Below are 144,179 nucleotides of genomic sequence, written 5' to 3'. Positions count from 1 at the left end.
ACTGAAAGAAGTGTTACCTGTAGTGGAAGAGCCTCTTCTCAATATTATTAACTCGTCTCTATCTTTAGGACATGTTCCAAAAACGTTCAAGCTGGCAGTTATAAAACCACTCATTAAGAAACCACAATTAGATCCAAATAACCTAGCAAATTACAGACCCATTTTAAATCTTCCATTTATGTCTAAAATACTAGAAAAAGTTGTGTCCGCTCAACTCTGCTCTTTCTTGCAAGAAAACGATATCTATGAAAAATTTCAGTCAGGATTCAGGCCACATCATAGCACAGAAATTGTGCTGGTTAAAATTACAAATGATTTACTTTTAGCTTCTGACCAAGGCTGTACCTCAATACTAGTTTTACTCGATCTTAGTGCTGCGTTTGACACTATAGATCATAAAATACTCTTAGATCGACTTCAAAATTACACTGGTGTTCAGGGACAGGCATTAAGCTGGTTTAGATCGTACCTATCAGACCGTTACCATTTTGTCCATTTAAATGGGGAAAAATCAAAGATAACGTCAGTAAATTATGGAGTGCCGCAGGGATCTGTATTAGGCCCCCTGCTATTCTCAATTTATATGCTGCCACTTGGTAATATTATAAGAAAACATGGAATAAGTTTCCACTGTTATGCTGATGACACTCAATTATATATTTCATCAAGACCAGATGATAACACTAAATTATCTAAAATGACAGAGTGTGTTAAAGATATAAAATATTGGATGACGTGTAATTTTCTTCTATTAAATTCAGATAAAACGGAGGTATTACTGATTGGTCCAAAAAACTGCCCACAAAACCTCTTACAATACAACCTTAATCTAGATGGACGTCCTGTTACTTTATCCTCTTCAGTAAAAGACCTGGGTGTTATACTAGACCGCAACTTGTCTTTTGAAAATCATATTTCAAATGTCACAAGAACAGCCTTTTTCCACCTTAGAAACATTGCTAAGCTACGTAATATGCTATCAGTTTCTGATGCAGAAAAGTTAGTTCATGCATTCATGACCTCGAGACTAGATTACTGTAATGCTCTATTAGCTGGTTGTCCTGCATCCTCCGTAAACAAGCAACAGTTAGTCCAAAATGCAGCCGCTAGAGTTCTTACTAGGTCAAGAAAATATGATCATATAACACCAATTTTATCATCTCTACACTGGTTAACTATTAAGTTCCGTATCAATTACAAAGTATTGTTACTGACCTATAAAGCCCTAAATGGTTTAGCTCCTGTGTAAGAGATCTTCTATCGCCATATAATCCATCGCGCTCTTTAAGATCGCTAAATTCGAGGCTTCTGGTCGTACCTAGGATAACTAAGTCCACTAAAGGAGGGAGGGCGTTTTCACATCTAGCTCCTAAACTCTGGAATAGCCTTCCAGATATTGTCCGAGGTTCAGACTCGCTCTCCCAGTTTAAAACTAGATTAAAGACGCATCTCTTTAGCCAAGCATTCACATGAAGCATCTCATACCTTTTATACTACAGTTAAATCAGATCAAATGCATTCATATTAAGAACAGCAGCTACGCTAATTATTTCCCATCTGCCTTTTTTGTTGTTATCTCGGGACGCCTGTCCCTATAACTCAAATAGAGTTCGTCAGCTCCAGTTATGTATCCAGCCTCTCATGGAGACTTCAGATGCCCCAACGCCTGTGATGAGACGACTCGACGCCTGTGAAGAGACGACCCAACGCCGGCGATATGTTATGCCCTAAATTTTATGATTAACTAACTGTGTTTTTGTATGTATATTTTTTAAATGCATTTTCTGTAAAGCTGCTTTGAAACAATATGTATTGTGAAAAGCGCTAAACAAATAAACTTGAATTGAATTGAATATTCCCTCACCCAATGAGAATCGATAAGAGAATTGATAAGGAATCGGATCGATAATGGAATCGGAATCGTTAAATCCTTATCAATTCCCATCTCTAAACATGGCTATCATAATATGTGAGCAAAATGTAAGTACATGTTTGCATTTTTGAGAGAATATTATTTATGCGTGGTTATTCAAAAAACTCAAACTTAAATTCTGATATAAGACCACAAACGACCAACTTCACATATTCCCACAATACTTTTGACTAATGGATGTTGTCGCCTAGAGTTTTTACTTCAAAATGATCTGAAAATCATCCGGGCTAATCGTTCACATTAAACAATAGATTGATTTAAATTTTGTAAGACACTTTTTGTTTGGAAAGGCAATATGCAGGTGGGCGTGAATGATCCAACAAGGTCATGAATAATGTCCTCATTCACACCTGAAGACAAAGACCTGCTAATGCTGCATACTAATGAGCTTTCATTCAGGTGTCACTGAGCCACAAGAAGAATGCAAAGACAACACACACACATATATACTGTTTTATGGTGTCTCAAATAACCTTTACACCTTTTACCTATTTATTCATTATTCTCAGGTAGGTAAGGAAAGTCGAATCTGGACAATACTATAAGCATTCAAAATACTTACAATTAGTTCAGCAGACTTCCCTGTGGTCAGTTCTTGCTTAAGGTTCTTAAATTATTACTCAGGTAGACAATATCTTGCCAATAATATAATATAAGTTTTATTAAAGTTAACAAACGTTATATCAAAGTTAAAGTTAGGTTACAATAATAATACGTTTCAACAATCAGCTGGTTATACAGGCGTCGAGGGACACTGCGCTATTCAGAATCCAAAGTCTTCAGTTTCTCTCTCAGCCTTTTATATGCAGACTCCGGAATGCAGGTTCCAGACTCTCTCCTGATGTCATCAAGTGGAGTTCTGCCAACTTCTTAGACACGGCTCTTAGTTGTTTGCGGCGTATCCCTTCACGGCGCCTCCGACTTCTCTTCCTCTGCTTTCTTCTCTTAATCGTCTGCAATATATACTTTATCTAGTACATTTTCATTTATCATAAAACTATTTCTAATACATAAGTACTTTCTCTAAATCAGTCAACACATACATTTCATGCAAGTAAGTAATTTTTTCTTAATAATAGTGAAATCACACAATACATATCTTGTTCAACGTCAATGACAGGGTTACATACATCTATCTTAGCAAAAGCATTATTACTATTTAGGTTACATAACTTCAAAGCAAATCAAGCATTAATCAAGGCAGTTTAATTGCAAAATCATCCTCTATATTAACAATACATACACACACACATATACAGATGGTACTCAACCAGAATGCCTATTACCGCCGCGCCAAAAGGCTTATGTCGGTGGGCGACATAAGCCTATTGCCCGTTGGGAGCAGTGTGATAAAATAATAAATAATAATAATAACAAAAATAACAAACAAAAATAAATTAGGTGCAATGAAGCTGATTATTTTTTACGATTCTATTGAGGAATGAGACGAATGAAGAGCGTTTTTCTGGAGAACAAACACTGGAGAAACCGGGCATTTCTCAGTGAGTAAATTCATGGCTGAGTGGTAGAATTTACGTATCGGTCATTGGATGACACGGGACCTGGGTGTCATACTAGACCGCAACTTGTCTTTTGAAAATCATATTTCAAATGTCACAAGAACAGCCTTTTTCCACCTTAGAAACATTGCTAAGCTACGTAATATGCTATCAGTTTCTGATGCAGAAAAGTTAGTTCATGCATTCATGACCTCGAGACTAGATTACTGTAATGCTCTATTAGCTGGTTGTCCTGCATCCTCAATAAACAAGCTACAGTTAGTCCAAAATGCAGCCGCTAGAGTTCTTACTAGGTCAAGAAAATATGATCATATAACACCAATTTTATCATTGTCACAGTGTCTGGTTTGTGTATTCATGGTGTCCACTAGATGTCCTCTTCCCCACGGTGTCATCCACATTATAACTACATTTCCCATAATCCTTTGTCTGTTACCCATCAATGTTTATTTCACACAGCTGTTCCCTGTCTTCATTGTTCCCAGCTGTTCCTTGTTAGTGTCTGTGTATAAGTACCCTGTCTGTCTCAGTTCATGTCATGAGCAATAATGGACGAAGAAAAGGCAGACATGATAGTAAAAGCACTTGTTGAAATTCATAGCTCAAATAATCTGACTGAGGAGGGAAAGAGAGGAAGAGAAGTAACAAAATTAGAGTATACCGGAAAGATTGAGAGGCGGAAGGAAACTAATAGTACAAGAGATGCGTTGTTCACTATGGAAGAAATGAAGAGAGCGATAATAAGAGCTGGAATAACATCACCTGGAAAGGATGAAATCTGCTACATAATGTTAAAACATTTGGGGGTTTTGGCATCTATAAAACTGTTAGGCTTTTATAATGAAGTTTGGGTAAAAGGAAAGTTACCTATTGGATGGAAAGAGTCAGTGATTATTCCTATTAGGAAACCTGGGAAGGATCCGACAAATCCAAAGAATTACCGGCCAATAGCATTAACTTCACATATAGGAAAGATTATGGAAAGAATGATTACAGAGAGAATATCATTCTATTTGGAAAGTAGAGGAATTCTATCACCTCACCAAAGTGGATTCAGAAGAGGGAGAGGAACTATGGACCCTATTATATGTTTGGAAACCGAGGTTAGAAAAGCTCAGGTTAATAAGGAATCAGTTATGGCAGTCTTCTTCGATGTTGAAAAAGCTTACGATATGGTTTGGAAAGAAGGGATAATGATCAAACTGGATAAGATAGGAATAACAGGTAGAATTTATAATTGGATTAAGGATTTTTTATATGAGAGATTCATTCAAGTTAGAATTGGGAAAGTGTTATCAGGAAGACATAAGGTAGAAAATGGTACACCCCAGGGCAGCATTATAAGCCCGATTATCTTTTTAATAATGATAAATGATGTATTTTCTCAAGTTCATGGAGACATCGGGCGTTCATTGTTTGCTGATGACGGGGCATTATGGAAACGGGGAAGGAATATTAATCATATTACAGGAAAAATACAAGAGGCAATAGAAGTAGTGGAAAAATGGGCAAACACATGGGGTTTCAGATTCTCAGTAGATAAAACAAAAGCAATAATGTTCACTCGGAAAAGAGGCATTGATATTGAAATAAAGATGTATGGGCAAAATATTGAACAAGTTAAAGTTTTTAAGTTTCTGGGGGTGTGGTTTGATGCAAGATTAACATGGAAGGAACATATAGGAAGGATAGACACTAAGTGTAAAAAGATTGTAAATGTGATGAGATGTCTAAGAGGATCTGAATGGGGAGCAAGTAGAGATTCAATGAAAAATATTTATATAGCATTGGTCAGATCAGTTTTAGATTATGGTAGTATAGTATATGACTCAGCAGCAAAAACATTGTTGAAGAAGTTGGATGTAATACAGGCTCAAGCATTGAGACTTTGTTGTGGGGCTTGTAAAACGACACCTGTGTCGGCCCTTCAAGTAGAAGTGGGGGAAATGCCATTATCAATCAGGCGAAAGCAGTTAAGGATAAACTACTGGGTAAATCTGCAAGGGCAAACAGAAGAGCGTCATCCAACAGTAAAGGTACTCTTACCGTGCTGGGAAAAGGAAAAGTCTAAACGGAAGATATTTGCATGGAACTGTGACAGAGACACTAGAGAAATGAGTTTAAGCCAGGAAAAATATATTTCTACAGTACCATTATCAATAACCCCACCTTGGTTGTTTCCTACAGTACTCATAGATTTTGAAATGCTAGAAGCAATAAAAAACACAGGAAACATTGTAGTTGTTGTAGAAGATAAACTACAGACAGTATATCAAGCATATGTCCCAGTATATACAGATGGATCAAAAGATCCTAATACAGGAAGAACAGGTTTTGCGTACAGTATTCCGACCTTAAACTATTCAGCTAACAGGAGAACATCAGATCATTTATCAGTATACACAGTAGAGATGATGGCAATAGTAACAGCACTACAGTGGATAGAAGAGACTCAAATAAAAAAGGTTATACTGTGTACAGATTCTTGTGCGGCTTTGGAATCACTAAAGTCATTCATGTCTCACAGTCGACAAGATATGGTGAATGAGATATATGAAATTCTGTACAGATTTAAGATTAAAAACATCATGATAATATTTATGTGGATACCGGCACATAGAGGGATAAAGGGTAACGAAGAGGTGGATAGATTAGCTAAAAATGCATTGGAGAAGGAGGAGAGCATGAATATATCATTTAGTAAATATGAGGCAAAAGCAGTTATCAAAACATACATCACAAAAGAGTGGCAGCATATATGGGATACAGTAAATACAGGACGTCATCTATACAAAATACAGCGAGAAGTAGGAGTACTGAGGATTACTAAAAGAAGCACTAAAGAGGAAAATATTTTAACAAGAATAAGGGTGGGACATACGATGCTGAATAAAACATTAAAAATAATAAATAAACATCCAACAGGATTATGTGAGTATTGTGGGGAGGAGGAATCAGTAGAACATGTTATTTGTGATTGTCAAAAGTATATAAATGAGAGAGAATTAATGAAAAATGAACTTAAAATGAAGCGAAGGGAAGAAGTAAAGCTTAAACATTTAATTACGTATGGATTAGAGAGCTTATTTTTATATCTTAAGAGAACAGAGCTGATTAAGAGAATATAGAGAAGTATTATGGTTTTATATTTTAGTTGTTTTATTTATTTTAAACTCTGGTCCACACTCCAATACAGTAGGTGGCGATAATGCACCTTAATGTTGGTGCTACCTGCCATAAAACCGACAAAGAAGAAGAAGAAGTTCATGTCATGGAGTCCTTGTTTAATGTCCCCACACTTCCATTCCTGTTGCTGCCTGTTACCTGTTCTTGTCTTGTGTCTTTGGATTGAATTACTGGATTTTGACCATTTGCCTGGCTGGATTGTGAGTACAGATTTCCCTAATAAACTGCTTTTGGATCTTACCTTTTCCCGTGGGTGTGTCGTGACAATCATCTCTACACTGGTTACCTATTAAGTTCCGTATCAATTACAAAGTATTGTTACTGACCTATAAAGCCCTAAATGGTTTAGCTCCTGTGTATTTAAGAGATCTTCTATCGCCATATAATCCATCGCGCTCTTTAAGATCGCTAAATTCAAGGCTTCTGGTCGTACCTAGGATATCTAAGTCCTCTAAAGGAGGGAGGGCGTTTTTGTTGCACCCCTGGAAAAGGGGGAAAATATATATGAATAAATCAGAAGACACGGACTCGATGTTGTCTCTGCGTCAAGCTGTATTTGCTGTGTGAACTAATTTTGTTCTTTTGCAACACAATATATAATAGAGAATTGAATGTATACATCAATACATTAGTTCACATTAATATGCAGACGAGATCAGCAATGAATAACAATGTATCACACCAGTCACCATAACTGTAATTTAAATACATTTTTGTACACATTTTTTATAACTTCACTTTTATAACTGTGAACTTGTATATGCACTAAACCTGCATTTTTAATATTCAGTCCTTTATCAACTTTTCTATGACTTTGACACTAAAATAAAAATGGAACACTATTTCAGCAGTCAATTACCAATAAACAGATTAACCATGAAATACAAAAAAACAACATGGACTATGTTCCACACAACATTTGCTCATTTGCTCCTAACCATTTTAGTTAATAGATGGTATGCTTTGCATTACCGTTAAACACAGACATTGGATACATTCAGTTTTACCCACCATTTCCTCGTGGTTAGCATGTCAAACACGATAATTAAATCTCTTCAAACCTCACATTTGTCACATATGTTCAGAAAAAGACCAGCTTTACAACGACTGTGTAGTCTTAACTCATGACAGAAATGCATTAAATAATAGTCCATACCTGGAAAAGGGGGAAAATATATATGAATAAATCAGAAGACACGGACTTGATGTTGTCTCTGCGTCAAGCTGTATTTGCTGTGACGCACAACAGTTTGTGCCAGCTACTACCTGCAGCCTTTGGTTTCCCCCTAATGGACATTTCTTGAATTACACCTCATTTTTTCAGTTAACCCACGGAACAACAATAAACTCACATACAATATTGTTTTGTATTGCATAAATCATATTTATCTTTTTAACCTCACTACTACATTTTCACATCTAGCTCCTAAACTCTGGAATAGCCTTCCAGATATTGTCCGAGGTTCAGACTCGCTCTCCCAGTTTAAAACTAGATTAAAGACGCATCTCTTTAGCCAAGCATTCACATGAAGCATCTCATACCTTTTATACTACAGTTAAATCAGATCAAATGCATTCATATTATGAACAGCAGCTACGCTAATTATTTCCCATCTGCCTTTTTTGTTGTTATCTCGGGACGCCTGTCCCTATAACTCAAATAGAGTTCGTCAGCTCCAGTTATGTATCCAGCCTCTCATGGAGACTTCAGATGCCCCAACGCCTGTGATGAGACGACTCGACGCCTGTGAAGAGACGACCCAACGCCGGCGATATGTTATGGCCTAAATTTTATGATTAACTAACTGTATTTTTGTATGCATATTTTTGAAATGCATTTTCTGTAAAGCTGCTTTGAAACAATATGTATTGTGAAAAGCGCTATACAAATAAACTTGAATTGAATTGAATTGAACATTGCCATTGAACTGTTTCTCGATGCTTCAGTGAATGTTCCCTGCACGCGCTGTGAGAGTTTGTGTCAGTCGCGCGACGTGCGTTTGAAAAGCAAAAAGCACCATGATTTTACTCCAATCTCATTTCATAACGTCATATCGATTGTAAACATTTGAAGTAACATATGATAATCAATATATTTTTCCTCTAGTGTAGTGTTACTGAAGTGTTCCTTTTTAACGATGCCTGCTATACTATTGTTATTGTTATTATTATTTTATTCAGCCCTGCAGGTATATGCCTACAATGCACAACAAATATATATATATATGTATATATATGTGTGTGTGTGTGTATTTTGTAAATTTTAAAAAGGAATTTTAACCAGAACAAATCTAAAATGTATTCCCACAATCATGCAGCCCTAGTTTCTCTTGATATCAGCATGTTCACAGGTTTTTTATATTTGATTTTTTTTAGGTAGCTACCCGTCCTGCTGACTTCAACATGAGCATGAGGAGGTAAAGTGAAAAATCAAACACCTTGGAAATGACAGGTATGCACTATGTTTCAGGAAAGGAAAGGTGTGTGACTGGTTAAGTCTCTGTCTTTAGTTCAGTGTGTTAAATAATGTGCTTTTTTGCCATTTGTTGTGTATCTTTGGATTATGTTGTGTTGTAAATAAATTTAAACAATCAAAAAGCCATTCTTTTTTAAATCTCCTCATTCTTTGTGCAAGGTAATGTAATGATAGTGCCTGAGAGCTCCTAATAGGGCCATTATGAGGCTCTTTGTCTCTCTCAGCTGTGAAACACTCAATATTCATGGTGGTTAACGCCTCCTCGCATAAAGCTTTCTTACACAAGACATGTCTTACAAATTTTAAATCAATATATTGTCTGATCTGAATGAGTATTCAGGATGATTTTCACATAGTTTTGGAGCAAATATTCTAGGCTACGTGATTCAATTTTCAAAAGCCTTGCGAAGAACTAATCAGTTTGGGTTTCATGACATAATTTTAGTGACTTTTTTTTTGGTCATTTTCACAAACCACGCATAAATGTTATTATCTCAAAACTACAAACTTTTACATACATGCTGCTGACATACTATTGTAGCAGAGTTTGTGCTGAATGCAGTGTAATAATACTTTAGCCATGAAAATGTCACAAGTAACAGAAATAAGCACAAATGTTAGAGCATGTCAGAACACCTCCAGGACCCCAGAGGGTTAAAGTATAACACTCCAACCCCATCAAGTGCTCTTGTGGAGCGGCTTTTCAGTCTGGGAGGTTTGGTGCTCACGCCTAGATGAAATAGACTTTCTGACAAGAGGTTTGAGAAGCTTCTGTTAATGAGGTACAACCACTGGTTCACTCGTCCCACTCCACTGGTTCACTCATAACATCGATTACTACATAAGATTAGGCCAAAGTAACAAAAGTAGACATAATATCATAATATACTCTGCTATTATTACGCTGCTCTAATGCTGTGAACAACAGGTTCAATGTTCAGAAAACATGTTAAAAAGTTAAAAAGAGTTGAATAATTACATTTATAAACAATGTAGATTATAAATAGTAAGTTTTGCCATTACAGTGTTAACAGATAAATGTCAGGTCAAGAAAGACATTTTAGTTTTTTAAAAACACAACAGTACAACTTAAAATGTCAGGAGGAGATACATTGTTGATGTTACTGTTAAAAATGCACTTCCAATAAAGTGAGTGTTGTCAAAACCGGTTGTCATTTTTATGCTGAGGCGGCGGGGGTGTTGTTGGCAGCTGCTGGAATGTAACTGTCACCAGGGGACCACAGGTTGTGGGGCAGAACTAAAATTCCCGAGGTTTGTTTCCCATAAGGAGGAGGCATTAAAAGACGGACCCAAAACAAAGCCGGCATTCACACGTGATGTCCTTATCGCTGACGTTGGACAGGTGTGTAGCGGCAAAGTGTGTGGTTTAATGATTGGCTAACAAGGCTCGACAATGTGTTTTTAAGCTTGTGACTTACAGTCTTTGGGGGTGAAAAGAAAACTGAGTGTGGGGTGAGACGGATTCGTGACGAGCTCTGGATTCCCGATCAAGAGGTAGACACGCTGGAGACGCAGCGGTAGAGTCTGTAATAAGCAGAGGACAACGAGCACGAGTGAATAGGAAGCCGGACTGTCTGGGGCTGTGGAATACCGCATCTGACGAGACAAGAGAGCGATCGGCTGGGCTACGATAAGCTAAGTAATCATTTTTACATAAAGTGGCTGGATTGAGTTGTGGAACGCTGGAAAGATACTGCCAGTATATGCTCGCCCGTCCTCCGTCTCCCCCTTGTTATTGTGAGCAAAGTCTTGTCTGAGTATACGTCCAGTTTGGACTGACCGTGGGTGTTGCACCCAACAATCCACCAGTCTCATTGTGTTATTCTAGTGACTTCCACACTGGATGTGCATACTGCTGTCTTGCTAGTGCTGTAGCCAACGATCCCCCAGCCTCATTGTGTTATTCTAGTGACTTCCACTAGGGCTGAACGATTAATTGCATTTGCGATAATATCGCGATATGATGAAACGCGATTTTGTAATCGCAAAAGCTGCGATTACTCTCTGGTCACGTGACACGCGATAGTAAAGCAGAAAATAGTCTTTCATACAGATCGGAAAAGTTAAAGCGAAGGACATTCGGGGGCTTCATTGCACTAGAATGGCACTCGCTGTGAAATACGCGCGCTTTGCTTGATGTTACTCTAGTAGTGCGCGGTCTCGCCCGCCGGTATTTTCCTTACAAATGCTCTATAAAGGCATCATATGTCTTTTGGAATGCAGTTGGCTTATATATTAAAAATAAAAACATGAAAACCATCGACAGAAGCTGCTTTCAATTTCAAATACTCACACCCGCTTTGTGAAGAGCGCTCTCACATGCGGCTGTGAGCGACTCTGTCTACGTGTTTAGCCTACTTGCATCTCAAAATGCGTTTATGACGCGAAATTAATGTAAACAGTCAGTTATGTCTTAAGGTATTAAAAGGACAGGACAAACCACATCTTATATTTCAAAAGAGATCTGTGCAATAGTGTGAAGCAGCTTATCGTATCTAAACTGAGAAAGAAACATCTCTTAATCACAGCTCTTGAATGGAAAACATTCAGACTATTAAATACTGAAGCACTCTTTGTTTATTGCTTGTAATGTTTTTTCCCCTCTTTGTTATTGATAACTTTTATGTTTTGAAGCTATTCGTTTATATAGCCTATTTAAAATTATTAACATGTAACTGTATTAATTTCGTTTTTTAATGTGTAATTATTTTTAAAAGTAGCCTACTTATAATTACATATGTAATTAAATAAATATTTAAAGTTTTATTAATAAGATTCATTAAATAAAAAAGTTGATCGGCTCATTCCCACCCATATTTAACAATGATTTATTGCTTGTGTTTGTTGAATAATATAATAGATAAAGAGCTTAAAAAATAATCGCATATTAAATCGCAATATTGGTAAAAATAATCGCAATTAGATTATTTTCCAAAATCGTTCAGCCCTAACTTCCACACTGGATGTGCATACTGCTGTCTTGCTAGTGCTGTAGCCAACGATCCCCCAGCCTCATTGTGTTATTCTAGTGACTTCCACATGGGATGTGCATACTGCTGTCTTGCTAGTGCTGTAGCCAACGATCCCCCAGCCTCATTGTACTGTCCTATCGACTTCCACATGGGATGTGCATTGCTGTTGTGACTCGCCAGTCTCGCAGTAGTATTCCATACTGTCTCGTTATCACTAAATCTGCATTGCAGCTTAAGGATCCCATCTCTCCGCCCCAGGCATACAACTGTAAACCTACCATCCAGTACGTCTTCTCCCTGGCATGTAAATAACGGAATACCCCATCCCAGTGCTGCCTGCCTGCCACTGTTCTGCGTCAACCGCCTGCTGATTATTGGTGTGAAGATTGTGGTGAGACCTCACTTGAACCTGGGTGTGTTGCGGTGTTTTCCTGTTTCAAAGAGTATTCCACGTGTGCTGTGGATTTCCCCCCAGGCATCGTTGACGGGGCTGTGACGGACTGAGCGGCCAACGGAGTGCCGGGAGTAAGCCTGTGACACCGTACTGCCAGTTATCTGCTGAGGGAGCATCTACTCCCGCTTGGTGGCAACACCCTTTAAGTGGGGGAGCGTGGAAGAATTCTGGACTAAAGCCAGGCTCAGAGCCATCTCGTGGAGGAAGGCAGTTGCTCAGACATTTTAACTATTGAGACTTTAATAAATTCATTGTTTTAAACTGAATTGACAAGTCTCTGAACTTTATTGGTGGGTGTGGTTTGCTCCTCGGGGTGGTAAGTGGGGAGAGTCGTCCCTTTACCTTGGTCACATAACTAATAAAGTAACTTGTAATCTAACTTAGTTACTTTTAAAATCAAGTAATCTGTAAAGTAACTAAGTTACTTTTTAAAGGAGTAATCAGATATCGGTAATCAGATTACTTTTTCAAAGTAACTGTGGCAACACTGGCTATTTTTTTGAGTGTATACTCCTGTATACACTGCTGAAATTCGGAAGAATACTGGCCGGATAGGTCAAATTTCATGGGTCTGTATACATCCGTATACATCCGAAATGATACCAAATCGGATGTATGTTGTGGACGTATACTTCCGTGCTACAGCCATTTGTTACCATGGCAAGTAATCCCATTAAAGTTTTTTTCAGGAGACATTTTCACACCTGTGAGCACCTTTGCCTTCCACCCCCTATTGGTCCCTCATCTCAAACTGGATTGGTTGTTCTTTTAAAACCACTCCAATAACCCAGACCACTATTGGAGGACAGGACACATTGAAAACCCAGTAAAGGGATTTCATTGGTTACTTTTAAAACTTAGCCCACCCTAGGCATTATAGTATAGTGATTTGATTGGTTATAGGCCAGCTATGCAGATTGCTCAAATATACCCCCACCCCATTTTAATACATTTAATAAAAAATTAAAACACACTAAAGAACAATTTGAGAAAGTTGGAAATATTTATTAAGGTATATAAAACTTTCCAAAGAGCATTATAAACAGGCATACAAAAAAGGTATGGAGGAACAAAACAAAATGCATTTAAAGGGATAAAGTGTATATGAAGTAACAAGGGCATCTAAAAAAATGTACAAATATAAATATAACATGAACATTTCAAAGAATATTATAAACATACATAAAGTAACACTATGGAACTTTTCCTCTGCAGTCGTCCTACAGGTTTTGAAGTGGAATTGTCTCATTAGAACTACAGAAAATCGAGCCGATCTGGCAATCTTACATAGTGTGGTTCTAGCAGATAAAGGGCATAAGTGCCTTTCACCGTTAAAACTTGATAAACCACTGAAACGATTTTGGAAACATTATTTTAAGGTAGAAAAGTCTTCCTTTGTGTTTAGGGTTGCCACCTTCAGTGTGGCAAAATAAGGGACACCCATTCCCCCCATGCCACTGTTTATGTGTGTTTTGCGTTGTTTCTGATTTTGAGGATGAATTTTGTCAATCTTCTAAACAGGGTCCGACCTTGATGTAATTTGATTCTAATCATAATGTAATATTATTGAAAAACAGATTTTTGTCTGTACAAAAAATGCTCAACTTTGACAAAGTCATTTTTATTGTTATAATTGTGATTTCATAATATGTAGATATGAATCCAACTAAAAACTAGTGAAAATATGTATGTTAGTCAAATAGCAAATTGTGTAGCTCTGCAGACACCTAAAGTGATATTTTTTAACTTTTAAAACGGCATTTTACAAAAGATGGGCAAAAATCTTACACTAAACCATGTCAAATTATCCATATCCATGAACGTTAGAAATGTGGGTATTTGAAGTGAATTTTACTTTTTTTTTTAAACCTGTTTTTGTATAAAAACTATTTATTTATGTATATAGCCTAAATTAAAAAAATATATAATAAATCCTCCTAAAACTATAAATCCTAAAAAAAAACTATTATGTTGTTTCAAAATTACATTTTGTTGAAACAACACAAGTGTCACTTTCCCCCCCACACTAACATAAAAAAAACAGATATTATTCAAATTTAATTATTTTTTTTTGTAGATCCAGAAAGTGTTGTCAACCGTGCAAAGTCTCACGCCATTTGGACAAAGATAAATTTGTATTTATTTCAGCAAACGTCATTTGGGGTCAAAGACCCGAACAGCGCACAAGGGGTTAAAAACGTGCAGGTTCACAGCGCATGTTCACGAGACTCAGTCGCTATAGAAACAAAGACGCTAAAATGCAATCACGCAATGAGCTTCTCTACTACGAAATTGATTTCTTTAAATTTGCTATTAGTATTATCCATACTGCAAAATCCTTATGTTTTTATTCAACTATATGTGGGCCTAATGTAAAATACGGGACAAATCGCGTCCCTTATTGATTTGATACGGGATGCATCATCTTACTTGTAAATACGGGATGATTCCATATTTTAAGGGACGGGTGGCAACCCTAGAAGTGTTGCTTTAAAATTATTGGGTAAAAAGAATATAATGAAAAAAAGTGCACAAAATGTATTTAAAGGATGGAGATGTAAAGGAATACACAGTGTATATAAAAAGGAACATCTAAAAAAGGAATAAATATACAAAGTAAACTATATAAAATAAGAACAATAAATGTATAAGAAATATAACAAATTAAATATTTACGTATATTTTATATACACTTTAAGTAAACAATATAAATAAACAAAAAGAACATTCCAAAGAGCATAATAAACATGCATTAAAATGAAAGGGGAAAAATAAATAAGTGAACAAAATATAAAATGAAAGGGGAAAAATAAATAAGTGAACAAAATATAAGCCTATCTAAAGGTGTAAAAGAATAAAATGCAAAACGTGGAGAAAAAAACACAACATGGACATCTAAAAAGGAACAAATAAAGTGTACAATATAAACCGAGAACAATAAGTAAGAAATATCGAAATTAAGGTGTATATAAAATATATGTAAATATTCAATATATATAAAAATGGGAATCAATTCAATAAAAATATAGGAATCAAGAAAAAGGAACAGAATACTAAAATTAGAAATATAAAGGAACTGCAACAAATTCTAACAAATGTTGTTTGAGTTTTTTTCAAATGTTCAATCTGCCATGATGCGCTGGTGGCGTTGCTCAGCCTCGAGTCTGGTTTGTAGTACCTGACAAAGGGCAGAGAACGCTGTGGTTCTGTTTGGTGGAGACCTCACCATCCACACTGGCCTTCCATCAACAATAGCATCATCTTCATCAGACATCAGTTCGATTGTTGCGGTCTTCCACAGGTCCCTTTCTGTGTTGGTTTGTACAACCCTGGACCTGGTCTCCAGCAACAGCAAAACATGACAGTAATTTAACCACTAAAACGCAGAGAGGATAGTAACATTCTGAAAAAAAAAAAAAAAAAAACTGCTTAACCAGTTTCTTAACTTACCCGTCTCTTTCTTTGACGATTCTTTGCCATGTTCTTTAGAGCGTTTCTTTTCTGGGTCTTTTCAGGTTGAGCCAAAGAATACTTCCTCCGCAACGTCTCAAAATACGTCTTGCAACCTGCTAAATAAATAATTAAATAAATAATTGCCAATATAAGAAAGTAAAACAGGACATTAAACTGATTACAACATCTTTAAGATTACCTTTTACACATTCAGGGTCAATGTCTGTAAAAGTTGTCCTTAATTCTTCAAAAAACAAACGGCCACCAAACTGTCTTTTACCTGAGTCGAGGTACTGAGCAGGAGTGACAATCTTCCTGCCTGTTTCTTCTTCCTGGTCACTATCCAAATTTGAGGTCATTGTTGCTTGGCTGACCTTGTCTCTGGCCTTGTTGTAGTTGTCTACAAAATATTGGTAGAGATCAGAGCAGAGATGTTCAATGTGTGTGTGTATATACAGAATATATAAAGCTCTGAAAAAAATGAAGAGACCACTTCAAGTTCAGAAATCAATGTTAAGTGGTCTCTTCATTTTTTTTCCATAGCTGTAAATTATCCCTTTCACTCATGTGTCAATAATGTAATCATTTGAAATGTCTTTTTTTAGTAGATGTCTGTGGGATTAGTTCTCAAGATTAAACTGTGTGAAACAATATAAAACCTGTGTATGTTAAAACTGAGACTTTACATTTGGCCCAACATGTTTTGTCTGGTATCTCTCTCCTTTTGACTTTGGCGGTAACATTCTTCTGCGGCCAGTAGCAAAACACGGTCTACAAAAAATATAAAATAAAAATGCATATCTTTGTATACAATAGATCAGAGGTGTGACCAAGTCCACTTTACCAGAGTCCAAAGGGAGTTTCGCACAAGTGTCAAGTCAAATACAAATTCAAAATGTCAAATGCCAACTTAAATCACAGTTTTGGGCAATCAGCAGGTGCTGCAGGATTTATTCTTCAGTATAATGTTGCTGCAAACGAGGCTAACTGACCTACCAGCATTATTTGCAGAATGTTTAGTACTTGCCATTTCCCGGAATGACTTACAACAGCATTTGATAGTTCATCTGTGCCAGTTGAAATATTTCCCTGTTGGAAAAGGTCACCCGTGACGTTAAGTTCGTCTGTGTACTCCGGTTCAAAAGGGTAGGGTAGGGTGAAACTCCATCTCATGTTTTGTCCTTTACAAAAAAAAGGTAAAAACGTGTTTGTTTTGTAAACACTGGGTCGGTACTTCTTCGTCATGCGTGACCTTTCCAACGTAATGACGTAATGCGTGGTGCATCGCAGAGCTAGAGCAAGACGAGCATTTTTGGTTAAAAGGTATATAGGTTCAGATTTTTTAAAGAAAATGACGATTGTTTCGCTGGATGAGACTCTTATTCCTCGGCTGGAATCGTGTAGAGCCCTTTGAAGCTGCATTGAAACTGCGATTTGGACCTTCAAGCAGTTCGACCCCGGTGAAATCCACTATATGGAGAACAATTCTGGAATGTTTTCCTCAAAAACATGAATTATTTTTTAACTGAAGAAAGCCAGACATAAACATCTTGGGTGACATGCGGGTGAGTAAATTATCAGTAAATGTTTATTCTAAAGTGATTTAATCCTTTAAGTCTGTGAACTCCTCAGAATGAATGGAGCAAGGTAAGTACAATCCTCAAACCACTGTCTGCCTCAGTCATAAATGCCTGCCTGCCCAAATGCCTCTCAGATAATGTTTTCATCCGAGTGTGACTGTCTCTGGCTGTGTAGACTCGTATCAACCTTGAGTCACAGCGCTGCATGAAGAATGGCTCAAGTCGATCATAGATACGACAGAGCAACATATTTTCCCCATGCTCTGTCTCACCAGACACAGCAACAACTTCACAGCTCTCTAGGTCACTAAGAGTGAAGACATTGTTTTTTGGTTCACGAAGTATCTTCCTCAGTTTGTCTGCTTCCCTAAGCCGCCTCACAATCTGTGAGAGAGGATTTCGCCCAGAACGAACCAATCTTTTCAGCTGATGCAAGTAATTCTCAAAAGAGAAAGCACTGCACTCATCTAGACTGCCATAAAGGTTTGCATCCGATTCCAGGTGTACCAAACTGTGGACATTGTAGACATGAAACATGTCCCCATACAAATGTCTTACCTGTGCAATGAAGTACACCAACAACTCTGCATTGTGATTGTACAGTTTTGACCGTCTTGGGCAAACAAGGATGGATAATGCCACACTAAAAACCAGACTTCCGGTTTTGGATGCGAATGGAGTAGACGCGTCTACCTCGTGCTCCCTATACTTGTCTTCTATTTTATCAGTTTATAATCCTCTACCGGTTTATGTTCTCCGAATGTAAACTATGAGGCTCGTAAAAGAAGAGGATCCTTGTAGTACCGTGGCAACTCGATCGCCATTTACGATGACTACAGTCCGGAAGTTCTGGACCAGCGCACTCAATATCGAGGGGTAATGGCAGAGCTGTACAATCTTGGATTTAAGCCATCCCTCCTTTTCCCCGCAAGGCTGAGGATCCTGACTAAGGAAGGTGAGCAAAAGATGCTTGCATCGTTGGATGAGGCCAAGGAATTTTTGACGGCTCACCGTAGTGCTACTTAGTGCTATGACGGCCGTTCGGTTAGGCTTATGAGTCATGACTTTATTTACTTTTTATGCCACGAGGGAGCCCGCGGTACAACATTGACTTAACTAACGTTACGCTAGATTTCCCTGAGCTCTCTGACATTATATAAACGGTTTGCTGTTCATTGAAAGTGTTTTACATCATGCGGTCATTTCTATGTTTCTAATGACTGACTGGTGCTGTGGTATTTTGATACCACAGCACCAGTCAGTCATGCGGTCATTTCTATGTTTCTAATGACTGACTGGTGCTGTGGTATTTTGATACCACCGTTTAATTAGATTTGTTGTAGGATGGATCTCGTCTATTTTATTTTTTGGTGCAACTACAAATACTGCTTGCAAAAGTTTGATTGCAACTTTAGTTTACCTTAGGTGACTAAACTTTTTAGGAAGAAGGAAAGGAGAGGGGGAAGAAAAAAAAAGAAAGAAAAAAAAGTTTATTTATTTTTTATTATATGTATCCTTTTTTTCTTTTTTTTTGCATTCTCATTTATTTAGATTTTTCCCCAGTGATCACTAAATTGGTCAAATATTTAAGTATGATCCAAGGGTCGTTATGCCATGGGTCTGCTCTTATGTGAAGCGTACTATTTGATACTGTAGTGTTATCTATGTGTTGTATACTGAGGATACTTTGATTTAAGGGATTGAGGATTATATAAGGTAATGAGAAATAAGGAAGTGTTCAGAACACTTAGTTTTTGTTCTAGTGGGTAGTTTTATTGTTATCTTAATGTTCTTTGAGGGTTGGGTTGATTTTGTTGGTGGGTTGGGTTTCTGTATGGGATGGCGTCGTGCTGACCTCACAACTTTTATGTTTGCTGTTCTTTTGTTGATGTTATGTTATTTTACTTTTTGTATTTCTTTTATTTTCTTTCTTCGATCACAGATTTCTGATAGATACTCTAATGGGTAGAGATTTGAGATTTTTGAGTTGGAACGTCAAGGGCTTAAACCATCCAGTTAAGAGAAACAGAGTTCTTGCTCATCTTCGAAAGCTCAAAGCAGAGGTTGTTTTCTTGCAAGAAACCCATTTACGCATCGGCGATCACAATCACCTCAATCGTGGTTGGAAGGGGCAGTTTTTCCATTCATCTTTCCAGGCAAGGGCAAGAGGTGTGGCTATTTTGATTAATGCGAATATACCCTTTGTACCAAATGATATTATATCAGATAAGAATGGCCGTTATATAGTTGTTGTAGGCACGCTATGCAATAAGAATGTTACTTTAGCTAACTTTTATGCTCCAAATTTTGATGATGTCAGTTTTTTTAAACATACTCTCTCTCTTATTCCTGATCTAAACTCACATTCTCTTATACTTGGGGGAGACTTTAACTGTTGCCTTGACCCATTGCTGGACCGTTCATCATCTAGACCATGCGCTGCAAACAAATCATTTTTCTAAATAATTATTTTTCTGAATATGGTATGTCGGATGTATGGCGGCGTTTGTACCCGAAAAAAAGAGAGTATTCTTTTTTTTCAAATGTTCATCACTCTTACTCTCGGATTGATTACTTTGTTCTGGATAATGGTTTAATTTCTAGAGTTCAGTCTTGTGCATATCAAAGTATTATTATATCGGACCATGCTCCTCTTACTCTTGATCTGACCTTTTCAAATTTGCCTTCACCTAGGAGGAACTGGCGTTTCAATACTTCACTCTTGGCGGATGATAATTTTGTTTCCTTTGTTGCTGACCAAATTCCTTTTTTTTAAGCGTTAATAAATCAGCGGAGGTTTCAGATTCAACAGTATGGGAGGCCCTTAAGGCATATATTAGAGGCCAAATTATTTCATACGGTGCTAATAAAAGAAAGCTCTCTAAAGAAAAGCAAATTTCACTTGCTAATGATATTTCAAAATTAGATGAACAATATGCTAGGTCTCCCACGCCAGATTTATATAAGAAACGTCTTAAACTTAAGTCAGAGCTCGACTTGCTTTCAACTAATGAGATGGAGGATCTTTTGAGGAAAACCAGGAGTGTTTTTTATGAAAGTGGGGAAAAATCCGGGAAAGTTTTAGCTAATCAGCTGCGAGGGCTACGCGCTAAACAAATTATAAGTGGTCTGCGTCTAGATAACGGGGAGGTCACAACTGATCAAAATACTATCAATGACAAGTTCAGGGATTTTTATTCTACTTTGTATACATCTGAACCCTCTTCGCAGGGGGATTTCGAGGATTTTCTCGGGCGACTAAATGTCACCACTCTATCATCGGATGTTTGCAACCTTTTAGAGGCGGCGATTTCGCAGGAGGAAGTGGTGGCTGCTATCTCTTCCCTAAAATCTGGCAAAACCCCAGGACCTGATGGCTTTCCATCAGAATTCTATAAAAAATTCTCAGCACAACTTGCTCCTTTTTTGACATCTGTTTTTTCTGAGTCTCTTAAGACCGGGACTCTTCCCCCAACATTAAATCAAGCCTGTATCTCTTTATTACTTAAAAAAGACAAAGACCCCTTAGACTGTGCGTCATACAGGCCGATTTCTTTGCTCAACTGCGACGTTAAAATTTTAGCAAAGGTGCTTGCCTCAAGACTGGAAGATGTCCTTCCCACTATCATCTCTCCTGATCAAACAGGGTTTATAAAGAATCGTCAATCATTTTTTAATATCCGCCGCTTACTTAATGTGGTATACTCTCAGCATCAGGCAACTCCAGAATGTTTTGTTTCTTTAGACGCAGAAAAAGCGTTTGACAGGGTTGAGTGGGAGTACCTTTTTTTAGTTCTAGAAAAATTTGGATTTGGCCCAGTTAGGGCTGGGCGATATGGCCCAAAAAAAATATCACGATATTTTTTTTTATATCAGTCGATATCGATAATTATCGATAAATGTCAAATCTTTATTTATTTCAAGTTTAAAGACAGATTTGTACTCCTAAGTGAAAGCTGTAGAAACCAGAGCGTTGTGTTTTTAAACTACTCTTTATTGTCAGAACATATCATGACAAACACTTGCCAAACAGGTGAACATTTCACAAATCTGAGGTAGAACATTCAAACATTTGTCATTTTTCCTTAACAAAATAAATATCTTTATTTCAGTAGTATTAGCTTGAGTTAGGATGCAGATTTACTTTATACAATTTATGTTCATGTTGTGGCAAAAATTCATCAAACAAACATCACTGCGTAAGGGAGACTCAGAGTCAAATTATAAAATAGCAGTATTTATTCTTGCAAAAATAGGAGCAGTCTAATACACAGTTGTTACCCTGTGCAGAAGAGTGACACACCCCCAGACAGACTGAACCACCTTTTATCTATAAGTTTCAAGGCCTTCTCCGCAGAGCCTTCCTCCCACAGTAGTTTTCCATCCAGTGGTTTTCCATAGACAAGGAAGCCATAACACTAGTTTAGATTCGTCACTAGTTGGCCCATAAGCCCTCCTTCACCAAACGGCCTTCTGACATTCTAGGTCAGAGGTCCTTGTTCGTCTGTTCTCTGGAGTGTCTCTCCCTTCTGCCTTCCCAGGTACATAAAAAGAATCTTCTCTCACTACAAGTGAGAGTCACACATGTGACATTCTTTGAATCATCTATATTTTACTAAAGATCAATGAATATCATAAAACTTCCACCACAACTCCTCACTTTTTATCATTATTAATCAAACATAATAATAATAACAATAATAATAATTCAAGTTCAAGTCATTACATATCACATAAAAGATCACTCTCCTTGAACCTGTGAATAAAAAGAGTTTAGAATGAAGAAGCATAAGGCTGTTTTTGTAGGGAAGCCCCATAATTATTTAGCAAGCAAGTAAACATGTTTACCTATGCCGGGCTCAACCGCAGTCACACTAGTAAGGAAATTTGTTTTGTTATAAACAGTAGGAAAAACAAACATATAAAATTCAAATCATAAAGTGTAATAAAAATCCCTCAGTTTCAAAACCTTGTCCTTGTACACCATCTCGTAACACGGATGACTGCTGCTTTTGACCCTCTTTACATATCAATCGTTCTCAGAAAGAAAAAGAAAACATCAACACATTTAACTGTAATCTCTACTTGAATCATCTGCATAATTTTGTTCACCCCCATCATCCTTCAGATGGACTGTCATTTTCACCAATTGAACAGACATTCCAGTTTTCTCATATTCACCCCTGAATAACAAAATTATCAGAATAACACATACACTACACATTCAACATTTTCCCCATATCCATTTCCCTAACCATATTTTGTTCTTTTACTTTTAATTCAATCAGGCAGTGGTTTCTACGTAATAAGCTTCAACAATAATCCCTATAATTTAAATTAATTAATGGATCTTCTCTTCCTGACAAACATTTGCCTTAAATATTTTCAAATTAATCAGTAACCAATCAAATCATTTGTCATATACCAATATCAATACTAAGCCCTATTTTGATTTACTCAAATAAAATCCTCAAAATCATCACAAAACATTCTTAATTCATTAGAATTAATTCGTTAGTGACCGCTTGTCTTTCCCTCGTCCCTTTTGGTGTGACCTGTGGAATTTTCACCATCTGTTTACAAACTGAAACATATTATCATTAGACATTTCTTGCTTAATAGAGTCAGAGTCCTTTTCCCCTGAAAAAAACACATATCCACTTTGCTTACATTAACAAGTCAATATTCATACATTTGGAAGCAGAATCAGTTCAGCTTGATGCAATCCATCCTGACATTCTGCAAAAGGAAAATTTTAAAGTTATGCAATAATAACCCAGGCCAGGACAGTTAGCAAAATTCATCCGTAGCCATTATTTCATTTGGGCACATTTTGCCCCGTCTCCCAAACCTGCATGTTCTCTGTAAAGAAAAACAAATTTCGAGGTTATTGTCAGATAGTAAAGTATGTATTTTCTTTTGTCTACTGTGCTCCCGTTGAAACAATCCAGACAGCAATTTTGTTAGGCAGAAAAATGGCTTCTTTCAGGGCTTTTACCCAATTACCCCTAGTGTTCTCCCAACATTTATTCAGCAAATGTGAACCCCTTAATAAACCATATTTGTCAATTGTTATACCATCTCCCTCTTGATGCGCGACACAACTCAAGCATCAATTTAACATAACATTTAACATGGTGTTCTCGATAAAGCCTGCCATCAACACCAACCCAAACGTTGTCCCTCAGACAAACTTCCTCCAGACATCTTTCTCTGAAAACATCACCCTCTGAAACAAAAATATTACATTCTTCACTTAAAGCCACAATTTCATTTTCTTATCGAAGTATTTGAAGGGCAACGGCCCTCAGTCTAACCGCGTATCCTGCTTTTCAGGCTTGTTGTTTTGTCTCGCAACCATTTTTAAAAGTCATCAGTAGTTTCATCTCGTCAGGTCGTGCTGTACAGACTTGGTCAATGTCAGTCAAAAAAAACATTCTCCTCCTGTTTACAATAATCATAAATGGCTCTCTGCATAATTTGATATTGACTTAGTCAATATGTTACTTTGTTGTTGCTATTATTCAGGCGGAAAAGCTGCCCTAAACTAAACCCCTACAAGACATAAAGTGCTGTCACCATCTCACACACTCATGCTAGATACACATATGTTAACTGCTCATTTCCAATGTTCGCTTTTTTATATTAACTCTAAAAGTATAATATTTAAGTTCAAATAAGATTTAAACTTCACATTTTCCTGTAGCTTTTATATAATTTTACATCTTTGAAATTTGGCCTCTAAAACCGTTTCAAATGTTCTATCTGTTCATTATTCATTTTTCTTTAGAAAAGTCAACTGGGTTGTTTTGGTTTATTATCATTATTTTGTTTAAGCTTGCCTTACCAGGCCTGATAACAGAAAGACAGACAGAGTACATCCCTTCCTCCACTCAGCAGTCTCTCTTACACAAATAAGCTTTTCAACAGCCTCCTAAGACTGAAACTTAATTAATCATAGTCTAGAACCCTTAATAGTTCACAAATGTTAATATACAAATGTTTAACTCAAATTAGAACCATTACAATAATCTAAAATACATTATGCTATGAGCATTCCTAAGATTGTCTTTAGTTTGAATACTTGTATAAATTCTCAATTCACCTAACCTTCGTTATCCAAACTCTACAAAAACTGCCTTAATCTTTAGCTATCACCATGTCTAACCTTCAGGAGTTAAAACCATCCTATAGACATATTAGTTCAAAATCAACACTTCTTTAATTTTCCTTGCCCATAAGGTAACATGTTCCTGATATAAATTAATAAGTTATGTTACTGTCTCCCCAACAAATAAGGACAATCACCTCATGGTCTCAGCTGACTCTTGAAAGCACATTCACATTAGCTCTTTATCTATAATTTCCATCAGACTTGTCACAATTGAAAACAAGCCATACAGTGATTTGCGTTTTTTTTCTGGTGAGTGGTATAGAGGAACTCACATTTTCTCTTGGGTCAGACCGTCGCGATTCCTCACAAAGCATCTGACCTCCCAATGCTATGCTGACCCCGGTTGGCCTCCGGTAATCAGCGCTCAACTCTCATACCTTTCTCACATATTAACACCTCCATCCGGAGGTGTCCAGTGTTATTGCGTGACCTCCCTGCCTTAGGTATAGTCCCCTGGCCAGGAAGATCTGCCCCGTCGTTGGGCAGATCACTCGTACCCACTGATGACCCGCTCTTTCCCATTACACAATCAGTTTTCTTCAACAGAACTCAGCTGTTTTCTGGAGCTTAGGAAAGGCACATTCAAGAGTCACCTCCATCTGGACTGACAATCACCTAATAGTGTTTAAGGGAGACAGGTTAATAACAACAGTATTTAATCACTCAAATCTGTTAGACCTGTCCGAATCAACAAAATCTCAGTGAACTTTATTCACATCCGTCTATTCAGTGTACATCTATAGCCATGGTCATAGGTCCTGTGTCATGGTGAAGGCTAAGATCAGACAAATACGTTACTGGTCCTAAAATAACAAGTACAACAATGTCACTTCTGTCATTCAGGTCTACATTATTATTTTAAAGACTTCTTTAAAGTCATTCAGTTTTACAAATCTAAAATATTTAAGTACAAATTGCCCTCTGAATGGCAATGATTTCCTTTAACATGATTTCTTTTAACATCTCATTATGCTATAATTTTCAACTGAAACACTGTGCTTTACTATAGATAGCTTATTGTCATGACAGGCTAAGATAACAGCCTTCTTACATTGAATGAGAGAGAGACTCTGAGGCCTTCAGTAATTGGTACACTGTTTCTCATACTAAACATTCTCTACTTTATCTTTTAATTCTAGCCCAGTTTAAGGCACCTTTGCCAGCAATTACATACGTTTTCAATATAAAAATAATTTTATAGTTGTCTTTTACTCTTATATCAGGGAATTTTAGACATTAAAAATTTCACTCATATTGAGACTGTCCCACTGGCAGTTTCAGTCAAGTAAGTCCCAAAGCTTATCTTTTGAAACCAAAACATCAGCTTCTAGCTCCTTCATGGTCACCACTACCAAGCTGTTTGTTTAAACAGATCCCTTTCTACACATTTTTACATTTATTAACTCTAAAACCCAGTGCTACTGCTTCTGCTTATTTGATCTTAAATATAAATAGTTATTCTATTTCTCAATAACGTTTCATTATAACATCTCAATTTTAGTTGTCAGATTCTCAATTACAATCTGCAAAAAAATAATTTTTTAAGCGTTTCATTAAAAGACAATCATCTTTTTAGTTACCAGTATTTTACAAATATTTTTCTTATCTGTAATTTTACATTTTACTGGTACTTTAGTTATTTTCCTTTTAAAAGGATTTCCTTACGACTTAAATCTTTCAACTTTCTTTTCTCTTTCAATCTACTTAGCACTTTTCACTTTCCTTCATTGTCTATCCACTCCGCACTCCATTCACATTCTTAGTTCTTTCTCAGACGAAAACTTTAATATCGTCATTCAAATCCTGTTCTACTTTCAAACCCACATTAATCGCCACTTTCACATTCCATCAACTTTCTTTTACACCTTTCTGAGAGGGCATTTACAGTTGCTGCTAAATGACCCCACTGACCACAATTAAAACATTCTCTGTCCCCTTCTCCTATAGTTCGATCCCTCTGTCCCCTTCTAGCAGCTCCAACTTACTGCACACACTTGAAGTGTCCCAATCAGGAATGTAAACAGAGCTGATAAGCAGTTCTCTCTATTCTTTGACAGTCCAACCAGTGGCGGATTCTATCACACTAGCCAAATCATTATTTTCATCATTATTATTGGCAGAACATTAATTTTCCGCACGGAAATGCATAAATTGTTTCTAAGTTGTTTTCACAAAGTTTCTGTTTAACTTTAACACTTGTCCAGGGAAAATTATCCCCGACCCATAATTTCCTTTATAAAACAGACAATGTCTTTTTTCCCTCAATGACTTAATATCAACAAAATATCCGACATTTTACATTATTTAATTCCAAAATCTGTCTTCACATCTCTCTAATTCGGTATTATTATCACCAACACTGATTACAATAGCAAGTACACATTTAACATCCGGAAGCCGGGCTGAATAAGCACGCGCTGTTGCTGTACTCCCAACATAGCTGGAGTCTTTAGGTTCAAAAGATATAGTGGTTGTCAAACCAAAAAATAAACATAATTTCACTCTTTATTTTACCACTAAAATATAGAATTGTTCCCCACTTTGCTTAATGAAACATTCATTATCTTTATCTCATGTTAATCCCTGTTAATCATACTCAATACCTTATTATTATTCTTTTTAATCTGAACCTCACTTTTCATACCATTTCTTAATCTGACTTAACAGCCGTTCATATATAGTTCCATAAATTTGATCAGAAATGTTATTTTCATAACATACCTTTTCTACAGTTGTTTTCTTCTCAAAATGGTTAGTCTGCAGATTCAACAAGTATTATCATTACTGTCTCAGTCCCACTTATCTCTACTGTTTTTACAGAAACCAAAATATCATCAGAGGTGGGTAGAGTATCCAAAAACTGTACTCAAGTAAAAGTACAAGTACTTCTAGAAATATTTACTCAAAGTAAAAGTAAAAGTAACAATCTTAATAGTTACTTGAGTAAGAGTAAAAAAGTATCCAATGAGAAAACTACTCAAGTAGTTAGTTACTAGTTACTTCGGATCATAGGCCGATATATATGATACATATATAAAACGATATTATTTAGATATTTTTTATTTAAATTACTATTATTATCATAATTAGTATCCAATGAGAAAAGTATCCAATGAGAAAACTACTCAAGTAGCTATAGTTAGTTACTTCGGATCATAGGCCTATATATACTATGATATATATATAAAACATGATATTATTTAGATATTTTTTATTTAAATGACTATTATTATCATAATTAGATAGGCTATCTTTGCCACAAAAACAGAAGAGACAAGCATTATTTCTGCCATCTGTAGCCCGAAAATCATTGCCTATCCTTTGGTTTGTATAATAGTAACTTATACAACTACAGTTGGATTATTAGACAATGTCGAAATATAGTGTATCTGCAGAGTTTTGCATTTAAAGGCATGTAAAGGGAAACATTGACACAGAGAAGAAAGAGTTAAAACTCTTCACATGTGCTCGCGCTGACCGCTACTGAACATCTGAACACAAACGACGATCAAACGCACATCGACGGATCTTCTTCTGTCTGTTCTCCAAAATGTAATCAAATGTATATTTCTGCAAGCATGTTTAAACTGGTCAACAGTGTCTAAGGCAGGCAAAGGCATTCGTTTTCAAGTTGAGTTGGCACGCCACTGCGCAATACACACACATTACCGCGGGATGGCGGGTGTTCATTTCATATGTGGACAATGGTAGCTTATTATATTGTATGTATAAAGTAATGTATATGTCCAAAAAAAACGGGTAATGTCATACTTTGAAGTAGTGCTATCATATCGTAATAATCTGTTTGGTTGTAAAATGTATTACCTGAATGAAATTAAATCGAATATTCGTTCCACAGGATATGTCGTCCTCAGCATACGAAGATAATAGAGATCTTCATCGTTGGCAAAAATTATGCATTTGCAGATTTGCTTTCACTCGACTGTACTGTAGGTCCACAGCCACTTCATCCAACGCTCTTGATGTTCTTAAATCTTCCTGTTACGACTCCGAGTCGAGTGTGAATTGAAAGCGCTTCAGACGATTCAGTGCGTGCAGGAAACTGAACAGATCATACAAACTGATTCGCGAACCGATTTAGACAGATCTGCCCACTTGTTTGATGAAGTCTTTGAACAGAATTGACTCAAAAGAGTGATTCATTTGTGAATTGAGCATCGCTCATGCCCAGAAAAAAGATACAGCGCGCTTGGAATAAACTACGCATTTAACAACACGTATTGCATTAAAATAAAGTAACGAGAGGAACGTCGCTCAACGTAACGAAGTAAAAGTACCGTTTTTTTATTAGAAATGTACTCGAGTAAAAGTAAAAAGTACCCACATTTAAATCTACTCTTAAAAGTACAATTTTTCCCCAAAAATACTCAAGTAAATGTAACGAAGTAAATGTACTTCGTTACTACCCACCTCTGAATATCATATTACTCATATCTCAATCCTTCACAAAGACAGCCTTATTGCTGCTTGCTACTTCAACTCTTGTTACAACAAAATCTTCTGACATCTAATGTCATGCATTCATCTAATGGATGAAAAATAAAAACCCTTTTATCAGTTATATTCAATCTTACTATATGGCAATACATTCTAGCCAACAACATTCTATCCGCAACTGTCTTTTCACACTTTTACACACGTTGAACGCAGACACAACAACCTTTGTTTCTCACTGCCCTGTTCAACTGATTCCTGCACCATCTTTAATCTTGTGGTGCTCAATATCATACATTTCTGCCCTTAATTTTATCTCATTTGACAAAACACCGGTATACCAAATTTCGCAAGCTTGCTTTTGATACATCCCCATATTGGCTGCTTATCTGTTCTCTGTGGATTTCTCTTTTACGCGCGTTCTCTTTATTTGTCAGACGTCTCTGAAACAAACCCGATTTTTCTTTTAACCCAAATCGGACGGGTTGCACTATTAATGCCCTCCTAATTACGGTTTACCAAAAAATCTGTTACGATTTTCTTGGCTCCCCCTAATTAGCCTCAGCACCCAAAAATAATTTGCTCCGTGGTGGAACAATTAATTTCCAGGTACCTATCTGTGTGAAATGTCTTGGTCTGTTTACAGTTCTCAATTAATTCCAGATTATTTATCTGCTTGAAATATCTTGTTCTGTCACAGACCTCAATTAATTTCAGATTATTTTCCTCGTATCTGTTTGAAATATCTTGATCTGTATGTAGATCTCAATTAATTTCAGATTACGTACCACAGAAACAGTTCTCAGCCAATATGGTTCAATTTCACTCTTTCCCCCAATTAAACCGAATTTAAATGACCCTTACCAGAGACGTTGTTTCATGCCACACGCGGGTTCTTTAGATCCCAGTGGTCGACTCTCCCGGGCTCTGACATCGGCCGGCCTCTCTCTCTTAAGTTTACGAGGTAGAGCTGGAACTTACTCAGTCCAGGTGGCCAAACACCGTCCGATCTCAGGTCCAGGAGGCATCATCCAAGGAATCCCACTTCTGACACCAAATTGTTGTGGCAAAAATTCATCAAACAAACATCACTGCGTAAGGGAGACTCAGAGTCAAATTATAAAATAGCAGTATTTATTCTTGCAAGAATAGGAGCAGTCTAATACACAGTTGTTACCCTGTGCAGAAGAGTGACACACCCCCAGACAGACTGAACCACCTTTTATCTATAAGTTTCAAGGCCTTCTCCGCAGAGCCTTCCTCCCACAGTAGTTTTCCATCCAGTGGTTTTCCATAGACAAGGAAGCCATAACACTAGTTTAGATTCGTCACTAGTTGGCCCATAAGCCCTCCTTCACCAAACGGCCTTCTGACATTCTAGGTCAGAGGTCCTTGTTCGTCTGTTCTCTGGAGTGTCTCTCCCTTCTGCCTTCCCAGGTACATAAAAAGAATCTTCTCTCACTACAAGTGAGAGTCACACATGTGACATTCTTTGAATCATCTATATTTTACTAAAGATCAGTGAATATCATAAAACTTCCACCACATTCATTAACAAAAACAGTAACATCTGTTAAAAAAAAAGTAACAACATTATTTTTATTTGGTAAAATGTAATATTCTTTAGTTTTATTAAAATTAACCATTGGTCATCCAGCATCATGCATTTAGATCATGATAACCACAGATAAAATGTAACTTTATGGTTTCTATGGTATTTATGAAAACCAGTAGCCTAAATACATTATTAAAAACTGTAATCATATTCCATTAGTCCTTTAATACATTGTCTACATTAATAATATTATACAATTCAATATATATATATCCCACGCACATTTATCCCTACAACAGCATACAATATTACTAGGCTAACGTTAACTTACAGTAACGTTAAATCCGTGGTGAATGATGGGAATGTGTAGACGGAGAAGCTTCTGACTGTATCGCTGCGCACAGTGTTTCTCCTGTTCGTCAGCGCTGTTTCATCTGCCTTTAAACTGGTTTGAATCACTGAGACATTTGTGTTCCTCGCTGAATACAAGCGCTTCTCACTGGATCTTGTGACCGAGACCGATCAGAGTAAACGCGTCTGCTCTAGTGAACTCGCGCTGCGCTGCCGTTTGGACTTTGAGCCGAGCGGATAAACGGTCCGTGTGGCGCGCGCGGTTCAAATGAGATTTGTTCCGCTTTTGGCGCAAAAACATTATCGAACATTTATCGAGCTCTTGATATCGTTTTATCGAGAAAAAATATATCGCGATAATTATCGTTATCGTTTTATCGCCCAGCCCTAGGCCCAGTCTTTCTCTCTTGGATTAAATTACTTTATAGTGCTCCCTCTGCAGTAGTCCTAAGCAATGGTCTGTACTCTAGACCATTTAACTTGCATCGCGGAACTCGACAGGGCTGTCCGCTAAGCCCACTACTATTTGCTTTAGCTATTGAGCCTTTAGCAATCGCCATACGCCAGAGTCAGCAAATCACTGGAATTACCCGTGGTGAGGCGGTGCATAAGGTAACTCTATATGCAGACGATCTGCTGCTTTTTATATCAAATCCGCAAACTTCTTTACCCGCAGCTCTATCTTTGCTTGAGAATTTTGGTCGGTTTTCTGGCTACAGGCTTAATCTGCACAAGAGTGAACTTTTTCCAATTAACAAGGTAGATACGCAACTACACTACTCCAACATACCACTGAAAGTAGTCAAATATAAGCTCACTTATCTTGGGGTCTGTATTACTCGCCATCATAAACATATTCTTAAACATAATTTTGGCATGCTTTTTGAACGGATTAAGAAAGATCTTTCTAAATGGTCACCTTTAAAGATCTCCCTCATTGGGCGTATTAATTCCATTAAAATGGTGGTGCTTCCTAAATTTCTTTATCTCTTTCAATGTTTACCCTTATTTCTTCCCCTATCTTTCTTTAAATCTTTGGACTCTGTTATCTCTTCTTTCATTTGGAATGGTAAGCACCCCCGTTTACGCAAAGCATACCTTCAGAGGCCTAGATGCAATGGTGGTATGTCCTTACCTAATTTTAAGTTTTACTACTGGGCAGCTAATATACGAAATACACTTTATTGGTGGCATTATCACCTCTTGCCCAATAGACCGTCCTGGGTGGACATGGAAATAAATGCTTACAAGCAAATTTCCCTTCCAGCACTTCTTGCATCTGATTTACAGTTGACTTCTTATACTTCTATCGATTGCCCAGTGGTAAAACACTCGTTGAGGATCTGGACCCAATTCAGGAAATCATTTTGTTTTAGGGATCCCTCTCTTCTTTGCCCTTATTTCCGTAATCATTTTTTTACACCTTCAATGCAGGATGGTTCATTCAAAAGTTTGTCTCACAAGGGGATAAAATGTTTCAAAGATTTATTTGTGAATAATGTATTCGCTTCTTTTGATCAATTGGTATTACGTTTTGGTCTTACCAAGTCAGATTTTTTCAGATTCTTGCAACTAAGGCATTACGTTAAGTCACTGGTACCAGACTTCCCAACGATGCCTTCTGAAAATCCTTTGGATAGGTTCCTTTCATGTAACGTAATAGCTAAAGGCTCAATTGCTATTATTTATAATTTAATGATAAATCTGGCATCTTCATCCCTGCATAACATTAAAAGAGCTTGGGAGGAAGACCTGGATAGACCACTCTCTAAAGACACATGGAACTGTGTTCTTAAACAGGTCCACTCATCATCAATATGTGCTCGGTATTCGCTTATACAGTTTAAAGTAGTACACAGAGCTCATATATCCAAAGTTAGACTAGCTCAAATGTTTCCTGGTACCAACTCTATGTGCAATAGATGTCAATGTGCTGAGAGAACGTTGATTCACATGTTCTGGACATGCCCCAAATTAGAGCATTACTGGCGATCCATATTTTTCACCCTCTCTGCGGTCCTTCAGCATAGATTAGAGCCAGAACCGCTGGTGGCATTATTTGGAGTTGACCCAGAGGAGATATGGTTGTCAGCATCTATGTGCAAGGTCGTTGCTTTCTCCTCCCTGATCGCACGTAGAGCAATATTATTAAAGTGGAAAGACCCCTTGCCACCAACTCAAAGATCAAAGATATGATGTCTTGTCTCTGCCTCGAAAAAATTAGATATTCACTAAGAGGATCGGAAAATAATTTTTTTAAGATGTGGCGCTCTTTTATTGAATATGTTGACAAGTCTGTTTAAATAATGCCATTACTATGGACACTTCACTATTATTTCTTTTTATTTTATTTTTGTATTTTGTATTTTATTTTCTTAATGTATGTAATTGGTTGGAGGTTAATGTTTGTTAGTATGTTTATATGTATACTTGGCTCTTACAATTCTATGTTGATTTAATGGACAGTATGGATGCTATTCTAAGAGGTGGGGAATGGTGAATGTGATTTATATTGTTAAAAACAATAAACAAACCAGGAAGTGCTCATAGAGCTGTTCTGCAATTATGCCTTTAAGCACAATTGTTCCTGTATAGAGGGCAAACTGTCTCAACTCTGTGGCCTTCCATCTATCAATCTCTTCCAAGCCTCTTGGTTTGCTAGCAAACACATTTGGAATATATGCTTTAAGCTTCAGAAGCTGTAAACTGACCTGCTTAACATGCCCAGATGACAATCTGATTCCCAGTGGTCCCCTCAGCCACATGAGGATCATTTTGCGCATAACCCCAAGGCAACACTGGTGCATATAATCTGCAGGGAACTGTTCAATCATGTTTATTGGGAGCTGGCAAAATGGCGACAGAACTGAAGAGAGGTGGTGCTCCTCCTGAGATTTATCTCGAAATGTTTGATCAGTTCTCAATGTTAGGTTGTTCATTTCAGGATAGATCACCCGATGGCCATCCCACACTCCTTTTTGTGTACATTTGTCACACCCATAATAGCCTGAACACAGTTTTATGGACTTCACAAGAGCCTTGGCTGGGGCATCACATGTAACACAACGCAGGCTCATCCTAATCAAACCACTGTCTGTCTCTAGTCCATTTTCTATAATGCTGCGAAGGTCACCAACAACATCATCAAGAAAGTCAAGATTTTGAGGTTTTGACAAACCAAAACACAAAGCCGACGGAAATACTGAGGGAGAAGATAAATTCAATTTGCACAACACTGGCCACAGTGTCTTCTTGCTACTTTTGAAAAGCGGCAAGCCATCAATATTGAGCAAAAAGCTTAATCTAATTCAGAAATATCCTGTAAAGGATACATTTTCAAATGATTCAGGAGCTGGTCTTTGCAGCCAAGGTAGATATACTGCATTCCTGATTTAATCTCAAACTCAACACTTTCACTGGTGGCAAGCAGTGTTTTTGCTGTCCTTGGCAGGTCTGGGTGTCCATTTTCAAAAATTTTAACAAAGAATCCACTGCATTGTGTTTTACACGAAATTCATTTGTGCACTGTGCAATGCAATGTCTAAGTGGTAGTTTAGTATCCCTATAGCTGCTCTGGGACAGGAAATCATCCACATCTCCCTCATCTGCACTATTCTGTTTGACAGAACTCTCCTCTTGTGTAAGTTCTTGGGAAAGCAGTGAAGAGCAATGAGTTACAAACCAAACTTGTAGGGAATGTTAGCCGAAGTTCTGAGAACGTTCCCTGCTAGCTGGGTAATTAACAAAACACACCTGAACAGAACTAACAATCAACCAAACACCTGGGAAACAAACAGGCAGGGGCCGGAGAAGGACAGAACTGAACTAAATGCCAGAACACAGACAAAGACAGAACTCCAAACAGACTGACAGTGTCACAGAGAGACAGCTTACATAACTTATAGAACAAAGATACATCTACTCTGTAAAAAGTGGTAACCTGCTATTGTTATGTAGAGAGCTATTTCTACCAGTCTGTCTTGGTGTAGCGTAATATATCTGGTTTGAATCAGCAATATTGATTTTTTCCCACCATTGACAAATTGTCATTTATGAGACACTGTTTTAATGCCATGACTCTTTATTTGATATAGTGTTTGAGCAGATAATCATAGAAAAAATATTGTGGGGGCCATGGAAGTTAGGTAAATATCGTCAAATTAAGGTGGAGGTTTTAACTTTTAATAAAAATGAAACAAACATACCATTGAGCACATTAACTTTGATGGAGTCCAGTGCTGGGGTTTTTGCCCATTAGACTTGATGTCGCCAGAGCCTCGTGTCCAAACATGACAACAGCCAGCTCCTGGGTAAATACTGACATTTTGGTCTCAGACAATCCCTCGAATGCCCTTTTTGGAATAGTGATTCCTTCACCCAGGGACATCTATTTAGATAACAGTAAAAAATAAAACAATTGTGTCAGAAGTGTGTGTGCGCGCATCAATGACATTAACAGTGGCTATATTATATTTACACTCGCTAAAACAGAAAAATGCCTTTTCAGGATACTGCAATAAATTAAGGATACTTTGCTAAAAATATTTCAAGTACATTTACATATATTTTTTTGGTAAAAAATGTAAACAATGTTTGGCTTTTTCAACGACTTAGAAACAATTAATAAACATGCAACTGTGGAACATTCAGGGATAGTTCCAGTGGCGTCATGCCCATTCAAAGTGAGGGCACGTGCCCCCTCAGATTTTGCCTCCCTGATAATTTTTTTGTCACAACTTTATTCCTATTATGCTCCATAATATACCAGAGCCTATAACGACTCAAATGTATTCCTCTGGATGTGTAATAAATCGGTCAGCATTAGCCCGCCCCTTTTTCCTAATATGGTGTCTGTGTATATCAAATCTAAAGAGAATCTTTGCTGTGTATGTTCAAGCAACTCACTCGTCTCGCACGTTGAGCTGGCAATGAAGTGGTAAGTGGGCAAAGCAACAAATCGGCATTGAATTAGTTATCGGATGATATTAAAAGGTAGTGGGATTATTTGTGGTTGACCTGGAAATTTTAACTTGATCAAAAAGTTATGGATTTGATATTAGCTGCGAATTCAGAGCATTAACTTAAGTTATGTCAGTGTAACGTTATCGATAGCTAGCCTAGTCTAACCATAAACTAGTTGGCTAACGTCACTGCCATACTAACATTATCTGATCGGTTTTGAAACATCTGTTCTGTTTTGTCTTGTGTCAAAGTCTCCAGCTGGTTCAATTGTTTTCAGTTTCATAGAAACGAGGGTGTTACATTTGTTGTAGGCTAACTGCAAAATCCAACCTAACATTATCAAGGCATCGACTTGATGTTTCTCCCATAGACTGTTATTCACGGACCATTTTCAATATGTTTAACCATAACAGCACAAATAATTGACATGAACACTTCTGAATAAACATACAGGGCTGGCCCTACCACCAGACGTCCCAGAGGAATGGACTTTAAGAGCCCCTGTCCCTAATCCTCACCACCATGACCTTCACCCACCTGAGGAATGGTTTTGCAACAGTTGTTACCCAGAATCATAAATCCAATGGCTAGCTAGCTATAGCTATAAGTTACAAGTTGCTAGCTTTTCTGTTAGCTCATAAATTACTCTTTACAAGTTCCTTATTTAAAATATAATAATGAGCAGTGTAACTACAGTATTTCAATGATTTTACTAAAGTAATGTTACATATTACATTTGATTTGATTACTTTTTTACATTTCTGTCAAATATTATTATTTTTAAATAAACGGGGTACACTGTAAAAAAAAATTACATCCCCAAGTAAACATTTTCTAGTGACTGGTCACATCTAAATTTTTCAATTAGTCTGACATATTATTTCTCATTGAGCCAATGTTAACAGACTATTGCAACAATTAATTCACTTGAGCCAATTTAAAAATTTAGATGTGACCAGTCACTAGAATATTTTGACTTTGAGACGTTTTTTTTGTTACAGTGTAGTGTTAACCTTATTCAGCACTGAAATCTGTCAAACTTCTTTCAAAGTCCTTCATCACATATTAATATTAAAATAACTTAATTTCAGAGCACCACTAAGTCAGACCTCAGCACCTTTATGTACCTTTAATGTAAGATCGTTCTTAGGTCACATACCAATTTAAAATTATAACATAAAAACTGCAATGGTACTGTTTTTAAAATCATGTGTAGTAGGCCTAAGTGTACAGTAAGTGTGTGTGTGTGTGTGTGTGTGTGTGTGTGTGTGTGTGTGTAAACAGCTTTTGAATTTGAGCTTACAGTTCTTTCATCAACCTGTCTTTTACATAAACTTACAAAATAGATACTTTAACTTAGTCCTCAGATAGAGGAGGGTTGCTGCTAGCTCCGTTAAAGGTATTTCTGTCCCTCCCAAAACTGCATTGAAATGGTATGTTTAGCAGCCAGAATTTAAACATTTTCAGGGGGAGAAACCCCTGACCCCTCCTAACATGATCCATATCACCCGTCAGAAAACATTTGCAACGTCTCAGATTGTGCCCCCCCAGAATGTTGGCTTGCATGACGCCCCTGAAGGTAAGCAACGTGTTTTTTTTAAAACAGAATTTGGGTACATTTGAAATGGCGAGTGTATGCAGGCTCTGATACTCTCTGAAGAAACTGGTCGAATTTTGTAGCAAATAGTTGGCTTGCTAGGAAGGCCATGGTAATTAGCTTTCTGCAATAAACATCTTTATGTAAAAAAAAGAATTTGGGATTATTTCTACATTCAGCGAGGCCTATACATTCTTGAAGTTACATAAATTGTGTATGATTGGAAAATTTTTATCTCGTGCAGTGAGTCCCCAATAATTAAATGTGTTGTACTTTTGTTTATTTTACAGAATGAGTGCAGCTAATCCAAAACTGCCCAGAAGAGCTTCGAAACCCTCCGAAAAAGATGAGTTTGTATGAACCAGACCCCAGCTCAACCAGAGATAACCAAGATGGTAATTGAGTTATTTTACTATACTATGGCTTAGCTAATTTTGTTAAGTATTAAAACTGGTTTAAGTGGTTATTTTTAACGTACTTTTGGCCACTTTACTAACCAAAATATTTGTCAGTATTTGGTCTCTTATTACTGGATTTTTTATAAATACTGTATATATTGGTAGCTGGCACAATATTGATTATAGCCTACAGGAATTTTTAATGGAATGTCATGAAAAAGGAGTGCAACTTATTTGTACATTTTAGTGACTGAATTTTGCTAATCATCTCAAAATTTAAGGAATAAAATAATTTGTATAGGAATTGCAGCTCAAAGTTCTTTACAAAAAATATTCCTGTGCCATACTCTTCATAGACAATGTGTAAAATAAATAAATAAATAAACAAATAAAATGTGTGATAATTAAATAATGAAAGGGATTAAAAACATTGAAAAAAATAGAATAGAGAGTGCACAAATCAAAGAGTTGCAGGAGCGAATAAATTTGAAAGTGCTAAAAGAATAAAGTTAATCCTAGTTGAAGGCTAAAGTGAAGAGGTCATTTTGTTGCTTTGCTAAGAAGGTTAGAAATAAGACAATAAAGATATAGTAGCATGTTTAAAGGTGCTCTAAGCGATGTCACGCATTTTTTAGGCCAAACATTTTTTTTTCACATACAGCAAATATCTCCTCACTATCCGCTAGCTTTCTGTCTCCTGAACACACTCTAAAAAAACGCGGTCTCTGTAGACACCCCAGGCTCCACAAACAGCAACAAAAACAGACTGGACAAACCCGCACCACAACATAACAAACAGTGTTCCAGCCAATAACCGACAAGAAGGGTTTGGGGGTGGGGTTTGGGTTGTTAGTGTGCGGATGAGGAGTAGGGAGGGTCTAGCTAGCCTCCGTTTTGTTTGTCAATAGTTCGAACGTCAACAAGAAGTGACGTCACCCAGGATCGCTTAGAGAACCTTTAAGTAAGATTGATTTTTAGCCTGCACTGATTTACTCACAATCTCCTTTTTGTTTACTTGTTCATTTTCAGGACTTTTTGTATTTTTGACCTTTGAAGATGGATACACAGCAAAGATTTTTAATCTCTGTGATATACTAAACAAAGATGATAAACCCATCGCTTGCTTTAGAGATCTGACACCAGGAGAAAAAGTACTTGCAAGATGGTCTGACAATAAGTTCTACAATGCTACAGTAGACTTCATTGGTACAGCTGACAAAACGGTGGATACCAAGAAGGCGACAAAGAAGGACATGAAAAAAAGAGATGCAGCTGCACAAAGATTCTACAACCTTCCATTCCTACCTCTGTACAGGCCAGTCCACCTCTGCACAGGATCACCCAAATACTGTGGACCAAAGTGTCATTCAGCCTCCAACAACCTGGCCAGCTACCAGCCTCCACCTACAGAGTCATTTCTACCTGTCCAGCCACAGCACCAGCATGCAACTGCCTGGCCACAGTACCAACTTCCAGTTTCCCAGTCATCACCAAATACGCCACAACATTACCAGCATTCACCAGTCCAGTCGCTCAACCAGTATGGAACTACTCTGTCTCCAATTCCACACAATTCCAGCCGCATCACCAGCCTCACACAGCACTACCCACACCTTCAGACCAAACACAACAGCAGCCTGTTTTGGATCAGCCAAGACAGCCACCAGCTCCTACAGCCAAAGAAAGCTTCCTCAAAATGTTGCACAGTCCTAATACACATCAAAAACCTACTGTTCTTGGGGACCAGAGCCAGACAAGCACCTCTGAACACGAGACTTCTTCAAACTCAGCTGCAGATACTTTAATCATCGAGCGTTAGATCTCCAATTCCAGAATATGGAGAACCATGTTTTGTCTCTCTGTTGCAATTACTTGTTCTTTTACCACTTCTTTTTTCTCTCTCACAGTTTTTCAAACACACCTAATATCTATTCAGAAGAGTTGTGTAAAAAAAAACGTGGATAATAATCTAGTGTATTAAATTGTGCAACATAAAATTGTAATTATGTTTTTATATTGGTATTCGTTGAAAGTTCTACTACATTGTCTTACTTTGGACATTGGGAGTTATTTGATGCTTAAGCTAAATCTTAAAAGCTTTAAACAATTTGGTAAAACTTGTATCCAATCATGAAATCTTTTGGACTTTTAAATTTTTTTTTTTTTTTTTACTTTATGAATGCTGCTGTGTCCCTGTAAGGTAATATACATATTTTGTGTCACAGGTGGTGAGCAGCTCGAGGCATTCAGAAGTTTTCTGGACAAAGTGGAACAGATCCGACCTCCGGCTGGTGTCTCCAGAAGGCAGATCTCGGCAGCAGGAGCTATATCCAGGAGGTGGCCTCCTCTTGTCCTCGACTCACCTGGCTGCAATCCATACAACCGCAAAGAAGGACTGCCTTCGCTTGTTCCATCTTCTTTTTGACGAATTCTTTACTACAGAGGAGTGCCAGAATGCTGTGGCATTTGGGAAACACGGAAAGGTGCCAGATGGGAAGAGAGTCCTGGATAAGTTCAAAGTCAATGGAAGCTTTAGCGTAAGTTCTGCTGGGAAGACTCAATTGTTGCGTCATTGATTATCTTCTCATCTATCCAATCACGTTTTAATACTAGAAGTATAAAAGACCCGTACTTACACTTGTCTGAGTTCGCAGATGCTGACGCTTCACTCACCTCCATCCACCCCTCCACCACCAAGATGATTTCTTCCCTCCAGCAAGAGATGGGTTCCTCCGTCCATCCTTCCTATCACCATAGGATTTCCCCTTCAACCTCCCCACCACCACCAGGATGGTCCCTTCCAATACCGCATTGGGGGTCGGCTGCGCCCCCGCCATCTTCAGGCGGGAAATGCTGAATCCGTACCCTCGGATTGCGAGTTACGGACGGGGCCTACGCCAAAGAACTTATTGCATGTGGCTTGCTGGGCTGTTAATAAATGTATAATTATCGAGTATCTATTCTCCCGAGTCTTTGTGGTTGAAATGCAATTCTAAGTAAGTATGTTGCTCATGTGGTTGTTAACAATTTGTGGAAAAATGTTGTGAAAATTCATAGGTAAAAAATGTGTGGGAACCCAATAAGAGGTGTTGGACACCCATATATCACATGGCTACGTTAAATGTTATGATTGTTTCACTGTCCTCACAGTTCCCTTTCGAAGGGAACTCGACAATACGTCATCGACGCTTTGGGGAACGCCTCAGGCGTGACAGGTGTCTGAAATCACAATCAAATCACGGCAATCACATTGACCGGCGACAGCCCGTGAATCATTAATGTGAATGATTAACGTGCGACCTGGAAGTATATAAGGGCGCCTTGCAAACATGACAAACCATCTTTTCGTCTTCAGGGACTGTTTTGTCTGTAACTGCTTTTGAAAATCAAAAGGTAATTATGAAATGCACTGAGAAGGCTGAGTGTTTTCAGCTGTGCGTTTTCTGTCTGGGAAGGAAGAGCGCGCACAGGCAGTTCCTGAGGTAACTGCCTGTACAATTGCGAGCGTTTTTTCTTTGAGAACGCTCCGATCTCGTCTGGCCCTCTCCTTGAGAGAAGAGGGCTCAGCGTCTGGGTGAAAGATCCCAGATGAAGCCCGCCGATCGCCTTGAGAGGGGTATAATCCTCTCAGACGATGTGGCGGCTGACGAGAGTAAGCAGTGAGTGCTTTTTCGGACAAACAGGAGATGGCTGATGAGGTAATCGGAAAAATAGATCCTGAATCTTCTCAGCCACGCTGCCCCGTGTATGCTGAACTGGTTGGTGTTATGGAAACGCTCCGCGAGCAGGCTAAAAAAAAACAAACAAAAAAAACAGCTGCCGTGGCTGCACGTTGGGGGAAAAATCGCTCACTATGAGAGTGGTTTTTCCCCGGTCATAAAACCACCAGCTCAGGTGAGCCTTTCATTTCTTCCCGATCTCATACTGAGATCGAGAGAACATGGAAGAACCCATACTCTGCCCATGTCCACCGACATCAGCGGACTAGTCTCACTGATGTTGGGGTGATAGGAGAGCATGGGTATGTGTCGATGCCGCCCATTGACGAGATGTTTGCAAAAAGAAAACAGAAAAAAGTCTGGCAGGCGTCGACACTGAGAGCTCCAACCCTGCCAGTTTAATGGCAGAGCATACACGCCAGCGGGTCAGGCCGGTGCGACCCTGCACACCATGGCGGTATTGCAGGTACACCAGGCCAATCTGCTGGGGGATCTCGACCAGGGGGTGGGGCGCCTGAGGCGGTTACTGAGCTGCGCCACGGAGTGAACCTGGCCGACATTGGGGAGAAGAGAGAAAGGCTTTCTCCTCGATTCACTGGTTTCGCCCTCTGAGCTTTTCGGCACCTCCGTGTAGGCGGTGGCTGGAAAGTTCAGAGAGGCGAGGGCGCGCTCAGCTGTATTAGGACCTACATACCGCTGAGATCCGTATCCACACCCAGACAGACGGGAGGGCCTGGCCCATCATGGTCCGGGAACCTTAGACAGGGCCAGAGAGCCAGTGTTACCTCTTGTGCGCCTCCTCCGTGGAGGAGTAGATCACAGAAGAGGTGCAACTCCCGCAAGAAGAGGGATCTGAGGGAGGTGATCCAGCACGATTGCACACAGCATTGGCATGGATCACCTCCCCCTGAGGGCGTGAATATATCTTAGCCCTCTCCTCTCTCCCGACTCCCCAGACGCTTCCTACATCAGGCCTGAGGCTGGGCTCATGGTTAGAACAACGTTCTGATGGCCCGCCTCTGCTTGGTTAGTGAGAGTGCCTCTTTCAGGCATGTAAAGGTGGTAGACCCCATGTTCATAAAGAACTGTCTGGTAAGTCTTCACTTCGCAAGCCGCAGGTGAGCTGAGTGGTCTTCTTTAAGAGTAATTTTGTGTGCAACTAACACTAAAATGTATCTCTATACAGACCTCGTTCCCTGTATAGAGCTATGGGGTCATGTAAGGTACATTTTTGGATTATTAGGGCCCTGAAGTCCCCGTTTAGGTGGCTAGAACGACTATTTTAGCCCTCGGGCTGTTAGCCACCTCAGGGTAGGGTAGTTGGTCTCTCTCCCACAGGATTTTCATTGTGGAGTATAGACTGACGCTAGTGCTTCAGATAGATCTTATGTCCGGTCCATGGGACCGTCTGACTTCCTTCCTGAGTACATCGCCCCCTTGAGCTCTGTTTGGGTTTTCAGTGGGCTGAACGATTCTGCAGAGGCTGTGGCTCCTCCGAGCCCTCCGAGGTAGATCTATGCTTGCAGGCTGGCCCTCACCAGGGCCGCCTCTGTAGCTGGCCTAGGCTGTGCCAGGGATAGTGGAGGTGCTCTGCTTAAGCATTTCTGCCTCTGAACCTTCACTTTGTGAATATAGGTTCCTAGCATCCCTGTATGACAGCCTCCTCCAATGGGAGTCGTTAGGCCAAGGCCCGCCCCCTTCTCTGCATTCTGGGGTGACAAGAGTAATGCAGCGTGGTGCAGAGGCATGGTTTATAAAGATCCTGGGTTAGGCCTCAAATAGGCCTCTCCGGTACAATGTGTCTTTATTGAGCAGGGTTAGGCCGTCTTTCACCTCATGAAGAGACTGGATCTGTCTGCCCGACCCTGCCGTGCAGAACTAGCAATCGGATCTGGGCCGCCAGTATAGGCTTCACTCACCTCGCTGAGCTACTGCTCGAGCGTCGGGTTGTAGGTGGTTGGCTCACAAACAAGCCCCACTCCCCTAGGTTGGGCACAGATACATTTTCTGTCACCCCTAGAGCCACTGGCAGGCCCGCACCTTGGTAAACCTCAGGGTGAGGTGGAGAGTATTCCCCTGTGATACAGGGTAGGTCTGAGTCCTTCACTTTCAGTTCTGTATTATCCTACCTCGCACCACTATGGCTCGGGTTGAGCGGAAAGTTCTAGCCTTCACTTCTTTTTTGGTAACGAAGTACGCTCCCTTGAAGCCAGAGCATTGCCATGAGCTGACGCCCATGCGTACAGATGGTAGGCCCCTGACTCTGGGGCCTCCGTTAAGGCAGAGTGGCGTATGTTGTACTCCCCTTGCTTAAAGGGTGCTAGCGCTCTTGCTGAGTATACTGCCATGGGCAATGTGATTAGGTACCAGAAAGCTGTAGGCGCTGTGTAAACAGCTTATCTGCCAACGTAGGCTGCGCCGTTAGGTAGTAGGCCTCAGCAGGCCTCCTGAATGGGCAGCCCCCAAGAGGGCGCTGTAGGCCAGCTCACCTCATGTGGCTGGCCTTGGTGGTTCGGGCAGTTGACTCACTGATGGGTAGTAGGCCCTAAACAGGCCTCCTCGGAGGTGAGTTCCAACATTGTGGGACATACTTTAAAGCCGCGACCAGGTAGCTAGCCATATTAGGCCTCCTGTGGGTGGACCCAATAGTTACGTTGGTATAGTATGATTCCCAACAGTGTACCTTTTGTAGCAGAATTGACTCGCTATCAGCTAGTAGGCCCGACCAGGCCTCCCTGATAGGCGAGTCCCTAGCTGGCTGGCCTTAGCAGGCCGCCTTGGAATCGTCAACCTAGGCCTTCACAGGCCTCCTCAGTGTTATGAAACACAAACACTGGGTAGATCCGTGGATCGAGTAGAGAAACTCCCCTCGCTGGCAAGGGTTGTAAAGCACTATGCTGAGTCATACTCTCCGGGATATCCCGTCTCTGAGATCCGGGCCGAGTGGTTCACTGCCAGCTTCGCAGTCCCTCGGTTTGGATGCCTTACCTAAGGCAAATGTCCAGAGGCTCTGTCTCCGGACAGACAGGAAGTTGGCCAGACTGAAGTGTCCGACTTAGTGACACCAGGTCGGGCCGTCCTGGTGGCGTTTCGGGTGGTAGTTTCCCCGAATAGTGACTGGCTGGGGTTCCCTCGGGTTCCCTAGCCACATTCCCTAGAAGGGACCCCTTCTAAAATTGTCCAAGTTGTGGTCCTTGGCCTTTGAGCAGGCCTAGGTAGGCCTCTGGTAAAACATCGTTTTGGAGGGCCTCCTGTTAGGCTTATAGCTTGGGCTAAGACCGTAGGGAATGCTGTCACTGACAGCCCAGTGTGACCTGAGGGTGAGTGGTTCTTGCATTTCATTTGAATTTGCTGGTTCTGACAGTTCTCACTGCCTCCTGGCATGCACTCCCCTCAGCATGGCGGAGTGGGTATTTCGTTCCCCAAAGCGTCGATGACGTATTGTTGAGTTCCCTTCGAAAGGGAACGTCTCAGGTTACAACTGTAACCTATGTTCCCTGAGAACAGGGAACGAGACAATACGTCTCCCTGCCATGCCTCGGGGCCTGCCTACCAAACAGTCCCTTCAGACGAAGGATGATTTGTCATGTTTGCAAGGCGCCCTTATATACTTCCAGGTCGCACGTTAATCATTCACATTAATGATTCACGGGCTGTCGCCGGTCAATGTGATTGCCGTGATTTGATTGTGATTTCAGACACCTGTCACGCCTGAGGCGTTCCCCAAAGCGTCGATGACGTATTGTCTCGTTCCCTGTTCTCAGGGAACATAGGTTACAGTTGTAACCTGAGACGTTTTGCTGCATTTCCTTATGTGTGATCCATAGAGATATTATAATGTGAATTTTGTCGTATCAGGATGAAAGAAGTTGTTAATACTGTTGTGGTAACTGCGGTTACTCAATGCACTCTGTAATTTGTGCTTTCTTCTCTTTTATTATTGCAGCTTACGTCATGCGCTGTAGTACACTGGATGGTTGGACACCGGTTGAGAAAAGTAAGGTCAAAAAAGCCTTCATAAACAAATGCCGCATCAGGGCCACAACACTGTAAATATCGGATGGGGCACAGAGACATTTGTTGAAATGACAATGTTCACAAAAAGTCCTTGTTTTCAAATCATGTATGTTGGCGTCAGAGACTCAAGTTTATTGTTGTGAATTGTTGTAAACCTGGCCTGCCACTGCTCATAACATTGTTACTGTTTTAAAAACAGAATTTTACAACAGAAAAAGCACTTTAGTTTTGACCATGTTTAAACAGTTTTTGCTGTCTTTAAAATTTCTTTAAATTTGTTAATGTTATTTTGATTTAAATAAAGATTTAGATTCAAATGTCTTTATTTCTTTATTACATCAGCTAATCTGCCATTTGCTATAGATTTTTAAAGCCTGATGGTTGTGGATAGATCTTCTGTCTGTCCTGCAGTGAAGAGAGAGTAGCATTCCCGTCCGTTGTTTCTTTGGTCCATCAAGATGTTCTGAAGTGGATGATCTGTGTTGTTTAGAATGGTGAATCTAGTCTGGTAGGAGGAAAAGGTCATATGATTGAATTAGTAATTAATGTGCGTGTGTGTTTGTGTGCATGAGAGGGAGAGGGAGCGAGAGACTCGGATATTGCTCCATTGTAGCTCCAGTATTGCTCATTTTCTTTTTCAAAGGAGAAATAAAGGAGTCATTAAAAACACCGAATTGAGATTAGCAACCCAGCCAACATGTCCATGTGGGCCCCACATGGGTTTTCTCTGGGTTATATGGGTGTCATGTGGGAGTGGGCACTTTGATGGGGTTATTATGGGCCCCAGTTTGGTTTAGGTTGTGGGCTCCAGCTAGGCTGCCCATTATTGTTTATTTGCGGGTCTTTTTTGGGCCCCAATTGGGCTATATTAGACTAAATTTGTATTACTAAATTTGGTTTGAATTTGTTTAAAAAGTACCTGCCATAATTGTGTAATTGCCATAATTGTGAAAATGAAAAACATTTTAAAATATTATAAATAATAATATTAATATATATAATAAAATACTAAGTTTTTTTTAATTTGATAAAAAAATGCACATCATTATCAAAATTTTTTTTTAATTTCATGGCCTTATAATTTTGTAATGTATACCGGTAACCTATGTGCAAAAAATGCTTAAAACTATATTTTCTAAAAGAGTAGCACTTGCATCATACTGTCCCCTCCCCCACAAGCTAAGATTGCCTCCTCCCGGCTCCCGCATTTATTCATTCGAAGAAAAAAAAAAAACCAACGGTCTTATTCTCTCCTGACAAGTTTCTAGAGCATCACCGTCAAATATCGAGATATCTCTTGTTGAACACTAGCAAGGTAAGATATGTATACGTTGTATTTTGTATTAACTTAGTTTTACTTAAGATTTTATAAAACTAGATATTTCGGAATCAATAACGAACATTAAAGGAACACTTCACCCATTTGCATTAGACTTTGTATCTTTAGAAACCCAGTCACATTTTCGAATGGTCATGGTTTATTCCCTTATTTTCCCCTGAGATGGGAGAAATAAGGATTTAAGTGTTCCACTTCCTGCTTTTTATGTATGGAATAAAATCACTATCAAAAATAATCGTACGTAATTCAAAACATTTGTGTGTAATTTTAATATACTCGTGCGTAATTCTGGTTTTTGTCAGAGTTGGATTCCAAAATCTACGGCCACGACAGTTTACAGATCCGCAATTCTGTGTGTTTTTTAGAGTGCAACTCTAAAATGCACGACTGTGACAGTTTACAGACACAGCGCTTGTTTTCACAACAGCTCTGTTACACACACGACATGCGAATTACGACCACGAAGTGCGGTGTGCGAAACGACTGTCAAAAATACGTCATCAAGGTCACAGGCATTACTGTCCGAGGGAAGATGAATCGATTCAACGAAGTGCGCATGCGCCTCACCAACGTTCTAAACCACTGGCGCTAAAATCATGGCGGATCAGCAGCCAAGCGCTCACTCCTCGTCTCAGGTAAGGTAATTATTATTTTTTAACCTGACATGTTTAATCAGGGGTCATCAAACTTGTTCCTGGAGGTCGGAGCTAAACTCTACAGGACACCAGCCCTCCAGGACCGAATTTGACGACCCCTGTGTTTAAGGGTTAGTTATCACTAATAACAGAGAAGAGCAATATTAATTACAGAGATAGTATAGTAGGTAAGATAAGCTCTCAGAGTACATGTAACGTTAAGTGCTTAAAGAAGACAGTTGTTTAGGGGGTCATCACTGCAGCGCGATGAGATAGGGCCAAGTGACATAAAATAATGAGCAATTTTAAGTGTTGACTTCCTTACAGCCATGTTACATGCACTGTAATACATAGGTCATGTAATATAAGTGTTCACTGTTTATGTACTGAAGTCATATTTCATTTATCACTAGTAAAATATAGAATTTTTTCTAAGTAATAATACTAATGTCAGAGTAATTTGACTTACAGGGACCGCTGATGACGCACCTACTAGAACGCCTCCGGTCACGAATAAGTGCAGTTTTAGATGGTCATCAGCTGGACTTGGACTATTTTCAGTATGTTATCAATCAAGAAGTGTTTATTTTGTCATCAGCCTCCACTATCTTTGATGTGCCAAATTATATTTTGGAGACCCTCATGGATTTACAAAAAAAAATTCATGCAGCTCTTTCCCAGGAGGTGGCCCCAGTTCTTACGAGGGAATGTGGTGGTGGACGAGGTCGACCTAATAAGTTTGTTGTTTCCGAGGAAATGCTGTCCCGTCTCATAGAGATGTCTTTACCAGTTTCTTGTATTGCGAACATTTTAGGAGTAAGCCAGTCAACAATCTTCCGCCGAATGCGTGACTTGGGTTTGTCTGTCAAATCTACATATAGCACCATATCTGACAATGAATTGGATAATGCCATTTTGGCCATCAAAAGAAGACTACCAAATGCTGGATATAGGATGATAAAAGGCTGCCTGCAAGCAGACGGACACAGAGTGGATGCCCCTGGAATTTTGGAAAGGATGACACAGCTGGGGTGTATTGTCAGGAGGTCATATTTTGTTCAAAGTCCACTGTCATTAGTCCATATTGACACGAATCACAAGCTCATAAGGTATGGTCTTATATTTTACCTACGAAAGTGTAATGTTATGCAATATTACGTTTAACATGGTTTTACTTTGAAGGTACAACATCATCATATTTGGTGGGATAGATGAGTTCTCACGAAAGGTAAACACATTTATTTCCAACCCAGTGGAATCTATCTATCAATTAATAATATTACTTATCTATCTATAATCTGACTACCTGTATCTATCTGTGTTTGAATGTATTGAATGATTTAATGTATTACATTTATTCTTTTTTGATATAGATCATGTACCTGGAACCAGCAACAAACAACCGTTCAAGCACTGCCTTATCATTCTTTCTCCAGTCTGTGCAAAAACATGGCTGGCCTTCAAGGTAGGAGAAAATTGTTTTTCTGCTCCTCACTTCCTTGCGTTTAGTTAAAGGAGAACTCCGGGCAATTTTTAAGTTAATCTTGATCGTTATACCTTAGTGAGAACTGTATAGAAAAAAAAAAATGGACCGAATTGGTGCTTGCAACACGGAGCTGCTACCGCTAATGCCCAGAGCTCCCACTCAGCTAACGGCAGTTATGGGGCATATTCATGTGTTTTTGTGCCTCTTAACAGACACAACATGCAATTAAAATGTCTGTCCAACATGAACACGGAAAAAGGTAAATAGAAGTGTGCAGGTGGGAGGAGCGTTGTGTGTGTGAAGGACGATCATCACTCTTCACACACACAACACTCCTCCTCCTGCACACTTCTATTTACCTTTTCCGGCTACAACGGGAGTTCCCACAGGACTTCAGCGCGAGACTACAGCTAGCCGTCTAAAACACTATTTAGGTGAATTTAAACAATGGCTAAGTTGCTAAACGCATCTTGATGTCATGTAAGGACCCTGTTCATGCTGGACATGTAAAACTGCCGTTTTAGCTGAGTGGGAGCTCTGGGCATTAGCGGTAGCAGCTCTGTGTTGCAAGCACCAATCGTTTTTGTTTTTTTTATATAGACAGAACTCACAAAGGTATCACGATCAAGATTAACTTAAAAATTGCCCAGAGTTCTCTTTTAAACCCTCATCCGTCCCTCAGGTCATTTTGACCCAAAAAATTATAGAAATCTTGTGTTGATCGTCCAAGATTTCTTTACTTTTTTCATACTTGCACCAGGAATACACACACACACACATAAAAAAAACCTGAGTGGATTTGAGGAGTTTAAATGGGTGCAATAAAAAAAGTAACAAAAGGGTTCCTCGTGGGTCTTTTTTTTTTTCTCTCGATATACAAAATCTGATAGAATAAAGATTTATACCCCAATGAAGGACTGAGACTACAGAATATCCCCAATGCAGAAAACACACACACTCCACTAGAACATAATGTTTCATGTTTCTGCTGGGATATTTTTCGTTTATTTTTTATTTTATTTTTTTCGTTTAGAGTTTATCATAGTTATATTTTTTTAAATATATTTTTATTTATGAAATTGTATGAATGCACACAGATATTTAGGTTCTAATTCAGCAATATATATATATATTTTTCTTTTTACAAAATACGGATTTTTTTAAATATAAATATATATATATATATAGAATAAAAGGTAAATATAATAAAAAAATAATAGAAAAACCTACATAAATATTTAGAAATAAATTATAAAAATGGAATCTAAGATTTCTGGCCCTCGGGTCATTTTGACCCAGGAAGGACACTTCTGTTATAGGTTCGGATGAGTAAACATGTTTATTTGTATTTTCTTAACATTATGGCAGTCAAGCAGATTTAACCTCTCCCTTCACCCCTCCATTTCAGGGTCCGGGGTGATGAAGGTGTGGAAAATGTGGCAATTGCAGAAACCATGTTTCGTGTGAAAGGGACTGGAAGAGGAAGCTTCATTGCTGGAAAAAGCGTACATAATCAGAGGTAATAAACAAGTTATGATGTCACACTATTGTGTAATTTATCATTTATAATCAATACATTTTGTATTCTCTAGAACTGAACGCCTGTGGCGAGATGTCTGGGTCAGCGTAACACAGCTGTATTACGAGATACTTCACAGCATTGAGGAAGATGGCTTCTTGGACTTGTCAGATTCCCTTCATGTGTTTTGTGCACATTATGTCTTCCTCCCACGTCTGAAGCGTGACCTCCACAGTTTTTCTGAAGGCTGGGACAATCATCCATTACGGTCTGAAAGTGGGCTCACCCCTAACCAGATGTGGATAATGGGACACATGCACAACTCATCTGGAGACAATGAAGAGAGTTTTCAGGTTTGTTTTTTAATTGATTTTCTATGCCTTCAAGTTATACTGTCAAATTGTGCTTTTGCATGATGTGTGAAGTAATTTAAAAAATATTTCATTTAAGAATTTGGAACTGTTTGGAACAGACTGGGAGACGTTTGATAATGTGACAGAAGAAGATGTTGGAGTTCATGTTCCAGAAATTGAGTGCCCACTCACTCCTGCTCTGATGGAAACAGTAAAATCCATCTTTAATCCTCTTGCAACATCTGACTGTTATGGCAGAGATATTTATACATCTTTGGTTCATTATTTTGAAAGTCTTTAAAATACACAAACAACTGTGTGAGACCATTGTAAACATTTATTTAGCAAATTGTGTATATACTTTGAAAACTGTAACAAAGCAGCACAATGAATGAATTATGAAAACTAATTTGTAAATAAATTCAGAACAGTTACTGATTGAGTTGTTTCTTTAACATGAAAATTATTTCAACAAATACTGTCAAAGGAACAGTTTTACTTATGCCAGTAAGTGGCATAAAAGTGATTCAAAGAGAAGCTGATACTTCAAATAGAAGTTGCTATTTCAACATGCTTTCCCACCAAATACATTTAAACATTGTCAAATGACTCCCCATATTTCATAGCTAATTCCATTATGTTTTTAAATTCATTCAGCGTTTTCAGGTGAGCTGTAGGAAACGTAATTGTGCGAGTACATGCGCTTACAGTTGGAAAACACACAGTGTGTTTTGTGTCACAGTCGTGATTGAACTTCACAGTGATGTCGAAATCCTTCTGGTCACTGGGGAGAATAGGCTTATGTCTCTGGCCTGTCATCCACTGCATAACTTTACCTGCCGTCATTTGTTCAGCTTCACCGTCTTAAAAACAGGGAGGGAGGGAGGCTTAAAGTTCTGTTAATCTTGTTTTCATTCCACTAAGTATGTTCTGCTATTATGATAATATATACCACGATCCTCAACTTCCTGTAGGAAATCCTGGAAAAAGTTCATTACATTTACTTCTTTGGTGTATTTCACAGAACCTTTGTCACTAAAGACAGGGTGGCAATTCTCCAGAATGAAGCATGCATCCACCTTAAATAAAATATATAGTGTTAGCATTTCTATATGCCTGTCACATTTAACATGTCCTCATTATGAAAACACCATAAGAACCACAATAGTTTACCCTGTCATCTTTTTCCCCTGGGACAAACAGTGGTAGACATAAGTCTGGATGCATTTCCATGACTTTCTGGAGATCGTAGAGCTGCAGGCCTTTTCTCAGCTGATCAAGCATTGGAACAACTCTCATAGTGGAGTGTAAAAAATAGGCTCTAGAGGCAATGTAATGGTTTCATCAAATGTTTAAAACACTAAACAATATAACAAATATATATATACAGTAACTCAATTTTGATGTACTATATGATAAATGTGATGCTTTCTGTTATTTACTATATACTACATTTCATAAAGTATAGTGCACCTGATTATGTTGCTTTTCATGTCAGCAGACACTTTTCCAGTGTATCCACAGCTTAAAATCTCATCTGTAAACTCACTCATGTCATCTGTTGAGTTAACCTAAATACAGAGAAATAGAATAGTCTTATTGGCATCCCTTATTTACTTTAAGAGTTAAACATTACTATATATTACTTACATTTCAGGTTACTATTTTACCTTCTCAATGAGCAGGGAGAATTCCAAATCTGTGACATCACTGGTAGTCACCTGTATGCTGTCATAATCTCCAGAGCAAAGATATTGGAAACACCGGCGGTGGTCCTCCTTGTGCTAGACTGACAGCCATAATTTCTCCTGCACTTCTAATACCATACCACAGTGGATAAAACAAAACCTTGAATCAACCAAAAAGGTTTATTGAAACATGTTGAAAAATGTTAACTGATCAAATCTTGCATACCTGAAGTAGTTACGATCCAAGCTGTTGAGACAATAGATTGGATTTTTCCCTTTTTTATCTACACCAGCGATAAAAAGTCTTGTTTCAATCTCTGCAATCATTTCTAGACAACAAATACAACCGGTTTAAAATCTGATCTGACAAAATGACTGCTTTAAAATATAAAACATACATTTTATAATAAAGTAAATTAATTATACCTGTTAAGAACTCCTTGCTAAGAGCACCAGAGTCAACCCCAGCTTCGCCAAAAAAGGTAACCTTTAGTCTGCCTTTTGGTGATGATTTCTTGACGCTGCCACTGCTGCATTCCTCTGTTGTAGATGTCATCCCGAGAAATGCAGATGGAAAAGGTGTTGGTTTGATCAACTTTACTGCCGATCCAATTCAGAATCTCCCCAGAACTTTGTAATAGAAATAAACAGAAACGAAACATGAAATGTACCAGCAAAGAAAAACAAACACTTTCTTAATATACCATTTTTACCTTTGAAGTGTATTTATTGGGTCACTGAAGTTATCATCATATTCTGCAGTTCTGCACACAAACAAAAATTAAATGCTTTAATATTTAAAATTGCTGGATAGGAAACATTTAAATTATTAATATTGGATAAGTGACACTAAACTATTTAGTAATTTACCGTAATCCACAGTTGGCTGCATGTATCTCTATTACATCACTGTCAAAGGTTTTCTTGCACAGTGGACACTCAGCAGTCTGATGTGACATTAAAATACTGAGTTAAATTACACACAAACAATTGTTTAGGAACCATGCATAAACGGAAAATTCATATATATATTTTAAACGCATACATAGATAAATAAATATAATTTTCACCTTCTCTGTCCAGACTTCATTTATATTTGAAGCACAGCTTTCATTATCTAGTGACTTTTCCAATTCCTGAAAACGTAAAAAGCACATAAAAAAATGTGTTTTCAAAGCTTATGAAATATAAACAAAAGATCAATATAATGTTTTTTTGTTTTTTTAAACACGCCTCTTTCCAAGTGTCAATAGAAGTTGAATTATCTTCTTGTCGGGAGTCTGGGGACTTCTCCATCGACTGGAAATAAAACAGAAACTCATCAACCTTGTTTTTAGAGCTCACTGATGACTAAAATAAACACCTTAGACTTACATCATCACTTGAGATACACAGATCCACATGTTCCCTCTTGCAGTGTTTTATGTGTACTGGAAGGCACTGAAGGGGAACCATTTTGCTGCAGAGTGTACACTGGACTTGGACACTGGAATTCCCTTGCATCAGGTGGTAATGGAGTTGTGTCAATTTGCTCTTGCAGAGGAACTACATACATTGTGCTCTTTCCATTGCTGCTCACGGTTTTTAATTGCTGTCCATTATACCCATCAGGGTCAGGAGGGATGACAGTCAAATTCCGTTGACCACCTCCACCTATGATTCAAAGTATTTAACAGAATATAGAAATAGACAGAATACACCAAAAATATTTAACAGATAAAATCCATCTTATATCTATAAACGCGTATGATTTCAATTCACATAAGCTTTAAGAGGTTAGGGAAAAAAAATCAAAACGATCCTACATACCTGAGCACTTGTGCAGCAACCATCCTCCGCAGATTTTTGCCAGTTTTGGATATGCATTAACAAGCACCTCTGATAGCTTAATTATCAAAGGCAGAATAAAACAGAGTAAGGAAATTCACCCAACACAAAAAACAAGAAAAATTACATTATTGATCTTACCTCTGAATGAGTCATGTTTTCGGTTATAGTTAATGATCTTCTCCCAAGTCCTGCAAGTGTAAGTTGTAATTCTGTCTCTCCTTTGGGCGTTTTCTCATATTGTTGGTCAAGGAGGGAAAAAACCATCAAAAAGCTTTTCGGTGGCCGTTTATATGGTCCAAAACGTTTTTTACCCCTTACTTCCTTTCTGAAGAATCCAGGAAATGACCTAAAAAGGACTTAATTTTTATTTTGAGCCAGTTGAGAACATTGGGAACACTCACATGAACACTAATATATGTGATGTAATGTTAATGTGTGATGAAACATATACAGTATGTAATAAAAAAAATATATACTGTACAAACTGTATATTCCACCAGTACAGACATACACACAGTTTATTAAAACAACAATTACACTGAATCTCACACCTAGCCATTTCCTGCTGAACTGACTGCACATTTGACTTGGACCTTCTTTCTTCTGCTGACTGTACACTGCTATTGGACTGGTTCCCCACTTTTGGTTGTCCAACACTTAAGGTGTTGGTCAACATCGACACCTGGGCTGTATGCAAGATGTCACCTAATGGAACCTGATGAACAATGAAATATGACTTCAGTACATAAACAGTGAACACTTATATTACATGACCTATGTATTACAGTGCATGTAACATGGCTGTAAGGAAGTCAACACTTAAAATTGCTCATTATTTTATGTCACTTGGCCCTATCTCATCGCGCTGCAGTGATGACCCCTAAACAACTGTCTTCTTTAAGCACTTAACGTTACATGTACTCTGAGAGCTTATCTTACCTACTATACTATCTCTGTAATTAGGGCCCAAGCCTTGAAAAGGCGAAGGCCCTATTGTTTTCCTTCGGATTATTCTTCTTTATTATTTATTAGGGCCCAAGCCTTGAAAAGGCGAAGGCCCTATTGTTTTTCTTGGGATTATTATTAGGGCCCAAGCCTTGAAAAGGCGAAGGCCCTATTGTTTTCCATGGGATTATTATTTATTCTTCTTCTTTATTATTATTATATTACTACCTTTTGGGCACTTTTGGGGGCCTTAACGTGCTCAAAAACTCTTGAAACTTTGCACAAATGTCAGAACCCGCGGCCATTAGGGCCCGACTGAAGCTGGGACCCGGGCGTGGCAGGGGGGCTCGGCAGCGCCCCCTGGAATGGGATTCAAAAACATGTCCATATCTCAAACACGCTTGCATGTAATAATATGAAACTCGATACACGTATAGATCTCATCGGGCCGAACAACTTTCGTGCTCTAAGTTTTACGCCAGTCCAACAGGAAGTCGGTTATTATGGGCTGTATGGAAACGCATGTTCTGGCATTTGAAACACTTGTCCTAGAGAATTCATCGGATGACCACGAAACTCGGTGTGCATGAAGTCAAGACATGGAGGATGATAAATTGCCAGGGGATTTTTGATATCTCGAACGGTTTGGCCGTGGCGAGGAAACGAATTTATGGCGAATATTGGAAACAGGAAGTGTGTTATAACATCCTCATACATTAACTGATCTTGATGAAACTTCAGCAGTGTGTTCGCTGTAAGAGGCCGATCACATGGATGTGACTATTGTGAGTCAAAGTTATAGCGCCACCAACTGGCAGCAGGAAGTGTGTCACTTTCAAAATGCTTTGAAATCACCCTCTTATTTTTACCCGATTTGCTTCAAACTTCATCTGTATAATGTAAACACACGGCAGATGTAGACCTGTGAAAGGATTATTGATATCTTAAATACTGTTGCCATGGCAACGCATCAAACTTTAATATTCTTTTTTAAAGTTTTTGAGACTCTTAGCATACTTGAAATTGCATGAAACTCGACAGACACTTTACATTTATTGCCTAGTACACTTGTGCAAAGTTTCAGAAACGGGCGTGGTAAGGGGCTCAGTAGCGCCACCTTTAGTCAAAAATGGGGTATTAGTTTTACCTACAGTAACAAAAATCGGTATCTATATTTATCTCCACGAGCCGGACAACTTTCTAATTTACAGTCATTAGCTCCGACCAACAGGAAGTCAGATATTTTGGTTTGAATGTGATTTGATGGGAATTTTGCCAGTCTCTCTCAGTGTCTGTGTGTGTGTGAGGAGGGGGGCTTTATTTTAACCCTTTCTCTGCTGTGTGGGACTTCTCGGGCACTTTTGGGGCCCTTAACGTGCTCGAAAACTCTTGAAACTTTGTACACAGGTCAGAACCTGCGGCCATCAGGGCCGGGCTGAAGCTGGTACCCGGGCGTGGCAGGGGGGCTCGGCAGCGCCCCCTGGAATGGGATTCAAAAACATGTCCATATATCAAACACGCTTGCATGTAATAATATGAAACTCGGTACACATATAGATCTCATCGGGCCGAACAACTTTCGTGCTCTAAGTTTTACGCCAGTCCAACAGGAAGTCGGCTATTATGGGCTGTATGGAAACGCATGTTCTGGCATTTGAAACACTTCTCCCAGAGAATTCATCCGATGACCACGAAACTCGGTGTCCATGAAGTCAAGACATGGAGGATGCTAAATTGCGGACGGATTTTTGATATCTCAAACGGTTTGGCCGTGGCGAGGAAACGAATTTATGATTAAAAAAGGATGCATAAAGTGTGTTATAACTTAGTTATAGTTTTACCTACAGTTACAAAACTCAGCGTGTATATTGATCTTATCAAGCCGAACAACTTTCTAATTTACAGTCATTAGCTCCGACCAACAGAAAGTCAGATATTGTGGTTTGAATGTGAATTGTGTCTCTCTCTGTCTCTCTGCCATTCTCTGTGTGTGTGTCTGTCTGTGTGGGGTGGGGAGGGGAGGGGGGGATCTGTGTATGTGTGTGTGTGTGTGTGTGAGGAGGGGGGCTAGTTTAGTTTAACCCTTTCTCTGCTGTGTGCAAAATCTCGGGCACTTTTGGGGCCCTTAACGTGCTCGAAAACTCTTGAAATTTTGCACACAGGTCAGAACCCGCGGCCATCAGGGCCAGGCTGAAGCTGGTACCCGGGTGTGGCAGGGGGGCTCGACAGCGCCCCCTGGAATGGGATTCAAACACTTGTCCGTATATCAAACACGCTTGCATGTAATAATATGAAACTCATTACACATTTAGATCTCATCGGGCCGAACAACTTTCGTGCTCTAAGTTTTACGCCAGCCCAACAGGAAGTCGGCTATTGTGGGTGGTATGAAAACGCATGCCCCTGGAATTTGAAACACTCTTTCTAGAAAATTCATCCAATCGCAACCAAACTCGGTCAGCCTGACGACAAGACATTGAGGATACTAAATTGCTGACGGATTTTTGATATCTCGAACAGTTTGGCCGTGGCGAGGAAACTAAATTATGGCGAGAAAAGAGAAACACGATGTGTTATAACGTCTTCATACATTTATTGATCTTGATGAAACTTCAGTAGCGTGTTTGTTGTAAGAGAGCGATCACATGGATGTAACTAATGTGAGTCCCTCCCCCTTTTCTGTGTGTGTTTGGAGGGGAGCAGAAAGACTCACACTGATACAAGCTCTAAAGCAGACTTCTTCTCGACAGTCAAAGCGGGGTTACGTTATTGGTTATTGCCCGTCGTGCACAGGAACCCGAAAGGCAACGGGGTGGCGGCTTTTTATATATATATATATATATATATATATATATATAAATATAGCTGCAAGCAGCGATGGAGGGCCCAAGCCGGTGGCAGCGCCAGCCCGGTGCCTTTAGTGTAACTAAAGGCACCAGGGTGGCGGTGCCACCGGCTTGGGCCCGTAATCGCTGCTTGCAGCTATATTTATATATATATATATATATTTATTATTATTATTATTATTATTTTACTACCTTTTGGGCACTTTTGGGGGCCTTAACGTGCTCAAAAACTCTTGAAACTTTGCACAAATGTCAGAACCCGCGGCCATTAGGGCCCGACTGAAGCTGGGACCCGGGCGTGGCAGGGGGGCTCGCCAGCGCCCCCTGGAATGGGATTCAAAAACATGTCCATATCTCAAACACGCTTGCATGTAATAATATGAAACTCGGTACACATATAGATCTCATCGGGCCGAACAACTTTCGTGCTCTAAGTTTTACGCCAGTCCAACAGGAAGTCGGTTATTATGGGCTGGATGGAAACGCATGTTCTGGCATTTGAAACACTTGTCCTAGAGAATTCATCGGATGACCACGAAACTCGGTGTGCATGAAGTCAAGACATGGAGGATGCTAAATTGCGAGGGGATTTTTGATATCTCGAACGGTTTGGCCGTGGCGAGGAAACGAATTTATGGCGAATATTGGAAACAGGAAGTGTGTTATAACATCCTCATACATTAACTGATCTTGATGAAACTTCAGCAGTGTGTTTGTTGTAAGAGGCCGATCACATGGATGTGACTATTGTGAGTCAAAGTTATAGCGCCACCAACTGGCAGCAGGAAGTGTGTCACTTTCAAAATGCTTTGAAATCACCCTCTTATTTTTACCCGATTTGCTTCAAACTTCATCTGTATAATGTAAACACACGGCAGATGTAGACCTGTGAAAGGATTATTGATATCTTAAATACTGTTGCCATGGCAACGCATCAAACTTTAATATTCTTTTTGGGTGCATTTGAGGCTCTTAACATGCTTCAAATTGCATGAAACTCAACATGCATATCAGATTTATTAGGTACTAGGCATGTGTGAAGTTTCAGAAACGGGCGCGGTGGAGGGGCTCAGTAGCGCCACCTTTAGTCAAAAATGGGGTATTAGTTTTACCTACAGTAACAAAAATCGGTATTTATATTTATCTCCCCGAGCCGGACAACTTTCTAATTTACAGTCATTAGCTCCGACCAACAGGAAGTCAGATATTTTGGTTTGAATGTGATTTGATGGGAATTTTGCCAGTCTCTCTCAGTGTCTGTGTGTGTGTGAGGAGGGGGGCTTTATTTTAACCCTTTCTCTGCTGTGTGGGACTTCTCGGGCACTTTTGGGGCCCTTAACGTGCTCGAAAACTCTTGAAACTTTGCACACAGGTCAGAACCTGCGGCCATTAGAGCCGGACTGAAGCTGGTACCCGGGCGTGGCAGGGGAGCTCAACAGCGCCCCCTTGAACGTGGTCCGAAAAACTTGGTCCATATATCAAACACGTTTGCATGTAATAATATGAAACTCGGTACACATTTAGATATCATCGGGCCGAACAACTTTCGTGCTCTAAGTTTTACGCCAGTCCAACAGGAAGTCGGCTATTATGGGTTGTATGAAAACGCATGCCCCTGGAATTTGATATACTCCTCCAAGAAAAATTATCCTATCGCCACCAAACTCAGTCAGCATGAAGTTAAGACATTGAGGACGCTAAATTGCGGACGGATTTTTGATATCTCGAACGGTTTGGCCGTGGCGAGGAAACAAAGTTATGGCGAGAAAAGAAAAACACAATGTGTTATAACGTCTTCATACATTTATTGATCTTGATGAAACTTCAGCAGTGTGTTTGTTGTAAGAGGGCGATCACATGGATGTGGCTATTGTGAGTCAAAGTTATAGCGCCACCAACTGGCAGCAGGAAGTGTGTTACTTTCAAGATACTTTTGACTAAAGTGGGGGGGTTATTTTTACCTACAGTCACAAAACTCGGTCTGTATATTGTGCTTATCGATCCGGACATCTTTCTCATTTACAGTCATTAGCTCCGACCAACAGGAAGTCAGATATTTTGGTTTGAATGTGGTTTTGTCTCTCTCTGACAGAGTTCCCCCTGCCATTCTCTCTCTGTGTGTGTGTGTGTGTGTGTTAGTCCAGTGAGATACTGGAGGAGGAGGGGGGGGGGGGGGGGGATTCGGGGGAGGGAGGGCACACACACAGACAGCCCCCCCCCCCCCCTTTTCTGTGTGTGTTTGTAGGGGAGCAGAAAGACTCACACTGATACAAGCTCTAAAGCAGACTTCTTCTCGACAGTCAAAGCGGGGTTACGTTATTGCCCGTCGTGCACAGGAACCCGAAAGGCAACGGGGTGGCGGCTTTTTATATATATATATATATATATATATATATTTTATTCTTCTTCTTCTTCTTTATTATTATTATATTACTACCTTTTGGGCACTTTTGGGGGCCTTAACGTGCTCAAAAACTCTTGAAACTTTGCACAAATGTCAGAACCCGCGGCCATTAGGGCCCGACTGAAGCTGGGACCCGGGCGTGGCAGGGGGGCTCGCCAGCGCCCCCTGGAATGGGATTCAAAAACATGTCTATATCTCAAACACGCTTGCATGTAATAATATGAAACTCGGTACACATATAGATCTCATCGGGCCGAACAACTTTCGTGCTCTAAGTTTTACGCCAGCCCAACAGGAAGTCGGTTATTATGGGCTGTATGGAAACGCATGTTCTGGCATTTGAAACACTTGTCCTAGAGAATTCATCGGATGACCACGAAACTCGGTGTGCATGAAGTCAAGACATGGAGGATGCTTAATTGCGAGGGGATTTTTGATATCTCGAACGGTTTGTCCGTGGCGAGGAAACGAATTTATGGCGAATATTGGAAACAGGAAGTGTGTTATAACATCCTCATACATTAACTGATCTTGATGAAACTTCAGCAGTGTGTTCGTTGTAAGAGGCCGATCACATGGATGTGACTATTGTGAGTCAAAGTTATAGCGCCACCAACTGGCAGCAGGAAGTGTGTCACTTTCAAAATGCTTTGAAATCACCCTCTTATTTTTACCCGATTTGCTTCAAACTTCATCTGTATAATGTAAACACACGACAGATGTAGACCTGTGAAAGGATTATTGATATCTTAAATACTGTTGCCATGGCAACGCATCAAACTTTAATATTCTTTTTGGGTGCATTTGAGGCTCTTAACATGCTTCAAATTGCATGAAACTCAACATGCATATCAGATTTATTAGGTACTAGGCATGTGTGAAGTTTCAGAAACGGGCGCGGTGGAGGGGCTCAGTCGCGCCACCTTTAGTCAAAAATGGGGTATTAGTTTTACCTACAGTAACAAAAATCGGTATTTATATTTATCTCCCCGAGCCGGACAACTTTCTAATTTACAGTCATTAGCTCCGACCAACAGGAAGTCAGATATTTTGGTTTGAATGTGATTTGATGGGAATTTTGCCAGTCTCTCTCAGTGTCTGTGTGTGTGAGAGAGGAGGGGGGCTTTATTTTAACCCTTTCTCTGCTGTGTGGGACTTCTCGGGCACTTTTGGGGCCCTTAACGTGCTCGAAAACTCTTGAAACTTTGCACACAGGTCAGAACCTGCGGCCATCAGGGCTGGGCTGAAGCTGGTACCCGGGCGTGGCAGGGGAGCTCAACAGCGCCCCCTTGAACGTGGTCCGAAAAACTTGGTCCATATATCAAACACGTTTGCATGTAATAATATGAAACTCGGTACACATATAGATTTAATCGGGCCGAACAACTTTCGTGCTCTAAGTTTTACGCCAGTCAAACAGGAAGTCGGCTATTATGGGCTGTATGAAAATGCAAGCCCCTGGAATTTGATATACTCCTCCAAGAAAAATTATCCTATCGCCACCAAACTCGGTCAGCATGAAGTCAAGACATTGAGGACGCTAAATTGCGGACGGATTTTTGATATCTCGAACGGTTTGGCCGTGGCGAGGAAACGAAGTTATGGCGAGAAAAGAAAAACACAATGTGTTATAACGTCTTCATACATTTATTGATCTGGATGAAACTTCAGCAGTGTGTTTGTTGTAAGAGGGCGATCACATGGATGTGACTATTGTGAGTCAAAGTTATAGCGCCACCAACTGGCAGCAGGAAGTGTGTTACTTTCAAGATACTTTTGACTAAAGTGGGTGGGTTATTTTTACCTACAGTCACAAAACTCGGTCTGTATATTGTGCTTATCGATCCGGACAACTTTCTCATTTACAGTCATTAGCTCCGACCAACAGGAAGTCAGATATTTTGGTTTGAATGTGGTTTTGTCTCTCTCTGACAGAGTTCCCCCTGCCATTCTCTGTGTGTGTGTGTGTGTGTGTGTGTGTGTGGGGAGGGAGGGAGGGAGGGCACACACACAGACAGCCCCCCCCCTTTTCTGTGTGTGTTTGGAGGGGAGCAGAAAGACTCACACTAGAGTGCGGATCGGGCCAAATTTTTCAGTCCGAGCCTGGTCCGCGTCCGACAGAGCAGTAACCGAACCTGACCCGAGCCCGACAGGCATAAAGATATTTATGTTCGAGCCCGACCCGAGCCCGACAGTTAAAATCCCATTTTTTTCTCATACTAATGACAATTGTACGTTTTTTTGTGTGGAAAGCCCGCTTTTATTAAGCAACTGTAGGAAGGCAATCGGAAATGTCAACAGGACAAGCGCATCAGCGCGCGGAGCAACAAGCGCTCTTAACACCTGGCGCGCGCACATTATGCACGCGTTTCGTTGTCACGGCTACATAAACAAATGTCCGCACACAGGAAGACGGATGTTATGGTAATATTTTACATGTATTTTAATCACAAAAACGAACGTTTGCATCAAGTGAAAGCATCAGGCACATCGGCTACCTACATAATAAGCTGTTTTAAATTTAAAATGTTCAATGCCTTATCGCGCTGATGTGACCGAGCCCGACCCGAACCCGAACATCATTTCTAAATATCTGTCCGAACCCGGCCCGGCCCGTCGGGTACCGGCGGGTCCCGTCGGGCTCGGGTCGGGTATCCATCCTCTAACTCACACTGATGCAAGCTCTAAAGCAGACTTCTTCTCGACAGTCAAAGCGGGGTTACGTTATTGCCCGTCGTGCACAGGAACCCGAAAGGCAACGGGGTGGCGGCTTTTTATATATATATATATATATATATATATGTGACGTCCCTGTCGGTCCTTCCTTGTTTTGTGTGTGTGTGGATGTGTGTTGTGGTTGATTGTCTGCAGGTGACTGCAGCTGATTGCGGCGTGATGGGGAACACCAGTGCGCAGTTTCTTCATCCCTACAAAAGCTGTCGGGTTGTGGTTGGCGGGGTGTCTTCTGCTCGGGCTCGGCGCGGCTGTTCCTGACGGTTTCGCATCGATACAACTAGCGGGGAATGGCCGACCGACCGACGGCTTAATTAAAAGAATAATGTGAAATAAAGTGCAGATGTTAGTAATGTAAACGTATTCGTTCTCTCCTTATTTTGCGCTGACTCTTTGGAAGCGTAACATGGGGGCTCGGCCGAAATATTCATAGTTTTTTTTTTTTTTTTTCTCCTCTGTAAGTTGGTAAGTAGACAACAGTTTGGATTGTTGTTTGTTTTGGATTTGTATTGTTTGGGATTGGTTTTGGCGAGATCATTTGAATCGAATTTGTGTATAGGCTATTTTGTTATATTTTGGCTTGTGAAATTAGTAGGAGAGACGAGTGCATTTATTTTTTAGTAGTAGACTATTTGTCCGCAACTGTAGCTATTGGATTTAGTGGAATGCCGTGGGTCTAACTTCACTGTTAGGTTTTAGCGGCATTTCCTTTCGTGGGATGTGTCGGGTTTTTTGTTGTTTTTGTTTTGGGCAGATCAGTGGTTAGAGCTTAGTCTCGGGAGCACGCCGAGGTTGGAGGGAATCGCCGATTTAATTGGTTGTTCTGCTCGACTTGCGGTATCAGGTGCATAAAAACCCGCCACTGTATGCTTGAAGATTAGGGTCTACTTAGTTAGAGTTTTTTTTTTTTTTTGGTTATTATTTTTTGTAGGGAGGGTGTGAAGTTGGATCCCCAGGGCATCTTTTTGTGGTTGTGCAGTTGTGGTAGTTCAGTAAGACTTCATTTGTTTGTTTTAAAGAGCTATGTTGTATGGAATTATTCATTGGGCTATAAAGTAGGCTGATTAATAAATATGACATCTATCGAAATAATTGGATTTATTGAGAGTCCGTCTGAGCAAGGGTTAAATTTATTAACGAAAGATCAGTTGATTGAAGTTGCAGTGCATTATGGGGTCAGTCTGTCCACGAATGATAAAAAATTGAAAGAGAGTATTCGAACGGTTTTAAAGGGTGCACTTGTAAATGAAGGAATTATGTCGTCTGTAGCAGAGGTGGTAGATTTACCGGGAACTATTTCTCCGTCTGTAACGCTGTCGTTTGAGCAACAAAAAGAATTAGTTCTTCTCCAAATGGAACAGCGTAAAATGGAGTTTCAGATGGAAATTGAGAAGAGAAAACTAGAACAGGAGACTATGTTGGCACAGCAGGTTTTAGAAAAAAGAAAGTTAGATATGGAACAACAGCGTCTTGACCTTATGAAAGAGGGTAAGGTAAGAATGTGGCGTGAAGGTGATCTACATGAAGGGGTGGAGAGTGGTCTGCTTGCTCCTAATTTTAATGTGGCAGCAAATTTGCGGTTGATGCCTTTGTTTGATGAGGAGGATGTAGATACTTTTTTTGTGTTATTTGAACGGGTTGCGGATAAACAAAAATGGCCTGAAACAGAACGCACCTTGATGTTACAATGTGTTCTGATGGGTAAGGCGCAGAGAGCTTATTCTGCTTTGAGCTGGTCTGATAGTCAGAATTATGAGAAGGTTAAAAGTGCTGTTCTTAAAGCATATGAAATGGTCCCGGAGGCATATCGCCGGAAATTTCGTGGGTTGAGGAAACGTTCTGCTCAAACACACGTAGAATTGGCACGTGAGTTAGGATTGTGGTTTATACGTTGGTGCAGTGCATCTGCGGTGGAGTCGTATGAGGAGCTTGTCAATTTGCTTGTTTTGGAGCAGTTTAAGAACACGCTGCCAAGTCAAACGGCTGTGTATATTGCAGAGCGTAAGGTGTCTACAGCGGCTGAAGCAGCAGTTTTAGCAGATGAATATGAGTTGATACATGGATCCTGCTTTGGTGTTGGCCGCTTGGAGGATGAAGGTACTGGGAAAAGGTTGGCTTTGTCGAATCAGTCTTCAGGTATGTCTACATCCTCACGTTATGGGAATACGAGATTGGTGGGTAATTCCGATTTGGTTCTAATTTGTAACTATTGTCTCGGTCATGGTCACTGGAAGAAAGATTGCCCTGTACTTAAAGTAAAAGATCGAAACCGCTATAGTATGCCCAAGCCATCGGCGTTGGCTGCTGTAGTTCCCATGAATGGTGGTCCAGTTCCCCCGTGCTTCGCATCAGATGTGGGAGAAATTAACAAAACTGGTTGTTCAAATTTTGAGTTTTTACCTTTTGTTTCTGATGGTTTTGTGTCACTTCCGCAGGGTGAGAGAGTTCCGGTGAAAATTTTGCGAGACACTGGTGCTTCGGTTTCTTTTATTTTGGGATCGGTTCTGCCTTTCTCAAATGAAACATTTACTGGTGATGCTCTGTTGATTCGTGGAATAGGTATGACTAAAATGTCTGTACCTTTACATAAGGTTGTTTTGTATTCCCATTTAATTCAAGGTGAAGTTGAATTGGGGGTGAGATCAGCTCTTCCAGTGCAAGGGATTTCAGTGATTCTGGGTAACAATCTGGCTGGGGGGCGGGTTTGGAGTGATGTGTCCTTACCTTTGATTGTTTCGTCCAAACCTGTTTCTACTGGAGATATTGATGAGAGTGTGCGGAGTTTATCTGATGTTTTTTCAGCATGTGCGGTTACGCGTGCGGCTAGTCAAGCTGCTGCGACTACAAAGAGTGCAGAACCGTCTCGGGCAGATGAAGGCATCTTGTGGCCACATGCTCTTCTCTCAGTGTCTCCGGGTGAGTTGATTAAGGAACAAAAGACCGATTCCACTCTTGATGTTCTATTTTCACAGGTAATGACCGACGACAGTGCTGCACAGGGGTATTTTATTCGTGGGGGAATTTTGGTAAGAAAATGGACACCTCAAGTCAAAGCGTTCCTGAAGGAATCTGTGGTCCAAGTAGTAATTCCGACGCTGTTTCGTTCGATGGTGCTGAAACTCGCTCATGATGACTTATCTGGACATATTGGAGTGAAGAAGACTTACAACCGTGTGATGCGTAATTTCTTTTGGCCTCGCCTAAAACGCGATGTGTCCAAATATATACGAACGTGCCATACATGTCAGGTGATGGGTAAGCCTAATCAAAATCCAAAGCCGGTTCCTTTGCTACCGATTCTCGCTGGGGGTGAACCGTTTAATCACCTCATAGTGGACTGTGTTGGACCTTTGCCCCGTTCTAAATCGGGCAGTGAATATTTGCTGACCATTATGTGTCAGGTTACGCGGTATCCTGCTGCTTTTGGGTTAAGGTCAATCACGGCAAAATCTGTGATTAAAGCATTGTCTCAATTTATGTCGGTTTTCGGAATACCTAAAATCATACAGTCGGATCAGGGTACTAATTTCACTTCTGGTGTGTTTGAGGAAGTTTTACGCCAACTTAACATTAAGCATAATATATCAACGTCGTATCATCCGCAAAGTCAGGGTGCGTTAGAACGCTTTCATCAGTCACTTAAGTCCTTATTACGTGCGTACTGTACGGAATTGGATCGAGATTGGGAGGAAGGCTTACCCTGGCTTATGTTAGCGGCCAGAGAAGTGACTCAGGAGAGTACTGGGTTTAGCCCTAATGAACTCGTTTTTGGGCATACTGTTCGTGGGCCGTTAGCGGTTTTGCGAGATGGCTGGGTGCCTACTGAACCACCGAAGAAGTTGACCGAATACGTGGATGGTTTTAAAAGGCGTCTTTTTGAAGCGGTTAAAGTGGCGAAGGTGAACCTGGAACAGGCACAATCCAAAATGAAACGTTTGTATGATCGCAGGACGGAAGCTCGTTCTTTTTGTGTGGGTGATCAGGTATTGGCCTTGTTGCCGGTTGTTTCATCTCCGTTTAAAGCTAGGTTTGCCGGTCCTTACGTAATTTTACGACGGGAATCTAATGAAAATTATGTCATCAGTACGCCAGAGAGAAGAACTAAAACCCGGTTATGTCATGTGAATTTGCTAAAGTCTTATTATGTGCGGGAAGGACGGCCATCATCTCATGAAACCGGTTCTGTTGCTTTGTCCGTGGATCAGAGCTCAGCAATGGACGGGTTGCCTTTGATCGATTATGAGGAGGCCATAGAACCGGAAGACTGTGTTCTGTGTCCTCGGTTAAGTAATTCGGAAACTTTGAGAGATTTGTCAATGTTCCTGGAACATCTGCCTACTGAAAGGGGTTTTGAGTTGAGTAAGTTAATTCGGGAGTATTCGGCCTTGTTTTCCGATGTCCCTTCGCAGACGCATGTAGTACAGCATGATATTGATGTGGGTGATTCCCCTCCGATACGTCAGCGCTTTTATAGAGTACCGTGGGAGAAAAGGAAACAACTGGAGTTGGAGGTGGAGTATTTGATTGATAATAATCTAGCCGTTCCATCACTTTCAAGTTGGTCATCACCTTGTTTGTTAGTAAGGAAAAAGGATGGGACATCTAGATTCTGTACGGACTATAGAAAATTAAATGCGATTACTAAACCAGATTCGTTTCCGCTCCCACGTATTGAGGATTGCGTGGATCGGGTGGGTACAGCGAAATATCTTAGCAAGTTTGACTTGTTAAAAGGATATTGGCAGGTCCCGTTGACCGAACGTGCTCGAGAGATTGCTTCCTTTATTACTCCAGATGGGGCATATTCCTATAATGTTATGAGTTTCGGTCTGCGAAATGCCCCGGCCACATTTCAACGGTTAATGAATCGGGTGGTAGCTGGGCTTGAGGGGTGTGCGGTTTACTTGGACGATTTAGTTGTGTATAGTGATTCATGGGAGGAACATTTACTCCGAATTCAGGCTTTGTTCAACCGTTTGAAAGAGGCTCGGCTCACTGTAAACTTAGCGAAGTGTGAGTTCGCTCAGGCCACGGTGACATATCTTGGCAAGGTCGTTGGTCATGGCGTTGTTCGTCCAGTAGATGCAAAAATTGAGGCCATCAATAAGTATCCTTCGCCCTGTACGAAGCGGGAGTTGATGCGTTTCTTAGGTATGGTGGGGTACTATCGAAATTTTTGCAGGAATTTTTCAGATATTGTTGCTCCATTGACTGATCTGTTGAAGGCGTCACGTACATTTGTGTGGAGTTCAATATGTCAAAATGTTTTTGAGAATGTCAAAGCACTTCTTACTAGTGCTCCAGTCCTTGCCGCTCCTCAGTGGGATAGATCGTTTAAGATGCATGTAGATGCTAGCAAGGTAGGAGCGGGAGCTGTCCTTTTACAGGATGATGATGAGGGAGTCGAACGCCCAGTATGTTTCTTTTCGAGGAAGTTCTTGTCATATCAGCTGAATTATTCAGTTATTGAAAAAGAGGCATTGGCGCTGGTTTGGGCACTTCAGCATTTTGACGTTTATGTGGGAGGGGGTGGTACGTCAGTTGTGATTTATTGTGATCATAATCCCCTTACGTTTTTGGCGACCCTTCAAAATCCTAATCAGAGGTTGATGCGCTGGTCATTATTTCTACAACCTTATAATTTGGAGATCCGCCATATAAAGGGAACTGAAAATGTTTTGGCGGATGCATTGTCCCGGGCACCTGTGTCTTAATAAAGACGGAGTAATACAGTAACTCTTGTGTTATCATGCTTTTCTTTTCCAGGTCGGGGAATAGTGTTGGCACGGTGGCTAAGGAGATGGGCTCTGACGCTGGGTCAGAGTGACCTCATTATGCTTGGATACATGGAGGTTCCTGCGGGGTGTGCCTTATAATTCGAGTTTTTTTATGGGGGAAGGTGTGACGTCCCTGTCGGTCCTTCCTTGTTTTGTGTGTGTGTGGATGTGTGTTGTGGTTGATTGTCTGCAGGTGACTGCAGCTGATTGCGGCGTGATGGGGAACACCAGTGCGCAGTTTCTTCATCCCTACAAAAGCTGTCGGGTTGTGGTTGGCGGGGTGTCTTCTGCTCGGGCTCGGCGCGGCTGTTCCTGACGGTTTCGCATCGATACAACTAGCGGGGAATGGCCGACCGACCGACGGCTTAATTAAAAGAATAATGTGAAATAAAGTGCAGATGTTAGTAATGTAAACGTATTCGTTCTCTCCTTATTTTGCGCTGACTCTTTGGAAGCGTAACAATATATATATATATATATATATATATATATATATATATATAAATAAATATAGCTGCAAGCAGCGATGGAGGGCCCAAGCCGGTGGCAGCGCCAGCCCGGTGCCTTTAGTGAAACTAAAGGCACCAGGGTGGCGGTGCCACCGGCTTGGGCCCGTAATCGCTGCTTGCAGCTATATTTAGGGCCCAAGCCTTGAAAAGGCGAAGGCCCTATTGTTTTCCTTCGGATTATTATTTATTATTATTATTATTATTATTATTATTCTTTATTATTATTATTATTTTACTACCTTTTGGGCACTTTTAGGGGCCTTAACGTGCTCAAAAACTCTTGAAACTTTGCACAAATGTCAGAACCCGCGGCCATTAGGGCCCGACTGAAGCTGGGACCCGGGCGTGGTAGGGGGGCTCGGCAGCGCCCCCTGGAATGGGATTCAAAAACATGTCCATATATCAAACACGCTTGAATGTAATAATATGATACTCGGTACACATATAGATCTCATCGGGCCGAACAACTTTCGTGCTCTAAGTTTTACGCCAGTCCAACAGGAAGTCGGCTATTATGGGCTGTATGGAAACGCATGTTCTGGCATTTGAAACACTTCTCCCAGAGAATTCATCCGATGACCACGAAACTCGGTGTGCATGAAGTCAAGACATGGAGGATGCTAAATTGCGGACGGATTTTTGATATCTCGAACGGTTTGGCCGTGGCGAGGAAACGAATTTATGATTAAAAAAGGATGCATAAAGTGTGTTATAACTTAGTTATAGTTTTACCTACAGTTACAAAACTCAGCGTGTATATTGATATTATCAAGCCGAACAACTTTCTAATTTACAGTCATTAGCTCCGACCAACAGAAAGTCAGATATTGTGGTTTGAATGTGAATTGTGTCTCTCTCTGTCTCTCTGCTATTCTGTGTGTGTGTGTGTGTCTGTCTGTGTGGGGTGGGGAGGGGAGGGGGGATCTATGTATGTGTGTGTGTGTGAGGAGGGGGGCTAGTTTAGTTTAACCCTTTCTCTGCTGTGTGCAAAATCTCGGGCACTTTTGGGGCCCTTAACGTGCTCGAAAACTCTTGAAATTTTGCACACAGGTTAGAACCCACGGCCGGGCTGAAGCTGGTACCCGGGTGTGGCAGGGGGGCTCGACAGCGCCCCCTGGAATGGGATTCAAACACTTGTCCGTATATCAAACACGCTTGCATGTAATAATATGAAACTCGGTACACATTTAGATCTCATCGGGCCGAACAACTTTCGTGCTCTAAGTTTTACGCCAGCCCAACAGGAAGTCGGCTATTGTGGGTGGTATGAAAACGCATGCCCCTGGAATTTGAAACACTCTTTCTAGAAAATTCATCCAATCGCAACCAAACTCGGTCAGCATGACGTCAAGACATTGAGGATACTAAATTGCTGACGGACTTTTGATATCTTGAACAGTTTGGCTGTGGCGAGGAAACGAAATTATGGCGAGAAAAGAGAAACACGATGTGTTATAACGTCTTCATACATTAATTGATCTTGATGAAACTTCAGTAGCGTGTTTGTTGTAAGAGAGCGATCACATGGATGTAACTAATGTGAGTCAAAGTTATAGCGCCACCAACTGGCAGCAGGAAGTGTGTTACTTTTGACAAAAGTGGGGGGGTTAGTTTTACCTACAGTCACAAAACTTGGTATGTATATTGTGCACATCGAGCCGGACAACTTTCTGATTTATAGTCATTAGCTCCGACCAACAGGAAGTCAGATATTTTTTTAGTTTCAAAAGTTATCTGTCTCTGTCTCCCTTTGGCTGTCATTACCCTCCCCTCACTCCCACAGTCTCACTTATTTCTTTCTGTATCAAATAATATTACCATAAACAAAAAGTTTGAGTTTCTTTTTCAATCAATGTATTATGTGTAACTTAAAAATAAGCAGATTAAACAGATATGTTTGAGGGCAAGACATGAAAACGATGAAATATAATATAGTATTAGTAAAAGAGTGCAGTATAGGGTTGGATGAATCAGATAAATAACATATTTTTTAAAAAAAACATTTGGTTAAATAAAATCGAGTGATACATAGGGCTATATTGCCCTCTCGACAGTCAAAGCGGGTTACGTTATTGCCCGTCGTGCACAGGAACCCGAAAGGCAACGGGGTGGCGGCTTTATATATATATATATATATATATATATATATATAAATATAGCTGCAAGCAGCGATGGAGGGCCCAAGCCGGGGGCACCGCCACCCCGGTGCCTTTAGTGTAACTAAAGGCACCAGGGTGGCGGTGCCACCGGCTTGGGCCCGTAATCGCTGCTTGCAGCTATATTTATATATATATATATATATATATATATATATATATATAATTTATTATTTATTATTATTATATTACTACCTTTTGGGCACTTTTGGGGGCCTTAACGTGCTCAAAAACTCTTGAAACTTTGCACAAATGTCAGAACCCGCGGCCATTAGAGCCGGACTGAAGCTGGGACCCGGGCGTGGCAGGGGGGCTCGACAGCGCCCCCTGGAACGCGGTCCGAAAACTTGGTCCATAAATCAAACACGCTTGCGTGTAATAATATGAAACTCGGTACACTTATAGATCTCATCGGTTCATATATCCTTCGTGCTCTGACTTTTTACCCCAGCCCAACAGGAAGTCGGCTATTTGGCGTAGTTTAAAAAACACATGCAATGGAATTTAAAATACTCCTCCTAGACGATTCAACCAATCACCACGAAACTCGGTGTGCATGAAGTCAAGACATGGAGGATGAAAAATTGCGAGGGGATTTTTGATATCTCGAACGGTTTGGCCGTGGCAAGGAAACGAATTTATGGCGAATATTGGAAACAGGAAGTGTGTTATAACATCCTCATACATTAATTGATCTTGATGAAACTTCAGCAGTGTGTTCGCTGTAAGAGGCCGATCACATGGATGTGACTATTGTGAGTCAAAGTTATAGCGCCACCAACTGGCAGCAGGAAGTGTGTCACTTTCAAAATGCTTTGAATTCACCCTCTTATTTTTACCCGATTTGCTTCAAACTTTATGTGTATAATGTAAACACACGGCAGATGTAGACCTGTGAAAGAATTATTGATATCTTAAATACTGTTGCCATGGCAACGCTTTAAACTGTTATATTCTTTTTGGGTGCATTTGAGGCTCTTATCATGCTTCAAATTGCATGAAACTCAACATGCATATCAGATTTATTAGGTACTAGGTATGTGTGAAGTTTCAGAAACGGGCGCGGTGGAGGGGCTCAGTAGCGCCACCTTTAGTCAAAAATGGGGTATTAGTTTTACCTACAGTAACAAAAATCGGTATCTATATTTATCTCCCCGAGCCGGACAACTTTCTAATTTACAGTCATTAGTTCCGACCAACAGGAAGTCAGATATTTTGGTTTGAATGTGATTTGATGGGAATTTTGCCAGTCTCTCTCAGTGTCTGTGTGTGTGAGAGAGGAGGGGGGCTTTATTTTAACCCTTTCTCTGCTGTGTGGGACTTCTCGGGCACTTTTGGGGCCCTTAACGTGCTCGAAAACTCTTGAAACTTTGCACACAGGTCAGAACCTGCGGCCATCAGGGCTGGGCTGAAGCTGGTACCCGGGCGTGGCAGGGGAGCTCAACAGCGCCCCCTTGAACGTGGTCCGAAAAACTTGGTCCATATATCAAACACGTTTGCATGTAATAATATGAAACTCGGTACACATATAGATTTAATCGGGCCGAACAACTTTCGTGCTCTAAGTTTTACGCCAGTCCAACAGGAAGTCGGCTATTATGGGCTGTATGAAAATGCATGCCCCTGGAATTTGATATACTCGTCCAAGAAAAATTATCCTATCGCCACCAAACTCGGTCAGCATGAAGTCAAGACATTGAGGACGGTAAATTGCGGACGGATTTTTGATATCTCGAACGGTTTGGCCGTGGCGAGGAAACGAAGTTATGGCGAGAAAAGAAAAACACAATGTGTTATAACGTCTTCATACATTTATTGATCTTGATGAAACTTCAGCAGTGTGTTTGTTGTAAGAGGGAGATCACATGGATGTGACTATTGTGAGTCAAAGTTATAGCGCCACCAACTGGCAGCAGGAAGTGTGTTACTTTCAAGATACTTTTGACTAAAGTGGGTGGGTTATTTTTACCTACAGTCACAAAACTCGGTATGTAAATTGTGCTTATCGATCCGGACAACTTTCTCATTTACAGTCATTAGCTCCGACCAACAGGAAGTCAGATATTTTGGTTTGAATGTGGTTTTGTCTCTCTCTGACAGAGTTCCCCCTGCCATTCTCTGTGTGTGTGTGTGTGTGTGTGTGTGTGTGTGTGGGGAGGGAGGGAGGGCACACACACAGACAGCCCCCCCCCTTTTCTGTGTGTGTTTGGAGGGGAGCAGAAAGACTCACACTGATGCAAGCTCTAAAGCAGACTTCTTCTCGACAGTCAAAGCGGGGTTACGTTATTGCCCGTCGTGCACAGGAACCCGAAAGGCAACGGGGTGGCGGCTTTTTATATATATATATATATATATATATATATATATATATATATATATATATATATATATATAAATAAATATAGCTGCAAGCAGCGATGGAGGGCCCAAGCCGGTGGCAGCGCCAGCCCGGTGCCTTTAGTGTAACTAAAGGCACCAGGGTGGCGGTGCCACCGGCTTGGGCCCGTAATCGCTGCTTGCAGCTATATTTATTTATATATATATATATATATATATATATATTTAGGGCCCAAGCCTTGAAAAGGCGAAGGCCCTATTGTTTTCCATGGGATTATTATTTATTCTTCTTCTTTATTATTATTATATTACTACCTTTTGGGCACTTTTGGGGGCCTTAACGTGCTCAAAAACTCTTGAAACTTTGCACAAATGTCAGAACCCGCGGCCATTAGGGCCCGACTGAAGCTGGGACCCGGGCGTGGCAGGGGGGCTCGACAGCGCCCCCTGGAATGGGATTCAAAAACATGTCCATATCTCAAACACGCTTGCATGTAATAATATGAAACTCGGTACACGTATAGATCTCATCGGGCCGAACAACTTTCGTGCTCTAAGTTTTACGCCAGTCCAACAGGAAGTCGGTTATTATGGGCTGTATGGAAACGCATGTTCTGGCATTTGAAACACTTGTCCTAGAGAATTCATCGGATGACCACGAAACTCGGTGTGCATGAAGTCAAGACATGGAGGATGATAAATTGCGAGGGGATTTTTGATATCTCGAACGGTTTGGCCGTGGCGAGGAAACGAATTTATGGCGAATATTGGAAACAGGAAGTGTGTTATAACATCCTCATACATTAATTGATCTGGATGAAACTTCAGCAGTGTGTTCGTTGTAAGAGGCCGATCACATGGATGTGACTATTGTGAGTCAAAGTTATAGCGCCACCAACTGGCAGCAGGAAGTGTGTCACTTTCAAAATGCTTTGAATTCACCCTCTTATTTTTACCCGATTTGCTTCAAACTTCATCTGTATAATGTAAACACACGACAGATGTAGACCTGTGAAAGGATTATTGATATCTTTAATACTGTCGCCATGGCAACGCTTTAAACTTTTATATTCTTTTTGGATGCATTTGAGGCTCTTAACATGCTTCAAATTGCATGAAACTCAACATGCATATCACATTTATTGTGTAATAGACATGTGCGAAGTTTCAGAAACGGGCGTGGTAAGGGGCTCAGTAGCGCCACCTTTAGTCAAAAATGGGGTATTAGTTTTATCTACAGTAACCAAACTCGGTACGTATATTCTTCTCTTCGAGCCGGACAACTTTCTAATTTACAGTCATTAGCTCCGACCAACAGGAAGTCAGATATTTTGGTTTGAATGTGATATATTGATATATTTTAGACTCCGAGTTTTTAGCGGTGGTTGATTTTATTCACACCAAACTTTTTCAACATGATGAAAATACATTAAAGATGCTAAATTATGAACGGATATTAAATATCTCAAACGGTTTTGCTGTGGCGAGGGATTAAAGTAATGTCCAGAAAGGAAACACTAAAAGCCTCATATCTTCTAAAATTTTTATTATACACCATTTATTTCTATATAAAAGTATACAAATATCAGAACTAAACCCATTTTGTTCTTTTTTTCAATTTAAGAATTATGTATAAGTTAAAAAACAGCCAGAATGCGCTATTTAGTAAAAAAATAAGTCATACATAGGGCAATACTGCCCTCTTGTGTTCGAAATCAGGTAGGCCCATTGTATATTGTATTTATATATAAATATATTAGTGACTGTGAGAATATTTTCCTACGGGTTAATGGATGTGTGATTAAAGCGGGGGCTTTTAAATCGCTAACTTAAAAGCCAAAGTAGTAGCCTACTGGACGTCCAGTAGGAATGAACTAAAACACATTCACTCTGTTCTGCTCATAGACTGTAAAAAAATGGTTCTGCTCGTTCCTCGCCGTGAACGCGTTATTACCCGTGTAGCCGTGAGCATTTAGTTTCATTTTAAACATAGCGCCATTTCGGGGGTGGGATTGCTTGAATTGCGTGTTCAATATTCCGTCATCATCTTTTCAGTCAGCTGTCCACCCATGATTAATGAAATTGGACTCCTTGTGCTGATCTTTGCTGCGACTCTCATTCAGCTCACGATTTATTAAGCGGACACGTTCGGGTTTTAATTGTAGGTTAGTGCCCGTTCTCTAACTGAACTAAATTATTTTAACACACACACACACATCAAATCGACGGTGGAGCGCGATGATATATTTAATATATCTGTATATTTGAATATCTGTATATTTTTCCCACCGGTTAACCAACGTGTGACACCAGCGAGGGCTTTTAAATCGCTAATATAAAAGTGAAAGTAAGTATGATTATGGTGGCGCTCGCAGTGCGCTCGAATGAATTCCTATGAAAGTAGAAATTAACTAAAAAACGTTCGCTCTGTTCTGCTCACTCCTCGCGTTGGACGCGCACCGTTATGAATGCCTGTGCAGCCGTGAGCTTTTTTAGTTTAATTTTAAAATTAGCGCCATTTCGGGGGCGGGTAGACTATTGCTTGAATTTATTTTACAAAAACACGTGCTATATTTCAGATCAATATATTTGTTTTCCTTAAAATTATTCTCATCTGAATTACAAATAATGTATTTCTGTATAAAATAATACTATGACTAAAAATGCATTTGATGTTTCTTTTTTAATCAATAACTTAAAAATAAACGGATTAGGCTACTGCTCTGTTTGAGGACTAGAAATTAAAACCAATGCAATATGATGAATGTCCAAAAGATGGCACCGACAGACTGTTTTAAACGAGGTTGGATAAATATTTCTTGTTTTTAAACAGTGTACGTGTGCGTGTGTGCGCGGGTGTGTGTGTGTGTGTGTGTGTGTGTGTGTGTGTGTGTGTGCGTGTGCGTGCGTGCAATCAGTCCCAGGTAAGAGGCATGAATGATGGGAATTGGACTTCTGGGAGTGAGGTTAATATTCCGGAGACGGTTCCCTCAGGTTGTGAAAAGGAGGCGGCGCGGGAGCCCCAATAGTAACCAACTGCAGAACCCCAGAACCATACGTCATATCAGTGTGATCACGACAGCGCCAGCCTAAAAGTCTGATGCCAGAAGTGGGCGTGGCCAGACATTGCGCTACTTCTGTGTTTCAAAGTTTAAAACAATGCTGATATTTTTTTTTTGAACGATTTCATTACAAATGTTTATTTAATATATATATATATATATATATATATATATATATATATATATAAAATATTATAAAATATAATAACAATGTTTTGTCCTATTAACAAAAGACAGACAATGTACTATGAACAAATGTTAATAGTTTTTTAAAAGTTAAAATGATACTTTATGCATTTGGTTAGTGTCAAATGATTAACAATATAAATTGAACAAAGTTTAAAACAAACAAAATAATAAAACGAAAACAAAGCTTGAACATCTGATTTAATTGAAAAGCATTTTTTAAATAAAATGTGTTTTTTTCCTCTGAAATAGCAAAAGCATCGCACACTAGCTGTACCTGCTCTAAATAAATAATAGTCATTAAATAAAAATACAAAATCGAAATAAATAAATTATATTTTATTGTTATTTTTTTAATTCTTGTTCTGTTCTGAATATCAATACATTTAAAGGATTTGTTGTGGAATATTTTGAGTATCATAATAAAATCAGAACAATTCTCGTTTTAGTGATTATTTTTATTTTTTATTTTTTTCACTGTTCTAATCAGGTCAGGCAAGTCAAATTCTTTGTCTTGTCCCTTAAAAAAGGTAATATATATATATATATACCACACTTCATATGAATTTTTGGTGTTGTGTACTTACAATGGCTGCTGATTTCATGTGTCCGTTAAGTCCATGAGACTGTAGGGTGTCTAATTTTTCATTTTAGGTTTCAGAAGGGTGCTCACGCATACTTTGTGGTTGATATGTGCCCTCGATGCGCACTTTTGCAGAACCCACACTGATGCAAGCTCTAAAGCAGACTTCTTCTGGACAATCAAAGCGCCACCAACTGGCAGCAGGAAGTGTGTCACTTTCAAAATGCTTTGAAATCACCCTCTTATTTTTACCGATTTGCTTCAAACTTCATCTGTATAATGTAAACACACGGCAGATGTAGACCTGTGAAAGGATTATTGATATCTTTAATACTGTCGCCATGGCAACGCATCAAACTTTAATATTCTTTTTTAAAGTTTTTGAGACTCTTAGCATACTTCAAATTGCATGAAACTCGACAGACACTTTACATTTATTGCCTAGTACACTTGTGCACAGTTTCAGAAACGGGCGTGGTAAGGGGCTCAGTAGCGCCACCTTTAGTCAAAAATGGGGTATTAGTTTTACCTACAGTAACAAAAATCGGTATCTATATTTATCTCCCCGATCCGGACAACTTTCTAATTGACAGTCATTAGCTCCGACCAACAGGAAGTCAGATATTTTGGTTTGAATGTGATTTAATGGGAATTTTGCCAGTCTCTCTCAGTGTCTGTGTGTGTGAGAGAGGAGGGGGGCTTTATTTTAACCCTTTCTCTGCTGTGTGGGACTTCTCGGGCACTTTTGGGGCCCTTAACGTGCTCAAAAACTCTTGAAACTTTGCACACAGGTCAGAACCCGCGGCCATCAGGGCCCGACTGAAGCTGGTACCCGGGCGTGGCAGGGGGGCTCGGCAGCGCCCCCTGGAATGGGATTCAAAAACATGTCCATATATCAAACACGCTTGCATGTAATAATATGAAACTCGATACACATATAGATCTCATCGGGCCGAACAACTTTCGTGCTCTAAGTTTTACGCCAGTCCAACAGGAAGTCGGCTATTATGGGCTGTATGGAAACGCATGTTCTGGCATTTGAAACACTTCTCCCAGAGAATTCATCCGATGACCACGAAACTCGGTGTGCATGAAGTCAAGACATGGAGGATGCTAAATTGCGGACGGATTTTTGATATCTCGAACGGTTTGGCCGTGGCGAGGAAACGAATTTATGATTAAAAAAGGATGCATAAAGTGTGTTATAACTTAGTTATAGTTTTACCTACAGTTACAAAACTCAGCGTGTATATTGATCTTATCAAGCCGAACAACTTTCTAATTTACAGTCATTAGCTCCGACCAACAGAAAGTCAGATATTGTGGTTTGAATGTGAATTCTGTCTCTCTCTGTCTCTCTGCCATTCTGTGTGTGTGTGTCTGTCTGTGTGGGGTGGGGAGGGGAGGGGGGATCTGTGTATGTGTGTGTGTGTGTGTGTGTGTGTGTGTGTGTGAGGAGGGGGGCTAGTTTAGTTTAACCCTTTCTCTGCTGTGTGCAAAATCTCGGGCACTTTTGGGGCCCTTAACGTGCTCGAAAACTCTTGAAATTTTGCACACAGGTCAGAACCCGCGGCCATCAGGGCCGGGCTGAAGCTGGTAACCGGGCGTGGCAGGGGGGCTCGACAGCGCCCCCTGGAATGGGATTCAAACACTTGTCCGTATATCAAACACGCTTGCATGTAATAATATGAAACTCGGTACACATTTAGATCTCATCGGGCCGAACAACTTTCGTGCTCTAAGTTTTACGCCAGCCCAACAGGAAGTCGGCTATTGTGGGTGGTATGAAAACGCATGCCCCTGGAATTTGAAACACTCTTTCTAGAAAATTCATCCAATCGCAACCAAACTCGGTCAGCCTGACGACAAGACATTGAGGATACTAAATTGCTGACGGATTTTTGATATCTCGAACAGTTTGGCCGTGGCGAGGAAACTAAATTATGGCGAGAAAAGAGAAACACGATCTGTTATAACGTCTTAATACATTTATTGATCTTGATGAAACTTCAGTAGCGTGTTTGTTGTAAGAGAGCGATCACATGGATGTAACTAATGTGAGTCCCCCCCCTTTTCTGTGTGTGTTTGGAGGGGAGCAGAAAGACTCACACTGATACAAGCTCTAAAGCAGACTTCTTTCTCGACAGTCAAAGCGGGGTTACGTTATTGCCCGTCGTGCACAGGAACCCGAAAGGCAACGGGGTGGCGGCTTTTTATATATATATATATATATATATATATATATATATATATATATATATATATAATAAATATAGCTGCAAGCAGCGATGGAGGGCCCAAGCCGGTGGCACCGCCACCCTGGTGCCTTATAAATAAATATAGCTGCAAGCAGCGATGGAGGGCCCAAGCCGGTGGCAGCGCCAGCCCGGTGCCTTTAGTGTAACTAAAGGCACCAGGGTGGCGGTGCCACCGGCTTGGGCCCGTAATCGCTGCTTGCAGCTATATTTATTTATATATATATATATATATATATATATATTTATTATTATATTACTACCTTTTGGGCACTTTTGGGGGCCTTAACGTGCTCAAAAACTCTTGAAACTTTGCACAAATGTCAGAACCCGCGGCCATTAGAGCCGGACTGAAGCTGGGACCCGGGCGTGGCAGGGGGGCTCGACAGCGCCCCCTGGAACGCGGTCCGAAAACTTGGTCCATAAATCAAACACGCTTGCGTGTAATAATATGAAACTCGGTACACTTATAGATCTCATCGGTTCATATATCCTTCGTGCTCTGACTTTTTACCCAAGCCCAACAGGAAGTCGGCTATTTGGCGTAGTTTAAAAAACACATGCAATGGAATTTAAAATACTCCTCCTAGACGATTCAACCAATCACCACGAAACTCGGTGTGCATGAAGTCAAGACATGGAGGATGAAAAATTGCGAGGGTTTTTTTGATATCTCGAACGGTTTGGCCGTGGCGAGGAAACGAATTTATGGCGAATATTGGAAACAGGAAGTGTGTTATAACATCCTCATACATTAATTGATCTTGATGAAACTTCAGCAGTGTGTTCGTTGTAAGAGGCCGATCACATGGATGTGACTATTGTGAGTCAAAGTTATAGCGCCACCAACTGGCAGCAGGAAGTGTGTCACTTTCAAAATGCTTTGAATTCACCCTCTTATTTTTACCCGATTTGCTTCAAACTTTATGTGTATAATGTAAACACACGGCAGATGTAGACCTGTGAAAGAATTATTGATATCTTAAATACTGTTGCCATGGCAACGCTTTAAACTGTTATATTCTTTTTGGGTGCATTTGAGGCTCTTAACATGCTTCAAATTGCATGAAACTCAACATGCATATCAGATTTATTAGGTACTAGGTATGTGTGAAGTTTCAGAAACGGGCGCGGTGGAGGGGCTCAGTAGCGCCACCTTTAGTCAAAAATGGGGTATTAGTTTTACCTACAGTAACAAAAATCGGTATCTATATTTATCTCCCCGAGCCGGACAACTTTCTAATTTACAGTCATTAGCTCCGACCAACAGGAAGTCAGATATTTTGGTTTGAATGTGATTTGATGGGAATTTTGCCAGTCTCTCTCAGTGTCTGTGTGTGTGAGAGAGGAGGGGGGCTTTATTTTAACCCTTTCTCTGCTGTGTGGGACTTCTCTGGCACTTTTGGGGCCCTTAACGTGCTCGAAAACTCTTGAAACTTTGCACACAGGTCAGAACCTGCGGCCATCAGGGCTGGGCTGAAGCTGGTACCCGGGCGTGGCAGGGGAGCTCAACAGCGCCCCCTTGAACGTGGTCCGAAAAACTTGGTCCATATATCAAACACGTTTGCATGTAATAATATGAAACTCGGTACACATATAGATTTAATCGGGCCGAACAACTTTCGTGCTCTAAGTTTTACGCCAGTCCAACAGGAAGTCGGCTATTATGGGCTGTATGAAAATGCATGCCCCTGGAATTTGATATACTCGTCCAAGAAAAATTATCCTATCGCCACCAAACTCGGTCAGCATGAAGTCAAGACATTGAGGACGGTAAATTGCGGACGGATTTTTGATATCTCGAACGGTTTGGCCGTGGCGAGGAAACGAAGTTATGGCGAGAAAAGAAAAACACAATGTGTTATAACGTCTTCATACATTTATTGATCTTGATGAAACTTCAGCAGTGTGTTTGTTGTAAGAGGGCGATCACATGGATGTGACTATTGTGAGTCAAAGTTATAGCGCCACCAACTGGCAGCAGGAAGTGTGTTACTTTCAAGATACTTTTGACTAAAGTGGGTGAGTTATTTTTACCTACAGTCACAAAACTCGGTATGTAAATTGTGCTTATCGATCCGGACAACTTTCTCATTTACAGTCATTAGCTCCGACCAACAGGAAGTCAGATATTTTGGTTTGAATGTGGTTTTGTCTCTCTCTGACAGAGTTCCCCCTGCCATTCTCTGTGTGTGTGTGTGTGTGTGTGTGTGTGTGTGTGTGTGTGGGGAGGGAGGGAGGGCACACACACAGACAGCCCCCCCCCTTTTCTGTGTGTGTTTGGAGGGGAGCAGAAAGACTCACACTGATGCAAGCTCTAAAGCAGACTTCTTCTCGACAGTCAAAGCGGGGTTACGTTATTGCCCGTCGTGCACAGGAACCCGAAAGGCAACGGGGTGGCGGCTTTTTATATATATATATATATATATATATAAATAAATATAGCTGCAAGCAGCGATGGAGGGCCCAAGCCGGTGGCAGCGCCAGCCCGGTGCCTTTAGTGTAACTAAAGGCACCAGGGTGGCGGTGCCACCGGCTTGGGCCCGTAATCGCTGCTTGCAGCTATATTTATTTATATATATATATTTAATATTGCTCTTCTCTGTTATTAGTGATAACTAACCCTTAAACACAGGGGTCGTCAAATTCGGTCCTGGAGGGCTGGTGTCCTGTAGAGTTTAGCTCCGACCACCAGGAACAAGTTTGATGACCACTGATTAAACATGTCAGGTTAAAAAATAATAATTACCTTACCTGAGACGAGGAGTGAGCGCTTGGCTGCTGATCCGCCATGATTTTAGCGCCAGTGGTTTAGAACGTTGGTGAGGCGCATCCGCACTTCGTTGAATCGGCAGAACTGCGCATGCGTCGCGAGTGAGCGCTGTGTTTGAAGCTCCGTCGACTTGATTCATAAATCGTTGATTTTGTTCTTTACACTCATTTAGAAACGAGCATTTTCTATTTTTCCAGCGTGTGAACATATCTCCGATACTACTCTCTATAAAAAACAATCGGATTGCTTTGATATCGCTAGTTATATCCAACTTTCCGAACTTCCGTTACTATCTCTAACGATAGCCCGCTAGCATTGCACGCGTGGCCTCGCCTATCGACCGTCTTATTTACACTCGAATCACTGAAATCGCTCTGTTTGTGTTGGAGTTTGTGCTTGTGCTTCGAATCGCTTGTTTGTGTTTGAAGTTTGTATCTGTGTTTCGAATCGCTTGTTTGTGTTGTGTTTCGAATCGCTTAACTGTTAGTTTGTGCTGTGTTTCGAATCGCTTTGTTGTGTTGTGTTTCGAATAGCTTAACTGTTAGTTTGTGTTGTGTTCGAATCGCTTTGTTTGTGTTTGTGTTTCTGTCAGGTCAAATACAAAAGGATCCAAAAGCAAAGGTAAATCAATGCAAAGTCTTTAATGTCCAACAAAAATCAGCTCTTAGATAGATAGCTCAAAACTGGAACTCAAAGGGGCTCTCCAGGAAAACAGCTTCACATGGATACTTTGTCGGGAGAGACTTGGATGAACAGAACAAACTCTCAGATAGGTGGGTCCTTGTAGAAGGCAGTCGGGCTGAGATCTACAGATGTGGCTCGTCACAACAGGTAACAGGAAACAGGGAACAACAAGGCGAATGCTGCTACACAAGACAAGACATGGTAAGATATCCTTTTGCTGACAAACATAAGAGAGCCTTACTCACACAATAATCCGACACAGAACAGAGAGAACAAACACTAGAAGTAGACGGAGTAATCAGACAAGACAAGACACAGGTGTGAGCGCAAAGCAGCGTGAGCACTGATTGTGATGATCAACAGGTGAAGACAGAGTGAAACCATGAGTGTATGTGTGTGCGCTAGAGAGTGAGAGAGATGGGTGTGTCAATGAGTGTGTAAATGAGTGTGTGTGGTGGAAAAAGAGTGAAAGAGAACAGAGAAGTAACCCAGATCCTGACAGTTTCGAATCGCTTAACTGTTAGTTTGTGTTGTGTTCGAATCGCTTTGTTTGTGTTTGTGTTTCGAATCGCTTAACTGTTAGTTTGTGTTGTGTTCGAATCGCTTTGTTTGTGTTTGTGTTTCGAATCGCTTAACTCTTAGTTTGTGTTGTGTTCGAATCGCTTTGTTTGTGTTTGTGTTTCGAATCGCTTAACTGTTAGTTTGTGTTGTGTTCGAATCGCTTTGTTTGTGTTTGTGTTTCGAATCGCTTAACTGTTAGTTTGTGTTGTGTTCGAATCGCTTTGTTTGTGTTTGTGTTTCGAATCGCTTAACTGTTAGTTTGTGTTGTGTTCGAATCGCTTTGTTTGTGTTTGTGTTTCGAATCGCTTAACTGTTAGTTTGTGTTGTGTTTCGAATCGCTTTGTTTGTGTTTGGAGTTATGTTTGTGTTCGAATCGCTTTGTTTGTGTTTGGAGCTCCGTCAAATTGATTCATAAATCCTTGATTTTCTTCTTTACACATTTTTGTGTCTCGAATCACTTTGTTTGTGTTTGGAGATCAGTCGAATCTCCATTTCTCTATTTTTCTCTACTTTTCCAGCGTGTGAACATATCTCCGATACTACTCTCTATAAAAAAAACAAAAAAACAATCGGATTGCTTTGATATCGCTGGTTATATCCAACTTTCCGAACTTCCGTTACTATCTCTAACGTTAGCCCGCTAGCATTTGCACGCGTGGTCTCGCCTATCGACCGTCTTATTTACACTCGAATCACTGGAAGGATACGGGTTCTATCCATGATTTCAGTCCTAAATTAGTAGTGATATTGGTAGCATCACTGCTAATTTATTGTTCATCTGTCATAATGGCGAATACATCGGATGTGTGTCTACCTCTGAGTGCAGGTGAGGACACGTTTGAGCTGCATTCGGTGCGGTTGGAGCTGGAGTCCGTGGATAAGCAGATCCGTGATCTGCTGGGGAGGCAGGCCGAGCTGCGAGACCGACGATCAGCGCTTGAAGCATCACGCGCCGATGCTCACAAGTCAGTGGTTAGTAACTTTTCGACTCCGGCCTCCTCTACTCCGTGTATTTCTCTGCACAGGACCCGAGCCCCCCTGGTTTCGTTTACCCCGACAACGACACAGCACCATGGACCCTGGATGATGCCACAGCGGAAGACACGAGCCAGGACCAGAGCAAGGACCTCTCCGCCCCTCCCGGTCTTCGAGATCTCCACCCGGAACCGCTTCTCCCCTCTTCGCGAGACGGAACGCGACGACGCTGTGATCATCGGCAGTTCCATGGTCCGGCATGTCCGCGCTACCTCAGGTAAAGGTATGGTGCGCACTCACTGCTTTCCTGGTGCTCGTGTTCTCGATGTCGCTGCGCAGGTCCCCGAGATCCTGAACGGTGACGAGCGCGTCGGAGCTGTCGTGCTGCACGCGGGGGTGAACGACATCAGGCTGCGGCAGACGGAGGTTCTGAAGAGGGACTACAGGAGCCTGATCGAGACGGTACGCAGAACATCGCCTGAAGCAAAGATCGTCGTGTCTGGACCGCTTCCCACGTACCGACAAGGACAAGAAAGGTTCAGTAGATTGTTTGCACTAAATGAATGGTTAATGTCATGGTGTAATGAACAGAGACTGCTCTTTGTAAATAATTGGAATCTGTTTTGGGAGCGACCTAGGCTCTACCGTGCTGATGGCCTGCACCCCAGCAGAATCGGAGCGGCTGTTCTGTCGGACAACATCTCCAAGACGTTACACACCATATGACTAGTAAGTCAAAGTCCAAATCACATTCTTTGCTGTCCCAAATTAATTGATATAAGTACCAGTGTAGAACACTATATAGAAACTGTGTCTATTCCTCGTTTAGTGAGGCCAAACAATAAATCTACTGCAGGATCTAAGAAAAATCTAATTGTGATTAAACCAGAAAATCTCAATATTAGTGAACAAAAACAATTTCTAAAGCTAGGTCTTCTAAACATTAGATCGCTCACACCTAAGACGGTTATTGTAAATGAAATGGTCACTGATAATAGCATCGATGTACTCTGCCTTACTGAAACCTGGCTTAAACCAAATGATTATTTCGGTCTTAATGAGTCCACTCCACCAGGATACGGCTATAAGCATGAGCCCCGTCTGATTGGTCGTGGCGGCGGTGTTGCAACAATCTATAGAGATATTCTTAATGTTACTCAGAAAACAGGCCACAGGTTTAATTCGTTTGAAGTACTTGTGCTAAATGTTACGCTCCTAGATGTAAGAAAGAAATCCCTATTATCTCTAGCCTTGGCTACTGTATATAGACCGCCAGGGCCTTACGCTGATTTCCTAAAAGAGTTTGCAGATTTTCTCTCAGATCTATTGGTCAATGTCGATAAGGCAATAATTGTTGGAGATTTCAACATACACGTAGATAACACAAATGATGCGTTAGGGGCTGCGTTCACAGATCTACTAAACTCCTTTGGGGTCAAGCAAAACGTTAGTGGTCCCACTCATCGTCTTAATCATACTTTAGATTTAATTATATCATATGGAACCGATCCAACCGATATAGATATTACACCGCAAAGTGATGATGTCACTGATCATTACATGGTAACTTGCATACTACGTACGGCTGAAATGTGCCATGTTGCGCCGCGTTATCGACCAGGCAGAACAATCCTTCCAACTACTATAGATAGATTCTTGAATAGCTTACCTGATCTATCTCCGCTCCTCAGTGAACCCAAACTAACAGATGAGCTAGAGGAAATGACTAGCAGTATGAGCACCATTCTCTCTAGTACATTATAAATTGTTGCACCAATTAGATTAAAAAAGGTTAGAGAGAAAACTAAGCACCATGGTACAACAGTGCTACGCATGTTATCAAGAGAGAAACTCGTAACTTAGAGCGCAAATGGAAACAAACTAATTTAGAGGTCTTTAGAATCGCGTGGAAAGACAGTATGTCACGTTATAAAAAGGCTCTAAAAGCAGCCAGGGCTGAGCATCTCAGCAAACTAATAGAAAATAACCAAAACAATCCAAGGTTTTTATTTAACACTGTGGCTAGATTAACAAATAAACAGACATCACCTGAACAAAATATTCCGTTACATCTTAATAGTAATGATTTCATGAATTTCTTCACTGAGAAAATAGAAAGCATCAGAAACACAATTGTAAATGTACAATCTTTGACAGCATCTTATGATTCAGCCTCAATTATCGTCCCTCAAGAACAACTACAGCGCTTTACAACTATAGGACAGGAAGAGCTAAATAAACTTATTACTGCATCTAAACCAACAACATGTTTATTAGATCCAATACCCACTAAACTACTGAAAGAAGTGTTACCTGTAGTGGAAGAGCCTCTTCTCAATATTATTAACTTGTCTCTATCTTTAGGACATGTTCCAAAAACATTCAAGCTGGCAGTTATAAAACCTCTTATTAAGAAACCACAATTAGATCCAAATAACCTAGCAAAAGTTTCAGTCTGGATTCAGGCCACATCATAGCACAGAAACTGCGCTGGTTAAAATTACAAATGATTTACTTTTAGCTTCTGACCAAGGCTGTATCTCAATACTAGTTTTACTCGATCTTAGTGCTGCGTTCGACACTATAGATCATAAAATACTCTTAGATCGACTTCAAAATTACACTGATGTTCAGGGACAGGCATTAAGCTGGTTTAGATCGTACCTATCAGACCGTTACCATTTTGTCCATTTAAATGGGGAAAAATCAAAGATAACGTCAGTAAATTATGGAGTGCCGCAGGGATCTCTGCTATTCTCAATTTATATGCTGCCACTTGGTAATATTATAAGAAAACATGGAATAAGTTTCCACTGTTATGCTGATGACACTCAATTATATATTTCATCACGACCAGATGATAACACTAAATTATCTGAAATGACAGAGTGTGTTAAAGATATAAAATATTGGATGACGTGTAATTTTCTTCTATTAAATTCAGATAAAACGGAGGTATTACTGATTGGTCCAAAAAACTGCCCACAAAACCTCTTACAATACAACCTTAATCTAGATGGACGTCCTGTTACTTTATCCTCTACAGTAAAAGACCTGGGTGTTATACTAGACCGCAACTTGTCTTTTGAAAATCATATTTCAAATGTCACAAGAACAGCCTTTTTCCACCTTAGAAACATTGCTAAGCTACGTAATATGCTATCAGTTTCTGATGCAGAAAAGTTAGTTCATGCATTCATGACCTCGAGACTAGATTACTGTAATGCTCTATTAGCTGGTTGTCCTGCATCCTCCGTAAACAAGCTACAGTTAGTCCAAAATGCAGCCGCTAGAGTTCTTACTAGGTCAAGAAAATATGATCATATAACACCAATTTTATCATCTCTACACTGGTTACCTATTAAGTTCCGTATCAACTACAAAGTATTGTTACTGACCTATAAAGCCCTAAATGGTTTAGCTCCTGTGTATTTAAGAGATCTTCTATCGCCATATAATCCATCGCGCTCTTTAAGATCGCTAAATTCGAGGCTTCTGGTCGTACCTAGGATAACTAAGTCCACTAAAGGAGGGAGGGCGTTTTCACATCTAGCTCCTAAACTCTGGAATAGCCTTCCTGATACTGTCCGAGGCTCAGACTCGCTCTCCCAGTTTAAAACTAGATTAAAGACGCATCTCTTTAGCCAAGCATTCACATGATGCATCTCATACCTTTTATACTACAGTTAAATCAGATCAAATGCATTCATATTATGAACAGCAGCTACGCTAATTATTTCCCATCTGCCTTTTTTGTTGTTATCTCGGGACGCCTGTCCCTATAACTCAAATAGAGTTCGTCAGCTCCAGTTATGTATCCAGCCTCTCATGGAGACTTCAGATGCCCCAACGCCTGTGATGAGACGACCCAACGCCGGCGATATGTTATGCCCTAAATTTTATGATTAACTAACTGTATTTTGTGTGTATATTTTTGAAATGCATTTTCTGTAAAGCTGCTTTGAAACAATATGTATTGTATAAAGCGCTATACAAATAAACTTGAATTGAATTGAATTGAATCGATTCATCTTCCCTCGGACAGTAATGCCTGTGACCTTGATGACGTATTTTTGACAGTCGTTTCGCACACCGCACTTCGTGGTCGTAATTCGCATGTCGTGTGTGTAACAGAGCTGTTGTGAAAACAAGCGCTGTGTCTGTAAACTGTCACAGTCGTGCATTTTAGAGTTGCACTCTAAAAAACACACAGAATTGCGGATCTGTAAACTGTCGTGGCCGTAGATTTTGGAATCCAACTCTGACAAAAAACAGAATTACATACAATAGTTTTAAATTACGCACGAGTATATTAAAATTACACACAAATGTTTTAAATTACGTACAATTATTTTTGATAGTGATTTTATTCCATATTTATGACGCAAAAATCGTAATTTTGCGTCATAAAAAGCAGGAAGTCCAATTTCTTTGAATAAGGGTAAGACTACAAACACTAGCTCATCATTTATCCAGTAGAATGCGCTGTTCCGCATGTTTTCAGCCCGCCCATAGAGGGAGGGATCTCACCGTTTATATACTGTCTATGGATCTCACTTATGGCGCTTTTCCACTGCACAGTACCAGCTCGCCTTGGCTCGCCTTACCTCGACTCGGCTCGCCTCTGTTTGGTTTTCCACTGTGTAAAAGTTGTACCAGTACCTGCTTCCAGGTACTTTTTTTCGTATCACCTCCGGCGAGGTTCTAAGCGAGCCGAGGCGAGCTGAGGCGATACTAAAACGTGACGTGACACACGGGAGACTGCTGATTGGTCAGCGAGAATCGTCACTATTCACTGCGCCATCATTGCACGCGCCAGACGGAGTATCCTGAATAACCCCGGCATTTTTAAATAGTTTTGCCAGAGATTGCGTGATATACCCATTACTAATATTATGTAAAACAGCATACACTCGATTTCCTCCATTGTCCTGTGTGTGTGTGGGTAGCGGGTGTGTGTCGCGTCGCTATGACGACCACCAGGTACTATTGTGGAAGTACTATATGCAATGGAAAACGGAGCGAAACGCGAGCCGAGCCGAGACGAGCTGAGACGAGCTGAGTCGAGTCGAGCTGGTACTGGTAATGGAAAAGCGCCATTACAGAATGTACATATAGTGTCAGCCATTTTTTATTTGGAAGCTAAGCTAACAGTTTCTCTTGTTCTGTGGAGAAAGCCGAGTAGTAGGGGTTACCATCCTCTTTTTCCCGCACATGTCCGGCCGTCGAGATCGTCCAAAATGTGCGGGATTCGGCTTTTGCTTTCTGCAGTCGCATTCATTGTTTACATGCACACCTTTTGTTTCAATCTAACTGAACTCATTCCGATCGGTGAATCTGACTGTAGTGTTTACATGAACGCTAAACAAGTGATCGGTTGATGTGCGTTTTAACATTGCTAAGAAAATTCCCGCTCCTCCGTGAGAGACACGAGACCGGTGCGTCCCACAGGCGCCGCTCATCAGTAATCACGCCACCGGCCTCGCGCCGTTCTCCCGTGGCCGTTGGTCTCGTTCCTGCTCGCCGTTCTCCCGCGGCCGTCAGTCTCGTCCTGCTCGCCGTTCTCCCGCGGCCGTCAGTCTCGCGCCGTTCTCCCGCGGCCGTCGGTCTCATTCCTGCTCGCCGTTCTCCCGCGGCCGTCAGTCTCGTCCTGCTCGCCGTTCTCCCGCGGCCGTCAGTCTCGTCCTGCTCGCCGTTCTCCCGCGGCCGTCGGTCTCATTCCTGCTCGCCGTTCTCCCGCGGCCGTCAGTCTCGTCCTGCTCGCCGTTCTCCCGCGGCCGTCAGTCTCGCGCCGTTCTCCCGTGGCCGTCGGTCTCATTCCTGCTCGCCGTTCTCCCGCGGCCGTCAGTCTCGTCCTGCTCGCCGTTCTCCCGCGGCCGTCAGTCTCGCGCCGTTCTCCCGCGGCCGTCGGTCTCATTCCTGCTCGCCGTTCTCCCGCGGCCGTCAGTCTCGTCCTGCTCGCCGTTCTCCCGCGGCCGTCAGTCTCGTCCTGCTCGCCGTTCTCCCGCGGCCGTCGGTCTCATTCCTGCTCGCCGTTCTCCCGCGGCCGTCAGTCTCGTCCTGCTCGCCGTTCTCCCGCGGCCGTCAGTCTCGCGCCGTTCTCCCGTGGCCGTCGGTCTCATTCCTGCTCGCCGTTCTCCCGCGGCCGTCAGTCTCGTCCTGCTCGCCGTTCTCCCGCGGCCGTCAGTCTCGCGCCGTTCTCCCGCGGCCGTCAGTCTCGTCCCGCTCGCCGCAGTAAACATGATGAATGGCGACTGTAGAACGCAAAAGCCGAATCCTGGACATTTTGGGCGACATCAAAATACCGGGCAGACTCACGGAGACTCACTAGTAGCATAGCCTTGTTTACAGCGGCCTCTTACCGGTAGGCGTGGCCTCCTAGGGCAGCAAAGCAAGTGCATTCTGGGAGTTGTTGTCTTTCATCCCCATAAGCCAAAAATACATTTTCTGGCTTTTCTCAGTCTAGAAGGCTCCAAATTAAAAAATAATTTCACATTTCTTCTACATAAATGACCCATTTTAAATACACATTCATCTTTCCAGAGGTGAAGTATCCCTTTAACGAAGGTTAGCCAGCTGAGCTCAAACAACTAAGCTAACTAAAATGAAGTTGGTTAACCATCAAATTTTATATAATAATGTGTTCTCGCCAGGCCCGGCCCCAGATATTAGATGAAGTCATTGCTCACCGATGTCCAGTGATCTCCTGTGAGAGCGACATATTTTGCTTTCTCTAAAATGTCCATCCTTCGCGCCCTCTCGCTGTCATACAAACTGTGTATTCTCGACATAATCGTTCTTCTCGAGGGTAGATTGTAAGACGTGTCTCCCGATGCAATTTGCACGATTTCTCTCAGTCCCTCGTCTTCCACAATGCTAACTGGGCGGCAGTTTCTAGCTATCCATTTAGCTAAAGCATCGGTTAATTGATCAGTTACAGGTTTGGTCAATGGCCTGCCACGATTACTGTAGCACTCTAGTAACGTGGATTGGTGAGGCGCTCCTGTAGCCTCGCTAGTTATGTTGCTAGCACCTGGGTGCTTTGCTTTTAAATGGTAGATTAAAGACGAATTGCTTCTATAATATTTAAATTCAGCTTTGCAAATCGTACACACCATCTTTGTTTTATCAAACAGGCCATCAGGCAACTTTTTAAATGTAAACATTCCTCCTAAAACTCCATCCTTGTTCATCTCCATCATGAAAGGGTGACTGTTCGGCACATTCACAATAAGCAATAGGAAGTCATGGAAACGATCAAGGCAAAATTGCGTCAATTGCGTTATTTTTTTTTAACGCGTTAAACATGTAAAATTAATCGCAAAGATTAACACGTTAATTCCCCCATCCCTATCTCCTTCAAGTCCCTGTTCGGGCGCCACTTATGTAACGGTGGCTAGCCCATTCAAATGGGATTTCTAAATTTAAACTCCTTCACAAGACAGCCCACAAAAAAGATTCAGGGTAAATATTTATATTATTCTTTTAACAAAACAAACAAAAAATCAGTGTTGGGGAGTAGTTAACTACAAGTAGCGACGCTACTAACTTAACTACATTTTTCAGTAGCTTGGCAGTAACTCAGTTGCTTTTTAAACAGTGTAGCTTTTCCAGTAGCTAACTACTTTTTGCAGCAAGTAGCGGTGTAGCGCGAGCAAAAGCTACATTGCGTTTTGTCGAGCCTGCGCGAATCAGCGCGATGTCAGGATATTCTTCTTCTTTTAGAGTTGTGACGTTCGCGAACGAACCAATTCTTTTGAACGGCTCATAAATATGAACGATGGGAGCCGAGTCGCGGCTGGAGGGGAGCCGTTCTTTCTGTCGTTCTTTTTTTCCTATGCGTGTTTCACACAGATGCACACAAATGAGCTCCTCCGGAGACAGAACAGTTATAGGGGGAGGGGCGCACCCAGCGCAGGGGTGTTGTGTGATGATAGTTGTGTTCCATTTTATTTATTCTAATTTTATCTACAGTATATATTTAAAACTTTAAATATTTTTTGTTTTCTATCAAAATGTTCTTGTGTGGAAGTGTTTTAGTAAAAGCTGTTTTGCACAGAAATTCATTGCAGCCGGCTTTGTTTTTGATGTTTATTTGTGAGTAGGTATGAATAACATAGTCAACGTAGCTTTACACACACACTTTGGTAAATCCAAAATAGTGATGTCACTGTCTAAGCAGAGGGATGACACATGACAAATGAGGTAATAATCAATATTTCAGAATAATTCAAACTCAGATATTGGTGTGTGATATCTGAGTTAATTATTTGACTACAAATCTCACCTCATCATTCTCCCAGTGAATATTTCCAGGCTAAACTGAGATGTCCCCAATCTGGCTTCTTAAAACTGACTACTGGTAAATATTTAAAAAGAGCCAAAAACAGATCGCCAAGATCCGGATCCCCTCAAATAGCCATTTTTTGCCATTACCGCCACCTGTTGTTTAATCAGTTCACTGACGTACAGAAGTGGGTTGACACACCCATATTATCCATGATGGAGCAAGACGTGGCGGCAGATTTGGAGGATGGAGAAACAACTAATGTTAATTACCCATGGCCTTATTTGTCCAAGTTCATATTTGTTGCAATTTTGCACTTTTGACAAACAGTCTGAGATATTTGAGTGTAGTGTGTAATAAAACAATACTCTTTGAAATCATAATTGTATTGCATTGTTTTAAACACTAAATATTTTACTTAAACATTCCTCAGACACTTATTCAGTTATTTATAATATACGTTGTTCAAAAAAATCAAAAGTAGTTTCAATGTAGCTAGCTACTTTTTTATAGTAACTTGTAGTGTAGCTAACTACTTTTCCAAAAGGGTAGCTTGACTGTAGTTTAACTACTTTAACTTACGAGTAGCTTGTAGCTTGTCAAATTACAGTTTCAGAGTAGCTTCCCCAACACTGCAAAAAATAAACAATACTATTTCATTTTCTCATAACAGAGGTTTAGTATATTATCAGATCACAACCCTTACGAAAATTAACCATGGTTTTTTTGTAGTTACTATGGTTTTTTTGTAGTAACCATGATTTAACTATGGTTTTTGTAGTAAAACCATAGTAACTAGTAAATGAACCACGGTTTTACTACAATAACCGTGGTTTAACCATGGTTTTTTTGTAGTAACCATGGTTTGTTTTGTAGTAACCATGGTTTGTTTTGTAGTAACCATGGTTTAACTATGGTTTTTGTAGTAACTACAAAATGAACCATGGTTTTACTACAATAACCTTGGTTTAGACATGGTTTTTGTGGTAAAACCATAGTAACGATAAAATGAACCATGGTTTTTGTAGTAAAGCCATAGTAACAAAAAAATTAACCATGGTTTTACCATAGTAAAAACCATGGTTAATTTTGTTAAAATTCACTCTCAGAAAAAAAGGTACACAATGGTGCAAATAATGTTCCTCAAATAACAGTTTTGTACCTTTTCAAAAAAACATGGTTAATTTAGTTAAAATTCACTCTCAGAAAAAAAAGGTACACTGAAGTGAAGGTACATAATTCATAGGGACATAATATTGTTCTAACATCAAGGGTACAGTGAAAGGCAATTACTGTTTCATTCATGATTGGTTGCTGTGTTGAGTATTTGGCATAGCAACAAAGACGCTGATTGGTCGAAATCACTTCAGCTATAGAATTTTCCGAGCTGACAGCGGGAAGCAGGCTACACGACTGCAGCGGTCCAAGCAGGGTTTATTTTAAATATCAAACTTGAAGAAGACCAAATTTAAAGGTGAGTTCTGATAATTTATGTTTATATTTAGTTCACAAGTCGAAAATATATGTTTCAGCCACTTAACGTTTAATTTAGCGAATTAAATTAGCTTCGCATCAAATGCTTTTTAGCCATTTGACTTGTACACTTTTTAATATTTTTAATGCAGTTATTGACTAGTATTAGTCATCGCGTATACATAATATGGCGTTTGTTCTCCATTGTCCACCATAACTGTTAACGGTTAGCTTTGCTATTAGGTATAGCAAGCAACATGAATCTGATTGCCCGGGTCGCTGCAGCTGTTACTGCATTTTCAAATAGACCGGAGAGCGGGAAGCCGAGCACGAGCACCACCATGGCGTCGCCCTCTTTATCCAGAAGAACTTTGGAGCTTGGACTCGAATTACAAGACAAAGAGAAGATTCAAAGGTGGGTTTTATGTTTAACCAAATAAAAAAAAGTAAAAAGCGTTTTATACAGCCACTCAACATGACATTAGCGAGTGTAAATAGCGTAATTAACGTTAGGTAACTTACGAATCCAGTGATATTAGCCGTCTGCAAATATATTTTAAAGCTATTGAATTTCTGTGTCATAAGCAGTGTTTAATTTGTAAATTGGGAGGTCCCGGAGCGCAGAGGGAGGGTGGATCCGGTGTTGTGCCGAATTCTTACTCCCTGCCAGAATCTGACTCCCCTCTCGAGCACGCGCATGACGTCAATTTATGTCGCCTCGCCAGCTGCTAAATCAGAAACGCATCAGACAGCGTAAATGACATGATCAATGTGTGTGTTGATCTTTGATCATGTATTTCTTAGTTATGTGTCTTCGATCATGTATTTTATTATTTTTTGATTATGTATTATTATTATTTATTTTTCTTTGATCAAACTAGTATGACTGTCTAGCTGTGCTTTTTCGCTTGTATTGTGTTTTTAACAACAGTAGGGCCTATTATAAATCCGTTTTCTTAAAAAAAAAAACTAGTATTTTTTGTAGTAAAACAATAGTTTAGTTTCTGGTAAAGTTTCTACACCTTAACATAAACATTACTAAAGAGATTTGACTTTACTGCCTGCACATGAAAACAAAACAGTGTTGCCAAAATCATACTCCCCTATGTAAAATACTTATTATTGAACTTAAACACTTTTGCTTTTTTCTAGGTAGTCTTTAGGATGAGATGTGTCTCCAGAATGAGTTTTTTGGGTGTCTGACCCAATTAAAGTGATCTCAGGGTGGGGTGTGTGAATTCAGCAGTGTTGCCAAAATCATACTCCCCTATGTAAAATACTTATTATTGAATATAAACACTTGTGCTTTTTTCTAGGTAGTCTTTAGGATGAGATGTGTCTCCAGAATGAGTTTTTTGAGTCTCTGACCCATCTAAAATTTTAAAATAAAATAATCAAAATATACTAGTTTCCTGATGACCCTGTGCCTTTAGGTCAATTTATATAATTTTGTAACTATTTATAACTGATTTCTGGCAAACACTATTTTCAATGCCACTAACAATATTACTGTCCCTTGCAGACCTCTTCAACCCCAAATCATGTCATGTTACTTATCAGCTGCCAGTTTTACTAATCAGTATACTTTTAGTACTTTTATTTTATTTTATAAAATCACTGTTCAATTGTGAATAACATGTCATGGGAAAATCATTAAATCTTTTTATTTACATTCTACATTGGAAAATTTCTGATTTGGGTTTAATTAACTATTTACATACATTTAGGTAATTTAGAATAAAGATATTTAAATAAGCTAGCAAACAAATATATATTTAAAGTGAAATATATAAAAAAAATAGATACTTTACATTAAATAAAAAGAATGGTCAACATAAATCACTATAAATATGAGGAGTCAAGGTTCGCAAACTGCGCAGATGAAGTGTTTGTTTTTCCTGGAGCGTTGCACGCAGTTGCAATGGAACCAGCGTGGGCACACATCACAGCCAATCTAAACATGTCGACAAACAAATTTTGAAGTCAAGCATAGGTATTTATTTAATCCATATCAAACAATACTTACATGAACATTATTATATCACCTTCAATTCATATGGCAAATTCAATAAAAGTTTGATAAAGGAAAACAATCTTTCTTCCAATGCTTACCCAGTTAGTTACTTTTTTCCCACTGTTCTTGTCCCCACACAGATGGCACAGGTCCTTAAGGTTGGCTAGTTGAGGATCATGCCAAGGCAGAAGAAACATTGTTGTCATAAAACAAGTTCTTAAAACATCAAAAATGTTCACAAGCACATGAATAATCACATATTTACCAACACTGTTAAATGGTTAATGTACCAAAGAATTAATGAATTTTGGAAATGTGAAACTTGCCAGTGTTCTGTAAGACACAAGCCGCTATGGTCATCCTCAAGGCTTCCACACTTTTCTCAGATGTGGAAAAAAGTAGCGGCTCCTTATTTAGAAAACATTCTGCAAACTAAAAATGAAAAGTGATTATGTAATTGAGAAGGATATTTTATCTATTTATTTTTTTCTTGATGATTTAAGTCTACAAGACTGTCTTTAATAAAATAGAAGTAAGGGAATTGTAAATAATGACGTTACTACTATAAAGATAACTACAAGGAAGTCCCCCTTATCTTCTATTGTCTTCCAAATATATCCTTGTGTTGTTTTTAAATGGAAGTCAACTTAATTTCAATATTTATCATTGATATTCATTTACCATCTAGGATGACCATCTCCATTAATATTTTCCTCTGGTGTTACAGTAAGGAAAGAAAGCCATATATGGCATAATGATCCATTTAACATACTTTCAAAACAAAGGGCCCACAGGAACTGCCATCTTGTTGGCGCGAATGGGGTAACGTGCCACATACCCATTTGGGCACGTTATAGCCCTTCTGTGTCATGAAGGACCTGTAATATGATTATGGGGTTAAAAACAAAATAAGAATTTCATTGTACATAGGTACACATGACAATACAAATCTTGAATTTGGAATTTAATACATTAAATAGAATACTAAGAAACACCTTTAGATTTTCAGAAGATCTTGTTTAAAATGTTGATTTACCTCGTTACATTCTGGCACCTCTTGATGTCCGTTGTGGACTCTCCAAGAGGATCAAAGAACAGAGCCCTGTTCTCTCGTGGGATCATTATCTAAATAATAAAGATATTGCAAATAATTACAACAACATATTTTATCCAACCACTTAAGACTGCTTATAAAACATATAAAATGTACCGTCAGAGTCCAGTGATGGTTCTCATTAATGACCCCAAAAATGTACCTAAATTTCTTTGGATCCATCTGAAATTTCATTTAAAATAAAATCAAGTATTTTAAGATCTAGTGAGCAACAAACAAAAAAGCATTCCATGACTCATGTTTGATTGCTGGTAAAAGAAATCTGACACTTTCTCCAATGTGACATTGCCCGGCCCTGACATTGCCAGACTGGACTGTTTATTTAGAATAAAAAATTCATATATAATTATTTTTTGAATACAAATAATAATAATTCATTAATATATTCATCAGAAATAAGTTTTTTTCCTTATACCAAAACTCACATTACCTCTATTGTCTGTTGTATGAAATAATACACAACTGATGTTTGTATGAAGATCACTACATGAGTTACATCTGTGTTTTATATCACATTTATATTGCAGTTTTCAAAAGTGTTGTACTTACCTTGACCTTTGCTTTTTTATGCTTCCAGATGTCGCTCATTTCAAACGAATCAATGCACACAGCCTTTCTTGGTGAATCCTTATTATATTTTTGTACCAAAAGGTACATATAAGCATTCATGACCTGACAGGAATAAATTAAGACATATTAGTTTCCTATTATAAAAATATATTCGCAGAGGTGATCTGTTTAAGGATGTTTAATGTTTACTTTTTCATTTTGAACTGTGGATAGTTTTCTTTGGACATTATGTGTTTGTAAAACATTATTTTAACAAAATAATGAATAAAATGTTCAAAAAGTTTAATATGAAGTGGCTTCATTCACAAACTGTTCGATTTTATTAACACAATTATATAAAAGATGTGTACATAACGTATACAAATATGTACACTGTGGAAACCAATAAGAAAACCATTTCAGAAACAAAAACATGTTGTACAAACACATTATTATAATGGCTAGTTAAAACTTTAGAACCTAGCAAGATAACAATTTCCAAGTGAGTTGGTGCTTCTAAAATAATCAACTTACCTCACTTTCAAAATGTCGTGTGGGTGCAGTCTGCTGAATATCTGAGTAAAACAATTTGAAAGGCCCTATTTTGGAAATTAGCACATATAAGCTTTTTCCTTCCCAGGCTGCTTTGACACCTGTAAAAAAAAAATAAAAAAAAATTGTAAAGTCCTGAAAAGTTAGAAAATTAAACTCTGAGGAAAAATCCCAATTGAGGTTACATGTCTATCTTAAATTATGCAATGGTCTTACTCACAACTGGTGAATTAATGTGTAACTACTATGTGTATTTTGTATTATTATCACTAGTAGTAGTATTATAAATGTCTAAATCGTTGTTTAAGTACATACGTGATTCTATATCTGAAGACCCTAAAAAAATTAAAGCTCCTGAAGATGCTGTTTCATTGGCTAGAGGTGATGCTGGTGAGGAGGTGCCTGAAGAGACCACATGAACTGGTTGTGGAGATGCCGGGGAAGAGGGGCCAGGGAGTGGTGGTGGAGATCCCGGTGAGGAGGGGCCTGAAGAGACCACTAGAACTGGTCGTGGTGATGCCGGGGAGGAGGGGCCAGGAAGTAGTGGCGGAGACACCGGTGAGGACGGGCCAGAGAATGGTGGTGGTGGAGATTCCGGTGAGGAGGGGGCTGTAGAGACCACAGGGAGTGGTGGTGGTGGAGATTCCGGTGAGGAGGGGCCTGTAGAGACCACAGGGAGTGGTGGTGGTGGAGATTCCGGTGAGGAGGGGGCTGTAGAGACCACAGGGAGTGGTGGTGGTGGAGATTCCGGTGAGGAGGGGCCTGTAGAGACCACAGGGAGTGGTGGTGGTGGAGATGCCGGTGAGGAGGGGCCTGTAGAGACCACAGGGAGTGGTGGTGGTGGAGATGCCGGTGAGGAGGGGGCTGTAGAGACCACATGGAGTGGTGGTGGAGAAGACTTTAATTTATGTGGGATCCGGGGTTGTTCCTCAAGATGTAGCCTTAAGTGATCAACATTTATTCTTGGGAATTTCAACCCCCCCTCATCTTCTAGGTCTGCACTTTTCCCTTCCAATTTAGTGATCGTATAAGGGCCTAGAAAATTTGCCTCCAGTTTTCCACCCTTTCGCTGTTGGCTCCTAATATTTTGCCTCCACACTTTGTCCCCAACTTTGAATTCCTTCTTGGCTTTCTTCTGTTTGGATTGCTGCCTAACCCTTTCTTGGGAAGCTCTGGTGTTCGTATGAGCTTCATTTAAGACCTCACTCATAGCAATCGCAGATTCAGTCAGCTGTTCAACAGACATTGTATCCTCCACATTCTTGTTAATCTGACAAAAAGGGCAGGATAATTATGTTAAAAAAGTGCTACCTATTAATCATTAATTATATTTATATGAAAATTGTAACAATCTGCAGTTACCTGATAGTGCTCAGGAATTTCTGAAGGGTACCGGGCCTCCCTCCCAAACATTAAAAAGTACGGTGAGTACTTAGTTGTAACCTGACGCTTTGTCCTAAGCCCAAACATTACTGCATCCAGGTGTCTATCCCATTCATTGGGCTTGTCTCTTACAAGCTTGCAAAGGGATCTGGTAAAATAATAACATTATTTTCAGGTTCAAAGCAGTCAGGAAGGAACATTTACAATCATGCATCTGTCACACATTTTTATCACATTTCAATAATAGTGTATAAAGTGTACATATTCATTAAGTGCATTTGCTAGGAAATGAAACAATGAATTTAGCATTTCTATCATCATGATCTACTTAAATACATAAATGGCTAGTTATTTGCAAAATTGTTATCAGTGTGAAAATAATTAAATTAAAATATTGTTACCTCTGTATTGTCGCATTCATGCGTTCCACAAGGCCGTTTGTCTGTGGATGGTAGGGTGCGCACAAGGACCTTTTAATGTTTAAAATCTTGCAGATATTACTGTTCAGCTGCAATTTATAAAAGAAAACAGACTCTTAAATGTATCATGGAAAAGATGAAAGGTGTGTATATTGAAAAAAGTTTACATTTAATCATTGTTTATCAATGATTTAACAGTGAACATGTATGACTCACTTTGTTTACAAACTCTTTTCCCTGGTCGGTGAGGACTCTCTTCGGTGCCTCAAACTGATGCACAAATTTCAATAGGCAATCAGCAACCTCCCTGGCAGCCTTTGTCTTGAGGGGATAAGCCTGGGGCCACTTGGTCATGTAATCAATGATGACACAGATATATTGATTTCCATTTTCTGTTGGTGTTAATTTTCCAATTAGATCCATCCCCAAAAGTTCAAAAGGCTGTTTAACCTAGTGTTCATTAAATAGAAACAAGGTAATTAATTATATAACTTAATTGTAATTTCTAAATTAGTTAAAAAATATATACAATATAAGTGTGTGATGGAAAGGAATACCACAATTGGAATAATTTCACTTTCTTCCTTAACTGATGACCTGCTGGCCTGACATGGTACACACTGTGCCACCTGTGATCAAAACAGTATAATGTTGGAAATCATTTGCATTTTATAATATTGCAAAATGATTAACTCTGTACATGTTAATACCCAGGTGTCAATGTCCTGTGACATGCCAGGCCAGTAAAATCTTATAGATATTGCGTTTCGTGTTTTTTTTTGTCCTGTGTGAGCTCCGAGGCTGCTCGCATGGAACTCCTCAAATATTTTGTTTGCCTCTTCTGTCCCACACACAACTTTTGGTTTGATCTGCTGTTTTTTGCCTTTATTTTGAAGGTAATACAATTCACCATCTATGAAAAGAAAAATTAGACAAAAGAGACAAATTTATAAAAAATATACAAAGTGTATTTACTTTGCTGGTCAGAATGCTTTTCACCCTTGGTAAATACGATCAAAGATGGCTGTAATAAATTAATCAGCATGGTTAATCCTTTGTTATTTTAGCTAAATAATTAGCAAAATTCTAACCTTTCAATGAAGTAAAATTATTGAGGGTGTGTGGTAGTGGAGGGCATTAGGAAATAAATGTTTTTTTCCAAAACACGTTGGGAAAAATTATTTTCCTCTTGAGTCTTCTCCTATAATGCCTGATGAGTTTTGAGAACCCCTGACCAGAGATCAGATACCCATTACTCTGTACAGAATCTCTCCAGATCCCTCACATTCCCAGATCCATGTTAGCGCTTCTTCTCTTCAGTTCAGCCCACTCATTTTCCATAGGGTTCAGGTCAGGGACGGGGTGGCCATCGCAGATGCTTGGTTTTGTGCTCAGTAACCATTTTATTTTTATGATTTTGATGTTTGTTTTTGGATCACTGTCCAGTTGGAAGGTTGGCTCGTTATAAGATTTCTAGCATAGGTTTTCAGGTTTAGATTTTTTATCTGTTGGTACTTGATTGAATCCACAATACCATGTGTATCTGAACAAAATGTCCAGGACCTCTGGCAGAAAATTAGGCCCACAGCATTAAAGATACAGCACAGTATTTCATTTTACACATGGGGTACTTTTTTATCCCTGTATGAACCAAACCCATATTAAGTGTTTGTTGCCAAAAAGCTCATTTTTTCATCGTACCACAGAACGTTTGAACTGACACCCCTTGAACTTCAAACAGGACGGGTTCCATGGTCGGATAGAAAAAAGGAGCTTTTTGTCAGCAAAAATACTCTGATTAAATATTATGCTGTATCTTTAATGCTGTGGGCCTAATTTTCTGCCAGAGGTCCTGGACATTTTGTTCAGATACACAGGGCACCGTGGATTCAATCAAATACCAACAGATAAAAAAAAAAACTGTTATAGAAATCTTATAATGGGCCATATTTGGATCTTACAACTGGATAGTGATCTAAAAACGAACATAAATGTTTTTTTTTTTTTTTATAAAAATGGGTTACTACACACAAAACCAAGAATCTGTGATGGCCATCCCAGTCCCTGACCTGAACCCTTTAGAAAATAAGTGGGCTGAACTGGAGAGAAGCACTAAGATGGATCAGGGAATCTGAAGGATCTGGAGAGAATCTGTACGGAGTAATGGGTATCTGATCTCTGGTTAGGGATTCTAAAATTTCATCAGGCATTATAGGAGAAGACTCAAGAGCTGTTGTCTTAGGAAAAGGAGGTGGAAAAAATTATTTAAAAATATTTTTTCCCAACGTAGAGAAAAACATTTATTTAATAATGACCATTACCCCCCCACCCCCCTTCAATTATTTTACTTCAATGAAATGTTAGATTTTGGCTGAATTTAATAATGCAGATTTATTGTTTACAGTCATCTTTGATCATATTTACAGAGGGGGCAAATAGTTCTGACTTGCATTGTACACATACTGTATGCCCTGGACTAATTTATACTGCTAGCGAATATAAATGGCATACATGTAAAATTACAAAAGAGTGGGTAATAATTACAAAATTTCTATCCCCTATTTAACTATTTATGCTAATTATATATATATATATTTATGCATTATATATATATAATTATATATATATTATTTAAGCTAATTATATATATATTGTACCTGATATATATATATATTTATTTTTATATATATATATATATATATATATATATATATATATATATATATATATATATATAAATAAATATATATATATCAGGTACAACGTATCAGCGAATTTGTATTGATGGCGATTCAACTTTGCAACGTTCATAATTTTGTTAACGTGTGCATTGTTTAATCATGAATATCGTCACGTTATATTGTATTCTGTATTTTTTTTTTACCTGAAAGCTAAAAAGGATGGCTAGCTGCACGTGAACATGGCCTGGCCCATAGCATAGATAATTTGACAGTAAGCTGTAAGGCATGGCCTCACCTTGTCTTTAACATATGACATATACATTTTAGATCAAACTTCAAACCATTTTAACAAAGATAACTGATAACATAATTTAAAAAAGATATGAACTATGGTATGGCTTTCTTACCTTGGAGGTCAAAAGTGTTGGCCTTTTTTCTAAAATTAGATTTCTCCGTTTTGGAATACCCATCAGGGTATGAACCATTCTTTTTATAGTTTAATATTTGTTTGTATATGTCAGGATCCATGTTAATCGCCAAAAAACGAAATAACCGCAAAGAAACGTCTGCAAGCTGATGCGAGTGAGTGTCTGGGTCGGTGGGTTTACGTAGAGACAACAGGAAATAACTTTAAATTATTCAAAATAATTATACAATAAGAAAAATAATTTAAATTAGTGGGAGGCAATCCCTTGGTTCTGGGTAACTTTTTGTATAACCAACACAACAGACAGTTGGGAAAAAAAATGTTTTATTAACAAAAGATACTACAATACAATGACACTGCAAAAGTGTACTTCAATGCAAAAGGATGGTAAATATAGAGTATTGAGTAGTAGGCTACTGAAAATACAAGTAAACTATGTATGGTAGAATGTTATCTGATATGTAATAGGGTGTAAAATATCTGATGCCTTAAAGGGATAGTTCACTTTGAAATAGATTGTTTTTAATATAATTCAAATCTGTCATCACATCACCCTCATTTTGTTTCAAACCTATAGAAATGTCTTTCTTCTGCTGAACAGAGAGGAAGATATTTAGAAGAATGTCAGTACCAGACAATTTCTGGTCCCATTGACTTCCATAGTATATAATTCTTTCCCTACTATGGTACCAGAAACTTACTGGTTACTGACATTTTTCTAAATATCTTCCTTTCTGTTAAGCATAATAAAGAAATGTATACAGGTTTAAAACAACATGAGGGTCAGTATATGATGACAGAATTTTCATTTTAAAGTGAACTATCCTTTAAATAACAACTGAATAATAATTTACAAAAAGAAATCTGAAGAACAGATATTTTACATTTAAGCATTAGGCAGACGCTTTTATCCAGAGCAACTTACATTGCATTATCCTATACATTTATACATTGGTATGTGCAATCCCCTGGGATCTGCGTTGTTAACGCAATGCTCTTACTACTGAGCTACAGAAAAGCACAAATGTTTACCCTGAGATCACTTTAGATGGGTCAGACACCCAAAAAACTCATTCTGGAGACACATCTCATCTTAAAGACTACCTAGAAAAAAGCAAAAGTGTTTATATTCAATAATAAGTATTTTACATAGGGGAGTATGATTTTGGCAGCACTGCTGAATTCAAACCCCCCCCCCCCACCCACCCTGAGATCACTTTAATTGGGTCAGACACCCAAAAAACTCATTCTGGAGACACATCTCATCTTAAAGACTACCTAGAAAAAAGCAAAAGTGTTTATATTCAATAATAAGTATTGTACATAGGGGAGTATGATTTTGGCAACACTGCTGAATTCACACCCCCCACCCTGAGATCACTTTAATTGGGTCAGACACCCAAAAAACTCATTGTGGAGACACATCTCATCTTCTAGGCTACCTAGAAAAAAGCAAAAGTCTTTAAGTTCAATAATAAGTATTTTACATAGGGGAGTATGATTTTGGCAACACTGTTTTGTTTTCATGTGCAGGCAGTAAAGTCAAATCTCTTTAGTAATGTTTATGTTAAGGTGTAGAAACTTTACCAGAAACTAAACTATTGTTTTACTACAAAAAATACTAGTTTTTTTTTTTAAGAAAACGGATTTATAATAGGCCCTACTGTTGTTAAAAACACAATACAAGCGAAAAAGCACAGCTAGACAGTCATACTAGTTTGATCAAAGAAAAATAAATAATAATAATACATAATCAAAAAATAATAAAATACATGATCGAAGACACATAACTAAGAAATACATGATCAAAGATCAACACACACATTGATCATGTCATTTACGCTGTCTGATGCGTTTCTGATTTAGCAGCTGGCGAGGCGACATAAATTGACGTCATGCGCGTGCTCGAGAGGGGAGTCAGATTCTGGCAGGGAGTAAGAATTCGGCACAACACCGGCGACTCAAAACGGGGGTTGGAGGTAACGGAACAAAAAAAAATAAATAAAAATTGCACTGCCTACGTAGCTTCTCTGCAGGGACAGCATGTGCTGAGTGGGTGCTGCTAGATCATTGACGGGGAGCTGCGCAAAACTTGGTCACTAAATATTTAATATTCAGTTATGTTAATAATCACAATTAAAGTTTTAATTTTATTAAATTGAACAAGCGCAACATTCAGCATTCAATCAAATAGGCCTATTCTAAAATATGTAGGCTATTATTAATAATAATGTTAGGCTATTTCAACACAATATCTCGTTATTTCGAAATATGTGTGCGTGCATCTGTAGGCTAAATCCGGTGACACGTGTATTGATTTTTATTAATAAACAAGTGTTTTCTCTAAAAGTGTCGACTCGGCTGCAAAGATGAAGTTGACGATCGCCATCTCCGTGTGAACGCGCTTATAGAGAGAAATGCACATAAATAAGCCTAATAATGGATTACATAGCCTAATCAGAGAGTAGCCTTTTTCTTTTTTCGTTTTGAATTATTTAGTTTAAAGACATTTCAAGCTTTGTGTATTTGATGTATAGTCATGTCTGTGTGAGGCATACACTGAGTTTCGTTAAGTTAGGATGCGCTCTCTAGTTCACGTGCGCAAGTGAGCGCGCGGGCGCCTCCGTTATATTTGTTTCGTCGGCCTATTCATTAAATACAGGCAATTGGTTGATGAAAAATTGATTAAAATTAAGATACAATTTATACAAAACGAAATTCACTTTAAAGAAAGGCTTTCTATAACAACTTCAACTTCAACGGTCAAAATCATGTCTGACCCGCTCCATGTCTCATATTGCGCATCCAATCTTACTCGGTCGTGCTGTTCACTTTTCATAAATCAACATAAATGAAAAAAATAAATAACATTATAATATTTTAACAAATATGAAACGCACTTTTTTTAATGGCTACAACAGTATAGTAGGCCTACATATCCTACTCTCTATTTGTACACATTTCTGCACATTAATTTAATGCACACACAAGTTGAAAGGCATTTGTTCAAAAAAAAGTTAACGGATAATTGTGCGTGCATTTATTATCATTTATTTATAATCATTATGATACTAAAATCCTAACAAATAGGCTATGTACAAAAAATCAGATGAGCCCATAATATGAACGGTTAAGCATTTTCCTCCCATAGAAAACCATTAGGCTATAAGAACGCTTAAAGGGTTAGTTCACCCAAAAATGAAAATAATGTCATTAATGACTCACCCTCATGTCGTTCTAAGCCCGTAAGACCTCCGTTCATCTTCGGAACACAGTTTAAGATATTTTAGATTTAGTCCGAGAGCATTCTGTCCCTCCATTGAAACTGTATATACGGTGTACTGTCCATGTCCATAAAGTTAATAAAAACATCATCAAAGTAGTCCATGTGACATCAGTGGGTTAGTTAGAAGTTTTTGAAGCATCGGAAGTACTTTTTGGTCCAAAAATAACACAAAATAAGACTTTATTCAGCATTTTATTCTCTTTTAATCAATCTGAAAGATTTCTGTCACCTAATTATATTCACATAAAACTCTGACATTTATAAAGTATATAAATGTAACATGCACAATGGCAATGTATTTCTGTATTTTCATTTACATTTTCCATACTATATGCGCAACATCTGGAGCAAAAATAATAATAATAATAAATCAATAATATAATAATTTGCATTACTACACTATAGCTTTAACATATAATTGAAACATACATCTGAACATTTTTATACGTTTTTAAAAATTACATAAAAAATGTGTTGCAGAAATTAGATGTTTAACATGTTCAAGCAAATATTGTAGCAAAATGATAATTAAGTTATTTTTCCTAGTTGCTTTTACACTCAAAGTTAAGGCGCTTGATGCAATGATTGCATTTTCAAATCCACATTGAATTTTGCTACGTTCATCGCGGGTATTTAATAAAAATGTAATCGTAAGTGTCTTAACTGTGAGTGTAAATGCAATTAAGAAAAAAAAGCATTTAAATTATCATTTTGCTACAATTTTAGCTTGAACATGTTAAAGGCATAATTCACCCAAAAATGAAAATTCTTTCATTAATATTCACCCTCATGTCGTTCCAAACCTGAAAGACTTTCGTTCATCTTTGGAACACAAATGAAGATCTTAATAATGAAATATGAGAGCTTTCTGATCCCCCATAGACAGCTAAGCAACTACTACTTTATCACTTTAAAAAGTTCATAAAGTGATTGTAAAACTAATCCATATGAATTGAATGGTTTAGTCTAAATTTTGTGAAGACATGATTGCTTCCTTTATGATGAACATGTTGAATTTAGACTTTTATTCACATAAATATTAATACATTCACACATCAGTTACGGTAAACGGAAGCTCAAGCATGTTCGCTTGACATGCGAGCGCAAATGAGGTTCACTCTCGTGTGTTGCGCAGCACGTTTGAGGAAGAGGTTTGTTCTCACTTGTCAAGCATGTTCGGTTGAGCTTCTGTTTATGTTCGCTGATCATGGTTTAAATGTGAAGAAAAGACTAAATTAAAAATCTGTTCATCATATAAAGCGATCGTGTCTCTTCAGAAAATTTTAACTAAACTGCTCTATTCAAATGGATTGGTCTTACTATCTCTTTATGAACTTTTAAAAGCGTTAAAGTGGTAGTTGCTTAGCTGTCTATGGGGGGTCAGAAAGCTCTCTGATTTAATTAAAAAGATCTTCATTTGTGTTCTGAAGATGAACGAAAGTCTTACAGGTTTGGAACGACATGAGGGTGAGTAATTAATGACAGAGTTTTCATTTTTGGGTGAACTATGCCTTTAAACATCTCTAATCATTTTTGTAATACATTTTCGTTTTAATTTTACAACTTATAATTTAAACATACATTTAAAAAAAATTCTATGTTAAAACAAGTGTAGGAAATGGCTAATTTAATTATTATTAGGGCCCAAGCCCTGAGAGGGCGCAGAGCCCTATTGTTCTTCTAAGGGTTTTTTGTTTTTCTTCTTCTTCTTCTTTATAATAAATTTTTTTTCAAGGTTTTTGCCACTTTTGGGGGCCTTAACGTGCTCAAAAACTCTTGAAACTTTGCACACTGGTCAGAACCCGCGGCCATTACAGCCGGACTGAAGCTGGTACCCGGGCGTGGCAGGGGGGCTCGACAGCGCCCCCTGGAACGGGGTCCGAAAACTTGGTCCATAAATCAAACACGCTTGCATGAAATAATATGAAACTCGGTACACTTATAGATCTCATCGGTTCATATATCCTTCGTGCTCTGACTTTTTACCCCAGCCCAACAGGAAGTCGGCTATTTGGGGTAGTTAGAAAAACACATGCAATGGAATTTAAAATACTCCTCCTAGACGATTCAAACAATCACCACGAAACTCGGTGTGCATGAAGTCAAGACATGGAGGATGAAAAGTTGCGAGGGGATTTTTGATATCTCGAACGGTTTGGCCGTGGCGAGGAAACGAATTTATGGCGAATATTGGAAACAGGAAGTGTGTTATAACATCCTCATACATTAACTGATCTTGATGAAACTTCAGCAGTGTGTTCGCTGTAAGAGGCCGATCACATGGATGTGACTATTGTGAGTCAAAGTTATAGCGCCACCAACTGGCAGCAGGAAGTGTGTCACTTTCAAAATGCTTTGAAATCACCCTCTTATTTTTACCCGATTTGCTTCAAACTTCATCTGTATAATGTAAACACACGACAGATGTAGACCTGTGAAAGGATTATTGATATCTTTAATACTGTCGCCATGGCAACGCTTTAAACTTTTATATTCTTTTTGGATGCATTTGAGGCTCTTAACATGCTTCAAATTGCATGAAACTCAACATGCATTTGACATTTATTGTGTAATAGACATGTGCGAAGTTTCAGAAACGGGCGTGGTAAGGGGCTCAGTAGCGCCACCTTTAGTCAAAAATGGGGTATTAGTTTTACCTAAACTCGGTACGTATATTCTTCTCTTCGATCCGGACAACTTTCTAATTTACAGTCATTAGCTCCGACCAACAGGAAGTCAGATATTTTGGTTTGAATGTGTACTGTTTGGAGCATTTTCCCTCTGCCCCTCTGTGTGTGTGTGTGTGTGTGTGTGTGTGTGTGAGGAGGGGGGCTAGTTTAGTTTAACCATTTCTCTGCTGTGTGCAAAATCTCTGGCACTTTTGAGGGCCTTAACATGCTCGAAAACTCTTGAAATTTTGCACACAGGTCAGAACCCGCGGCCATTAGAGCCGGACTGAAGCTGGTACCCGGGCGTGGCAGGGGGGCTCGACAGCGCCCCCTGGAATGGGATTCGAACACTTGTCCGTAAATCAAACACGCTTGCATGAATTAATATGAAACTCGGTACACATATAGATTTAATCGGGCCGAACAACTTTCCCTGGGTCAAGTTTTACGCCAGCCCAACAGGAAGTCGGCTATTACGGGTTGATTGGAGAACGCTTGCTCTCGCATTTGAAACACTTCTCCTAGAGAATTCATCCGATGACCACGAAACTCGGTCAGCATGAAGTCAAGACATGGAAGATGATAAATTGCCAGGGGATTTTTGATATCTCGAACGGTTTGGCCGTGGCGAGGAAACAAATTTATGATTAAAAAAGGATGCATAAAGTGTGTTATAACTTAGTTATAGTTTTACCTACAGTAACCAAACTCGGTACGTATATTCTTCTCTTCGATCCGGACAACTTTCTAATTTACAGTCATTAGCTCCGACCAACAGGAAGTCAGATATTGTGGTTTGAATGTGTATTTTCTCTCTCTCTGTCTCTCTGCCATTCTCTGTGTGTGTGTGTCTGTCTGTGTGGGGAGGGGAGGGGAGGGGGGACATGCTGCGATGTCAAGATTGCAATGCTGGAATGCTGTGTGTGTGTGTGTGTGTGTGTGTGTGTGTGTGTGTGTGTGATTTTGGTTGGGTGACAGACAGTTGTAGGTTACAGTTTGACAAGAGTTTATAGTTTAATAGTTTGTGTTTCATTGCGAGTGTACACAAATATAAGGAAACACTTTGCATTTTGAATGATGGTCTGTATGAACAAAATGACGGAGTATGTTTTTATGTCTCCATTGTTCGATCGAGCCTCACACACACACACACACACACACACACACACACACACACAGCATTCCAGCATTGCAATCTTGACATCGCAGCATGTTCATTATAGCCTTAATAAAATATAATAATAAAATAGTCAACCTTACATATAACAATTACACTGCTCTGTTTAAATAGTCAGTTGTACAGTTTGTGCCGTTCACAGTAAGCACCGCTCCACTGTGATGTTTCCAAGCACATTTTTGCGCATTTGAAGAGGATAATTTTTCTATATTGGAACGTGAGTGTACAAAGTACAAAGCCTATAAAAAGAATAGTTTAGCATCCAAAAATGTTAATAATATATATAATAATATATATGTTAAAAATAGGGGAAAAAATAATTTACATAATATATATATATATTATATATATATATATATATATATATATATATATAAATAATTAAAGCTGCAAGCAGCGATGGAGGGCCCAAGCCGGTGGCACCGCCACCCGGTGCCTTTAGTTCCACTAAAGGCACCAGGGTGGCGGTGCCACCGGCTTGGGCCCGCAATCGCTGCTTGCAGCTTTAATTGAATTTGAATTGTCACTTTGCCCTAAACATTGCATAGTATGGAACATTTTAATTTAAATAATACATTGCCATTTTACATATTACATTTCAAATAGTCTTTTGCTACCTGTATGCCACCATTCTAAAGAGATTGTAAAATAATTTAAATCAAGCAGTATAGTCAACATTTTTCTGTAGAGATACGATCGTTTTATATGATGAACAGATTTAATTTAGGCTTTTATTCACATATACATCAATTCGCACATATACATGTTGTGGTAAACGGAAGCTCAAGCGTGTTTGCTTGGCGTGTGTAAACTGATGAGGTTCACTCTCGTGTGTTTTACAGCTCGTTTGAGTTCAGCAAGAACCAATGAGGAGGTTTGTTCTCGCTTGTCAAAGCAAGTGCGGTTGAGCTTCTATTTGGGCAATGTTTACATGTGAATAAAATCCTAAATTCAATCTTATATTAATTCAATTATATAAAGCTGTATAGTCTCTTAATTCAAATGGATTAGTTTTACAATCTCTATGAACTTTTTGAAGCGTCAGAGTGGTAGTTGCATAGCTGTCAATGGAGGGACAGAAAACTCTCCCATATCATTAAAAGATCTTCATTTGTGTTCAAAAGATGAACTAAAGTCTTACAGGTTTGAAACTACATGAGGGTGAGTAATTAATAACAGAATTTCCATTTGTGGGTGTACTAACCCTTTATTAACCTAATTTAAATTTTGAAAATATCAAAAATATTGTCCATGTGACTTATCTTATTTTTTAGTGAACATCTTGCCTTTCACCATACAGTAGCCCTAGCTCTACTTTGCACATTGATAAATCCTGATATGATGTGATAAATCCTGTTCACATTGACCATGCTTAAATTATGCTAAAGTGAAAGCAATATATTTGTGTAAACACAATTTCTCAAACATGGGAACAAGCGTCTATCATAGAAGTGCAAAGTATGGAGGATTTGCACTGTAAAACAGGGCTGCAGCTTACATTTTACTTTTCTGGGTACTTTATATGAAGCTTTAAGTGAATCATTTAAAAATGCTTTTTTTTTTTTTGTGAAACTTTTTTCTTCTGCATTTCAGTTCTTCCAGAAAATGGACGTGTGCATGCTGTGGTTGATTCAAGGTGTTTCCAGGATTCCTTAAAGGTATAGTTCAGCTAAAAATTAAAACTCTGTCATTTAATTATTCACCCTCATGCCCATTTATCTTCGGAACACAAATTAAGATATTTTTGATGAACTCCAAGAGCTTTCTGTTCCTCCATTTGGAGCCTACGCAACTAATAAATTCAAGCCACAGACAGGTAGTAACGACACCATTAAAGTAATCCATGTGACTCCAGTAGTTTAACCTCAATCTTATAAAGCGATGCAAGTGCTTTGTTTTGCGCAAAAAACAACAATATAATTTACCTCTATGTACAAATTAATATTATCTAAAGCACATTCACGGAACAACTTCCGGTCTTTAGTCAACACAATCCACAGTGCTCCTCCTACTGGATTGCAGGTCAGTATTTTCCTAAATAAAATGGTAAAAAAAATGTTTTTGCAAAAACAAACAAAGCACCCGCATCGCTTCAGAAAATTGGTTAAACCACTGCAGTCACATGGATTACTTCTGTAGCACCATCGCCAGATGTTGATAGATAAAGCATACATGTTCTATTTTGTTGACTTATTGCAGGACTAAAAGGTTTCTTGACATTTTGCTAAACTCAGACGAAACACAGGTTTTGTGATTTACTGCATTCCATAGTGCCTTCCCTTCTTTTTCAACACATTAACGTTTGCTGAAAGCTTTTAGCCGATTCTGTGCTTAGATAAGAGAAGACATCCCGGGGTTCTTTAATTTAATTTATCGTGGGTGAGGACGTACACACCGCGTCTGTTTTATTTCACAGGGACGCCCCGCAGGGAAAGCCCCTTTCATGTATTGTTCTAAAACCAAACGCACAAACACAGACATATGTTTTACACCGTGTGAGGTTAAATCCGGTCACACACTATCTCGCTCGTCCCACACACACACATACACCCACACGGTGGGGCGAATCACAGACACATACACGCACATAATTCTAAAAGTGAGAATAACGTTGTTTTGTGAGAATGCAACATTCTGTTTGAAACGGCGATCAACAAGCATGCAGAATCTGACGTAAAATGCGCGTTCACCGGATTAAAACAACCAATAGAAACGCATAATACCTAAAAATCATTATAGTTCGCTTTAACATTACCTACAAAATAGCAAATTTGGTATGGTTGCAACACATAAAATTAGACGAATTCGAATCTGTTTTGAGAAGCAAACTATTATGCATTATTAAACATTTACCGAAGTGTAGAATAATGTCAGAATAAAACTCCGGCCCCTCCCCACGCGCGGAATGGGCATACCATCACAGACAAAGGAATCTTGGCGCCAACAGGGTCCCACTCGTGATTGGCTCCCAGACTCAGAATGGGCGTGCTCCGGTTTCATTCATATTTTGGAGACGAGCCAAAGAAGCCCAGTTACTTTTTTCTCTAGTTCCTCATCGTTCCAGCTTCTTCGTCTTCCGCTCTTCAATTCTAGTTTACCACTCTAGTCTCTCTAACTCTTAGCTTTGACTCAACTTCAAGAGAGCCTTGCTCTCCGTTTACTTTCCGTTTCTAAGACTAAGTCTTTATTTTTATACAAGTTTAAAGCTACTTCCTTGATCCAGCGTTTTAACGAACGAAAGCTTAGCGTTTCCACCCTGCGTCAAAAACGACCACGTGACCGCCACCCGGAAGCCCGCGAGATTCCAAAAAGAAACAACACGAGCACCAGACGACTTTTCCAACGACAACACAGTAGGCTAATTCTGATCTGATCTTTGAAACAAGCTAGTTAAGGTTGTCTGAGCATCCTCTGGTCTCTTGATTATTGAAAGTATCCCTTGAACTGTGTACTCTCTCTCTCTCTCTCTCATACCTCACTCTCATATCTCTCTCTCTCTCTCTCTCCATCTCTTTGGTTAATATCGTGTAATTATATATACACGCTACGTAATCGTTTTATACTCATTTGTTTTGTTTATGCATATTGTTATACTCTCGATCGTGTAACCTACGTACCTTTAAATTGTCTTTTATTAAACTTCATTGTAATCTTCGTCTGAAGTTGTGTTTTATGAATCCATAATCTGAAATCCCTGAAAATCCGATTTTCTATGCTACCTTTTAAAAACGCTCTACCACTATTTTAAACATTGCATAGCTTAAATATTCCCGATCTGATAATCTTGAAGGGTAAATTACCTCCATTAAATGGCCATGTGGACGTGTTTTGCTTGACAAGAACTAAACGGATCGAAGTGTTGATGTAAATATTGTATGTATACGCATTAGTGGTTAAAGTGGTATTTCCAAGTACGACTGATTAAAATCATTCCCCTTCCCTGTATGAATTAGTATCACGAGTAAATCGGATACATATTCATATAGGTTCAAGGCGGTACAAGCCCATATTTAGAACCATTTTAGAGCGTATGCAAATAATATTCATCAAAACCATGATTATTTAATTTCCCATTTGAGTGCTAATTTCCCCAATTTATACTCAAAGTCAGTATTGCTACACTTCAATGATGTCTTTCCTATCGTTCTGGGCCATGAATGGGTTAGTTGCATTGCTCCCAATGGAGGGACAGAAAGCCCTCAGAATTCAAAGCCCTCTTCATTTGTGTTCCGAAGGTGAACCGAAGTGGGAGAGGGAGTGCGCTGTGATTGGCTGGTGTGAGAACCTGGCAGATCTATAACCAATATAAATTGAATTTGAATCTAAAATCTTCTTCTGTATTGTTAATATATTTTGACATCCACACAGAATTGTGGATAAATTACAAAAATGTCATTTCTAATTATAATCTTCTTTAATACAGACAAGAGAGAGTGTGAAACCATCAGCTGTTTGCCAGGTAAATAGTGAAGTCGTAGTGAATACCATTAATAAACATAATGATTAAATGGTATGCACTGTATATCTCAATTTGTTTTCTTTTAAAATCGTTTTTGTGTGTGTGTGTGTGTGTGTGTGTGTCTGTGTCTGTGTCTGTGTGTGTGTCCAGCCTGCCAAAAAAGACCTGTCCAATCTATACCAACAGGAAAGAAATAATTATTGGACTGGAAGAAAGTGAGTTCTATTGGCAATTCGAGTGTATTAGTGGTAAGTACATTTACAAACCAATTAATCTTTGTCTAAAAAATGTCAGTATAACTCCCCAAATAAAATATGGTAAACATTAAAGGGATAAATAACTTACCAAAAAATATTTTATATCTGTCGTCATCTACTCATGTTTTTTCAGACCTTTATGACTCTGTGGAACATAGGGCTGGATGATATGGGCAAAATTTATATCACAATATATTTATTCATTTCGGTCGATACGATAAAATTCCGATATCGATATGAACAACATAAAAGCCTCAGAAAAAACTGCCAAGAACGTCCACAATTAATGTCTGTAGGCCTACCTACAAACTTCTGAAAAATGTATTTGCCAAGTCTCTGAAACCTATAAAACTTTATGATAAAAAAATGGTCCAAATAAATTATTGTTAATATTTTATTTGTATGTAGCCTTCATACAAGAAATGTAAAATCACTGTCAAATAAACATAAGTTAATTACTCATAAGTTAATAAGCTATAGGCTAACATTGATTATATTATTCTTATAGATTGAAAATAAATATTCTTATATAGAGAATATAGAAAATAAATATTCTTATAGATTGAAGTGTTTCAGCCAGGATAAAGAATATGAAAAGTGCTCAGAGTTGCTGCAGAAAAAAAAAGTGAGCTACAACAAACATGTTGCTGAGGGACATTGAGTGTTGATGATGTCGTGGAAAATTCTAAGTCTTCAAAGTCTGGTTCAGGTTTCAAAGAAGTTCTAACAAAGTCGAAGTTTCAGGTCTCAGAAGAAGCAACTTTATTGAGCATTCAACAAAGTGAGATGGTAGCTAGTCATCTGATTTCTACATGGTTGGTTTACACCAGTGGTGGGCCGTTAGGGCCAGCAAGGCCTTCTCTGCTGGCCTAAACACTATGAGAATCACTGACTTGCACTTTAATATATATTTTTTATGAATGAGTATTAGCTACATTATTCCCAATAGTCCGTTCTCATAATTCCATAGCTTTTCTCTTGGTTGCGCTGCTTCCAGTAGTGTATATTTATTTTAGTGCTTTTATCCAATCATATTTCAGTCATCATGTGTTGCCAGGGTCAAATATATCTGCCTCGAGGCCTTCAGAATCGATAGTGCGGGCGCCTGTAGCTTAAATGAATGGCAATGAAACTGTTGCTTTAACCAATCAGATAATCGGTCAGATTTAATCAGCCAATCAGATATCGAGTTGATTGCACCGGGGCCATCTAGCAGGCATACAATAACGTAAGCATTTTCACGCCCTTTGATTGGATGGTCAGAGCGTGTACTATTATTACTGGAAGTCAGAGCTAGCTAACCGCATCTGTTGCGAACTGTGTAAACTAAAATACCTGTAGATTTAATAGTTTTTCAACCCACAAATTAATGTTTCTTTCCTTCCTCGACCACCAGCAGGTTCAAACCTACCGGAAAAAAATCCCTTATTCAGCTTACGCAGAGTCTCGAAACTCTAGCGATCTGTCCGGGTAAAAACAGAACTGACTGCAATGTAAAGTTATGCCAGGACTGATTTTGAAGGCAAAAGTCCCGCTGATCTCAATGATATCGTTCAAAAATCTGTGTGAGAGCTTGTGTCGGCTGTAACGTTACACATCGTCATGTTTTGCGGGGTTTTCCCTGTTTACTGCTTCTATCGAGCAGACACTCTCAGCACTAAAGCGAATTAAAACTTATGACAGAAATACGACGGGACAGACTCGACTTTCAGCACATTAGCCTCGATGGCGATAGAAAAGGTTGCTGGGACCGAAAAGCACAGACAACCTGTACAACCAAGTAATTCAAATCTTTTTGAGGAAAGAAATTAGGATGGATTTTGTGTAAAAAAAATCAGTTTTGGAGAGTATAATGCATTTTTTGCCCCTGTTTTTGTCCGTGCCGAATATGATTTTCTTCCTAATTTTTCTTGTAAATGTATGATCGAAACAACTTATTTTTTCCAAACATTAATACTATAGCCATTGAAGGATAAGACAGGGATGAGGATCCGTTTCTGAATTTATAATCGGAACGCAAGAACCACAGTACACAAAAGCCGAACTCACTCGCTCGTTTCTCTCTACCCGGCCTTTCGCAAACTCACCGCATTAACCCTATAACTGCCGGTGCAAAATAAAAACAGGAATTTCACAACAATTATAGAGAGTATGTGCGTGCGCTGCTACACTATTAAAAGTTATTAATTCAGGGTGGACATCACTGAAGGCCTAGGTGTGAAATGCACGGCCCGCCACTGGTTTACACGGTTATACTTTTTCTTATCTCCAAATGTCCAACTAGTGGTCTTCACACTATCTCTTAGTGGTTGCTCCTCCTTGCCACCGTTAGAAGTTACTACCCACTTGGCCTACTTCTAAGTGTGGGCAACCTTCAGCGCATGCGTTATTTTAAAAAAATCATATGTTTTCTGGGTACTTTCTCAACAATATCATCTCGGGACAAGCTTCTACTTTCCCAGCAATGTTATCTCAGAACAAGCTTCTTCTAGTTACTTTCCACAAGCTTTCACTTTCTCATCAATGTTATCTCAGGACAAGCTTCTTCTTAGCTACTTTCCAAGGCCGTCTTTTCATAACCAATTCAGCTGACCCTTTACTTACATCTTGTTTTTCTCATTTTGCACCATTGAAACTTAGAGCTTATGTATGTGATAGATGGATTTCTCCAACACAACCCCCCTTTGGGACTACCTCTAGTCCCACCTTTAAACAGTAGCACCCAGAATGCATCTTCATGAACGAGCCTCCTGTCAGTATCTATCATATATGGTCAACATAGACCACCCATCTCTACCAATAGGGCCCAATCACAAAGGTGCACTCTGGAGGAGGCATAAGACCAAACATCTCCACCCCCACTTGGCTAGAATGGAGTAAAAGATCTCACCCTCCTGTCAACATCATATTAAAGGGATGTGCTTTACTCAACTTCCCATAATCCTTCACATAATACATTTCTACACATTATCATTCTTGTTTGGTCCATCCCACGGTGCCAGAGGAACTGCGCAGGCGCTTCCGGTGGCCTGGAGTGCTATCTGGGTTGCTCCATCGTTGCCAGAGGTGCCCAGGCATTGCCTATGGCGCTATCTGGTGTTGGAGCAGACAGCGGGTTTTTAAACCACCAGTTGAGTCTACTCTTGTTTCTTCAGCAAGCAATGACCGCGCTTTGCGAATAATTCCCCTTTTACACTATACTATATACATGTTCCAATGTTCCAATGGGCAGATGCATATGATGTCTCAACTCCTAGGCTTGTTACAATGATTTATAAAACACACTCAAAAAATGATTAAACATTGATTTAAGTATTATAAAAGTGATAATAAAACATTCAATTCTGGTCCCTTAGTGTCTTGTTGCATTACCTCGTACCACGGGCAATGACCTGCTTCAGACCTTCTTTTCGTCCCCTCTCATGCACATATTAAAAATAAACAGTTAGTGTGATTATGTTCAAACATTTTCAGTATGATTATAAGTATAAAGCATGCAAAAGGTTATATAAGTAATTATCCAGGAAAAAGGGTCCTCATAACATATAAAAGGAATGTAGAAAAATCCCTCTAACTAACTCCCTACTCTACCCAGTGTTTTTAATTGCAGTACCTAATTTTACCCCAAATTAAAATACACAGTTGGGCTATCTCCCTTTCTACAGAAAACATAGTCAAAAATAGTATTAAAGAGATTAGGTACCCTTTTGTCCTTACATCTTACAGGAATTCATCCCACTCATCCAGGTCTGGGGCATTTGGGTACACTCCAGAATTTGTGCACTCAACATCAACTCCTGATCTCTTCACTGATACATTGATCATCTGTTTGGCTGCAGCACTGGCTAGCATGGATCTGAGGAAAGGCACAATACAGCAGAACAACAAAAAGAAAGCACCAGTGACTGCAGCTATTATCATTCCCACCTTAATAAGCCACTCTTTCCATGATCCAAATATGGAGTCAATCCAGTGTCCAAAGTTTCTGTCTCTCCCCGCATTTTTAGTGACCTCCTCTTTCAAGTCTTTTGACTTTTGATAAGTGAAGGAAAAATGTGTCTGCTTTTTTTCTGCTAATGGAACACTGAAAAATGCAGAGCAAAGGTCAATCACAGTAAAATAGTTAGCAGCAGGTGGAACATTCGTCAGAAGCATATGTGGATTTGGTACTTCAGCTGGCCAGTCTTCAACTACTTCATTAACTGCCCTTAGATCATGCACTAGCCTTCACTTTGATTTGTTAGCTTTTTCAACTGGTAGAATTGGGGTGTTGCAGTAACTATTGGTTTCAATCAGAACTCCTGCTTTTGTTAACCCTTCAATTGTTGTTCTTATCCCCTCTACTGCTTCACGTTTTAATGAGTACTGCTGTTTTCTTGGTAATTGTACTCCTGGTTTAGTAGCTATTCTAATGGGGCTGGCTGATTTGACTAAGCCTACATCCGTGTCATGTGTTGACCATAACTTTGCTGGCACCTGTTGTTCCATGTCTAAAGTCAGTTCCTCTTTCTTGGATCTTAATTCTTGTTTCTCTTCTGCCTCCACTACCAGCTTTGGAGTCCCTATCATGTCAGTTGTGCACAAGATCCTAAGATGTGTCATGTCTGATGTTTGGCAAATGAGGGGGTTCTCAGTTTTGTCCCATAACTTTCCTTTGGCTGCTAACATCATTGGGCCTAAATCCTTATCCTCATATCCCTCATTTATATACAACGTAACAAGTGGAACTGAATGATCTACCCTAAACCATATTTTTGTGAAATCACATTCTTCAATTTGCAATGCTGCTCCTGCTGGTCCTATTACTATGTAGTTTGAGGTCAGAGGCACTTCCTGTCCCTTTGTTTTCTCTAACCAGTCTTTTTCTTTCACCTGATCTCTAAGAGGGTCGTACCTCATGGTGCAGTGGAATTCAGTCTCTGGGGAGAGGGGGTTCTGAAGTTGTTCTCTAACATATTTTTCCCATTTGTCAATTGTCTGCCCTACCTCCTTATCTAGATTTCCTATCCAGAATATGTTTGCTTGTATTTCTTGTTGATCAGTTCCACTCACTACTGCCATCTGTCTTACACCTGCATTTTCTATGTATATTCCGTCAGGGGAGCACCATATCTGTTTTAGTTTACATATAGCATCCCTGCCCAACAGATTGACTGGTGTTTGGTCTGATACTAGTACAGGTATCTTGATTTCAGAGTCTTTGACTTTTATGCTGACAGGGGTCGTCATTGGAATTAGCTGCGTCAGTCCCGAGAATCCTGCTGTCTTAACATATTTTCCAGACTTGGGGAGATGTGAGGCATAAGTTGGGCTTTAACATGTATACGTTGCCCCTGTGTCCAGCATGATAGGTGTCACTTTGCCCTCTATTTTAACCTGCAGCATAGGTTTTTGGTCAGCATTAGATGAAAGTACTGGCAGCTGACTCCTCCCCGTAGGATTCTCTGGGCATCCCTAGTAGCCTTGGGCAGGGCCGCGCCATGGGTTGACGGGTCCTGAGGTCTGACCTTGTTGATTCTGTGATCCTTGTTGCCACTGCTGCTGCATCTGGTCTTGCATCTCACTCTGGGGCCATGGATTGACGTGGCAATTTCTTTTGGTATGTCCTGGTTGATGTCATCCCCAGCAGATGACTTGTGGGTCCATACCTCTCTGCTGGTTGTATGGCCTTCCTCTTCCTCTTCCTCTTCCTGTGGCTGGCATTGTTCTACCTCTGCCGTCATGTTGTTCAGGAAGATATATCACAATGGGGCCATTTGGTTGTTGTGGCTGGCCTGCCATACTGGGAACATTTGACCCATTGGAGTTGGTGCAGGCATTACTACCTGGGGCTGCGGGATCTGGACTGGCACATTCATGGCAACCTGTTGCATTGTTTGAGGCGGTGGCACCTGGTTTGGTAAGTTCACAGCAGCCATTACTGCAGACAGGTCCTCAGGTTCCTTCACTGTGGCTTGAACTTTCTTTTTCTTGCTGATCAGCTCATCTAACTGCAGTTGGGCCAGTCTCCTTTGCAGCTCTCTTTCTTGATTCTTCAATTTCTGCTCATTTTTCCTGTATTGTTCTACTGCGTGGGCCACATGGTCACTGAATTCTCTTGATGTTTTTGAACTCAGTCCAACCACATCTTCCAGCTTGGTCTTTACTGCAGAGGGCATGGCGTCAAGTATGGCTGACCTGAAGAGAGCTGATATGACTGGATCCTGCTCAGGGTCCCTCTCCAGTTCTTGCTTCCATCTTCTTGATTGTTTCTGAACATAGGTGACAGGGTTTTCTTCATCCCCTAGCGGCTCCCCCTTCAGCATTTTCGGGTCCATTCTGGTAGGGTACTGTCCTCGCAGGGCCTGCCACATTTCAGTTCTGTGTCTATCGAGTGGTATGCCATCCATTTTTATAGACTCCACTGCGCCACTCAATCCAGAGTCACTCAAAATCTCATTCATCTTGGCTCCACCCACGCACTTTGCAAGTAAGGCTTTGATATCTCCTATGGCTAGGATCTTTCCCATTGTCTCTTCTTCCAGCAGCTTGATCCATTTACCTGCCCCTTCATGTAGGTCCGGAAGGCGGGCTATCAGTCCTTCCAGGTCCTGTCCAGTCCACGGCACATATTGGCCCTGTTGTCCCTTGATCAGGATTGGAAATTGTTTTCGGGCTTCGTCCTGGTCCTCTATGTCTTGATATTGGCTAAGTCTAGCATGCGGGCTCCCTCTCAGGTTTAGTCCCCTCTTCCATTTTGACCCACCCTGAGGAATATCTTCCAGTAGCAAGGTGCCAGACACATTCTTGTATTCTTTTAGAGGACTGGGGGAGCGGGATCTATAGTGTGGTCTCTGTTGTTTCTTTTGATGTTCTCGCAGTCTCTGTTGTTCTCGTTACATGGAAGCTGTGAGCTGCCTTTCCATGCGCTGCTTTTCCTGTTCGATCCCTTCCTCAGCCATGTCCATATATCTGTACATTTCGTCCCAGTCACACTGGGTGTGTGGACTGTTTCTTTCTTCTTCTCTTCTCATCATTCCATCAGAGTCTCTGACGCGCTGTCTGTCATCTTCTGGCCTTTTCTCCATTTGTCTCTTCATCTCCCACAATGCTTTGTTTACATGGCAGTACGGGTTATTTAATGTAGAATTTCTGTTGGTCTTGTCTTGGGATCTCGCGTCCTGGTCACTGCTTCCCCCACATTTGCTCCTGATCTTCCACTCTTCTTGGGGTTCACTTATCTCTGACATGTCTGCCTTTCTAGGGAATGCACTTCTTTTTGCAGCTACTGGTGGCCTTGAGGTTTTAGTTAAACTTGCAGCCCCTCCTTCCTTGATTTCATGCTCCACTTCTTCGCCTTCTTCTTCTGTTAGCTCCTCCTCATCATCCCCACCAAAGTCCACATGGCCACTTATCTCTACTGTTCCAGTCACCATAGGCAGTTGTCGACCAGTCAAATCATAGGAAGGTGCATACGGGGGTGGGGTTTCTATCACACTGGGTGGGGTTGCCTTCGTACTATCTCCTTTTTCTACTTTCTCTCTTAATTTTTTGACTATCTTTACTCCTACGTCCCTAAATAGATTCAGTACTTCCTGTTCTTTATCTCGTTTTTCCTGTCTTTTCTTACTTTTATCTTGGGCCTTGTGGTTCTTTATCAAGCCTCCCATTTCCCTACACATAGCCAAATCAAATGTTCCCTCTGCTGGCCACTGGGTATTTAGTCTTTTGGTCCTTTTTTCCCATTTTTTAGATAAGTTCTTAATGGTATCTCTGCATATTGGGTATTGTGTTGCCAATTGTTCTACAGGGGGCTCTTCTTGAGGTGACACCGAAGCCATAGTGTCAGCACCTTGCTATATGTCTTTACTGATTTTAAGTATAACTTCCGTTAATGCTTAACAATTCAGATGTTTGATTGTTTTTTTGTTTTTTTTTCAAGATATTTCAGAATAATTTTTATCAGTACCTGGGACAGTGGCTTCGGCGTCACTTCTTCTACTCTGGTGTATGTACTGCACTGCCAAATGATGTCCTTCCCCAGGTAAATTAATTCGAAGCTCCAAGTTATATTTTCCTCAAACCACCGGCCTCGTGCAGTTATTTCTCTCGCCCTATGCAGATATATAAGAGATGGAGTCAACTTCACCCCACTGCCCTCCCACATTGTTATTTTTACATTTAATTCATCTTTGGTGCATTGTTCTAATGTTAGGGGTTCAAATAAGTCAATTAATGCCTTTCGTTCATTTTTGTTTAACAGCCTTCTCCCCCTACATCCCCTCTTGTTTGATCTGTTCGGCCATACTTGTGACATTGTCAATGACTATTGGCACCTCCTCCAGTTCTTCCTTGTCCTGGCGTATCTCTATCAGCAGGTGACGAATCTGGTTTGGATTGTTTTTCAGCACTACCATTACCACTAACTTTTCTAGTGTCCAATTGTCCACTAATGCTGGCCTGGTTTCTCCTGTTATCCCAACTTCCACAACAGTGTCGCTTTCCCACTTTACTGGCCTTATGCATGTCCCTACTGTTATATAGAGATTCTGCAAAATTGTTGAGCCTCCCAGTCCTGGGGGCCAAAGATGCCCTACGTTGCTCTTCAGGTAGGGAACACACACTGGATCTAATTTTGTTTCGGCTGTGACTAGCAGCGCCTCCAACAGGAGTGATTTGGGGAGGTTAAATTTGTTCAGTTGCGTTCTTAGGGTCTCAAATGTTACTTGACTCTTAATTACATTATGCCAGTCCATGTGTGGCCACTCAGTTTCGAGCTGATCGATGTTTGTGATTTTGATCAAATCTCGCAAAAACTCATCTCTTTTTTGTTCTGTCAATTCCTGTCTCTGCCCTCTCTCATCTACGTATTCTTTTTCCAGCCAAAAATGATTTTTTATACCCTTAGTCAATTCTGATGCCCTCCTTAATTTTTCTTCCTCTCTCTGTTTCCTTCCCCAGCTCCTCACTATCTCCTTCTGATATGCACTTAGCCCACACCACATGTGCTCTGTTTAGTTTGCAATTCTAGAGAATTCTTAAACTATGTTTGACTTTTCCCTTTTCTCTGATTTTTTTGCTGTATATTCGAGATGTATTTTATCACTCACCTCTCATTCACACACCCGGGTTTTCACTCACACACTCTCACTCAATTACTTGATGTTTTTTAATGCCACCCAAATTTTGCTTAGTTCTTATCTAGTAGATAACGAGTCTCTTTATCTGGATCACAATATTTGCAGTCTGATGAGTGCCCAAACAACCTACAAAACCAGTTCCTTGGAAGATTTCTCGTTTTCTGATATCTGTATTTTTGTACTTTTTCTTCACTTTTTTGATTCTTATTTTCCATTCAAATTAAAAGATTCTCTTATATTACTTTCTTAATTATTGTTAATCTTTTTATTCTCTTTATTTAGTCTTCTCACATTTTTTCTCACTATTCAACTCCCTCAGCTCAGCTTTATTATCTATCTTTGATACTTTTATTGACAGTATGCCCAGCTTGGCTGGCCTGTGTGTTTTTTCAGACGGCACCTTTTCTCTGTGTCTAAAGAGTCCTATAATCCTAATTTTATATTTTCATTGACTGCTTTATGTTTTTTAGTAATCTAATACACTTTGATGCTTTTTAGTTTTTAGTCAATGTTCTCCTTTCTTTTTCTTTCGTACTCCTTATTGAATATTCTTTTTTACTAACAATTTTAACAGAATAATTCAAACATACACTCAGCACATTGCTCACACTTATTCTATCATTCATGCAGGTAGTTTTCACAAGACCTCTTGTGATCTATCCTCTATAATTCTTTTTATAGGTTTTAACTCTACTTTCGCTTAGGTATCTCTTCTTATACCTTGTCACTCACACTGGTATAGCTCTTCTTATACCTTATCAATCACACTGGTATAGCTCTTCTTATACCTTGTCACTCACACTGGTATAGCTCTTCTTATACCTTATCACTCACACTGGTATAGCTCTTCTTATACCTTATCACTCACACTGGTATAGCTCTTCTTATACCTTATCACTCACACTGGTATAGCTCTTCTTATACCTTGTCACTCACACTGGTATAGCTCTTCTTATACCTTGTCACTCACACTGGTATAGCTCTTCTTATACCTTATCAATCACACTTATAATCATACGCATGCGGTTTTCTCCCTTTGACCTGAAAATTAGACTTTTTCTTTTCACAATTCTCAACTGTATTATGTTTTAGGTTCGTTTTACGGCCAGGTTTTATTAACAAAGTAATCAAAGGTTACTGACCACAACGACAGCTCTATCAGGGACCACACGAAACAAACTTAAGCAAAATTGCTTACCTTTATTTTTGGTCGACCTGTTTGTTTCGTGAGGCCATCGACAGTGGTCGCCGTCGCAGTCGCCGTTCCCGTCTTCGCGGCTCCTGGCTGGCTCGCCAATTATGTCGTGGAAAATTCTAAGTCTTCAAAGTCTGGTTCAGGTTTCAAAGAAGTTCTAACAAAGTCGAAGTTTCAGGTCTCAGAAGAAGCAACTTTATTGAGCATTCAACAAAGTGAGATGGTAGCTAGTCATCTGATTTCTACATGGCTGGTTTACACGGTTATACTTTTTCTTATCTCCAAATGTCCAACTAGTGGTCTTCACACTATCTCTTAGTGGTTGCTCCTCCTTGCCACCGTTAGAAGTTACTACCCACTTGGCCTACTTCTAAGTGTGGGCAACCTTCAGCGCATGCGTTATTTTAAAAAAATCATATGTTTTCTGGGTACTTTCTCAACAATGTCATCTCGGGACAAGCTTCTACTTTCCCAGCAATGTTATCTCAGAACAAGCTTCTTCTAGTTACTTTCCACAAGCTTTCACTTTCTCATCAATGTTATCTCAGGACAAGCTTCTTCTTAGCTACTTTCCAAGGCCGTCTTTTCATAACCAATTCAGCTGACCCTTTACTTACATCTTGTTTTTCTCATTTTGCACCATTGAAACTTAGAGCTTATGTATGTGATAGATGGATTTCTCCAACAATGACACACTGAATTAATTTTGATTGATGAATCTGAATGTAGTGTTTACATGAACGCTAAACACGTGATCGGATTGTTGTGCGCGTTTATGTCACAAGCTTCAAATCAGAATAGATTTTTTTTTACATGCACACACTGCACAGATATAGTTTACAGCTGTTTGCACATAATAACTCCATTCTCGAATCCACCATTTTTGTCCGACAAAGCAGTCAGGAGAGTTAACTTAGTAGATTAACATTGGAGGATTTGAACTTGAGAAGCGGAGTGTACTGACGTCTTTACGCGGTTAAAACATTCCTTCTGATGTTCATTAATTTAATGTTTATTTGATGCAGTAAATTAACTAGAAGGAAGAGCTGATCGGTTCACGAGCAGCTTTAACTGAGGCGACACAGCGATCTGTCACACACATTAAAGAGCCACAAAACGCTATTTATTGTTTAAATTTCTTGCCAAAATTGGCAAATTTGAAAGTTGAGACTTCGTTTAATATCAAAAGTAAGCTGGTCTGTCGGTGTATTGTCAGTGTCTCTGCTCCGCTATGTGTTTTTCACTGCGTGAGAACATGGTGTAGTGTGAGAGAGCGGCCGGCGTGGCTTGTTGGGTCTTTGCAAACGGTCAATTTGGAGACAATGAACATATGAACCGCTGTGCTGTGCTGCTTATATTTATCACGCATAAAAAATGTAAATGTAGCCCATGCCTGTAATCTATATAGAAAAATCGGAAATGTGTTTAAAAATCATATAACCGTTATTGAGAAAAAATATATTGCGATATATATTGATATTGAATTATTGTCCAGCCCTAGTGGAACACAAAACGTGAACTTTGGAAGAATGTTCTGATCTGTTCTTTCCATGTAGTGAAATTTAACAGAGCCAATATTTTTTTCAACTGTAAACGGAATAAAAAATAACCCTAAAATAGGTCCACATGACTCATGCACTGTTTTCCAGGTTGAAACAATACAATAGCTTTGGGTGAGAAAAACCCTTTCTTGATTATCTGTCTGGGTATTTCTCAATTCTTTATTATTATTATGTATTTAAGATTGTATTGAGTGTCTAGAGCTCTATGCCTTGGTTTGAGTAGAGACATCTGTAACCAACAAATACATTCTCCTTCTCTTTTGTCCTTTATTCCAACCCATTTTCTCTTTCGTGAAATTATGTATATATGAGAATAGTACTTTTTGCTAATAATGTATGGGTTATTTATGAAAACACTGGCTGAATGGACATTATTACATGGCTACTCGATAGTGCAACTGACCAATAACAGTTGAGTATTCCAGCTTGTGTGTTAATGTGGTGTGTGTTCTTCTCATTTTAGCTCCTGTGTCCATTTGGGCTGAAGGTCGAGACAGAACCAAACCAAAGCTGGACTGTAATCTACTGGCCATATGACAGACTTCATACTGACAACTACCGGCGTGGATGCTGCATCACATGCTTTTCAACAAGAACTTTCACCTAGAAATTTAAAGTGTGGAGTATTCATCATGAGGAGACTCAATGTCTTCATCTCTTGTGAGTGGATATCATTTAAAACATTCTTGAAAGAACTGCTAATTTCTTCTGAATTTATAGTATTTATCGTTCATGTGAAGTAATATTGTTGTAATTGTGGTAATGTATATACAGCAGTGTTTCCTCTAGGATTTTTTCCAGCTGTGGTGGCAGGCCCATTTCCCCAGGGGGAGGGGGCGTCGTCCATGAGTGATATTCCCATGGGCCACGCCCCCTTGCCCCAGGTGTTTAAACCTCCCCTAAGTATTATAATTAGGGCTGGGTATCGATTCAGATGTTACAATTCGATTTCGATTCGCAAGCTCTCAATTCGATTTCGATTCGACTCACAAATCCTATATTTGTAAAAAGGAACAGTGAACATAAGTTTACAAGTGGTTAATTAATCAAAAGAAATTAAGAGCTGCAAACCTGTATATTAATCTATTTTTTTATTTTAGGTACACTTGGGTACATTAAAACAGAACCCAACTCTATATTTCAAAAGCATACAGTGAATAGACGGGATTTTGATGCAAGATGAAAAATCGATTATTGAAAAAGTCAGAACAGTCTCATGCCTTGATCAAACAGGATCAGGTTATTTTATGTTAAGATAAAACTAACATAAAATCTCACAACATTAGCTGTAACATGGAGGCTGCAAGCCTATGAAGTGCAAACTAATACTGGCTTTTGGGTGATAGATAAATAAATATGGAGAAAAAAATCAATTCGTAACCTTTGAGAATCGATTTTGAATAGACCACATTTAAAAAAACGATTAATCGAAGAAAAAAAAAAGTTTTTGCCCAGCCTTAATTTTAACATGAAAGGCTCCAATTTAGAGCGGCAAAGCGATTATGCGCATCCCGTGCGTCGAATGATGCACTTGAAGCAACGCAAAGTCACAGCGCGCTACATTGAAAAGTTCAAAGCACAAAGCGAAGAGATATTTGATGCTTAGTGTATTATATCTAATCTATGCAACAGTTTGAGCAGTTTTAAATTTCAGTTACAGTGCGCATGAAGAACAACTCATAGTGCTCTCTACTCCAGTGCTGTAATCTAACAGACACCCGGGAGAAAGGAATATGATTTAGACTGCGCAATAAACTCCAGCAAGATAAAGTAATTTAATGCAAAACATAGACCTTTATCTACAAATAAAGTATAATAATGGGAACATTGATCTTGGAGAGAGTGTCATCGCATTACTGACGTAGCGGTCGTAACCGAATGTGATGCGCTGTTTGAATGTTGAATGGAGAATGACTGAGGAGAGATGAGTTTCCATTAACTTTAACTTAACGACTTAAATATTAATTTTTACCTCACATTATGCTATCGAATGACTTTAGAAGTCTTGGAATATAGTGCACAAAAACGTTATGGTACTTTACATGTTTTTTATGCCGCTTAAAGGAACACTCCGACTTTTTGGGACTTTAGCCTATTCACCTTATCCCCCAGAGTTAGATAAGTCCATACATACGTTTTTCATCTCCGTGCGTGCTATAAGTCTGTTTGACGCACCCACCGCTAGCCTAGCTTAGCACAAAGACTGGATGTAAATGGTTGCAGCTAGCATACTAATCCAAATAAGTGACAAAATAACGCAAACATTTTCCTATTTACATGTTGTGATTTGTATAGTCACAGAGTGTACAAAAAACAAAGTCACATGAGACTAGGGCTGGGCGATATGGCCAAAAAAAAATATCACGATATTTTTTTTTATATCAGTCGATATCGATAATTATCGATAAATGTCAAATCTTTATTTATTTCAAGTTTAAAGACAGATTTTTACTCCAAAGTGAAAGCTGTAGAAACCAGCGCGTTGTGTTTTTAAACTACTCTTTATTGTCAGAACATATCATGACAAACACTTGCCAAACAGGTGAACATTCACAAATCCGAGGTAGAACATTCAAACATTTGTCATTTTTCCTTAACAAAATAAATATCTTTATTTCAGTAGTATTAGCTTGAGTTAGGATGCAGATTTACTATATACAATTTATGTTCATTAACAAAAACAGTAACATCTGTTAAAAAAAGTAACAACATTATTTTTATTTGGTAAAATGTAATATTCTTTAGTTTTATTTAAATTAACCATTGGTCATCCAGCATCATGCATTTAGATCATGATAACCACAGATAAAATGTAACTTTATGGTTTCTATGGTATTTATGAAAACCAGTAGCCTAAATACATTATTAAAACTGTAATTATATTACATTAGTCCTTTAATACATTGTCTACATTAATAATATTATACAATTCAATATATATAGGCTATATCCCACGCACATTTCATGGTGCAGTTAATATTACTAGGCTAACGTTACAGTAACGTTAAATCCGTGGTGAATGATGGAAATGTGTAACGTTAGACGGAAAAGCCTTCTCTGTATCGTTGCGCACAGTGTTTCTCATGTTCGTCAGCGCTGTTTCATCTGCCTTTAAACTGGTTTAAATCACTGAGACATTTGTGTTCCTCGCTGAATACAAGCGCTTCTCACTGGATCTAGTGACCGAGACCGATCAGAGTAAACGCGTCTCTGCTCTAGTGAGCTCGCGCTGCCGTTTGGAGTTTGAGCCGAGCGGATAAACGATCCGTGTGGCGCGCGCGGTTCAAATGAGATTCGTTCCGCTTTTGGCGCAAAAACATTATCGAACATTTATCGAACTCTTGATATCGTTTTATCGAGAAAAATTATATCGCGATAATTATCGTTATCGTTTTATCGCCCAGCCCTACATGAGACACAGACATATTTTAACCGTATAAATACTGGGAACTATATTCTCTGAAGGCGAAGCACTGCTACTTGGGCGGAGTGATAACCGCAGCACCTGAGACGCGCCGAGGTGAGGAGCAGAGAGTTCGTTCAGAGTTTGGGTAACAGAGTCAGCAATTTATAAATAGTAAAAGCGTAGTTTACAATCATGGATTTTCGCTGTATTGTAAAGAACTGTGACAATAAACAGGGGAGACCGGGTAATACCATGATGTTTCATAGAATTCCAACTAAAAACGCTGACCGGATGAAGAAATGGCTACTTACTCTGGATATTGATCAAAACACACCTGAGACAAAATGAGATTATCAAGGGACATGATGTTTGCTCGGTACATTTCACTGAGGACGACTATTTTCAAAAAATGGAATTTGCCACAAGGACCATGAAACGTGTGCTGAAGGATACGGCCATCCCATCGATATCACATACAGGACAAAGTGGAGCGGCTGCGGTAAGTGTTCCGTTATATTCTTTAAATGTTTAGCCTAACGTTACTGTAACAGTGCCATTAGCTAACTTAGATCTAATGTAACGTTAGTGACACTATTATATGAATAGGGTGGTAACTACTATTGCAGTGTTTACGGGCTCCATGTATCCCCTGTAATGTTAGTATTGTTGCCTCGAACGCGCTCTGTCGTCCCAGTAACACTTGAGCGGAGCTAGAGGTCACGTATAGTCACGTTGGTTTTGTTGACAGAAGAAACAATGACGCGTCTCAGGTGCTGCGGTTATCACTCCGCCCAAGTAGCAGTGCTTCGCCTTCAGAGAATATAGTTCCCAGTATTTATACGGTTAAAATATGTCTGTGTCTCATGTGACTTTGTTTTTTGTGCACACTGTGACTATACAAATCACAACATGTAAATAGGAAAATGTTTGCGTTATTTTGTCACTTATTTGGATTAGTATGCTAGCTGCAACCATTCACATCCAGTCTTTGTGCTAAGCTAGGCTAGCGGTGGGTGCGTCAAACAGACTTATAGCACGCACGGAGATGAAAAAGGTATGTATGGACTTATCTAACTCTGGGGGATACGGTGAATAGGCTAAAGTCCCAAAAAGTCGGAGTGTTCCTTTAACAATAACACAGTATGCACAATATCGGAGCTCACTGAGAAGCTGCAGCCGTGGCGGGAGGATTTTTGGTGTGGCGGCCCATCACGGCAGAATGAATGTAGAGGAAACACTGTACAGTATAAATTGCAAACATGCTTGTGTTGGACACGTGTTCACAGGTTATAGACATTTTAGAGGAGGTAGATGCTGTGTATTTAAAGGTGCTCTAAGTCATGTTTATTTGTACAAGATGTTATTTTTGTATCTAAATCATTATTGCAGTGGAACAAATTGCTATTTATTTATTTGTAAATTAGAAACTGAATTTTTAACCATTGCACAGCACCACTTTATCACCAATCATTTTTTATAACTTTGTAGTTTATTGTTTTGTCACATGTGAGAACAAATGCAAGTTTATATTTTCTTTCAGATTATGTAATTTTTGTAATAAAGTCTGTATCATTGAATGAGAACTTATTTCTGTTGTTATTTTGTAGATGTTTGTTGTGACAGAATGGCTTAAATGTAATTTCAAGATAATTTAGTAAAACTGCAGTTTTACTATAGTATTACTACAATATATAACTGTAGTAGAACCATGGAATCAAAACCATGGTTTTTAAAAAATACCAGTTACTACAGTCATGGTTTGGTTACTATAATTTTACTGTAGTAAAACCATGGTTCGCACCAAAATACCATGAAATACTACAGTCATAGTTAACTACAGTTTTACTGTAGTAAAACCATGGTTAATTTTCGTAAGGGAATGCCTTTGATGTAGGTCGTGTGGTGTAGGCTCGCATCAATCAAAAGTCAGTTTCTCAACACAATATCAAATGCAAAATATAACGCAAGATATCACACGAGGCTGAATCCAGCTTCTTATTCGCATCTTCTTATTGACGCAATCCGTTCCACCTTAAATGACGCGAACTTCCGCGTTTGCTGGCTTCTTATTGACGCTCAACTTAGGGACCGTGCGGTTTTTATATTTTTCGCGTTTTTTAACGGAATTGTGTTACTTTTGTGTCTATTTTCAGAATAAAAGAATAATATTTGTTTTTAATGCAAATAACACTGATATATCAGCGAATAATGACTGTAAAAATATAAAGGCATATAATTAGGCTACAGTATTCTTTAATAATTGTACATGTCATCAGCTCAATTGTAGGGACCATGTGTTTTTTCTCTTATTTACACTTTTTAGGGACCCTGTTTATATTGTATGCCTATCTATTTTCAGAAAAGAATAATACATTATTTCAAAAAATGTAAATAACAAATAATAATAACATAAAATGACTGTAAAAAATATAATGAGGCCTATACATCAATCTTTAATTATTAGAAATAACATAATTTGAATGTATTAAAAAATAAATATATTGAATACTTTTTTTATTTGATTTTTATTATTATTACAAAATGAAAATGTGACAAAGTAACCAGAGATTATGCTCCAGCTTGGATCCAGCCCCTTATGAAGACTTCACAGACACATTTGAAGAGATGAAACCTGCTCCTGCAAGGACTCCGGAACATCAAACATGGATGATTATAAATAAATTATCATTTTATCATTGCTTTAAACTGCACATTAATGTTGCTTAAAATGCATGTGTTTGTAAATACTATTTTTTTCTATCTAATAACTGTACTTTCTGCTGATATCTCATAAAATCCTGGTTTTGTAACAGAAATCGCATTTATCCTGCATCTGTGCTTGAATATAATCATGCACAATTTCAGATATTTATACTGTAGAATTTTGAAATTATGGACCCATGAAATGGGCCAAAATTACCCATTACCCATTGGGGAGATCTATATCTCAGCTGCCTTTGAGGGTGCGTTAAAAGTTGCACTGGGGCCTTATACCCATTGTGATTGACACATAAACAAATTTAGACATTTTGACTGTAGCATTGTGAAGTAAGTAGAGCTACTACTCTAAAGAAATCCAAATGTTAAGCATTTTTTACTGTAGAATTATTATTGTATGAATTTTTGAACTTGACACATTTCACAATGTAAAATAATACGCCTATTGCATTTTCTGCACAATTCGCGGCGCTGTTTCTCGGCAACCTCATAGGGTGCGTTAAATTGGACATTATCACATTATAGTAGTGCTACTACTATAACGAAATCCAAAATTTCAGCCGTTTTTACTGTAGAATTATTTTTGTATGAATTTTTAAACTTGGCACTTTACACAATGTACAATAATCCGCCTATTGTATTTTCTGCCCAATTCACGGCACTGTTTCTCAGCCGCCTCAGAGGGTGCGTTAAATTGGACATGATCCCTTTATAGAAGAGCTACTACTCTAACGAAACCCAAATTTTAAGAAGTTTTTACTGTGGAATTATTTTTTTAAGAAGCTTTAAACTTGGCACTTTACACAGTGCACAATGAGCCTAATGTATTTTCTGCCCATTTCGCGGCGCTGTTTCTCAGCCGCCTCATAGGCTGCGTTAAATTGGACATGATCCTATTATAGTAATGCTACTACACTAACGAAACCCAAATTTTAAGAAGTTTTTACTGTGGAATTATTTTTTTATGAAGCTTTAAACTTGCCACTTTACACAATGTACAATAATCCGCCTAATGTATTTTCTGCCCATTTCGCGGCGCTGTTTCTCAGCCACCTCAGAGGGTGTGTTAAATTGGACATGATCCTATTATAGTAGTACTACTACTCCAACGAAATCCACATTTTAAGCAGTTTTTACTGTGGGATTATTTTTGTATGAATTTTATGACCCATGTTGTCAGATACTACAATACACTTAGAATAGCCATTGCATTGTTAGCCCATTTGGAGGCTATTTATTTTTTGTGCCTTTGAGTGTTTTTTTAATGGTTGCACTGGAGCCTTATATCCAATGTGCTTGACTGTCACCATGCACAAATTCAGACATTTGTACTGTAGCATTTTGACCTCAAGGACCCATGAATTTAACAAATGTGATAATACAGTTAAAGGAAAAATTGCATTGTTGGCCCATTTGGGGGCGCTATATTTCAGTTGCCTTTTAGGGTGCGTTAAATGTTGCACTGGGGCCTTATACCCAGTGTGCTTGACTGTGACCATGCACAATATTAGACATTTCTACTCTAGCATTTTGAAATTATGGACCCATATCTTTGACAGATATAACATTTAGAATAGCCATTGCATTGTTAGCCCAATTGGAGGCATTTTATCTCAGCTGCCTTTGATGGTTCGTTAAAAGTTGCATTGTTGCCTTATACCCAGTATGCTTGACTGTAGCCATGCACAATTTCAGACATTTTACTACAGAATTTTTAAGTTATGCACCCATGAATTTGAAGTATCACTGTCCATGGTCACTGTCCATGGTGCTAAAAACTATAACAATTGGATTTGAAGAACTGAAAATAATTTTTTTCTAGCATTAAACAAAGTTATTCATTTATCTTCATCATTTACTTAAATCATCAATTACATTTACTTTTTGAGGTTATATTATCCTACATGAAAACGTTATGAAATTTTGTTATTAAATGTTATCACTATATGAAACTGGAAATTTAATGGGTTGTATATAAATATACATACAAATATGGCCAGTCATATTTTTAATTAAATGTAATAATCAGCTCAGATCATCATGAAACACTACAACACATGCACACATAATGAAACACTGGAAGCACCTTAAAATATCACACTCAAATGTATTGATTGATTAATTTATTGATTGATTGATTGAGTTATAATATGAATTTGACTTTGTCTAACATGTCTCATTTGAGACCAGTTTCTGTAAACTGTAAACCATATTATCAGTGGATATATATTCAACATTCATTATGTAGTAAATGTTACACTTCAATACATGAACAGTATATTACTCATTATGGATGATTGCTGTATATTACTTTTGTGTTTGCAAATTCCTGTGTTGTAGGAACAGAAGACAATTCCAGTCTCTCCTGTATATCTTTAATCTTCACCTATTGAAGACATGAATACAAGTATTGTTTTTATTATGCTGATATAATATTTATAATACACATGTTTTATACTCAGATGTACTGTACATTGGTTATGCTTAGTAAAAACACTGTAAAAAGTGAACACTTACATAAAAAAGTTAGTAAATCCTTTGCCTTAAAATTATTAAGTAAAATAACGTAATGCTTAATTAAAAAAAATTAAGTTATGTGAACTTGATAATTCCACTTGACTCAATTTTACTTTTAATTTTTAATCAAGCATTATTCCTATTGAATTAATATTTTTAAGGCAATGGGTTTACTCAATATTTTTATATTTTAAATACTGATTGTTTTTCACAGTGAAGCTGTAGTGACGTACTAGTAATGAATCACTGTGAAAGGCAAATACATGCTCATGACAAGTGACTAGAAATGGCAAAAGTTAGCTCTAAAAAACAACAACTTTTGGTTGTTATAAATAAATTAAATGTTGTACTTGTGTCTAAATTAATGTGATACATAACTAAATATTTTCATGACTGTTAGGGGATGTTTACACTAGTAATAAAAGCCTTACCTTCAAAAAATACATGACTTGAAAAAGCCTTTTCCGCTTGATAGTGGTTTAATCCCTCCAGTTTCCTCAGGATGCACAGGGTTACCTTTACAATATAAATGAAGTGTCACATAACATGAACTGCTATTCACATAAAAGGCAAGAAGATATCAAAAATAGACTTAACAATTACCTCAGGTGTCATCACATCCAAATTAAAAGAAAGTTCCTCCAAGTCTGTTTTTTTACGACCCAATACAGTGTCCACTCTTTCTATTATGGCTGTCGTCTGGATATAAATAACCAAAATTACGTTTAAATTTCACAAAACTATTTCTCTCCTTATTACATCTTTGTATTATACTTTATTACTAATAACAACAATGATTAATTATTATTATTACTATTATAGGCATACCTGTTTTTCATTGAAGATACTGATTAGGGCTTCTCGGTTTTGTTTGAATTTGAAATTAAAATTGGGGTGATGCTTAAGATACATACGATTTGATCGCAACACCCCAGTTCTAAGGTCATCTGCAAGTTTCTGTGAATCCAGAGAGCACAAATTGAAAATGACATCACATTAACGACAACTGTGTAGTTAATGAATCTATATATTTTTTTTATTCTGTTCTATTATTATTATTATTATTGCTTCATTTTGATATTTTAAACTTTTACTTGAATCTCCTCATCTGTCATGATACATTCCAACATGTGCTTTTTCGCAGCAGCCTTCGTTCTATAATAAAAGTGCAGTTATCGCATCATAATTTGTGGTTTTATGTCACATGACAGAAACATTGTGTGAGGCCAACCTTCTTAAACGATAGGGCAGTTTCACTTTGCATCCACAGTTAAATGATGTTGCAGTGCCTACTTCACTTGGATCTATTCCTGCGCATTCTGTGTGAAGCCAACCATGACAGGAATTGCACTGTATCCATTGCACATTCTTCACTTCTGAGTGCATGGTTCTGTAAAAAAAACAAATCTCTCTTGGTCTTTCTCTACATATTTACACACACACACACACACACACACACACACACACACACACACACACACACACACACACACACACACACACACACACAATACAGTAATGGTAAAAAGTTTGGAAGTGTCTTATGCTCATCAAGGCTGCATTTATTTATAAAAAAAAACCCAGTAATATTGTGAAATATTATTACAATTTAAAATGATGATTTTCTTTTTAGATATACTTAAAAATATAATTTATTCCTGTGATCAAAGCTGAATTTTCAGCATCATTACTCCAGTCTTCAGTGTCACATGATCCTTCACAAATCATTATAATATGCTGGATGCTCCAGAAACATTTCTGATTATTATCAATGTTGAAAACAAACAGCTATGCCAACCTGATCTCACGGCACATCATACATATTTTACAAGTTGGCCGTTATGCTGCTTATTTTTTGGGGGGAATCTGTGATAATTTTTCCTGGATTAATTGATAAAAAGTAAAAAAGAACAGCATTTATTCAAAGAACAAACCTTATTTTCTAACAATAAACAGATCCTTGCTGAATAAAATGATCAATTTTTTAAAAAAAATAACTTTTCTATTTTGAATAAATGCTGTTCTATATAACCTTTTATTCATCAAAGTATCCATCAAAAATATCACGGTTTATTAAAAAATATATATAAAGCAGCACAACTGTTTCCAACATTGATAACTTTTTTTATATTTTTTTTTTCTGTATTCCGCAGGCTTGATGAGCATTAGACTTCTTTCAAAAACATTAAAAATAGTAATGTGTCCAAACTTTCAGCGGTACTACAGACAGACAGACAGATTTTCCCTATTTGCCTTACTGATTTCCAACCCTTTGATTGCAACAAGCTCCAAGTTCCTGTGATAAGCATTCACGTTCCTGTAATTCTTTGTGAGGAGCAAATTTCTGTTGAACAATATAAAACAAGTGTTAATATAAAACCGTTAATATAAAACTAATTTAAAACCATAAAATCAGGGTTAGTCAACAGCTATACTGGACAAAACATTGCACCCATCAAACTATCCAAATAGGTCTTAAACTGGTCAACATTATCATTTTTTAAAAGAGATTTAGTAATTCAATTTATATATTTTATAATTTATTATTAAGTCATCTTAATTTTTTTTAAGATACATACCTCAACAGGTGTTTCATCATTGAGGTTCATTGTAGGTGAAAGTCCTTCCACCTCGGGCTTGTCAGCAATCTGCTCTTCTGTAAGAGTCTGCACCAGAATAATAAAATGGGATGCTTGTATTAATTGTTTAAGGATTGATCTGGGAACAAGTTCCCCATGGCTCACATGTGAGAATGAATGCAATAAAAAAAACCTTTTAAAATAATAGTTAATAATTCAATATTACATTGAACAGACTTTGGAGTGTATTCTAGTAATCCTACTGATTATGGTTGGGTCCTACCATTCTGTCAAATTGCTCCTCCTCCATACTCTGTCCATCACTGATAGAGATTGTAGTTAACCCTTCAATCACAGGCTTATCTTCTGTTGGAGTCTGCAAACAAGTTTAAAAGAAATGGGATGAAGGAACTAATTGTGTTAAGTTACATAAATATGGTATGTACAGTTGCTAACATGTTTTGTATCAGGTGTAGCCTATTCTGTGCCTATAATATTTATATCTCTCTCTCTCTCTCTCTCTCTCTCACACACACACACACACATTTGTATAACCTACTACGCACTAGACACTTAAAACGATAAAATATTGTGTTGAAAAAAAAGCTTCCTAAACCGTACAGATTTATGTTAATCCCTTTTGTAATTCAAATAGATAGTTAAGGTGAAATAGTACATTTGTTGTACTAAAGTGGTTACTTACCCTTACAAGTACAACATGACCCACTGTACATTTTTTTGAGAATACACTTCTAAAAACTTGGCCGGTTGCCTGTCGGTCTCCAGAGCCTGGCTGTTTTAGTTCCTTGATCCCATCATAAAAATTCCAGTGACTCCCAGTGATTCAATGAAAGGAAACAAAATGATTTTCTGACTCAAGGTGAAACGTCACTGCAACAGGTTGGTATCTGATTGTGAACAAAGATATGTTATGACATAAAGCTACTGAATAATTCCAATTAAACAGTTAATTACATAAATAAACATATAAATAATATAAATAAAGTATATGTAATTTTTTTTTTTTAATATATAACCTTTTAACCTATGGTGAATGTGGACTCTTTACTAAGTTTATAACATTTCCTAATTTTCAAAAAGTAGATTCTTGCCTTTCGTCACACAGTAGCACTGATGAAGGAAGCATTGGTGGTTGCATTTCTGGATGAGCATTACAGAAGACTGAGCATCTATTGCCACTATCACAACAGGAGGTATTCCGTGAATGAACCTCTGGGCTGTGTATGTTGTTCTTCCCTGACACACCTTTCCATTCCTGTACACAACACAATACATAAACAAATGTAATATATTACATAACTTTGTTGAAATTATGTAAATTATGAAAAGAATAAAATAAACACACACACACACATACAGTATATACTGTATATGTGTGTGTGTGTGTGTGTTTTCATTTTATTCTTTTCATAGTAATATATTACATAACTTTTGATAGACATATCTTTGCTTGCAGTTACTGTATTTGTTTTTAAATTGTTATGTAGGCCTACCTCTGCTTTTTTTCTGCATGGATATGAATGACTGTCAACAACCCAGTTGTCAATTGACTGTTGTAGGTCTGAGAAGTCATTACACCTATTTTGTTGTTTTAAAGGCAATTAGCATAATGGTACTGACATCACATTTTTATTGACATTATGAAACCAAAATATTTGTAAAAATAAATGTTGGTTACTTACACTACAGCAACATTCCAGCAAGGCTTTTGGATCTGAGGGGAAGGACATTTGTCAGCATCACATACAGACATTCTTTCAGTGTAATGGATGTAGTCTAGACGGCAAACCACAAAGTCATCTTCAGTCCCAAATGTATCCCACTGATCTTTTCCTTTGAAACGATCCATGTTTTGCAACCAGGAGACCTTTCCCTGAGACCACTGTCCAACCGAGAAGTGCTGGTAGACCTCCAACAATGCATTCATCCAATTATTCTTCATTTTCATTTGCTCAATTTCCAAAAGAATGAATGGTCTTGTGTTCATGGCTAAGTACCTAATGTACAGTAGATTGTCAATTGTGCATGTGTTAGTCATTGTTATAGACTGCTGTCCCAGCTTTCCATAACCAGACCATGGAGGAGATGTGAAAGAGACTTCCTTGGCTTTCTTAGCCTTTGGGGGATTGTAGTATTCCGATTTTTTTCTCTTCTGTTTTTTCCCCCTCCATTGCTCCTCCTGAGTTAATGGTTGGTCAATGTCTTCCAATTCCTTCTCCTTCATGACTTTTTGCCGAATTTCTGTTATCCTGACACCACGCATTCGACCAGATATGAATTCGTGCATTGTTTGAATGAAATCTCCAGGCCGTCTGTGGAGTTTGTTTTTAAGGACTATTGTTTTGGTGGTGCGGAACCAATTCTCTGCTTTGGAGTTTGTGTCTCTTGTTTGGTTTAGGTGCTTTAACATAATCCCAGTCCAAAGTGGCAGAGTTGGGATGCAGGTACTGACTATGTCAATCAAGCACGGGCAGTAGTAAGGATTTGAGGGAGCGCTCAACCCCTTCTTTTTTACGATCTTTTTCTTGTTATCTGTGAATATACCTGCAAAGAGTTTCACAAATGGAGAGTCATGTCTGACCGTCTTTGGTGTTTTATCTATGAATAATTCTGCTTCTTCCATTGGTGTTCTTGCAGTTTCCACATCTGCAATAACTGCCTGATTTTGAATGGCAGTCTGCAGATTGTTCAGACTCTCCTGGCAGTCTCAAATTGTTTCCTCTGTAAAAACTGCACACATGTCTGTTAGCAGAGCTTGAATCTCATCTAGTGTTGTGGCATTCTGCAGCAGTGCCATTGAATAGAGAAAGAGGTCTTTTGTTGCCTTCGCACACTTCACTTTTGATGTCTTGCAGCACAGGATTTTAATCATGTGTGCAGCACAAATGTGCACAACAGTGAACAAGCATTTTTGTTTTCCTTCACTGACCTGAAGACACCGCTGCAGGTACATGTGCACATCATTCTGGTAGAAAGCAAGAACACATCCATGAATAATTGCCCAGCTGAAATCTGTTTCTACTTTTTGTGGCTGGAGATGCTGATTAAACATTTTGAAGAAATCACGCGAAAAACAGGTTAGCCAGTGCTGGATGGAAGGTGTGCTCTGATCAGATGAGAGCATCTCTGACACTGCAACAACTGTTGTTCCTGTAGTTGCTGTAACAGGACAGCAAAGTGCATAATATAGTACACGTTTGCAGTCATTAGGTTTGGCCACAACACTACCTGTTGCATCAAGGTAGAGGAGAAGTGTATTTTTCTTCTGCAAGTCTCTTAGTAGTTGGAGTTGATCAGTTGAGTACATAAAGGGGAAATTGCCACAAACTGTATGTACTGATGCTGTAGAGGACTGAAATTTTGATTCAAGTCTGTTTCTCTCTGAATTTTGACACAATCCAGAAACGGATTGGTGTCCATTCTATTCTCAAGATTGTTTTCACTTTATATTTTTTGCAGTACTGTGAGCGGAGGCACCTCATTTGTATTCCCTTCAATTAATTTTTGCTCGTCTGCAGCAGTAATTTTTTTGGTGTGAAGGTGCATAGGTGTGCATTCTCTCAGCTTCACCTTCAATTCTTCCTTTTCACTGCTGCTAGTGCGTCTTCGAAATTGAAGGCCTTTGGAATGATCTATTTGGCCAGACACTTCCACATTAACCAAAACACAGTCTGCATTTTTGACAGGTTCTTCCAATATGTATAAATCAAATTTGGCACATCCTGGAAATTTACAACTGGCCTTTCCATGCCAGTATGGAGACATCCTCTTTCTTGATTCAGACTGAATGGCTTTATTATATGAGAATGACAGAACACAGTTGATCATCTGACCGATTTTTTCTGACATGATGTCTGTCCAGCCATGTTGCAGTATTCTGTAGCCTGGTCTTATGCTTGGTTTTATTTTGTTCCTCTCATCTTCTGATAGGTTTAACTGAAATTCAGTTGGGCACTGTTTAGCCTGTGCCTTTCTTTCACTATCATGTTTTCCTTCATCTTGTTTTTCCAATGCTTCTTCAGTGTCATAAGACTGAGGTGAATCAGGATTCCCAAAAAAAAGCTTAGTCCTCTGTAATGGTCTTCTTATCCTTTTTACGGAACAGTCAGGACACAGCCATGGTGAAATCAGTGCTATGTCTTCAATGTCCCTGAATCCAACACACCTTGGGTGAAACCAGTCTTTACATCTATCACACTGAGCATATGGTTCTAAGGTATTTGGCAGCTTGCAGACACAATATAGCTGTTCATCAGATACAGATTCCACTGGAATTGAATGCTCAGCCTAATTTGGAAAAAATAATATATATATATAATTGACTGATGAATATATTGATTATAGTTAAACGCAAAATTTATGAAAATGATCAGTATGACAGTACTTTGTAATGTAGACAGTTGCATATGTAAGTCAGAAATTAAATATGAGGCACTGTTAATTAAAACAAAGAAATTGTAATACAAGTTAAAAACAAAAACAAAAATATTATGTTAATATTATATATATATATATATATATATATATATATATATATATATATATATATATATATATATATATATATATATATATATATATATATATATATATGTGTAGCAAACTCAAAACATTTGAAGCAAGTTTGTTGCTTCTGGAAATGTCCATGTGTACAGATGTGTTAGTCAACACAAGCAATATACCTAAAAGTAAAGCAAATGATTACAAAGACAGACATAGAAAGAGAGCATTACTAACCTTAATGTGCAGTGTGATCTTGTGAAGTCTCTTTCTGTTATTAAAATTGTTTGGTATAGATAGATAATGACATAGTTGTCCCCAGAATGCATTTTCTTGGTAAGGGGTATCAGTGAAAC

At 39.2% G+C, this 144,179-nt stretch overlaps 4 protein-coding genes and 2 long non-coding RNA genes across 8 annotated transcripts; 3 read left to right on the top strand and 3 right to left on the bottom strand.

Moving 5' to 3' along the window:
* The first annotated feature begins 37,452 nt into the window (after positions 1-37,452).
* Positions 37,453-40,163, top strand: LOC306986155 (uncharacterized protein). The gene is made up of 3 exons (XM_079589056.1): positions 37,453-37,671; positions 37,980-38,084; positions 39,117-40,163. Exons 2-3 carry the CDS (start codon positions 38,036-38,038, stop codon positions 39,890-39,892), a joined length of 825 nt encoding a protein of 274 aa, XP_079445182.1. The 5' UTR covers positions 37,453-37,671; positions 37,980-38,035; the 3' UTR covers positions 39,893-40,163.
* A 7,477-nt stretch (positions 40,164-47,640) lies between these two features.
* On the top strand, positions 47,641-51,456 carry LOC306985428 (uncharacterized protein; the record flags this gene model as incomplete). Of its 2 annotated transcripts, XM_079587673.1 has the most annotated exons (5): positions 47,641-49,025; positions 49,171-49,262; positions 50,692-50,802; positions 50,876-51,155; positions 51,253-51,456. In XM_079587673.1, exons 2-5 carry the CDS (start codon positions 49,174-49,176, stop codon positions 51,454-51,456), a joined length of 684 nt encoding a protein of 227 aa, XP_079443799.1. In that variant the 5' UTR covers positions 47,641-49,025; positions 49,171-49,173. The 2 variants fall into 2 exon arrangements, with proteins under 2 accessions (XP_079443799.1, XP_079443800.1); XM_079587674.1 differs by lacking the exon at positions 47,641-49,025 and having other exon boundaries at positions 49,095-49,262.
* A 440-nt stretch (positions 51,457-51,896) lies between these two features.
* On the bottom strand, positions 51,897-52,445 carry LOC306985431. The gene is made up of 3 exons (XR_013794795.1): positions 52,329-52,445; positions 52,108-52,234; positions 51,897-52,018 (listed from the first exon to the last, which is right to left on the bottom strand). It is a non-coding gene; the product is annotated as an uncharacterized lncRNA (long non-coding RNA).
* A 142-nt stretch (positions 52,446-52,587) lies between these two features.
* On the bottom strand, positions 52,588-83,686 carry LOC306985427 (uncharacterized protein). Of its 2 annotated transcripts, XM_079587671.1 has the most exons (13): positions 83,221-83,686; positions 55,225-55,388; positions 54,812-55,019; positions 54,653-54,728; positions 54,218-54,496; positions 54,077-54,142; positions 53,914-53,979; positions 53,714-53,790; positions 53,557-53,607; positions 53,270-53,473; positions 53,070-53,172; positions 52,826-52,971; positions 52,588-52,726 (listed from the first exon to the last, which is right to left on the bottom strand). In XM_079587671.1, exons 1-5 carry the CDS (start codon positions 83,257-83,259, stop codon positions 54,222-54,224), a joined length of 762 nt encoding a protein of 253 aa, XP_079443797.1. In that variant the 5' UTR covers positions 83,260-83,686; the 3' UTR covers positions 52,588-52,726; positions 52,826-52,971; positions 53,070-53,172; positions 53,270-53,473; positions 53,557-53,607; positions 53,714-53,790; positions 53,914-53,979; positions 54,077-54,142; positions 54,218-54,221. The 2 variants fall into 2 exon arrangements, with proteins under 2 accessions (XP_079443797.1, XP_079443798.1); XM_079587672.1 differs by lacking the exon at positions 83,221-83,686 and having other exon boundaries at positions 55,225-55,560.
* A 13,844-nt stretch (positions 83,687-97,530) lies between these two features.
* LOC306986313 (uncharacterized protein) lies at positions 97,531-100,030 on the bottom strand (the record flags this gene model as incomplete). The annotated part of the gene is made up of 7 exons (XM_079589432.1): positions 99,764-100,030; positions 99,431-99,549; positions 98,897-99,019; positions 98,444-98,509; positions 98,270-98,358; positions 98,006-98,111; positions 97,531-97,665 (listed from the first exon to the last, which is right to left on the bottom strand). Exons 3-7 carry the CDS (start codon positions 99,014-99,016, stop codon positions 97,531-97,533), a joined length of 516 nt encoding a protein of 171 aa, XP_079445558.1. The 5' UTR covers positions 99,017-99,019; positions 99,431-99,549; positions 99,764-100,030.
* Positions 100,031-112,374: 12,344 nt separating this feature from the next.
* LOC306985430 lies at positions 112,375-128,683 on the top strand. The gene is made up of 4 exons (XR_013794794.1): positions 112,375-113,148; positions 115,914-115,949; positions 116,100-116,197; positions 128,546-128,683. It is a non-coding gene; the product is annotated as an uncharacterized lncRNA (long non-coding RNA).
* Positions 128,684-144,179: the final 15,496 nt, after the last annotated feature.

Source organism: Phoxinus phoxinus (assembly GCF_949152265.1).
Source record: "Phoxinus phoxinus genome assembly, chromosome: 18".
NCBI classification, from domain to species: domain Eukaryota; kingdom Metazoa; phylum Chordata; class Actinopteri; order Cypriniformes; family Leuciscidae; genus Phoxinus; species Phoxinus phoxinus.
The sequence above is the reverse complement of the archived record's forward strand: the minus strand, read 5'-3'. Positions and strand labels throughout refer to the sequence as shown.

What these genes read in the sequence shown, in the direction of transcription:
- LOC306985427 (XM_079587671.1), bottom strand. Translation starts at nt 83,259, where the DNA reads ATGGCGGATCAGCAGCCAAGCGCTCACTCCTCGTCTCAG. An exon ending in AAAACATGACTCATTCAGAG is followed by an intron (nt 54,729 to 54,811) that starts GTAAGATCAATA and finishes TTGATAATTAAG; the next exon opens with CTATCAGAGGTGCTTGTTAA. An exon ending in GTTGCTGCACAAGTGCTCAG is followed by an intron (nt 54,497 to 54,652) that starts GTATGTAGGATC and finishes TTTGAATCATAG; the next exon opens with GTGGAGGTGGTCAACGGAAT.
- LOC306986155 (XM_079589056.1), top strand. Translation starts at nt 38,036, where the DNA reads ATGAGTTTGTATGAACCAGACCCCAGCTCAACCAGAGATAACCAAGAT. An exon ending in AACCAGAGATAACCAAGATG is followed by an intron (nt 38,085 to 39,116) that starts GTAATTGAGTTA and finishes GTTCATTTTCAG; the next exon opens with GACTTTTTGTATTTTTGACC.